Source organism: Hakea prostrata, chromosome 5 (assembly GCF_041222555.1).
Source record: "Hakea prostrata isolate BN-2017 chromosome 5, UWA_Hpros_2, whole genome shotgun sequence".
Classification (NCBI taxonomy): Eukaryota; Viridiplantae; Streptophyta; class Magnoliopsida; order Proteales; family Proteaceae; genus Hakea; species Hakea prostrata.
In genome coordinates, this window is record NC_142604.1 from 728,373 (window position 1) to 872,551 (window position 144,179).

General features: G+C 38.6%; 4 protein-coding genes and 1 non-coding gene across 8 annotated transcripts; 4 read left to right on the top strand and 1 right to left on the bottom strand.

Annotated features, from left to right (window-relative positions):
* The first annotated feature begins 6,793 nt into the window (after positions 1 to 6,793).
* On the top strand, positions 6,794 to 6,898 carry LOC149014262 (small nucleolar RNA R71). The gene has a single exon (XR_016173747.1). It is a non-coding gene; the product is annotated as a small nucleolar RNA R71 (small nucleolar RNA).
* Positions 6,899 to 22,315: 15,417 nt separating this feature from the next.
* TGH (SWAP (Suppressor-of-White-APricot)/surp domain-containing protein) lies at positions 22,316 to 80,793 on the top strand. Of its 3 annotated transcripts, none has more exons than XM_089157036.1 (17): positions 22,316 to 22,581; positions 22,709 to 22,865; positions 24,011 to 24,101; positions 24,215 to 24,309; positions 31,386 to 31,489; positions 31,783 to 31,844; positions 31,953 to 32,027; positions 40,240 to 40,376; positions 46,369 to 46,444; positions 46,525 to 46,611; positions 46,765 to 46,842; positions 53,293 to 53,437; positions 53,716 to 54,202; positions 54,381 to 54,668; positions 54,762 to 54,893; positions 70,980 to 71,198; positions 79,275 to 80,793. In XM_089157036.1, the coding sequence occupies exons 2-17, from the start codon at positions 22,731 to 22,733 to the stop codon at positions 80,244 to 80,246; spliced, it is 3,183 nt and encodes a 1,060-aa protein (XP_089013162.1). In that variant the 5' UTR covers positions 22,316 to 22,581; positions 22,709 to 22,730; the 3' UTR covers positions 80,247 to 80,793. The 3 variants fall into 3 exon arrangements, with proteins under 3 accessions (XP_089013162.1, XP_089013161.1, XP_089013159.1); XM_089157035.1 differs by having other exon boundaries at positions 22,316 to 22,549; XM_089157033.1 differs by having other exon boundaries at positions 22,317 to 22,549; positions 22,698 to 22,865.
* Positions 80,794 to 84,140: 3,347 nt separating this feature from the next.
* Positions 84,141 to 92,336, top strand: LOC149014264 (putative phospholipid-transporting ATPase 9). Of its 2 annotated transcripts, none has more exons than XM_089155177.1 (11): positions 84,141 to 85,017; positions 87,274 to 88,613; positions 88,746 to 88,856; positions 88,949 to 89,225; positions 89,361 to 89,449; positions 89,547 to 89,655; positions 89,805 to 90,014; positions 90,157 to 90,282; positions 90,389 to 90,487; positions 90,637 to 90,828; positions 91,312 to 92,336. In XM_089155177.1, the coding sequence occupies exons 1-11, from the start codon at positions 84,625 to 84,627 to the stop codon at positions 91,942 to 91,944; spliced, it is 3,579 nt and encodes a 1,192-aa protein (XP_089011303.1). In that variant the 5' UTR covers positions 84,141 to 84,624; the 3' UTR covers positions 91,945 to 92,336. The 2 variants fall into 2 exon arrangements, with proteins under 2 accessions (XP_089011303.1, XP_089011304.1); XM_089155178.1 differs by lacking the exon at positions 84,141 to 85,017 and adding an exon at positions 86,441 to 86,570.
* A 10,527-nt stretch (positions 92,337 to 102,863) lies between these two features.
* On the top strand, positions 102,864 to 110,895 carry LOC149014265 (putative phospholipid-transporting ATPase 9). The gene is made up of 11 exons (XM_089155191.1): positions 102,864 to 104,338; positions 104,726 to 106,068; positions 106,747 to 106,857; positions 106,960 to 107,236; positions 107,339 to 107,427; positions 107,506 to 107,614; positions 108,592 to 108,801; positions 108,896 to 109,021; positions 109,185 to 109,283; positions 109,562 to 109,753; positions 109,839 to 110,895. The coding sequence occupies exons 1-11, from the start codon at positions 103,946 to 103,948 to the stop codon at positions 110,469 to 110,471; spliced, it is 3,582 nt and encodes a 1,193-aa protein (XP_089011317.1). The 5' UTR covers positions 102,864 to 103,945; the 3' UTR covers positions 110,472 to 110,895.
* A 21,424-nt stretch (positions 110,896 to 132,319) lies between these two features.
* Positions 132,320 to 134,225, bottom strand: LOC149014266 (putative calcium-binding protein CML16). Its single transcript, XM_089156331.1, has one exon. It carries the CDS (start codon positions 133,905 to 133,907, stop codon positions 133,422 to 133,424), a length of 486 nt encoding a protein of 161 aa, XP_089012457.1. The 5' UTR covers positions 133,908 to 134,225; the 3' UTR covers positions 132,320 to 133,421.
* Positions 134,226 to 144,179: the final 9,954 nt, after the last annotated feature.

Genomic DNA, 144,179 nt, shown 5'->3' on the forward strand with positions numbered 1-144,179 from the left:
TTTTTCGCCTTCTTCGGGTCAATCTTTAAAGCTTCAGGGGCAAAGAAGAAGAGTTTCTTGGACTTCTATTGATATTCCAAGACCGAACTGGAACCTTGAGTAAGAGCCATAAACTCAGATTCCTCAGCATCTTTCACAGACTCCAGAAAATAGTTCTTGTAAAAAGCTTCCTTGAATATGTTCCAGGTGATATTCTGATACAAAGCTTCCAAAATTGGTCGAATGGTATTTCACCAAGCATCTGCCTCATGCTGCAGCTTCTATTTAGCACAAAGAATCTTCTGAGCTTTATTACATTGGAGATTTAAGAAAGTTGTCTCCATCTCCCTTAACCACTTATTTGGTAGCAAAACATCCTTTTTATTCTAGTAAAAGCAAGAACCTAAAGTTTCAAAAAAATGTTCCATCAACTTTGCATGTGGTCCAAGAGCAAATCCATCAACATTGGGACCTATTGCCACAGTACCAACTCCATGAGGGTTAGGAGCTTCTTGTCTGGCTTGCTACATGGCTATAAATCCCTACATCATATCATTGAATTGAGCTTGTTGCTTATGCATCACATTTCCCAGGATATTCATCACATCCTGCACCGTAACCACAGCAGGGGGATTTGATGGGATAGGGTTTCCACTAGCTGGAGGCTCCAGTTCTCCGGTTTCCAGCACTCACATTGCCAACAATATTGTCAGCATTAGGTTGGCCATTCACATTGTTTCTGTAATAACCGCCGTATTTCTAACCCGGGATCTGTATTACAGGTCCAAGAACCCGAAGGTCTAGTCGGGTTAATTTGTGGAGTGTCTGGATAGAAGCCCATGATCCATATCCAGAACCCATGGATTTGGATTCTCTTGATGATGAACTGCCTTGTTTGGAAGTTGGACCTCTGGTAGAAGGCATTTGGTGTCTGAAGATGTCCGGAATGAAGGTAAGACCTCCCTCATGTGTTGATTAGGGTTAGGTTGTGTTTGGGTTTCAACCCCTTTAGCAAAGCACCTTTGTATAGCAATATACTAGGGGGCGGTTGCTTGAGGCGATTGATTGAACCAAGCGACCGCCTGGTCCTAATTGTGGGGTTTTGCCCTAATTTGCCCCCAGACCTCTATAAATAGCAACCCTCGCCCAATTAACAAATATTATATTCAAGATTGCTGTTTTTGGTGGTTAGGAGGCAGTAGAGACACTCTGGAAGGTGAGCAGAGCGTGGATTGAGATCTGGAGATTTCCCTTTTCATTATTTGGTGATTCTGGTTAAGGTAATTGGATCTTCTCTCACCCTTTCTCTTCCTTTAGCTTCTGATTGGTGTAAACCCATCCCCATGTTGTTAGTGGTTACCCAATTGGTCAATTATAGCTCTCTTTCCAATGTTCTTGTTGAGATCCTGTCTGAAAATGAAATCCTGCTTTCGTGAAAAGGTGGATCTAATGAAGGGGAGGATTTTGGGTGACTGATCTGCGTTAATTGTTAGGTTTCATGTTACCCCTTGGTTATGAGCGTGTTTGGTTCGAAATTCGGATTGAGATCATCATAAAATCGGATTGAAATCGGATGATCAAAAGCCTGAGTTTAGCATTGAGCATTCTGTTTTTTGGGCGGTCACTAGTGGCAGTCGCTTGAACCAAGCGACCGGCTGGTTTCCAGTAAGCATGTGGCTTTTGGCTATTCGTATGTTTGAGTCATTTCATTTATATAATCTTGTAACCCTGTTTATAGGTGTTCTTTGTTTCTACTAAAAGTCTTATAATTATTTTTGGTTTGCCTTCTAGAGGACTTCTACTTATTTACAAGTAAGGATATACATACTTATCTTTATGCAATGACTTGAACATGCTAGATTAGTGTCTTTTGTTACTATTCTTTAATTATATACTCTATTGTAACTGTATAAAGCATGCTAATCTTATTGTATGCTTGTTGTTGGTATTGTTGTTGTATGTACTTTATCAATTTTGATTGTGGTATGATGGTGATTGATAGTTTGTGGTTCTGATGGAAAGGGTATTCCATTGGGATATCTGGGCTTGGGTTATCAGAGGGCTGTGGTATGGGACACATGCTCACTAATGCCTCAAGCACTATCATAACTACTAGATGACATACCTAGGTAGAGTCTAAAGTTGCATGGCTAGGTACCCCAGATACTACTACCCTTAGGGTAGAGGAATTGAAGCCGGATGACCCGTGATGATGGTGATGTGATTCTATTTCATCCTACAACGATAACCAGTCTATGCGGAGACTCAATGGTCTACTATTGTTCATACAATGGTAGGGTTGGGCTCACAAAGTTCTTGGAAACAGCCAAATGGGGATCCCTAATGTGTAAGTCTTGAAATTCTCATTTAACCAATTCTAAAATCCTAAAAACTCTCACATTGATCCAGCTTTCCCCAGGTTCTCTAGAGCTTGAAACATCACTTGGTGCATCAATAATATGGCATCACAGGAATGAGTAAATGCAGACATCAGATCATTATATCAAACTTGTGCTAAGATTTCCAACAAAACCAGATTAAGAGGCACTGACATTCACATTCATTAACAACCATCCAAATTTCATGAAAAGCCAGATTAACTACACAAAACATCTACCCAAAACAGCTACTCTAAAACTGGACAGCAACTCTAAAATCTAAAACTATACAGCCACAAAAGAAAGCTGAAGAAAATTAAGTAACTGGGGACATCCATAACATGAAGATAACATATGCAATTATTGGAACGTTGCAAAACTTACCCTCAAACTGAAGATGAGCAGTGTCCTCACAGCGAAAGAAAGAAAGAAAAAAATAGTGAAACAAAGAAAAACAGAGTAAAGGAAGAGAAGAGAATAGAAAGTCCCTGAACAAACTAGGCTACAGCATCATCAATATCCTCATCTTCATCATCTTTAGCTGTATCAGCTGCATCGGGACCATCTATAAGGATCGGAACCCCCCGTACATACACCTAGTCCTGAGATGGGGCAGGGAGATTGGCATAAAATTCATCTACTAGGGATGGGAGGTAGGCACCCGGAAGGGTGCAAAATTGTTCCCAATGATGCCCAGCTATGATGGATGGGATGAATGGAAAGGCTTGTGCTTCATTGGGGTTGAATTTGAACCCCTTCTCCTGAAGAAATTTCTTGGTGGAGATGGATGTAAAGCGGTCCTCAGCCATGGGAGAGGCAACATAAGGGGGACCCATTGAAGCACTAGAACTAGGGTCTGTTCTGCTCTTCTTCTGAGGTGCCATTTCGAATGGAATGCACAAGGTTGGCCCCTAACAACCAAAATTGAATTCAAACAAAAACACTATCAAACTAAACAACATAAAAAAAAAAAAAAAAAAAAAAAAAAACAGAAACAGTAGAAGATAAAAAACAACTAATCAAACAAACACTAAAACAAACCATATCTAACAAAAATAGAAACACCATAACAGTAGAAAACGAAAACAAACAAATAACAAACAATTAACTATAACTAATCAAACAAAAACAACCACTACCAAACAAATAACTACAGAAAACATAACAAATAACAAGAACCATAAATTATGTGTTGTGTTAGGTGCAAATAACAAGAACAAAAACAGGGGATATGAGCATAGGGTAACGATGACCCAGAAATTCTGTGTTGGTGTGTGCAAGTGATTGTAGCCCCAAAATAGCACCTAAAACAAATAATAAAATTTGCATATACCCTAACGAAAACAAACACTAAGACAGTATAAGAACAAACACATAAACCACAAACCACAAATTGAATATTCTACAAAAACACAGCGAAATCGAAATTTCAAAAATATGGAAGGAAAGATAAAAAAATGGGGAGAACACTTAGCTGATGTGGTGGAGGGAAGATGGAAGGTCGAAACACCACAAAAACATGCCCGAAACCCAGTACAGCACCGGTATTCCTTTGAGAAGTGATTCGATGATGGAATGGGGGAAAAAGTTAGGGTTTTGGTGAAAGATGGGCTATCGGTGAAGAAGAAGGTTGCTTTGGTGGGTGAATGTAGGTAAATGGAGGTGTGAAAGTCTTTGAGAAGCAGAAAATGGAAGAGGAGAGGAGAGTGAGTTGCAGTGGAGAAGAGAAGATGGTGCCGTGAAGGTCGAAGAAGGGAGTTGAGTGTTTTTGGATTTCGGTTTGAAACGAGAAGGTTAATGGGTTGGGGTGGGTATTGGTTCAGAATCGGTTCGAATCAGTATTGGTTCAGAATGGTTTAATAGAAGTTTTGAAGTGTAATTGTGATGGGTTGGTTGGGTTTAAGATTAAACCGGGTCAAGTGAGTGGTTTTATCGTTGTTGTGGTGTTGCGGCAGCTTTGCTATAGCAATGAACACAGAATGTAATTTTCAACAGAGAATGTAATGTGTCAACAGAACATGTAAGACCCGTAGCTGAGGATCAAAACTTTGTAGTAGAATTGTGGCCACATCGCTACAACAAAGATAGTGAAATTTGCTGGATATTGAAACATGCTCTGTTCAGCAGTTTGATTTAATGATAAGTTTGGCACAACACCCAATCACTCTCTTTTTGTTCCCCACACTCCCTTCTTTTTAAGCCTCTTGAAGGTTGATTGAAGATTTGTCCCGCTCCAATGGTGCTCCCCAATAATGCTTGATCCACTACATGCTCTAGTTCCCAAGGCCATTTAATGATGTCTTCTTGTGTACCTTCCATAATTGGACTCAAACTCCTTTGCTTCTTCACATACCTATTGCAACATTTCTCCAACCAGAGTTTAAGCTTGTACATTGAAGGATTGATCCCTTTGATCTCTACTATACTCCATCCCAGTGCTCTTCTACACTTCTTCAGCACTTCAAGTAGCATATCTTGCTGCTCCTTTGTTAGAAGTGCTGAAACAAAAACATGGAGTGTTTTGCCTGCATCCAAATGGGCATACTGAGAGTGTTTTGGAAGAGGTGTAAACTCTAGCATAGGTGGCTCTTCAATTGATGGTTTAGGGGGTTTAGTTTCACATTTAGCTAACCCAAGAGGCTCAAATGCACTTCCTCTAAATGCCTTTGCTGGTCTTGCCTCTAACCAAGCCATATATCTACTTGCTTCATCATCCACTTGTTCAAATTCTATTTCCAAAGAAAGCTCTAGTGGGTTTTTAATACACTCTGTCTCCAACTCTTCTGAAACTAGTTCTTCAATGACATCCACAACAAAGCACTCTTCTATTGCATCTGGAGATCTCATTGCCTCCAAAACATTGAATGTGACTTGTTCTTCATTAACCCTCATTGTCAATTCTCCTCTCTCTACATCAATTAACATTCTCCCAGTTGCTAAGAATGGTCTTCCTAGAATTATGGGCACATCTCTATCCGCTTCAAAGTCCAAAACAATGAAATCAGCAGGAAAGATAAATTTATCTACTTTTACCAAAACATTTTCAATTTTTCCTTATGGGTAAGCAAGAGATCTATCAGCTAATTGTAAGGTCACTGTTGTTGGCCATGCTTCTCCAACTCCAAGCTTCTTGAAAATTGACATTGGCATAATTTTGATACTTGCTCCAAGATCACAAAGGGCTCTTCCAATGTAATTATCTCCAATAGCACAAGGAATGGTGAAACTTCCAGGATCTTTTAATTTTGGAGAAAGCTTGTTCAGCAAGAAGGCACTACTCTCTTGTGTCATGGCCACTGTCTCAAACTCTCCAAATCTCTTTTTTTTAGAAAGGATGTTTTTCATGAATTTCACATAATTTGGCATTTGTTCAAGTGCTTCTACCAATGGTATATTGATGTGGAGCTCCTTCAAAACATCCAAAAATTTCTTGAATTGATGGTTTTGTTGTTGCCTTTGAAATCTTTGAGGAAGGGGGGTGGTTTATAAGGCAGTTTTTCTGGAGAACCCTGTTGCAATGGAGCTATAGCTGGTGGTTCAGCACTTTGGTTTTCAAAATCAGATTGGTCCTTTTGAACAGCCATTGGATCTTCCTTTTCCCCTTCTTCTTGGACAAGAATAGGCTCCTTCGGTTGACTGGACTTAAAATGAGGTGGCTCTAGATGTTTCCCACTCCGTAATGAAATAACCTTGCAATGCTCTTTGCCTTCACGCCTAGGATTTTCAGTATCACTTGGCAATGATCCTTGAGGTCTGTTGCTTAAAGCATTAGCTAGCTGCCCAACTTGATTCTCCAAATTTCTCAATGAAGCTGCTTGGCTCTGAATAATTGCATCATTCTTTGCCATGTATTCTTTCAATAGAAGGTCAATTGATGAAGAAGGTTCCATAGGTTGAGTCTTCACTTGCTGTTGAGCACTTGGAAGCTGATAAGGTCTAGTTGGGATAGATGATGGGCCTACATTCTGTCCTTGACCATTCCAAGAGAAGTTAGGGTGCTGCCTCCAACCAGGATTATAAATGTTGGAATATGGGTTATTAGCTTTGCTGAAATTACCAACATAGTAGGTTGATTCTGGGTTAGATGGACAACTATCAAAGACATGCTCCCCACCACAATATGTACAAGAGACTGCTGGATTTTGTTGAGGTTGTACAGCTGCAGCCAAGTTTACAGATTTTAGCACACTAGTGAGGGATGAAACTTGTGCAGTTAAGGCTGTCACTGCATCCAACTCATAAATTCCTGCCACCCTCTTACTTGTAGCAGCTCTTTCAGCTGGCCATTGGTAGTTGTTGTTGGCCATCCTCTCCAAAATTTCATAAGCCTCATTGTAAGACTTTGCCAATATAGCCCCATTGGCTGATGCATCCACTATGGATCGAGTTTGTCCACTTAAACCATTGTAGAAAGTCTTCATCTAAATCCAATGAGGAATGTGATGCGGACATTTACGCAAGAGCTCCTTAAACCTCTCCCATGCCTCATATAAAGACTCACTATCCAACTGTTGAAAACCAGTTATGTCATTTCTGAGCTTGGCATTCTTTGTTGGAGGGAAGTACTTCATCAAGAACTTCTCTACCAAGTCATTCCATGTAGCTACTGATTGGGGAGGTAAGGAGTTCAACCACGCTCTTGCTCTATCCCGCAGTTGAGCACTTACTTCCAGGTATCTTAAAAGAATCACTTACTTCCATGAAGAGTCTAAGATGGAGATGAGGATCTTCTGTTGGCAGCCCACTGAATTGTCCCACAGTTTGAAGCATTTGGAACATCACCGGCTTAAGTTCAAAATGTAAGGCTTAAATATCTGGCCGTACTATGCTTGGATTCAACTCATGCAACATGGGGATAGCATATGCTCTGATGGCTCTATCTCTATCATCACCCTCAGCTGCCATATTATTCTCATTATTATTCAATCCATTTCTCACTGCTTCAGCCATTGTTGGAACTGCTGCTAAGCCTCGCTACTCCCTTCTTCTAGCTCGAAATGTCCTTTCTATTTCGATGTCAAAGGGTGCCAACTCTTGATCAGGCAACGTGTTCATACAAGGGTAAAAGCACCTGAGAATAAAAGGAAACTAATATCAAAGTAAAGAAATTTCAGTAGATAACTAAAACTTACTTCTATACTAATTATTAAAGACAAAATTCCCCGGCAACGGCGCCAAAAACTTGTTGCTTGTATCTCAAGATATTACGCAAGTATACGTATCGCAATCAAGTAATATATGATAAGTAAAGTATCGATCCCACGGAGAATTATATCCTTAACTTTCAATGTAAAAGTAAAATTGATTTAAATGAAATTAACAAGGTTGATTGGTGATTGACTAACTAAATAACCAAATGACAGGTAAAGAAAACTAAGGAACTAAAATGTAGATTTGAGCAATGGAAGAAACTTAATGAGTGACAAGTGTGTTAGGAATCAAGTTTCCCTTCCCCTGAATTTTATAACACAAATACTAAAGCAATACTACAACCCCAAGATAAATCAAGAACTTGGAATGAATGGCAATATGGTATTTTCCAATACACATAAGCTAGCATCCTAAATCAACATCTGCATATTCCTATGAAGAATTGAATTAAGAATGCAATTTAAACCCAATCCAATCAATGGTAATATGAGGTAATTGGGTATTCCTACCCAATCTACTAATTAACACAACCTAATTAAAGATGATGCTAACTCACACAATTCAACAAACACCTAGACTTCATTAATTTTTCAATTAATGAAATCATAACATTCATTCAAGAAAGATCATTCAAGAACTGAAATTAGTCAATATAACATGCTGAATTCATTAACAATAAAGTGGATTGCAATAAAACTAAAGAACACATGATTAGTTACATATCAAAATTCAGGTTTAGGTACTACTATCATCCCAACACAGCTAAGATTTAGCCCATAACAGAATTCAAATGCATAAAACCAAGTATAGTTGACATGAGACTAGAAAGTAAGAAGATAGAGTTATAAAAACAAGAAGAAACTAAGGCTTCAATGCTTCTACATGAGCTCCAGCTTTCTTCTCCAGCAAATCAGCAACTCCAGCAGCTCCTCTCTTCCACAAGAGCTCCAGCATTCGTTTTCTACCTCCTTCCCTTGCCTTAGCCGAATGTGTGTGTCAATCTCCCATTTTTCCTCTCTTCTCTTTCTTCCATAAATGTCTTCAATCATTAGGTTAGATTCTGACCATAGGATTAGAACTTTCCTCCTGAGATCAAAGGGCTGAAAACCATCATGTATTTACAAGAATTTTGTCCACTTAAGTTAGCCCTTTCTGGTCAATTCCATTTGAATTGGATCTAAGAATATTCTGCTCCGTTGTTGTAGCAATGCAGCAACAACTCTACAACAAAGTTAGAGGACAGGTTCTTCTATTATGAATCTTCACCTACATTTTCAAGAGAAAGAGAAACAGTCAAATTCATCCATAAAAAGAAGGGAAATTCATGTAATGGTGATAATAATGAACTAAACAAAATGCAACATGTTAAGACTAAATAAGACAACACCTAATGAATACTATCACTAAAACAAAGACAAAATACTCCTAAATCAAGCCATCTCAAGTATAAAAGTTATCAATCTTAACTCTATTTCATAGAGTTATCAACCGGGTGTCGTGAGGAGTCATGAGAGCATTCCGCCCCAACAATATGTGGATGACCACGGGTCGGGTTGGGTTGGCCTATAGTCACTTGAGTTAGAGGAGTTCAAGATTACGACGAGATTTACAGCTGTGGGTTGGAGCAGCATGCTATCTTTGAATGATCCTGCTTTCCCCAAGCTTGTCAGGTTGTTTAACAACAATCTGACCTTTCATGAGCAACCTGCAGGAGACCTAGACACTAGGCTCATCATAGAGAGTAGAGTGAAGAACACCGACATCTGCTTCTCCACTCGGACTCTCGCCCACATTCTGCAAGTCTCCTATGTTCACAATGAGAGGAGATGGTTCAAACCAGGGGTTGAGTCAGATGATGTCATTCACTGGAAGGAGAGGGCTCTCATCTTTTCAGCTATCTATGACGATACTTGCAGTAGTGTCACCTCTGCGACTGATTTGCTCCCATCTTGCAAGGTCATCTCACATATCAGTAGTAGGAACCTGCTGCCCAAGGCAGGACATCAGAGTGAGATTTTCCTTATGCAGGCATTGATGACTTTCGCTGTATATACCAACTATCAAATGGACTTGGCGTTCTACAATGCCATGATCTACAAGGTGACAAATCTAGGGGGTGCAAACCTCGATTATGAGAGACTACTGACTTGGATCTTTAAGCATTTCGAGGTTGACTTTGCTGGAGATGAGGCTATCCCTGTTGGTTACGGTGGTACCATCGGTCACCAATTGATTACACAGATGCACCTGTTGGGCAGAGCTCACTCACGAGAGATGCCAGCTAGTCCAAGGGAAGAGGGAGGTGACGATACCATGGACAAGGATGCAAAGGAGGATGACTAGGGAGACTTGCCACCATCATCCCAGTTCGAGGTAGAGGGTCCATCTGCGACTCAGGGCATACCAAAGGAGACAACCTTCAGCACCTACTAGGGTCGGGGACGTAGTCTTAGATGAGATACTCACTCAAGTGGAGCACCTAGGGCAACGCTAGGTAGTGATGGGTGATCAGTTAGCAGAATGCTTGGAGATCCTTCGGCTACTAAGGTCAGCACCACACCACCACCATAGAACTAGATCAGCTTTTTATGCTCCATTTCGTTTCAGCACAAACTGACTTAGGATTTCAGATCTTATTTTGTTTTTATATTATTACATTTGCATTTTCTAGTTGTTTTGACTTGTAAAACATGAGTCACACTTCAACTTATATGAACTTACCTTTATTAATGAAATCCAGTTATGCTTGTTGCATTTTCTAGTTGTCTCTTATGCCCTTCTTGTTGATCATTAAATGTGGAATATGTTTCGCTTTATTTATGGTAACTCATGTAAAATCAAAGTTCATTCACTTTATTGTTTCACTTACTAGTGTATGGTTTTTACTTATTATTCACTTCTAGTATTGTGGGTCACTTCTAGATCTATGACCTGGATTGCTCAATTATCATGTATATTAACTATTATTGATTCTCGTAAACTTGTGGCTCTGATACCACCTTTGTCACACCCCACCCGCTGGTATCAGTCCTGCTCGACAATCCATGGGTGCAATCCATAGTCACAAGATCCACGGTTTAGCTATTAGTGATAATAAATGCACATAATAATAAATCAAGAGCAAATAATAATTTATTAATTAAATAAAACGATATACAAATGTCCAGAATCCAATAAAGAAAGAATGTAATCCAAGGAATGAATAAGATAAATGTGTCCAAAAAGATTATCTCAGCAGAATCAAAATAAAATCAAAGTTTAAGTGTTAATTTGTTCTTTCTCAAGGCTGGCACTCTTCTCTTCTAATTTCTCAATGAAAGGAGTCATGAAACCCTTCTTCATCAACTTATGAAAATGGCAAACCACTTGGATCATTTTGCCATCAATAAGTGCTATAAGTGCATTCCATGCACCCACAGGTGGCTTTGTGTTGTGCAGCTTTACATCCCATTGACGCCTCCAAAGTCTCTTCAAGGAGGTTCTCCCAGTCATACGGAACTTCTCCCGTTTCAATATGGTCATCTAAATAATATAACAATAATCCACAAAATAATGAGTTCTAATGAACTCAGTAAGGCAACAAATCTCATATACATGTCAACATCATGTCATGGTAAATAACATAAAGGAAAAATAATATGCATAAGTATGGATGCATCTAATAGCTAACCATGCAAGTCTAAAGTATGACAGACATGTTTTAAGATATAACACCAGCCCTCCTCTGGGTAGGTCTAGTCACTCTGATCCCTCACGAAATGGTTACCTCTATTGGGATCTCGAGCAAGGGATACATTCCTCGTCAATCAACCTTGGCTGGGGTTTAGGTCCACACTCTCTCACCACAACCATTGGCATGAGTACTGGCACATGTCAAGGATTCTAACCCAATGGAAGGTCCTACAATAACATACTACATATGATCCAGATACTTCCCCTATGGCACCAACCAATTCGGTTCAGCATCCTTCTCCACCTAGGGATGAAAATCCTCACAGACTAATTACCTCTATTGGACATAGTCATCACAGACTCATTCCCTAACCATATAGTCATCCACATATTGTTGGGGCGGATGCTCTCATGTCCCCTCACGACTCCCAAGCTGCTTATTGATGCCCATGAGCCTAACCTTAACATATGCAACCCTACCAATGCATGATCAACAATGAACCACTAAATATCTGCAGGGACTGGCTACCGCTGTAAGATGAAACAGAGTCATGTCACTGTTATCACAGGTCATTCGACTTCAATACCCCTGCCGAAAGGGTAGTAGTATGTATGGGTATCTATCCATGTAGTCTAGACCTTCTTAGTATGTAATTTAGCAACCATAATAGTGCTAGGGGCATTAGAGAATAGTGTTCCATACCACAGTCCCTGATATCCCAAGCTTGGAATGCCCAACATGGATACCCTCAATCATAGTTGCAACATCTCATCATTTAATAACGCATGCATAATGATTCAAGTACATCTAATCATCATTCCAACATGTTATTATCAATGAATCATTTATACTATTGTAACAACAAGTTATGAGATCACTTATGCATTCGAGCAATGAACAGGACATTAGATTTCATGTCAATTCATATATAAGGAGATGTAACCTTACATGTCAAAGAGAAAAAGCTATTAAAAGTATAATTAAACTTCACAAGTAACAAGTCTAGTAACCCTCAGAGGTCACCTAGTTTAGGGTTAAGAAGATTCATTAAAATCAGAAGTCAAAACAGAGCAAAGATCAAGCTAACATGGCTACTGTGAACCAATCGGTCGCTCATGGCGGTTGGTTGGGCCAATCAATTGCCCTGACCGACCTCCCCCTTCTCAGGCAGAATCTCAAGTCCAAAATTCCAACTTTTGATCACCCATCCTCGACATGATTTTGGATGACCCTAATCCGAATGTCGTCCTCAATATTCTAGAAATACAGAAAATGAAGATTTAGAATCCACTTCATCTCTTTCAACTAAACCAACCCTTGATTTGGATATAGAAATCCATCTTCGGGCATGATCTAGTTGCAATCATCGATGGAAAGATCATAACCATCTCAATTCACTATTTACAGAATCTTAGAGGAAAGAAAAACACACTAGTAACAAAGAGAGACAAGTAGGAAGAGTGTGTGATTAACTAACCTCCAAAGGATTAGAAAGATAGAGTGAGAATCAAACCTTCTCCGTAATTTGAGCATTTTTTACCACCAAAAACGTGTACTCTGCCTCCTAACCATCCACAGTTGCCTCTACGAATAAAACAATATGAAATTAGGTCGTGGATGGCTATTTATAGAGAGCCGGGGCAAAACAAGGTTTAAAACTTGCAAATAGACATGACCGGTCACTTAGGGTGGTTGGTTGGGTCAATCAACTGCCTTAAGCAACCGCCCCTAGTACTTTTTAGTACTTGGGTGCTTTGCTCAACCGGTTGATCCTCAACACCAATCTAGCTTAAACCAACACGTGGGGGGTCCTTACCTTTATCTTGGACATCTTCAAACTCGACTTGTCTCAGGCTAGAGATCCACCTTCCTAGTCCATCAGGGTTTCCATTAGATCTCCTTCCCTTATACTACAACCCCAAGTATCCTTGGTGATGGCAATATGGTATCTTCATTGGTAGAATCTAGATCCATGGGCTCCGAGTATGGATCATGGGCTTCAATCCAGATAGACCACAACTTCTTCCGAATGGAACAAACATTCATTCAAGAAAGTCTTCGACCGGACCATATAACACGGATCCTGGGTTAGAATTATGGGGGTTGTTACACATAAGGCCAAGAACTACCCTAAACACTGCAATCATGCGTATGTAGGTGACTTCTTTTGTTCCTCTATAGTAAGTTCTTCTCTAAAGCCCTTTGAGAACTCACTTTAGGTGCTTGACTCTAGATCTAGCAGTCATTTGATTGTGGATCTTGCCAATCTATTCATGAAGTAATGACTCTCCTCTCTTTATTTCTCATATGGGATAAGTCTCTGTTATAACTTCAAATTTTCAGTTTTTATTAATTAATGTGTTGTCAAGTGTGTACCTAAAGTGAAGTTTAATGAACTTCCTATTTCGAGATTTTCAAAAGATAATAATTGTTGTTTCGAATGCTTCTCTCAACAGTTCGTTGTTAAGCATCAGGCAACTCACAGAGCTCTTTTGGAGGGGAGGAGTTTTAATGGCCCCTACTTTGTTCTTTTTTTTGTCAATCTGGATTTGTTCAATGGAATGCTGATGCACTCCAATGCAATAAGCAGAACATTGTTTGCAATATTGGATGTACTCTTGATTTGGATTGTAATTCCGTACTGCACTATTGACTTTTACAGTAGGCTAGCATCATCATCTTGGTCATCCAACACCTCAAAGGACCAGGTTTATTCTTCGTCAGCTTGGCATCACTTCCTTGGCACTTCCTACATGTGATGCTTGTAAGTGCTCGCTAGTAACCAGCTTCCTTTCAAAGCTTCTAGAATGACTAGCATAGCTCTTCATGATGTGATTTACACTGACTTGGGGGGGGGGGGGGGGGGCGCTTCTCTAGTTGAGACATATGATGGGTACAAGTACTATGAAGTCTATCTAGATCATTTCACAAAATATACATGGTTGTTTCCCCTTATGTATTAGTTGGATCTGTTGGCATTGTTCACTCGATTCAAATTACTTGTTGAAAACCATTTTTCTACTAAGCATTGCTCAATATAGATTGATGGAGGAATCAAATATTAGTCCTTATCCAAATTTATTGCTAACTCAAGTATTTCCACTCGAATTTCATGTCCTTGTACTCCACCCCATAATAGAGTAGCTGAGTGAAACACCAGCACATCCTTGAGTCAGTTTGGCTCTATTATTTTAAGCTAGGATGCCTTTGCCATTTTGGACTGCTGATGTTAAAACTTCAGTATTTCTTTTGAATAGAACCCCTCTCTTTGTTCTTGATAATTTGCCTCCTTTAGAGGCTCTCTTTCTCAGTAAACCAGATTATAAGGCTTTAAGGGTCTTTGAGTGTCTTTGTTACCCTTGGTTGAGGCCATATACTTAGTCAAAAGTTCATTCCAAGTCTTGGCCCTATGTCTTTGTAGGCTATCCTTCTTCTAGACTGGGCTTGAGGAGGAACATAAGCCCTGACGATCAAAAACTTACCAAAAAGATTATGAGATAGTAGAATACCAATAAAAATTATTAAAATTTGTAGGTTCAACAACATTCACATAAGGTTTACCAAGAAACCATATTCCCCCTCTTAACCAAGTCGATCCTTCACTATGAATCCAAGCAATCGATTTCAATGATTTCAAATGTCCATAAAGGCGAAAAGACGAGGTATTTTTGCATTTGGTTTCATATAAAAATAAAAGTATACCGAATTCTTCCCTAAATAATGATTAAGACAACAAAAGGCAAGTTAAGAATGGATCACTCTCACATTCCAAGCAAGGTTGTCCATGGCCATAACAGGGCATAAAAATCATGGACAATTACAAAAGACCTTAAATAAAACAAATAGATTTAGCATGGGGGAAACATTCAGATTTGTACTCAAACAAGGCAACACAAGAAAAGCAATGTAGGAAGAAAAAATAATCAAAATTTAGAATAAGAAATCAGAAATAGATTATGTCGATACTTACCTAGGTTGGAAAATTCATTGCTTTCATGTCCTGGATGAGGGTCTGAAAAATGGGTTTGGTTGTTGTGGCATTAGGTTGGGATTGAAGAACCATATCCACCAATAGACTCAACATCTAGTTGATTAGAGGATCAAGAAGGGTTTTAGGCTTACAGGCTCAAATGATGAGATGGAAAACACAATTTCTGAGAATAGCAATTTCTCAAACAAAAGATGAATCCACTTGAAAATTTAGTTCCTCTGACACCGTTGGAACCACCATTGTTTACACCTCCTGCTCTTCTAATTATAACATGCAAGATGGCCATTGGAACGACATCACAATTTTCAAAATCTGAGTAACCAGAGAAATAGGATGGGAGCACTTCCACCATGCAAGCTACATCCTTGAAAGGAGCATTGATGTTGAACAAAAGAAGGGAGCGTTGATAAATAAACGAGTATGAAGGATGTATATTTTTAGATGCATTGAGGAGCGTCTCTCACATGTTTCTTCCTGTTCTAGCGAATCCATGGGTAGTGCTTTGTCTTCTGGTAGATCTTACCACACCTATGGCATAGGAGCCATGACTCATATTTGAAGTCGACATAAAAATTAATCCTGTCCCTATTACTATCTGTAGAAACTGAGATTACAAAACATCTTATGTTTAAAAGAATTTTTACTCTCTCTAGATCTCCATACATAACCCTTCTAACACACACCATTGCTTATTGTATATTTTCCACTATCAGGAAATTTAATGGGCTCCTCTCATTTAAACCCATAATGGATGCTTCTTGTATTGAACATGTTGCATGATATTATTTGAGGTTTGAAGGCATTAGATGTAAGAGAATAGCCCCACACCACCAAGGCATGAGTGTTTAGACTCTATCTCTTTGCTCAACTTAGTCAAACCCCGCAAAGAAGGTACCATGGCAAAACAAATAATGTTTCGAGCATGTAATCTTGACCAACAAACTGAGTGCACCAAACAAAAGCATTCTTTATTTGGCTTTGGGAAGCCAATGCAAAGCCTTTGAGTGCAGCACGTCCACCTTGATTAAGGAGTGAAGGAAAAAGCTCAGTGCAAGCCATATGGCCTAGAGGAGTGGGAGCTAGGATTTCACACTTGCATAGGGAGGTCTTTTTGAGATCATTTGCAATCCCCTCTTCCCCTTTTCACAAAATCTAGCTTTGGGTTATATCTTCCCATAGCTAGCAGGAGATTTCCATACGAGAGGAGTAGTGGAGGCTATCGTATTCACAAGGATACTAGAACCAAAAACAAAAAGCACCCAATCCCAAAATTCAAATCCACACAATGCTAGCACAAGAAGGCAAAGGGGACAATAAACTATAAAGAAGAAGGGAAGGAAGTGAGCAAACCAGTGAAAAACAACAAAGGAAGCTAGCTGCAATATATAAACCCCGACTGTAACATCCAGCCCAAACCTAGCCCGGACACCCTTTTTATTTTGGGATAAAGAAATACTTGTTTGATATTAGACCTTAAAGTTGGACTTTAGTTTCAATATTATTATCTTTGAAAACCTTAGGAAGCCATGTCAAACATTTCCCTTAGGGTAGATCTGTAATGTTTGGCCTTATCCTACCTTGGCCCGGCCCGGGACCTATTATGTTTGTAGGTCCGAAAACCCAAAGTGGGGGAAATGAGACTTGTGGACCCTTTTGGTTGATGTTTTGGTGTCGGAACCCAAGCCCGTGGACATTGACGATGATGCCCCTCACTTGAGAGCATTGTCAGTGTTAGTTTTGAATCTGCGCACCGAAGAGGGGTGAATTAGTTGAAATACCAAATGAACTCCTGTGCTCAATAAAATTATATTTCATGAAACTAGACTTCTTAATGGACTTGTAGGAGAAAACCCCACTCCATTTGACCCCATATAGCCCTCCAAATCCCTATCCGAAGTTGCTGAACTATGTCTGGCAAATCCTGCTTGCGCATCGAAGAAGGTGAGCTTAGTTGGTGGACCTAATGACCTCACATGCTTGATCCAAAGGTATTTCTGGAAACTAGACTTCTTGATTGACTTGTAGGAGAAAACCTCACTCAATTTGACCTTGTATAGCCCTCCGAATCCTTGTTCGAAGTTTCTGAACTATTTCTGGATTTTCTGCTAAAACCTGTTACCTGTTTTGGTCGATCATTTTGGTCGATACCATCGACCAAGACCATCGACCAAAGTTGCCCAGAATCGTGAAAAAGATGCTTTTTGGATATTCCTTCTTCTATTTAAGTGAAACCTCGAACCTAGAACGATATTTCACTCATTTCAACACCTGAGAATGTGGGAAGGCTCCTCTTAGGCTCCTCCTTAGCTTGGGTGATAACATTCTACAAGAATCCTTGTCTCTCTTCTCCAACTACCATCTTCTAAGGTATGATTCTCTCTCTTGCTCTCTATTCTACCCACTCCTCTTCTTCTTTTTACTGTTGAGACCATGGCCAAGGTGCTGCAACCTTGCAAACACCTTGCCATGAACGTCTCTTCCCATTTATACTTGCTTTTCCTTCATTCTTGCTATGCTTCACTTGCATCTTGATCCTTACATATACATTACTATGATTCCTTACTTCACAACTTGATTTCTTATACTAAACTGAGATGTGGAGTATGATTAGTCTAATCTCTGGCTTGCAAATGATTGTAATCATGTTCCTAACCTATTCCCCAACTAATTCTCTAGCTTCCCTTTCAATTACATCAATTTCTCATAAATGCTAGGATTCTTGTCTTTAGAACATAGGACCTCAATTTGGGGGTTTTCATTTGGACCATTGGATTGTGATAATACTTTCTAGGTAGTGTTCTTACATTGTTATTAATCATCCCTCCAAGTTTCAGATCGATCCGAACCCCGGAAGACCCATTTCGGACCAAAATCCCCAAAATCCTCTATTCTGTCTCGAAGACAATTTTGGTCGATCATTTTGGTCGATACCATCGACCAAAGTTGTTGCTGACAGCAACCTTGGCCAATTTTGATCCAATTGACATCCAATCTTCCCGATTCCTTCTCTAACTTATTATTGATGTTTGTTTAGGGCCTTAACACTTCTTTTGGATTATTTCTTGGTATTCTCAATTCATCATCAACTCAACCTAAGGTAAGGATGGTTATCTCCATAAACATATAGATCATCAACTTATGATTTATGTTCTTATCTATGAATAGAATCTCTTGATTTCTTTTAATCGTTATAAGACTGCGATATACGTGTTAGAACAGTAGTATTGAAATCTTTATACTCTTGTCATGTTACATTAGTATTCTTGTTTACTTATGTCTATGATGATTCATTTCAATATCATGATTTAACTTGTATTATGAAGATGTATTGGATGCATGAGAAGTGATGAACTTGAATATGTGATTGTCTAGGTATAACTTGGGATTGGGGAGTGTCCTATTGACACTTCTGTCCTTGGACACCGGAGGGAATAGTATGGGATGTTCTCCGAAGGTGCCTATCGACTCTTTCCCTAGTTATTGGATGACATACATAGGATTGTCTAGTTGTTTGGCTAGGATGTCCCTGTCGTATCAGACCCGAATCGGAAGGGCATTGAGACCGAACGACCCGTGGTAGCAATGGGGATTTGTGGGCACTCAAGACCGGTAACCAATCCGTGAGAGGTCATAAATCTCATTGTGGGGGCCATTTATTGGTAGGGTTGCATATGGATAGACTTGGGCTCACGGGCGCTCAAGACCGGTAACCAACCCGTGAGAGGACGTGAGAGCTTCCCGTTTACTATATGTGGATGACCAATAGGGTTGATGAGTCCGTAATCCGGGATTACGCCGACTCTAGTGTGAAGGATACCGGAAAGGATCGCCGGGGGCGAGGAATGGACGTATCCGGATCCGAGTTGATATGACCGAGTAGATGACTTGCATTGGGCTAGGCTTTCTTGTGACATGCGCCAAGATACTTGACCAAATGGTGATGTGAGAGAGCGGTGACCGATCCCCTTACCACGGCTTTTTGATGACTTTACCGATCTTCCCCGGGCATTCCCAAGATATGGAAATGGGAGAGTGACTGACGACCCAGAGAAGTACGGTGCTATGACTTAAAGCATGTCTACCCTAGATGACCAAGCATACTTAGAGTTCGATTCATATTTGCATCATATGTCTCATATCATATTGCATCATGCTATGCTTGCGCATCATATGATTTATATTATTATGGAATAACTTTCCTTCTTGAGTTCTTTCGAACTCACTCCTTTTTGCAACATACTTTGTTAGACTTTTCTGCGAGTACTACCACTTGTTGGATCTGTGGCGATCCAACCCTCTGGAGGCCGAGTTGAAGACTTGTATCATACTGGTGGCGATGAACCAGTTAATAAAGACGAGTAGACCGAGATCGGGACTTTTTGTAGTAGTTCAGTTTTATATTGTGTGTTAGGGATGGGATGTCGCCTCATTCCCTTTTCAACCTTTTATTTGAATTGTCGGGACTATAGTTTAGTTGTTTCACTTGTTATTTGGTGAACCGGTTGTAATCTTTAAATTTTAGTCGAACCATCTTCCGCTATTTTTATAGGATGGGTTGCCTCCCTCCTTTTCACACTTGATTGTTTATACTAATGAAATCCTTTCCGCACTCTGATGTTAATTGTGAAACCTTCTAAGATCTTTTCTAGACTTTTACTATTGAATTATTTGGAAATAAGGAATTGTTCTTGCTTTTGATTATATTATTGTGCTAAGTGATTATGATCGTTCCTAAACTTGATCGGCGGGACAGTAATTCACTCCCCGGGTAATCCAGATAGGGTATCCCTTGGTGCATTTAGGGCGGGATGTGACACCGACAGTGGAGAAAACCATATGCTGCAGCCCTCATGCAAACCAACCCATTGAAAAACTCATTGTTCAAGACATGCATGTGACCACCCAACCTTTTTAAGACAGAGAATCTATGCAAAAGGGAAAAGCTGAAGACGACTAAAGGATGATCAATAAATGAAGAATAATAGCGTATAGGCCACACCTAGGAGGATGAATAGGAAACAACAAAAAATATTTAATGAGTTCAAAGGGTGAAAGGATTAGTTATTGAATTCCACAAGGTTGCTTTAGAAGATGTATATTAATATATTGTTTATTGAATTATTGACATATCAAGCTTTTAAGCAATTAATTAATTAAATAATTACCTAAATCAAATGTCTTCTCCATCCATATCCATCTCTTCACATCGCTGTGCCTTAACATGTTCAAGAATAAAATTAAAATATTATCAAAAGATTATAGTAATATGGGGCATTGAGATAAACCTTCCACATATCAAATTATATTCTTGTCATTTTCTTTGGGAATAGGTAGCTTGTTTCATAAAATGAAAAAAGCATCATCCCCTAAAATTCAAGAGAGACCTCAGGAAGATCATCTCTGGTACACCATCTCACTAACAACACTCATCTGACTTGCCAAGAAGTTAGTGCTTGCATTAAGTTGACAAACATTGTGATAAAAGACACAATGGCTACACATTAGGCACAACTGTTGAATTCCCTGCACCATCTTGTTCATATACCAAGGGATGCGAAACTTTCCCAACCCACAACATTGCATGGCAACAAGCGAGTCAAATCGAACTTGTATATTTACTAAAGAATGACTGACAACTCTGTAGCTCTCTTTTAATCGCAAACAATTCCACTAATAATATTGTCCTCCGAAGTAGCCCCTACAACTGCACAAAGTTCTTCACCATGCTCATTTCTTGCATCTACAACCATAACCACCCCCATAATTTCATATTGACCCACAATAGTTTGTCAAAATCCATCTAACGGTAGCTTTGTTCCAAACAAGAGCTCTAAGAACTAGGTACTTGAACTACACCTTGAGTTTCCACTGACTGAAATCATCCAACGATACTAGTAATAGGTTTATGGGATGCATTGAAACAGTATCTACTGGAACCAAGGATTACTTGATCGCTTCATTTGGCCCCTTTTTTGTTAAGGATGATAGTCAAATTTTCCAATGTAAAATAGATTAATGATGAACACTCTCTTGCAATGATGTAGGCTAAGTATTTGGCCTATCAAGTCCCTATTGAGTATCCTCTCCTAATGGGTTGAGACTATTTTGTAATAAGCAACGTGATGCTATTACCAATTTTTCATAGGGTAAACATCACTTACCTCTCCTCTTAGTTGACTAAATAGCACTTGGACCCCCTCTTAGTTGTATAATATCATTTACCTCTCCTCTTACCTATTAAATGTATCAAACACTTCTCCTGTTAATTTTTTTTGTTAAATTCAACATTTACTCTTAAATTTTTTTCTAAAACCCCAAACTATCCTTGATAGAAATCATGTTTTAGTTTAAATCCTACATTATCCTCGATTCAAGTCCAAATTCATTTATAATTAATTTTATTGTTAAAACACTTAAATATACCTATACCATTAAGTTGTCGATCTTCCTTAAGACTCTTTGTATAGAACTATTTTGCCGGTGAGCATTTTGATTGCTTGAAGAGGCGTGGGAGCCAAAGAATTGATTTTCCTAATGATAAACTACACGCATAAATGAGAATGAAATATTATCATAGTATGATTACAGATTAATTGATCAACGTTGTGAGAACCACTTTGTGATAGGAACACAAACAAAAGAAAAGATACAATGATGCACAAAAACACAAGGATCGGTAAGACCCAAGGAATGAAGTGTTGCTTATCCCAAAAAAAAAAAAAAAAAGGTTATAGGGTGCATTGAAACAATATACACCGTGGCCTTGAACTACTTGCCCCTTCTTATGGTCCCTATGTCATTAAGGATGACATTCAATTTTGCCCATATAAAATACACTATGAGGAACACTCTCCTTTCATTTGCCCCTTTCCACTATGTAGGCATTATTGCTATCAATGAATATTTCCTATGGTGTTCCCGAATTTTTTTTCTTTCAAATGTTTATTATTATAATATGACAACTGGGTAAATTCATATGTGAATAGGGATATTTTGGGATTACAAAGTTATACAGAATGACTCAACGAAAATTTACTAATGGGGTGGACTATTGTGTAATTAGCAACAGGGTGCTTTTATCAAATTTTTGCATTCATAGGATGTCAATGTATTATGAGAAAGAAATGGGGGCGTCGGGAAAATTTCCAAAGCGAAATAGTGATGCAGCAGCCCTGGTAAGAAGTCGGCAACCTGGTTATCTCTGTTGCAGCAGAAAAAAAAACCATTCCTTAAGCGCACGATTGATTGACCATTTTTCTTGTTTTTCTGATTTTTGATAAAATAAAATTGACAAAGATCTCCAAAAATCATCAGCATCCCATAGACATTACAGACGATACTTTCGTTTTTCTGGGGAATCAGTAACGGAATTCGAAGGTACAAATTCATTGTTAATCATAATCTGCAAAGTTAGTTCTTCTTCCCATTTGGGCTCTGGAATCACTCCATGCTTTGTCCCGTTGTGCATCGATTCTCTAGGGTTTGACAAACACAAATGAATGATATTTGATGCTTTTGCCCTTAGTTTTGTTTCAGGGACTAATTTCACCTTACGATAATGGATTCCGACGAAGAAGATTTTGTTTTCGTTGGAACGCCGATCGAGCGTGAAGAAGCATTCACAAGCCGCAAGAAAAAAGCGGTCGCTGAGGCAGCAGGTCAATTGCGAACTCTTCCTCCATGGAAGCAAGAGGTATTAGATTTTAATTTCAATTCAGTAGTTATTACTAGACTCTTCAGTGTACAACAATTTGAACTATTCATCTACTTTTCAATTGAACAAAGTTAGTTGTGTTCGTGATGGTTAACTCATGCGAGTTCTCTCACTGTTTGTGTATGAATTATTGTTACCTATGCTGCTGTTGTCGTCATTCTTGCGGTCAGTCCCATCTTATGTTTGTTGCCTGCTAATTGAATTTGGTGTTTGATCTGTGAATATTCTGGGCTCCATGGTAAGAAAACTCACTATGGGGTGATGTTAACAGGTAGAACTTTAATGTTGGGTGCGACTTCTTGAAGTCAGATTGTGAATGTACTCATATTCTGCCATGTATTGGAATATTCCCATCTGACAGCTTGTTGAACAAAAATTTAACAACTCACTTGAGGACCGCCTCAATATAGTATTTGTAATGAGGCTTGATACGTTTAATTTTAGGATTCTCATGGTTAAAAAATTTATTGCACTTACATTACCAGTGAAAGAAGGACTGAATCCAGCCTGGGGTTATTGCCTAGTTATTCATAACTTGGAAGTTGCATGCTATTTCAGGTAAAATTGAGAAAGAATGAACCAGTTGTTTTACATAAACAAGCTGTCGCTAATCTCCCCCCCCCCCTGGAACAAATTGGAGAATACATGCGAAAGTCCTGCTCAATGTTCTTCTATTTCTTTAATCAATTTGTTTCCTCTACAGTTAATATGGGGGATTCTGTTTTGGAGTAGTTATTTAGTTTAAGAAAAGGGGGATTTCAGCATTTATGTGTGGCTAGTGTAGTGCTTAAAAGTTCAGCAGATTTTGCTGAAATTTGATTTTGGAAAAAAAAAGATCAGTTTATATGTGACATTCATCAAAATTTCATAATAATAATTGGATTTTGTCAGAATTTGAGATTTGTTCAAAACCCAATAATCTCAAACCTTATGCATAGCCTAGTCGTACCAAAAGACTCTCCCTCCCCTCACCCAAACCCCCCTAAAAAAAAAAAGGGGAAGGAAAAGGAAGAGAAAGAAATAAAGAACTCCAGTTTATTTCAAGTTCATGGCTTCATTTGATCTAGTTATTTGTTCATTCGTTGTTTCACTACTGTTTGAATATGATAATTTGCAACTTTTAGGTGACAGATGAGGAAGGACGAAGAAGATTTCATGGAGCCTTTACGGGAGGCTTTTCTGCTGGTTACTACAATACAGTGGGCACGAAGGAGGGTATAACTTTAATTACATTTAACTTCTGTGGTTCTCTAGTGGTCCCTTGGCTGATTGGCTTTTTGGATTTTCTTATTGTGGCATACTAATTTAACCTGATAACTTAAATGCAGGATGGACTCCACAGACATTTACATCATCACGGAAAAAGAGAGCTGAAGTGAAGCAGCAGAACATACTTAATTTCCTAGATGAGGATGAGAAAGCAGTATGTTCTATCATTATATTCTTTATGCTTCATCTTTATTGCGATAAGATTGTAGTACAGGTTTTCTGTTTCTTTTTCCTTATTCTATTTTATTTATGAATCTCTCTCTCTCTCTCTCTCTCTCTCTCTCCTGTGTGTCACATTTCGATGTTAACTCTTTACTTTTATGTTCAAAGTAATGGTATTTCAGTAAACATCCTAGCTGTAGGATTAGTTTCTGCCTTCCAATCTGATTTGTTTCAGAATCTGTGTATTTGTAAGTTTTAATATTTAAACTTTTCTGTTCTTATTATATTTCCGGTTTATTTGACAAAAGTGAAGGAAACTATCTCTGCTTTCAAAGGTTACACATCTAAGGGCGAGAATTGTATTTTACTTAGTCTCGTAAACAAAGCTATGATGTGGTAGTCAAATGCAATGAATATCTTTAAAGGATTTTTTTCAAGACACTTGTCTTGATTGAAAAGGCGATGTCATGTTGCCATGTTATTTGGTTCTGAAGAAAAAGCATGACAGAAATTAAAGTATTCGGTCAATAAGTTTGATGGCCAGCACCTTCAGAAAATTTTCAATGGTCTTGGCTTATTTTTTACTGGTAGAGGTGGTCTTTAGAAAAAGCACCTCTTTGTCTGAAGTTGTTTATATTGAATGACGTTTGGTGGATAGTGTTCCTTTTGCTAATCAACTCATTGACTCAAGGCAAATCATGGACGACAAGTATGATGTCTGGAATATAATCTATAAGTTTGACTGTATAAGGTTTATAATCATGCCAATTGAGATTTTCTCCAATGCATGTGATGTAGTCCTAGATTGATAGCAGATCAACTAGGAACCAGTTGACTGGGATCTTTAATGAACAGGCAGGTTTGAATGGGTCAAAAATGGGTTTTGGTCAGAATTAGGGTTGATATGGTTGGATAGCTCTGTGAAGGTTTTGACAATTCCCACTTCTTGATGTGGGTTCTTTTGTGCAGAGATGGTATGTTCTTGGTTTGGGTTCTCTTGGGAAGACTGCGGAGATGCTTTGCGTATAATGCCAGGAAATTGTTAGGATGTTCTTAGATAAACACTGGATAGTTTGTCCAGAAATTTGTGAGATGGATGGGATATTAGGTTTTGTTAGTTTACATGACTTAGAGAAGAAAAGGTATGGATGGGATAGACCAAACTTACTGTAGTTTAGGGTTTGTTGAGCAGTAGCTCAGTTAGGTAGCTATGAAAGTTTGAATCTTCTATTTGAGAGAGCTTGAGCAACATCTTCAAACTAGTCGAAGGGAGCTTTAATTTGAACCTCCTGGGTAGTTACCCACCACAAGGAGTTAGTTGGTTCACACCAATTCCACGGGAGTTTAGATGATACACTAAATTGAGCTCGTCAAAATGGAGGAAGAAGGTGGAAGCAGCTTGCGAAGCAACTTTATTAATCAAATTCTTATTTATTACTTGGTCTGCTTACAACCTTATATGACAGACTCATAATTGATTGCTATACTAAAAGAGGAAAGGCTAACAAATCCTTAACCTATTAGTAACCTAAGACTAACTAGAAAAATATACCCAAAAAAGGGACTCTTCCCAACCTAATGAAATAATTCTTGATTTCCTACTTTTGACCCATATATATCTTAGGCTTATTAAATTAGCCTATGCGAAAAAAATAAAAGAAAATAGACTCAATATGGTTCTGATTAAACTAATGAAATAAATCTAAATTTCTACTTTGTACCCATATTTTAGAGGCTTAATAAATTGGCCAATCGCAAATTAATTCTACAGGACCAAAGGCCCAATACATATATTACTTTACGCTAGACTTACTGTGAAGGGAAGATGCCCAATTTGGTCGCGAGTATGCATCAGCATGAGAAGTAGGAGATATGAATGAATGACTTGATGGAAGCTTACAATGGCTCTCCAAGTATTTCTTTGAGATTTTGAGAGTTTGTAGCAGGGAACTGTTAATAAGTTCATTGGGTGAAGCCCCGGGGGTGAGTGGGTGGGCTAGTTGAAGATTTTTCAATACTTAAACCTAGGGAACCCCATATCATTTATTCAGTTCATAGGTGACTCCGTGTTGTTTGGAGCTTCATGCATGCAACTCATATTTAGGCAATTAATCCTAAAGGTCAATTTCTCTAAGAGGTCTATCACTAATAGGAGAGGAGGAGTTATATAGGCTGGCTTTCTTTGAGAGTCCAACGGGAGGTGGATTCTCTCGCTAGTGCTTATCTTGGGTGTACTGGGGAGCAACTTATGAAAATGAAGAATAAGCTTACAGCTTGGGAAAGTTGATATTATTAAAAATATGGGGACAGAGATGCTGGATTGAGTTCGTTCATTATCTTATGGACTGATGCATTTTTCTTCATCTACATAATAACTGCATGCCATGCTATAGTAGCGAGTGAAGAATTTGCTTAGTCCTTCACTGTTTCTTTGTGGATTTCGCCATAATGTGAAGAACAATGCTCTGGTCCACTACGACTTGATAGCATTGGCTGCATAAGGGGAGAAACTGTGCATAAAAGATGATGCAATATTGATCTTTGAGTGGGTGTCATACTCAAAACTGGGATCAGATGAAGATGTGCAGTAAAAGGGCCATATGCATTGAACTACAACCAACTGCTCTCTTCAGTAAAGAATGGGTAACAGCAACACCTCTTCTGCTGTCCATCATGGTCATGCTCCAACGAGTACTAGACAAGCTATTGATCTCTTTACCATTAGGCTACTCGTCTAGTTGAAATTGATAATAGGAGCCTCGCGTGTGTGGAGGATGGACATGTGCCATCGTCCTCTTTGTATTTGGTATGCTCAAACGAGGTAACCCTAAATCAATTGGTTCTAGCTCGTGCACCTTTTCTACCTGACTACCTGACCATGCTAAAGTCGTGCATATCTATGACTGCTTCATCACACTATCATCACCATCATCATTTTTGTCATCACGTCCATGAGTAGATGGCTGATGATATGGGAGGCTGACCACCTGAGAAAGTGGACTAGTCAGGTTCGTCCTCATCATCTCTGCCAGTTGTGGGGTTGAACAGTTGGGTGTTTGTGAGTGTATATTACTCTCTGAGGCCATGTAGAATACAAATCAGCACCCATTTGAGTGGCTATCTGGGTGTGAGCCTGTCATGTGGCTTAGGCCTGCCCTTACATTGATCCATCAGCTGCTAACCTTTGTCCCTCATCCACTTCATCACAAGTCATCCTCATTTGAACCTTCTAATCTAACCATTTGGAAAGTTGTTAATGTCAGGGATCTGTTTGGAGTAATTACCTATCATATTCCTAAAGAACTACAAAACTCACCTCATTGTTGCATGCTTTATTATGCTGTACATCAGTTGGCTCCATAGGGCAACTACTTGCTTCTTGGCTTTTCAAATTCAACCCAATTTTGTAGGTATATTTATACTTGGGGTCTGAGAGTAAGCTAAAAATTCACGTATGGAAATTGTCAGAGTTTAGTAATTAACTGGGGTATGTAGTGCGAGAGGCTCCTGCTACTGCAGGGTAAGGGGAGGTTGATACTGTATGCAGCCTTACTGTGTTTTCACAAAGAGGTTGTTGACTTGAACCAATGACCACTTGGAGCATCCTTCCCATTTTACCAAGGTTTCACCCTCTTTGTCAATTGTGGTTAGATATTTTTTTTTTGGGGCTTAGGTTCATTTGTGACAGGAAGAACAAAAATGTAGTAATGTGAATGAGAAACACACCTAAATTTGAGGAGGATGATGATGACTTAAATGGAATCCCTGAACAAGTAATATAAAAAGGAATAATCACCAGCTTTATGCAATAGATGTAAAAAGTGAAGTTCACAGAGGTCCTTGATAATCTTCGGAAGTTCCTGTTGTCATGTGGCATGGTATTATAGACTGGTTCCTTCATCATGCCCACAATTACATATGAATGTGGCATGGTAGTTTTGAAAGTGGAGTCCACCATTCTCAGGAGATGGATCACTGGAAACTTTCATTATTGTGCTTAGGTGGCTCAAAAACTCCTCAGATGAAATGGTTGCCTCTGTGTCCCTGCCACCAAGGGAACTTGATTTTCTTCATGCAAACCATTCCTCCGATGAGTTTGGGCCCAATCTAGTGATGCCAGGCCTGAGTAAGCTTCCCACCACTTCTTCCTTAGTAGGTTCAATACAAACCCCTTTTTGTTGACAACCTTGATCACCTCTCTCTCAACCATACTTTGCATTAATTTTATCTTCCCCATGTGATATAACCCCAAATAGAGGGCCATACTTCAGGATCAATTTAAGTAAATCAGCTGCAAATTACGGTTTTAAACATTCTGTAGTTAGGCTATTCAGAGGTGGACAGCAACTGATTAGGTGAATTACACCCTGCGGTTGGATTGACTTGACTTCTAAATCCTGCAGCCATAGTTTCTGGAGATCTAGGGGAATTTAGGGTTAATAGGGAAGAGGTTAGGGTTCAGCCAGTAGGTTTAGGGTTAGGTTTTGGTAGAATTAAACCTGAATTTTGCGGTTTTACTGTTTAGATTCAATTCCACAGTGATAAGGTTTAACTAATTAAAGTTGATCATTTCTAGGGTTTCTAAGGGGGAAGCCAGGGTTAGGGTTGAGGTCGATAGGGTAGAGGGAGGGGAAGATGATCCTAAAGTAGAATGGGGTTGGATGAGGGTTTGTAAAATATAATTGAAAGTACGAATCTACGATTAGGGTTCCTATGGTTTTAAGAGAAAAGGGAAAATTAGGGCTTGCTAGGGTTTAGGATGCATGGATAGGGCTGAGTTAAGGGGGTTGAAGGCAGGAAGGGGAAAGGAAATTTGGTTCCTAAAGGGGTTATGCTTTAAGTAATGGGTAAGTGAGATCAGGTTTGGACTTGGGGAAAAATTCTGAGATTTAGAAAACTATGGGTTCTTATGCTGCTGCAGGGGGAAAAGGAGGAGAAAAAGAAGAAGAGAGGGGAGCTGGGGAATGGAAGGAAAATAGGGAATAGGGTTGGAAGGGGTAAGGAAGGGTGCCACAGGGAGTGGGGAAGGGGGCAGGGCTTGCGATAGGGAGGGTAGGGGCTGGGATAAGAAGAAATTAGGTTTTGGGGATAGGAGGTTGTGAGTGGGAGAAGGAAGGGAAGGTAGGGCTGGGGTGGGGGCTTAGTACTTGCTGTTGTTGAGGGCTGATTAATAAAACTTGCAGAAATTGTAGAACTCAAGTGCTGCAGACTTTCCTCTCAGGAAACTCTTCAACGCTTCTCAATATCCTTCAATAATAAATTGTATTAATCATCAAGTTGGCTAGTGTACATATCCCCCCCCGCCCCCGCGCCGGCGCCGCCCCCCCCGCGTGAGTTTTAGTGAAATTTTTAGTGTACATCTCATTCACTCTAAATCTATCATATCTTATATAATAAAAAAACTAATATCAGATTACCTCAAGTCATCCAACATACAACAAACCACACATAATAGGTCCTAAATAAAAAGTCGCAAGAAAAAGGAAGAGAGACGTTCCCCCGGGGGGGGGGGGGGGGGGGGGGGGGGGGGGGGGGGGGGGGGGGGGGGGGGGGGGGGGGGGGGGGGGGGGGGGGGGGGGGGGCGTGAGTCAACAAACAAATCCTTTCAATTCTGTTTGTTTTATTTGTAAATCAAACATTTGATCACATGCAGCGTCATTATACATAGCATATAGGTTCAAACACTAGATACTTTACAATCGGACACTAATAATATTTTTTTTTTTTTTTGGCTTGGGGTTTGGTTTCTTTTTTTTAAAAATGAAGAAAAAAGCGGAGTTCTGTAAAAAAGTAAGAGCGACGCCTAAATGAGCGCCGGGGGGCCGGGCGCGGGGGGCGCGCCGCCGGGCGCGCCTGCCTTGCTCTTTATAACCTTTGCATAATAGGACTCAACAAACAAATAATTCTATTTGAAATCAAACTCACACTTAGACTTGACTGGGACACTAATTAAAGAAAGGATTCTGTAGTAAGGACTCCTAAATGAGTATAATTGTAGAATTAAAAGAGACTCTTAACTTAAGGAAGACTCTAATTTGAAACGGGATTCCAAATTAACTCTCCTACTTGGACTGGGGCTCCAAACAACGACTCAAAAACAAAGTAAAAGTAGATTTGGACTACTAAAATTATGCCTAATCTAACCAGACCAATAGGTACTCAAAAGGGGGTAGTAAATTGACCAAATTGCCCCCATATGGTTCGGCCTTCCTATAGGGCTGCATGGTTTTGGGCTGCTGTTCCTTCTTTTCTCTATGCTCTTGGGGCTTCTCTGGAAGGTGGTCCCTCTGGTTACATCAGCTCCCCTCTTCTTGAAAGCATTCATTACGGATGAATCTGTAGAGCTCCCTAACTTGCTGCCTTTGAAGTCTTCAACGGCCTTTCCTGTTTGTTTCCTCAGGTGGGACCACTAGCAGTTCCTGATGTTGGCTTGCAGTCTTTTGGTTTGTCCTAAGGGCCTGCTTCTTCTTGACCTCCTCTGGAAGGTTGAGTGGTAGAAAGACAATCTTCTGGCCTTTGTGTTCAAACATACACTTGTTCTCCCTGCTAGTGATGGTGACATTGTTGTCGTAAAACCAGGGTCTCCCAAGGATGATGTCTGTTGGCTTCATGGGGAAAACATCACACTTTCACACCAGACCTCTTCAGAGTAGGAAAGTAAAATTACTGGTACAAGGCATTGGGAAGTTGTCTCAAGTTTGGCTCTGTTAAGAAGAGACACCTGGAACTTTTATTTGTGCCATTTAATTGATCTTCTGCTTGATGGTTGCTAGCTTCAATATTTTGGTTTTGATGGAAATAGCCTGTCACTTTGAAAAACCTGAATATTTTGGAAATGTTGTTTTGTCATGGGAAGTCATTGAGATGTAAAGAAAAGCTAGAAATTGTTACTGCAAATTTGGTGGTGTGGTGTATGTTTTTGTGGAAAAGAATCTCTTCCCTAGAATTCTGCTTTTCTTTATGGCTGCCATTACTGGTTGAGAAATTGTGGTTGAAAGTTCTTGTTTTGGCTGCTCATGTTTGTACTAAAAGATTGTAACCCCATCATGCGTTTTTGTTGAATGTTAGGAAATGCAAGGTCATTCCTTAGGAGCATCTTTGCAGTATGATACATTTGGATTTACAGCTGCTGAACTTGCTCGTAAACAAGCCGAGAAGGAACAACAGAGAAGGTCCTTTCAACCCAGTACCCTAATATGATGCATGGTTCAAGATATCAGTGAATTTCCCCCGAAAAGTGTTTTAATTTTCCAGAAGAAATTGAAATGATATCGAAATTTACCGAGATGTACTAAATTTTCACCAAAAATTTTTCAATTTTGGCAAGATGTCAAAATAGGGGTGAAATCTGAAACTTTGAAAATTTCCATGTTACATATATCCTGGAGCATGACTGGAGTTTGAGTTAGTTTTCATGGCTATCAACCTTGGTTTGTGGTTTTTTCTTGTCTTCCATGTATTGCAGGCCATCAGCTATTCCTGGACCTGTTCCAGATGAAATGGTTTTGCCAGCTGCAAATTCTATTGGTTTGTTGTCGTTAACTTATCAATATAGTCTTCAAATCCTGTAGTCACTATGTGACATCTCTCTCCTCTCACTGTCTACCTGTCTGCCTATCTGTCTTTCTGGTTTAGGTATAAAGCTGCTGCTGAAGATGGGATGGCGGCATGGTCAGTCGATTAGGGATTCACGTAGAAGCTCTCAGTATGGTATGCTTTTCCAGGACCAGGAGCAAGTTGCAACCATTTAATCATAGTTGCTACATTTAATAATTATATATATGGAAGTAACTCTTCTGCCTTCAGTTTTGGTGCACTGTCATGGACATGAAGGTTAAACCAAAAACAAATTCAAAAGAATTACAGACTTTACTGGTTTGATAACTCAAAAATCAGTGCTTGGGAAATAAAATACGGTTTAGCTTAGCCCAGAAATCACTATTATTGGTGGAAGACTAGTATTTTTTTTTGGGGGGGGGGGGGGTGGTGGCCTGGTGCTTGGATGGTACTGTGAGAATTGTATGTAGGTAAGGATATGAATTGTATGAGAATGGGAGGAGTCAACCTCCTGTAGTGTACAGGTCTTGGTTCGAAGTCTGATCCAATATTGTGGAATACCTTAAAGTGCTGGGATTGTCACTAGCGACACAAGAAATTCTTTCATTGAACTTGCTCAAAGAATGATTACAGGCAGTTCCTTTATAGTGGCTGGAAGGGTTCTGTAGTCTCATGGGGACTAATTCTAGACTCTTTAACTGCTAAATTGAACATTTTCAGGGACTTTCACATTCAACAATGAAACTGGGTTGTTGAGTGAAATAATATCTTCTATATGGCTCTACAGCTTTAGATAATGTGATAGAACCCTCAAGGAATCCCCAATAACCCCATACTACTAACAATCATATAAGAATTCCCACCTGAAGACTATGAGCTTAGAACGGCATAACATCAGAACAATATTGTAGTAGCAGTAGATTTCATTGAGCAATCCCTGAATGAGTATTACTGACATGGTGGGAGATCTCGCTGAGATATCTCGGTTTTTTCATAAATCGAGACGAGATCAAGGGCGAGATCTGCGAAATGGGATATCTTGCTCGAGATCTCGCCATATCTCGCTATATCTCGCCATATCTCGTTGGAACTCTCAATTTTTGCCATTTTTTTGCGGATTTCAGCCAAAGTTTCACTTGCAACTACTCTTAGCACATCTACAACATCAAAGGAAGCTCAATCATCCTCTACTTGTCTTATGAACTTATGCGTTAATGACTTATATAGAACTTCTAACGGTTGTATACTTTTATCATTCTATTCTCGAAAGTCAAGATTGTAATGCTCATATGAATGTTATCTTGATGACATTTAAGTTATTTGATGTATTTGATACACTTTATTTTCATTTATATGCCTTAATGGTTTTATATTACATGTTATATAACCTTGCATTTTCTAATCCTACATCATTAATGGTCTTATATTACATGTTACATAACCTTGCATTCTCTAATCCTACAACATTTCGGTTTCACACAATGGGTAGACTTAGAAATCATACTTAGGGCTGTTTTCTCACAAATCCAAGGCCACTATTGTGTTCAAAAAGGCCTTAAATAGGCTAAATACCAAGTTTTAGCCCAACTGGGACCCTAAAACCCACCGAGATGGGCTACCGAGTTGACGCCCAAAAAATGGCATATCTTGACCGAGATGGTCGAGATCTCAGTTTTTCATGGTGGCCAGATCTCGCTCTCGAGAGCGAGATCTCCTACCATGATTACTGATGAATACAAACTGATTCTACTCACTGATAGATACTTCTCAAATTAGGAAAACTAAATGAACATGCAGATAAACATAAACAACACAATGGCTAGGCCACTCCCCAGAGGTTTCCCTCTTCCTCAAGCACTTGCTTGTGTTTTTCCTCCCCTCTCCTCCCATACATAACCGAATGATTCTAACAAACTCTTACACATCTACTCTGCCACTTGGACTGTCCCTTCTGCTCCTCTGCTGAAATCAGAGTAGTGGTTGCTGTCCACTAAGAGGTTGCCATCTGTTTCCTCTCCACTTTGATCCCCTGCAGCAGCTGGAAATGATATTGTGTTTTTCCCTTTATGCTTTCGCTTGTACACGTGCGTTATGAGGGACTTATCAACACTCCCCTTCTTCAGTTTCACCTTGTCCTCAAGGTGAAAATCAGGAAACTGATTATGCAGTTTGAAAAAGTCCTCCCAAGTGTCCTCGCAGCTAGGTAGGTGCTTCCAGTGAATCGGTACCTCAAGTGCTCCATGAGATGAATAACGGATGTCTAGTAATTCTCCCGGGGTAAGAGAGAGTTCTCCATCTTCTGCTAAACATGCTGGCAGTGGCTGAGTAGTGATGTTATGACCCACCACCTTCTTCAATTGCAAGACATGAAAGACCGGATGAACTTTGGAGTCGGGTGGAAGCATAAGTTTGTAAGCAACAGGGCCAACTTGAGCTGCAATAGGATAGGGGCCATAGTAACGGTGGCTGAGCTTCTCATTGGGGCGCTTGGCTAGCTTCTTGAATCGATATGGCTGAAGTTTGAGAAATATTTCTTCCCCTACTTGGTAAGTCACATCTCTTTGGTGCTGATTTGTAGAGGACCGCATGCGGTCTTGAGCCACGTGCAAATTGTTCTTCAACTCATCTAAGATACAATCCCGTGCACGTAGGAAAACATCAACTTCTTCCACCTTGGAGCGGCTCCCTTCCCACTTAAGCAAGGGTGGGGGTTGGCGGCCATAGACAGTTTGAAAGGGGGTCATTTTGGTAGCTGAATGGTAAGTGGTATTGTACCAGTACTCAGCCCAAGACAGCCAAGTGGTCCAATCTTTCGGCTGCCTAGCACAAAAACAACGGAGATAGATCTCTAACCCTCGATTTACCACTTCCGTTTGGCCATCAGTTTTAGGATGATAAGCACTGCTGAACTTCAGGTTGGTTCCCGCTAATTTGAAGAGTTCTTTCCAAAAACTACTCATGAAAACTTGATCTCTATCAGATACAATCGACTTCAGAAACCCATGGAGTTTTACTATCTCCTTGCTAAAGATCATGGCCACCTCTTTTGCTGTATATGGATGTGTGAGTGCAATGAAATGGCTGTACTTTGACAATCTATCCACCACCACAAGTTAGTGTCCCCTCCTCGGGTTTTTGGTAATCCCCCAATGAAGTCTAGGTTGATGTCTTCCCATATTTGGTCTGGTATAGGAAGAGGTTGAAGCAGCCCTGCTAGCTTCATGGCTTGATGCTTGCTCTGTTGACAAGTGTCACAGCTTGCCACGAAGTCCTTCACAACTCTCTTCATGCCAACCCAATACACAACTGCTGCTACCCTTTTGTAGGTGCGGAAGTACCCGGAGTGACCTCCAAAAGGAGTGGAGTGAATTCAGCCAGCAACCTAGGGATTAATTTGGAGTTTTCAGGGATGACCAGGTGTTCCTTATTAAAGAGTGTTCCCTTTCTTAATTTGTAATCTGGAATTCAGTAGAGCCGCTGACTAGTAATTGAATTACCTTTTGATAACGCTTGGACTGCTAAATTTCGTTTCTAGACTTTCTTCTTCCTCCCATGTTGCTGCCGATAGACTAGTGAGTCGTATTGAGCCTTCCATCTGTTGGGACAATGCATCAGTAGCTTTGTTCTCACATCCCGGTCGATAAATGATTTCGAAATCAAAGCCCAACAACTTCATAATCCTTTGCTGGTCTTTAGCTACTGACTTTTGATCCATCAAGTACCTTAAGCTCCTTTGGTCTGTACAAACCTTGAAATGCCTCCCCAAAAGGTAATAACGCCATTTTTGAATGGCCAGCACCGCAGCCATCAACTCTTTCTCATAGACTGATTTGTTTCGGGCTCGTTGGGACAATGCTTTGCTCCAAAAGGTTATGGGGTGTCCCTCTTGCGTGAGGACAGCTCCCAATCCCACTTCGGAGGCATCCGTTTCTACCACAAATTCCTTGGAAAAGCCAGGCATGGCAAGTACAGGTACCGTGGTCATCGCTGCCTTCAATGCTTCAAAGGCATTGGTAGCCAAGTTGTCTCACTGAAAGGCATCTTTCTTCAATAGATTTGTAAGAGGTGTTGCAATTTTTCCATAATCCCAAACAAAGCGTCGGTAGTACCCAGTGAGGTCAAGGAATCCTCTAAGAGCTCGTACATGCTTCGGTGGTGGCCACTTGATCATGCAACGTATTTTCTGTGGGTCTGCCGCTACACCACCTTTTGAAATTATATGCCCCAAGTAGTGTAGTGTGGTCACTGCAAACGAGCACTTCTCGTTCATTAGTGCTTGGAAAGTGGCGGGTGCGGTGCATTCAAGAGCCCAAATGGCATTACGAGAAACTCGTAATGTCCATCATGTGTTCGGAATGCTGTCTTCTCCTCGTCACCTTCAGCAATCCTGATCTGGTGGTACCTTGGCTTGAGGTTGAGCTTGCTAAACACCTCAGCCCCTCCAAGCTCGTCGAGCATCTCATCGATTGCTGGTATGGGAAATTTATCGGGCATTGTTAGCTTGTTAAGTGCTCAGTAGTCTACACAAAATCTCCAACTTCCGTCTTTCTTTTGCACCAAAAGCACTGGGCTCGAATATGGACTAACACTTGTCGTATTAACCCAGCAGCTAACATCTCGTTGACTAATCTCTCCACTTCATTCTTTTGTGAATGGGGATAATGATAAGGCTTGAGGTTAGGAGGGTTGCTGCCTTCGATCAGCCTTATCGAATGGTCATAGGGTCTCCTCGGCAGGAGTTCCTTGGGTTCTGCAAACAAGGATTCGAACTCTTCTAGCAACTCGTGTACCTATTCATTGTCGTTGACATTCTTTGGTACGTCTACCAGCATCGGCTTCAACCAAAAACCCTGACCTTCTTTCTGAGCCATCTTCTAGAGTTGCTGTAAAGTTGTCTCCAACCTGAGTAAAGTAGGGTCCCCTCTGAGCTCCACCCGCCTATCCTCCCACACAAACTTCATAGTCTATAACTTCTAGTTACTTTGTATGTCACCCAATGATGAGAGCCATTCCACTCCTAGTATCACGCCTATGCCGCCTAACTCAAATGGCAGTAGGTCCTGCGCGAACTGTATGTCATCGATTACAATCGGTACACTGCGGCATACTCCTTGCCCTCAAACATTATTGCTGTCCCCCAACATCACGTGAAAATGCTTACCACCTTCAACCATCAGCCCTATCTTCTCTGCCACTCTTCGCGAGATGAAGTTGTGGGTTGTGCCACAATCTACTAACAATATGACCGAAACACCACCTATCTTCCCTCTTAGTTTCATCGTACGAGGTGAGTCGAGTCCAGCTAGTGAGCTGTGCGACAGTTCGACTTCCGTTAGAGGGAGTATTATGAGCTTCGATGCCGGCGTCAATTTCCACGGCAGTATCTTCCGTTTCCCTATGTGTTTCACCTTTGTGAGATAGCATCACTCGCAGCTGTTTTATAGGACACTGATGTCCTTGAGAATAAGGTCCATCGCACCTAAAATAGAGCCCTTTATCCATTTTGGCTTTCATTTCCTTGGGAGTTAACCATCGAGGGTTTCTGCTACCACCGGAAGAAGTTGCAGATATGCTCTTTGAAGAAGACGATGCGACTGGGTTGGTTTGACCTAAGTTTAGTCGGTTGGTTGTGGTTGAACCAAAGGCTGTTTGGTTCACTGGACTGACTTGAGCGGGCTGTGGCCCATTTGTAATTGTTCGGTTTAATGCTGCAGGCCGTTGAATCGTGGGCTGGGTTATGGGCGTTGTTTTCGGCCCACAAGCTGCTTGGTTCTTGGCCTCAATGGACTGGGCCATGTCCATAATTTGGGTTAGCCCCTTGGGTTGGAATAGCTGGAGCTCAGCCCTAATCGCCTCTTTCAACCCCGATAGGAAGGCCCCCTGAAGCCAATCGTCTTCCTTGGCACCGGCTGCGGCGACGAGGGTTTCAAAGTGACCTCGATACTCCCCAACGGTACAATTCTGCCGTAGTTCCATGATCGCCTCCAATGGTGATTTTTCTTGTGTCGAACCAAATCACCTTCGCAACTCCTGCTTTAGCTCCACCCACAAATGGGGAGGACTTTGCAGCTCACTGAATTGTACCCAACCCAGCACCGGTACTTCGAAACAGATTAGAGTTGCCTATAACTTCTCTGCCTCGGTAAGCCCTTGTAGCATAAAGTATCGCTTTGCTCTAGCGGTCCATCCATTCAGATCATCGCCGTTGAAGATGGGTAGTTCCAAGTACCTTGGGAAGAAATCGCGTCGACCTACAGGAGTTGTAGTACGTTGCTGCTCTTGTAAGAATGCACTTTGTGCATCATCTCCCATGGATGCATGGACAGTTTCCTTCCCCTATTTATGGTGACTTTGGCGATGTATCATCAACCTCCACTGACTTTCCCTTTACCAGGTATGCTCTTAACTCATTAACGAAGGTTGTATGGTTCTGTTTGACCCTATCTAGCTTTGAATCAATCATTGCTAATTGGTTCTGCAAATCTTTCACGCTAGCCTCCACAATCTTAACTCTTGACTCCATTTGGCTCCTTACCATTCCCTGGGATCAACGCGCTCTGATTCCAGATTGATAGAACCCTTAAGGAATCTCCAATAACCCTATACTACTAACAATCATATAAGAATTCCCACCTGAAGACTATGAGCTCAGAGCAGCATAGCAGCAGAACAATATTGTAGTAGCAGTAGATTTCATCGAGCAATCCCTGAATGGGTATTACTGATGAATACAAACTGATTCTACTCATTGTAGATACTTCTCAAATTAGGAAAACTAAATGAAAATGCAGGTAGACATAAACAGCACAATGGCTAGGCTACTCCCCAGAGGTTTCCCTCTTCCTCAAGCACTCGCTTGTGTTTTTCCTTCCCTCTCCTCCCATACATAACCGAATGATTCTAACAAACTCTTGCACATCTACCCAATCTCCTTCTACCACCTGGACTGTCCCTTCTGCTCCTCTTCTGAAATCAGAGTAGTGGTTGCTGTCCACTAAGAGGTTGCCATCTGTTTCCTCTCCACTTTGATCCCCTGCAGCAGCTGGAAATGATATTGTGTTTTTCCCTTTATTCTTTCGCTTGTACACGTGCGTTATGAGGGGCTTATCATAATGTTGATAACTTAAGTAGTTGCTGCTTCCTGTTTTCCCCATATATGCATTTTTTTTGGGGGAATGATTAAAATAATTAAATTAGAAGAAGCCAAGGAAAAACAAAGGGTGAAATGAAAGGGGGGAGGGGAACCGGCCCCAAGAAGGAGGCTGGAAAGAGGAGCTAAGGCCCCAGGAGACACAATGAGCCTGTTCCTTGGGGTATCAACAACAGGGCATGGGGGATAGAAAGAAGCCTAGCAAACACATCAAAACAGATGGCACTCCAAATCATCTCTAAAGAGCGGGGTTTGGAAGTCCGTCTCCTTAGATTGCGCTCCCACCATAGGTGATGGACAGTGGCACAAAAGACTAGTTTACCGATCCGGTCACAAATGGAGGAACTTGAAAAGTTTCTCAAAACCCAAGACCAATCTCCAGCAAAACCAAAGGAGCGCCGCGAACGAGGCCAAATGGAAGCTAGGGCTTTTCTTCAAAGGGGACGGAAAAAAGGGGCAAGTGAAGAATAGGTGCTCAAGGTCCTTTGAACCATTCCAACAAAGGAGGTAGTTGGGGTTAACGGGGATGTGGCAGCCAATGAGGAAGGATTGGGTGGGAGATCAAGGTTAAGGGCTCTCCAAAGTTTGAGAGAGTGGCAAGGGATGTGACCTTTAAACCAAACCTGGGAGGGCAAAGGGGCTGGGGGGAGGAGAACGAAGAAGTTTCCAAGCTGGGGATGTAGAGAAAGATTTAGTGGGAGAAGGAGGCCAAACGGTGAGATCATGAGGGGAATCCAAAAGAGTAGGGAGCAAATCCTAGACTTGTATGAGACTAGTTCCCCATACATGCATTAACTACATGTGACTCCTATTGGACTGAGATTTGGGTTTTAATTAGTTACAAAAGGATATATCCCAACCTAGGTTACGACCTAAAACAATAATATAAGAAAATAAAGCTGTGTGAACAGCAACATCGGCCAAGATTGAAACAGGAAACTGGTGCAGTATTGAACCAGGCCAACCAAATCCCAGAAACATCTTCTCTTCCTCTTCTTTCTTGCTGGATGCTGTATCAAATGATTAAGATAGCGTTGCATCACCTTGTGATTTGGATTTCACTTCAGAAATTACATTACCTTGTCAGGAAGAGGATAATGAATTCAGATTTTTAGTTTTCTGGTTATTTAACTTCTATGTCCTTGTTGTTCCAAGCTGATTTAAGGTTCTAGAAGAGTAGAAGTATCTCACTTCAAATCCTTGTCATTTCTGCAGATGCTCGCAGAGAAGGCAGAAAAGCATTGCTTGCACTTGCCGCTGACGATACAAAACCCTCAGGGGCTGAGTCTGTGAGTGAATATGAAAGTGTTGCTGAGCAGCTTGATGATATACGTGCTTCTGGAAATACACCTGTGAGTGTATTTAGTCTGTGTTATGAAGAAATAGCTCCCTCCCCCTCCCCCTCTCTTTTAAACTTTTGATTCCTTAGCATTTACCTGGATTAGCTAGCCATTTATAACCTACAGGTATGCAGTCATCACACACATAAGCACAAAATTTGACATGTATGGTTCTTTATGTTTTCCTCCCACCAATAGATTGTTTTGAAAAGGGTTGCAAGTATATACCTCAGGAGTGCCTTGCCAGTTAACATAGACTGGTCATTGATATGAGCCTCATTAAGCAGAATTGTAAGCCGATCTTGTTTGGTTGATGTCAGGTTATGTTGTTGTACATAGAATCATCTGGGAGTTGGTGGATCTTAAATGGATAGTTCATGGATTCATTAATGACAACTTTTATTAAGTGGTTTGCTAAATAAGTCCTAAGGGAATCGAAAAGAAACCATCATGCTACTAGGATGATTTGGTGAAGATCTTGTTGAAATACAATGTTTGGCAGAATGGCTGATTGATCCATGATCTCAAGCCCTCTATTTATAATTAAGTGGAAAGTAGACTATTACAAGGAATAGAAGTTTACATGAATGCAAACTCTAATTTAACTCCTATACAAACTCTTATTAGACTCCTAATAGAATCCAACACTCCCCCTCAAGTTGAGGCATAGATATTAGTCATGCCCAACTTGCCTACAATAGGAAGGAAATCTTTTTCTTTCAAACCCTTAGTAAAAACATCTGCTACTTGGTCTCCAGATCTTACAAAAGGCATGCAGATAAGCCCTTGTTCCAACTTTCCTTTGACAAAAAACCTGTCAATTTCAATGTGCTTAGTTCGATCATGTTGCACTGGATTATTAGCAATACTAATAGCAGACTTGTTGTCACAATATAACATCATAGGGTTTGGAACTTGGACTCCAATATCTTGCAGCAAGCCTTTTAACCATAGTAGCTCACAAACTCCACGAACCATAGCTCTATATTCAGCTTCGGTACTAGATAAAGCTACCACATTCTGTTTCTTACTTCTCCAAGTAACTAGATTACCTCCAACAAAGGTACAGTAACCTGAAATTGACTTCCTGTCTGGAGATCCAGCCCAGTCTGCATCAGTGTATGCTTCTACTTTTAGATTATCGGTGGGTGATAGAAGTATTCCTTTTCCAGGAGTTCCCTTCAAATATTGTAGTATTCTAGTAACAACCTTCATATGAGCTAAATATGGATCATGCATGAATTGGCTCACTATCCCTACAGACATAAGCGATGTCCGGCTCGGTGTGGGACAAGTAAATAAGCTTCCCTACCAGCCTTTGGTATCTTCCTTTGTCCACTTGGTTCTCCCTCTTTTTCTTTAAGTTTAGCTCCAGCTTCAATAGGGGTATCAACTGGTTTACACCCCAACATTCCCACATCTGATAATAGATCTAGGACATACTTTCTTTGGGATAGGAATATACCTTTATTTGATCGAGCCACCTCAATCCCTAAGAAATCTTTGTAACTTCCCTAGATCTTTAATTTCAAACTCTTTGCCAAGAAAGTCTTTTAACTTTTGAATTTCTTCACCATCATTCCCTCGTGATGACAATATCGTCTACATAAACAATGAGAAGTGTGATGTTAGTACCTGACTTCTTGACAAATAGTGTATGATCAGCATTGCTTTGCTTGTACCCAATAGAAGTCATTGCCTTCAGAAGGCGTCCAAACCAGCATCTAGGAGACTGTTTTAACCCATATATTGACCTCTTCAACCGACAGACTTTCCCTGCAATATTGTCATCGGAAAAACCATGTGGGATTTCCATATAGACCTCTTCTGCTAACTCCCCATGTAAGAAGGCATTCTTTACGTCTAGTTGGTGCAAGTTCCAGTGTTTGTTCACAGCTACTGACAACGAGAACTCGACGGTATTTAGTTTCGCAACGAGGGCAAAGGTCTCCGATAATCAATCCCATAGGTGCGGGTAAACCCCTTTGCAACTAGTCTAGCTTTCAACTTGTTGATTGATCCATCCATATTTTGTTTAACCACAAATACCCATTTGCAGCCCACTTTGGTTTTTTCCTGGAGGAAGTGTAATCGGCTCCCAAGTGTCATTTTTCTTCATTGCCTCGCATTTCCTCTACCATAGCTTCCTTCCATTTCTTATCGAGCATAGGCTTCTGCCAACTTTTAGGAACAGATACAGATGATAGAGAGGATATAAAAGCATGGTAGGAGTCAGACAAAGAGTTATAAGAAACATATTTAGCTATGGGATGTTGAGTACAAGATCTGACCCCTTTTCTAACAGCAATAGGAAGATTGGAAGAAGATACCTCAGTAGAATCTGATTCTGGAGCGGGAGACTGAAGTGGTAACGTATCACCTTTCTCCACTTGCTTTAGCCGGTTGTATTTCTTCCTCTGATAAGTCTTCACCTCCTTATTCTGGTGAATTTGGTTTTGAAAGACCCCAACAATGTGTCTCACAGGAGTGGTCTCCCCCTGGCTAGGTTCTTCACATGGTTCGAGAAAACGAAGGGGGTGGATTAGAGTCCTCGGTTATCTTGGCCGAAGTCTCCCCACAGTCGGGAAACTCTTACGGGACTCTAAAGTTGTGTTGGTCTATGATAGGAAGATCTAGAGTCGGAAAGAACACCTCTCCTCTAGGACTCTCCCCCTGGAGAGGTGTATAGTAAGGGCAAAACTCATGAAAAATTACATCCATGGATACAATGGTTTTCCTAGAGGGAGGATGATAACATTTGTACCCTTTTTGAGTAGCAGAATACCCCAAAAATATGCAACGTAAGCCGCGGGGAGCCAGCTTACTCTGGTGGGCTGTGATTACGGCATAGCACACGCATCCAAAAACCTTTGGGGGAATAACAAAAGAAGAGGCTCCCTCGAAGAATCTCATTAGGACATTTAAAACCAAGTATCCTACTGGGCATCCTATTCAGAAGGTAAGAAGTAGTGAGTATAGCATCACTCCAGTACTGGTCAGGTACATTCATAGCAATCATAATGGAACATGCTATCTCTAAGAGATGCCGATTCTTCCTTTCGGCCACCCCATTTTGGGCAGCCGTATCAACGCAACTGGTCTGATGTATTATGCCAGAGTCAGAGAGATATCTTTGAAATTCACCATCAATATACTCAGTGCCATTGTCACTGCGAAGGATCTTTACAGTGGCATTGAACTGAGTTTTAATCATATTATGAAAATCACGAAAACATCGGAAAACCTCATTTTTTTGTTTTAAAAGATAAATCCATGTAGAACGAGAGTGGCAATCAATAAAAGTAACAAAATACCTATGGCCAGTAATAGATACACGTCGGCAGGGACCCCACACATCAGTATGAATTAGCATAAAAGGAATAGGTCTTCTGTTATGAAGAGAAGGTAAATAAGTAGAACGAGTCTGCTTTGCAAAAATGCAGGCTTCGCAAAAAAAATTATCCTCATTATAAGAAGAAACCAAATCAGGAAATATTTTCTTAAGAGTTCCTAGAGGGGGGTGACCTAGCCTACGGTGCCACTGATGAAGGTCTAATTTTACCGAATGGACTGGATTAGAAGATGTAGTCAAAGCAAACGCAGATTCTCCAATCGGCTCAAGCAAATAAAGTCCATTGTCTAGTTTACCACGTCCAATCTCCTTCCCTGTGACCAGATCTTGAAGGACACAATAAGATGGGAAAAAAGTCACTTTACAATTCAAGTCATGTGTAAGACTACTGATAGAGAGCAAGTTACTAAAGAAAGAGGGAACATGTAAAACTTTAGACAAAGAAAGTGATGGAGAATGCTGAATGGTTCCTTTTCCAGCAATAGAAGAATATGAGCCATTAGCGATTCGAACTTTATCCTTTCCAGAAGTTGGAGAATATTGTAAGAAAGAAGAGGATAAACCTGTCATATGATCTGTGGCTCCTGTATCAATGATCCAAGGAGTAGAAACTGAAGAAGCTTGAAAGCTTGTAAAAGTTTTACCGTCAATAGTTGTCATGTTGACAAAATTATCTGCAGTTCTTCAGTCTTCAACCTTTCGAAGTAACTGAAATGTCGCAGAATGCAATAGCCAAACAACCCAAATAGATCTACCTCTTTTTTTTTTCTTCAGTAATGACAAATATGTCCTTGAAAAAACGGAATTTGCAAATAAATCTCAGAACTTATACAAATTTACATATAAGTCCCAAGCTTCAGAATCGCAGGCTTCAGATGAAGAATCAGACAGAAAAAATTGCAGGAGTTGAAGCCGAAGTTGTTGCAGAAGCAGCGGAGGTTGCTGATTTCTTCTTCTCTTCTTCTCTTCTTCTTTCCTCTGTTTTCTGTTCTTATTCATTGAATCGAGACGGAATAGAATCGTCTTCTTCTTTCTTTTTTCCTGTTTCAGTTGGCGACCAAGATGGTACTGAAAAACTGCCTAGAACTGAAGATTGGCGATGGGTTTGAAAAAAAATCAGAAGAAGAAGATGGTAGGTTGCTTCCCAAATCGAATTTAGGCTCTGATGCCATGTTGAAATACAATGTTTGGCAGAATGGCTTATTGATCCATGATCTCAAGCCCTCTATTTATAATTAAGTGGAAAGTAGACTATTACAAGGAATAGAAGTTTACATGAATGCAAACTCTAATTTAACTCCTATACAAACTCTTATTAGACTCCTAATAGAATCCAACAGATCTTTATAACAATTTGTGTATGGAAATGGAAAAAGCTATTATAAAATGCTAGAATGAGAGAATAGAATGGTCAAGGAAGGGGGGAGCGGTCAGGGGTGGAGCTTATGCCCCCCTCCTCCAAAGTTTTAGAAATTCAACCTCCCCCCCCCCCCCCAATTGGAGAATATTTTTAATGATGAATACAATGGGTAGAAAGGTCATTGAGATTGTCGCTTTTCACTTGTTCTTGTGAAAAGCAACACAGATTTTGGATTAATACCTGGTATTTTCTCTTTTAAATATTAGTAGTATAAATTTCTTAATCATTATTCAGCCCCTCCGCATGTTAAATCCTGGCTCCACCCCTAGCAGTAGTGCCATTTCTTTTGGTTCCCCTACTGCAACCTGGGATGTTTCTGGGCCAAAATTGAAACTAGGATTTGCATCCTAGAAAATGGTTTTTTCTGACCTTTTTTTGTGCTGCTAATTTTTATCATCTTGCAGCTATTCCATGAATTAGTTAAAAACATAAAAGGTCTCAAAATTGTACTTGTCGTTTCAACCCAAGTTTGTGCCTTAATTACAGTCCCCCTTAAGTTTCAGTCTAAAATATCAACACTTGACCTCCGAAATTGTTAAACTAAAATAACCACAGAAAAATGCAGTGTTTCAATCAGGTTTTGATCGAAAGTGAAAATTTTCTAACTGTACTATGTTGTACCGTAAAGTTTCTTCAATAATGCACAATAATATTGCCATACAAGATTGAAGAAGAGGCTGTTTTCTTTGCAAATAAGAGAAACGGTTAAAAATTGATAACTTTCTGTTTGAATTGCCTGTACATATTTGGGTATGCACACATAGAGCATGGTCTTACAGGGTATACAGAGAATTATTGTCATGCATGTAGGTGACCCCAAGGTGGTGAAAGGGGGCCGTAGATGAAGGCGACCCTATTTTTTAAGGCGCCTGGACACCAAGGCACCTGCCTAGGCAATGCTTTGATAACTGTGATACAGAGAAGTGTGATTGAGACTCCTCTTCTTTGGATTGTCTTCTATCCCTTTCAAACCAATGGGACCATGAAACATCATTCTGGATCTGCCTTCCTCAATTAGAGAGTCAATTACTGTTCAAAGTGTGAGCTAAATTGCAACATTAACAGGTTAGACTCAGGGCCAAGTAAAACTTCCTAGAATTTGACCAGTATACGATCAGCAGACTAGTTGTATGTGACAAAGTGTAAATTGCTTTTCTGTTATGAGTTTACATAAGTTTGCAGTTATTAATTGCTGAAGGCGGGGCATGAGTCTAATGTTTTCATTATTTCAGGTCTTTGTACTTGACCCAAAACAGGATATGCATGGTTTGGGTTATGATCCTTTCAAGCATGCTCCCGAATTCAGAGGTGAGATCATTGGCTTGTTGCTTATACCATTTGCTGCAAGAAACTTCACTTAATCTCTTAATTATTTTCTGCACTTGCAGAGAGTAAAAGATTGCGCGTATCTGGAAGTAAGAAATCTTTAAGTAGGAGGAATACCTCAATGAAAGATCATCTCTCTGCTTCCAAGTGTGAGTATATGATTCCTTGTTCTAATGAATATCCTATACATGTTATAAACAAAAAATCTTAATCCCCCCATCTATGGTCTACATGGTTTTTTCTTGAGAATTTTGTATGTTTTGATGTTATGGGGAAGTAACTTAACAAGTTAGATTCATCAGCAGGAAAAATGGCTCCTGGTTTTGGCATTGGAGCACTTGAAGAACCTGGTGTGGAAGATGAAGATATCTATACCTCTGGTTAGTGTTATGATAATTTGTGTTTCCCATATCTTTCATCCAAGTAAAAAGGTTGTATTTGTCTATGGTTTCTTACACAGTGGAAGAAATTTATTTATCCAAATCCAGATTGTGTTGTGATTGATTATATATCTGTTATCCTTGACATATAACCACCAAGGCATGGATACCAAGGTAAATATTGTCTGCCTCCGGCCTCCTTGAGTGCCTTGGTGGCTGGAATCTTAATGTTTGGTTATCATGGTTTAGATCAGTTCTCAGTTACACTGCGTTGGACTACAGCCAATTTAAGGAGAAAAAACCTGCTGTACACTGCCGATTGGAGTGCACATGGTCATTAGCTTTACGAAGTTTGATCATGAGATCAAGTAGGCACCAAAGTTTCTGTTTAGATCTGCATCTTTTGAGTTGTGAGTGTGAGACTTTGCTCACATGGACTGATGCTTTGGCTAATCCAGACTGTCTGAACAATGGAAGATTGCTGGTTTTCTCAGCTAAAACATGAGTTGAAATCAGTGCCTCATTGAAAAGTGAGATCATATCGAAAATGGCTAGGAACAACCTAATCTAGGAAGTTAGAGAACTGCTCTATAGAGAAGACCATGAGAATGATTCTCACCTTCATTTCAGCTGGAAATGACACCTATGATCTTTTGAATTGTTGGGTGAAGTCCGATGACTAAAATAAGACTTTGAGCCTTCTAGATGAAGTTACACTGAATCTCCATAACCATGTTTGAAGAATCAAGAAAATGTACTTCAGAATTATTTCTGAACAAAAACAGAGTATGAAATGTGTTATTGTTGGTGGTTGTGTGATAGTTCACAGTTGTGAGACCTAGTGTTTCTGATGGAGGTTTGAGAAATCATATATAAATTCTTACCCACAAGCACCAAAGAAATTTGATTGGAGAATCTTGTTGGTTCTCATGAGCTTTCTTCTCCTCAGTTGTTCTTCCAGGTCAGCAGAGCTTCTCCGATCCAGCAAGGAAGAATGGCTATCAGATCACACATATAGTTGTCATGGCATCCAAGCCAGTCAAGGCAGTCTAAGGGGCAAAAAGTTGAGGCAACACCAATAAGGCTTAGGTGTCCAAAGAGACCAAGTGTCTAGGCGTCAACAAAGCACCTGGATGGTGAGGTGCCACCTTGACCACTATGATCACACACCTTAGATCAATTGCCATGTTTAAAGGGCTAAGGTCTCTTTGACCAAAACTCTTATACACTCACTGCATTCAACTTTCAGATCCAACCATGTTCTGAAAATGAAGACATTTTATGATTTGTATGCATGACAATGTAAATGCCCTTTCATAATTAAAATTGGACATTGTTTCACACATAGCAAATTGGTAGCAATGTCTCTATTGGTGCCAAATACCATTTGGATGGTCTTCAACAATGAAGCTTAAAAGTGTGGCAAACAGCCGGTTTGTACCCAAAAAAACAGAAGAATAGATGAGAACACCCATACATGGTTTGGTCGGTTTCTGTCCCAAAAACGTAGAAAACACTGGAAACCGGGTTTTTGGAACATTACGTACAACCCCTTAGTTAATACTCTTTTCATCGAGCAGGAGCCTGTTCAAGAAGAGACTAAAGCAACATAGCAGCAGGGAGCCCGGGAAAATCTGTAGTAACACAATGTGCCACGGTAATAAGGGCCTGCATAATCATCCAAAATAGAAAATAAGGTAATACACAACAACAACAATTAGCCTTTTCCCAACTAAATGGGGTCGGCTACATGGATCCTTGCCTTCCAATCAGCTCCATTTGAGATCATACTAGATACAAGGCCTAACATATGTATATCCTTTAACACCACTTCTCTTAAAGTTATCCTTTAACACCACTTCTCATAAAGTTATCTTAGGTCTGCCCATAGCTTTTCTAATTCCTTTAATTTGGATAAAACCGCTTTTCTGTACATGGGCACTTAAAAGGCCTTTGTTGAATATGGTCGTGCCACCTCAATCGACTTTTTTGTAGCTTATCACTTATTGGAGCTACTTCTAAACTAGCTCTAATATGATCATTCCTTACCTTATCCTTCTTACTTTTGTCACTCATCCATCGTAGCATCTTTATTTATGTTATTTTGAATTTATCCATATGATGTTTCTTAACAGCCCAACACTCTGCCACATACAACTTACTTAGTCGTACGATAATCCTATAGAATTTTCTTTTGAGCTTGAAAGGAATATGTCGATCACACAAGACCCCTAGCCCAGTTGTCTACTTCAGCCACCCTATTTTAATTATTTGGGAAACATCATCCTCTATATCACCTTTTTTATTTTATGATCGAACCGAAGTACCTAAAATGAATGCTTTGTGGAATCTCCTTCTCATCAAATCTCCCCACTTCATAATTAGTTTCATCATGACCAAAGTTATACACCAGATATTCCGTCTTTATAATTTAAAGCCTTTTGATTCCAAAGTTGCTCACCATGATTATAACTTGGTATTAATCCCTTCTTGCATCTCATTTACCAAAATGATATCTCAAAAAAAGCATACTCTTAAGTATAAAATAATTATGGGCTTAAAGCTGATCCTTGATGTAGCTCAACCATAATTGGAATTCACCATCTTGTCCCCTCACCATCTTACATCTCCACTGAACCATTGTACATATCTTTAACTATGTCCACATATTTACTTGTAAGAAACTACTAAAAGATAATTCTTGCTATAAGATCTTTAGTATACATGTTCTGTCTTTAGCGAGGTCCACACAAGGTCATTCTGAGCAGTACCATGTGAACAGTAGTGCATGAACAATAATTCTTCCTTGTGTTGCATCAACTTCTCTCATCAATATTTCATTACCAAACATGAACCCTTTATTACTCTTAGTCTTCTTTTATTTTTCAGTGCTTGTAAGTTCATTGTAATCAAGTTGAGCATTCATCATCATCAAGCTTTGTCCCAACTTAATGGGGTTGGCTACATGGATTTTTTCCTTCCGGTTAGGTCTGTTTGAGGCCATGCTAGATATAATGTCTAAGAAATGTATACCCTTTCTCACCGCTTCTCTTAAGGTTGTCTTACGTCTTTTCAATTTGGATTATATCACTTCTCTGCACAGGGGCATTTACAGGCCTTTGTTGAATTTGGCGGTGCCACCTTAAACAATTTTCTCGTAGCTTATCACTTATTAGTGCTACTCCTATACCAACTTTGATATGATCATTCCTTGTCTTATCCGTCCTAGTTTTGCCACTCATCAATCTTAGCATCCTCATTTCTGCTACATTGAGTTTATCTATATGATTCTTTTTAATAACCCAACACTTTGCACCATACATCATAGCTGGTCAAACAACGGTCTTATAGAATTTTCCTTTGAGCTTTAAAGGAATATGTCAGTCACACAAGACCCCGGATGCATATCTCCACTTCATCCACCTTATTTTAATTCTTTGAAAAACATCATCCTCTATGTCACCTTTTTTATTTATTTATGATTGAAGCAAGGTTCCTAAAACAATAGCTTCGATGAATCTTCCTTATCAAGTTTCACCACTTCATCGTCCACCCGATTAAGACCAAAGTTACAAACTATATTCTTTGTTCTTAGTTTAAATCCTATTGATTCCAAAGCTGTTCATCGTGATTCTAACTTGTTATTAATCCCTACTCGATTTTTATCTATCAACATAATATCATTAGCAAGAAGCATACACCAAGAAATCTTGTCTTGAATGAATTTGGTTAATTCATCCATTATTAGTGCAAATAAATATGAGCTTAAAGCTGATTCTTGATGTAGCCCAATTTTAATTAGGAATTCATTACTTTGTTCTCCCACTGTTCTCCCACTTTTTACTAAACCATTATATGTATCCTTAACTATGTCCGCATATTTACTTACAACTCTTCTTTTCTCCAGTACTTGCCAAATTGACACTTTAGGAACTCTATCATAAGTTTTTTCTAGGTCAGTAAGTACCATATGAAGGTCTTTCCTACATTCTCTATACCTTTTCATAAGGCACCATTGTTTGCAGAAGTGGGGTGGGAAAAATAAACATGTGGGACCCATATGTAGTGGGGTGACGGAATAAGAAGGGAAAAAAAGGATTTTATGGAAGAATTTCAAATATGGGTCCCACTTTTGTTGTATACCACACTTTTCCACATAGTCCCACCTATTTAGTGGGATTTTGAAAAGGGAGATGGGAAAAGTAATGTGCCATATCAGCAGACAAGCTTCCTCAATTTAAGAAAGCTTATTTGCTCACTTTCTTACCTTATTGAACCAAACAAGCCATACTTTGGGATTTCATATAAAAGTTTGCCTTTTCAAACTTTTTCCCACCCCAAACAAATGGTGCCTAATTCTCTTAATAAGGTATTAGCTTCCGTTGTGGATCTTTCAGCATGAAGCCAAATTGGTTCTCCGTAAGTGTAGTTAATTATCTTAAATGGGTTTCTATTACTTTCTCCTATAATTTCATAGTATGGTTCATTAGTTTAATGCTTTTGTAGTTATTACAACTATGAATATCTTCTTTACTTTTCTAAATTGGAATTACGATGCTTCTCCTCCATTCATCTGGTATTTTCCTTGTGCTCATGATGTTATTAAACTACTTAGTCAACCAAGTGAGCCCGTAGGTTCCTAAGCTCTTCTATACTTCTATTGGGATTTCATCAAGACATAGTGTCTTGCCTATTTTCATCATCATTAAAGCTTCTTTTACTTCGGACATCGAAATTCTCCATATACGCTTGAAAATTGGTGCCTTGGTCATTGGTGTAATTGTCCGAATCACAACTATTTGAAGTATATGCTCGTTTAGTAGACTAGAGAAATAGAGCATTATATGTTCTTATATAAGTGCATGCAAATATTTATGCACTTACATATTTACACACATTACTACATGTAGAACTTGAAATGCAGTAAGATAACTGGTGAAAATATGAGGAGTATTCTTTTGTATTTCTGGTTTGGTTGGTAGCTTGAAATTGGTCTAGTTGGGAACTTAACAACTGGGTTTTGTGGGGTATGTTGAGTAAGCTTATGAGGCTTTATGAGATGCTTTTTCAAGTGATATGATGGGTTTTCAAGGATCAGGGTCTTAGTTTCGAGGCCGGTTTCAACCTAGCCAATAACCAAAATCTTGAGGTTTCAATTGAAATTTTGGTCAAAACTTGGTATTTTTCAAGGAAAGTTTTGACCTAGGTTCCGGGGCTTATATGGCCTCCATTTCATTTGATTTTGTGCCTCCTTCCTATTTAAAACATAAACAAACACAATGGAACTGATAATTTGCCCAAAAAACCACTGAAAAATTATCATTCAAGTATACTAAATGACTAGTTCTGAGAAGCACAAATTTCATTGCATGGTAGCGTACAAGCATAGAATTATCAGCATACGTGAATTGTTTGATAGAATGGCTACATGTACAACTAGTAAACAAAACACAATGACCAACTAGATCAAGTGATGGCTCATTTAAGGCATGACAAGTCAAAAATAAATAACGGGAAGTCTGGAACTGTTGGTATGGTTGATGCTTCACATTTTGTGCTTGGAGAGGCCTTATATCACTTTGGGCCTTGGAATTTCCTTTGTAGTTTGGGCTTGGGCCCATGAATAACTGTTATGGCTTAAGAGACGTGTGAAGGTAAAGGAGGAGAAAAAGAGCTGTTTGAAGGCAAAGGAGTTGTGGATATAGGGTGAATGGGGATAAAAATCACAAAAAACAAGAGAAATGAGCAGAGATAGGTAGAAACCTTAGCTGCAAAACCAGGGCAGAAAGGTCGAAACCTATGATATTTTTTAGGTTTTGACTGAGATGGAGGATTTTATAAGGAATAATCGACTGAAACTGGTTGAAACAAGTTTCGATTTGGTTGAAATTTTGGTCTTGCATGAAACATTGTAACAAAATGAAATCTTGCAAGTTTCATTTCGATTTTGAAAAATGCTAATATTTCGGTTTAAATTTTGACCGTTTCTGTGGAAATTTGTTCCATGGTTTTGACTTGTATGGAATTCAGGCAAAATGAGTCGCTTCATTAGTGGTAGTCTTTCAGTTTCCTTCTTCTGTTTGCATATGCATGTGCATGCATGATTTATCCATAACGGATACCCTGAACTTAGTATTTATTCTCTGATATTTTTCAATAGAAAATGCTAAAATTTATCCTCTCTTGGTAAAGGAATGGTCAAACATTGTATTACATTTTAACAGTAATGCACCAAAAAGAAAATGAGAGTAAAAGTTCCCGTTTTTATGAAAAGGACGTCTAGAACTTGTATGTTCAGAATGTTGCCTTTATAAAAGTATGATGCTGTCCCCAGTTGGATTTTTTTTCTTCCAGTTATTTATTGGATACTGCAACATATTTGCTGAGTACTTTCCGCTGAGTTTCAGTTTACGATATTGTATTCCCCTCTTAAGACTACTTGTTCTTCAGGTTTTGATTTTGAAGAGACTTATGTTCAAGATGTTGAAGAGCCTGCACAAATGATACCAGACAATAAGAAAAGGCTGGGGACAAATGAACAGGGTGTTCTGCCTGGCTTTAAAGTTGCATCTGCTTCCGACCACAAGATAGAAAGGTGGTGGTAGAGTAGAGCATTTCTGACGAGTTTAAGTTGAATATTTTCTAACTTCCTGTTAAGTTCCACAATGGAAGCTATTCTTTCCTTCCCAAAAGTTAGCTGCATTACACGTAACATACAGAAAGTACTGGTTAATCTGTTTTGCTAGTTCCAAAGTTTGAGACTGATGACTAAACTTATTATTGTTTGAAAAACATATCTTCTTATATCATGATACTTTTAGTTTGTTTTTCCTAATCTTGTTCTCACTATTATTTTACAAATTTGTTGTCCAGATTTGATCCTCCATCTATTCCAAAGGACTTTGAACCTCATCACAAGTTTCCTGCTTCGCTTGAGACTGGATACAACTCTGCTGACCTTGCTCCTCCAGAGGTCCCTCCGCCAGAGGATAATAATATGAGGATACTGATTGAAGGATTTGCAACTTTGGTTGCTCGCTGTGGTAAATTATTTGAAGATATCTCCAAAGAAAAGAATAAAACAAATCTATTGTTTCGCTTCCTCACTGGAGGAAATGGGCATGATTACTATGCAAGAAAGCTGTGGGAGGAACAGCAGAAGCGTGAAGATGAGAGAAAGCAACAAGTGAACTTGAGATCAATGCCAAATGTGCAAAAGATGACTGCTGAAGTACGTGGTAAAATTCTTGGAGAAAAGCCCCTAGAAAGGAGCTCCAAGGATTCCAGCTCTACCAGTTCTTCTGCGGATGTTCATCTCCAGTTCCATCTTTCTGATACATTTATGAAACCTGCTTCGCTTGTAAGTGGCACATTTTGTTTATATCCGGATGTAAATCCTCATTGCCAGTTTTTCAGATGTTTTTGACCTTCTTGTTAGGCGGAATATCCTCTTTCTGGTGTGATATTTTCTCATGCTTTAGTTAATTTTTTCTAGAAAATTAAAAATCTGAAGTTAGGTGAATTTTATTTTGTAACAGAACGACATTCCAGAATCTGCTAAACCTTTCAGAGATGATCCTGCAAAGCAAGAAAGATTTGAACGGTTCCTCAAGGAAAAGTATCAAGGTGGCCTTCGTACTTTTGATTCGGGAGGATCTAATAGTATGTCAGAATCCGATCGTGCTCGTGAGAGATTGGACTTTGAGGCTGCAACTGAGACTCTGGAGAAGGCAGGATGGAATAAAGAAACAAAATTTTCTTCTAGGCAGCAGGTGTTTGACCTCTCATCAGCTACGGGGCTGCAGTTTGTACCAAGAGGAATGGAGGTAGGTGGAAACTTTACCGGTGTATGCATTCCGAAGATTTAAAGGGTTTGAGGATTATGCTTCAAAGTTATTTACAACGATGTGTACATACAGCAACCCAAAATTCCTGTGGTTGAAGAGGAGCTGATGGCAAAGAAAATTTACCCCAAGCGGGAAGAATTTCAGTGGCGTCCTTCACCCGTACTGTGCAAGCGCTTTGATTTGATTGATCCATTCATGGGGAAGGTACTGCAGTGATATTTCTCATTAGCTTCTCTTATTATGTTTCAGCAAGCATCAGATTGCTATTTCTTTTGAATAATCATTTAACTCCTTTAAATATAGTTTTAAATTTAAGCTCTTTCCTTGAACTACTGTCGTTAGCCATCTGAAGAAATTAGTTTGAAGTTTCTTATTCAAATAATTGTGTTTAGCAATTTAATTCAGTTATAGTTTAGCTAAATTCCTCCACCTTCCATGGTGAAGAGAATTATTCTCTGTTTCTTTCAATCAATGATTTGACTCTGGACCAGCCAATCAGATTGCCTGTCCTGGTACTCAGGAACAGTAGTGGGGAGGGTTAAATGTTCAACAGACCGACATACTGGTTGGTTTAGGATTTATGTGAAACTTGAAGCGACATACTTGGTTTTTTAACACTTGACTGAAGAAATGGATATGAACTTGACATTGGATGCAAAAAACCTAGTTTTAGGTTGCTAACTGGAACCACTTGAGTGGTAAAATGGCTCAAAAAAAAAAAAAAAAAAAAAAAAAAAAAAAAAGAAAGTAATGACAATTTTTTAGTTAAGTTAAAGTTCAGAATCTCTTCTAGGGAGGAGAGGAACAAAGAGTTGGGGACTCAATGGGGAATAAATACTGAAGTTGAGGGCATTTCTGGTGATTAAAACAGTGAATGGAGTCAGATGGTACTGCTCCTATTAAGACATGGTTATCCGGTTATATGGGGGTGGAGGAGACCTCTATAAGTAAGGTAACTGGGTTGTCTCTAACCTCTTGACAGAACAGACTCCTGGTTTCAACTTTCAAGTGCACTCGATTGAAACTCTTGTAATCTGAAATTTCACTCACAAAGTCCTTCATCCCGACGATGCTTGAAATTTACCCACATAGGTGTGAAGATTTCCTTTATTGGATATTAATGCTATCTGCAAACAGGTCCTGCGGCTAGCTAAGGGACCAGACCATAACTTCAATTCTGATCTCGTTATAGAGGAGGACTTAGGTGCTGAAACTTGTCCCCTTTGCAAGGTTTATACCCTGTTAATTTGTTAGAATTTATGAGGGTATCTTAGCACACGCCTCTTATATTATGACTTGGTGGTTGTGTTTTTCTTGTTTATCTTTTACCCCCCTTCGCTATCTTATACTAGCATATGGGGGGCAAGGATGTTATCCCTCTTTCCTGTTAAGTGATCAATCTATGTGAATATGTTGTGGAGGGACACACAACACAGAATTTCCCATACTCTATTTACCCCCCAGTCACTTAAAATCCTCATCCTCCATTACTTGGTACAGAGCACAAATTTTTGGTTTGAGAGTCATGCTAGCTTCTATTCATCTCTCTCTTTGGAACCCTAAGTTTCCTAGAGTTTTTAAGAAAGGTTTTGTTATGTTTTATGTCTGAATTATTCAAAGAGCTTTAATAGAGACCATAAAGGGAACAAAGAACACGCTGTTGAGGAAATGGGCTTTGTTGCCTGTTCTGCTAAACCTGGCGACGACCAGTTTCTGTCAGATACCTGTTGTATTTTTTCTCTCTTCTCCTTCAGTTGGCTACTTTTGACAACCTTACACTGAAGTTTGACTCCAGTGGATCCTTGGCCCTCCAATGTCTTGCACCGTGCTCTTATGAGTTGGTGTTCCCAACTTATTTTTACCCTTAGTTGACAGTTTCTACCACCCTGTTTTTGTCAGAGAAATGATTCTTTTCCCCCCTGTTTGGTTGATAGTCATACCTTATGGTTGTTAGAGCTTTTCAGTACTTGTCTAATGAAGCTTTGCTTCAAAAGGCAGTTGAGTTGTCCCAGATACCTGCCTTGTTTGACTATTGATTGTGTCTAACAGTGTTTGGAAGGCCTCTTTAGAATCCATTTGGGCTGAGATTCACTCCCATTTAAATTTGGGTATTCACTCTACTGCCAGTAGCTTGTTTCTTCATGCCTGGAAGGGTTGATTGATCAAAACTGCTATTCAAATGTTAGCAACCCCAATGCTCAAATTGCTTTGGTGAAGTTTGATAATATCAATTACATAGCTTGGGCGCATCTGGTGAAGCTTTCTCTCTGGAGTAGGGAAAGACAGCTATGTTACAGGGCATCGTCAAGGCTCCCATTGCATAGTGTAGTCACATCCCTAATGAAGCCCAGAGAAAGAGGGCCAAGACACTGTGACCTAAATAAACCTGAGGTATATAGTTATTTAAAAGTTAAATCAATTAAAATGGGTCAAATGGGTTATTAATTGTTCCATTAAGTTATATTAAGGTCTTTTTCCTTTTAAAGTTTTGTAAACAGAATAGAAGTTCAATACATGGGATAATTAGAAATTTTACTTAATTTAGGATTCCTTAACAGGTTGGTCTGGTAGCAAGGAATATGATTCTCTTATTTCTATTTTAGTCCAAATAAGGAGTCATCTCCATTATACAGCTATTTAAACGCCTCTTCCATGTATGTCTATAAAGGGAATGAGAATATGTCAAAGGAAGCTTGTCCTTGATTTGCTAAAAGAGACAGGCGCATGGGTTGCAAACCAATGGATTTTCCTATTGAGTAGAATCACAGACTAGGAGAACAAGAGCCAATGTTTCTTTCTCACAAGTAGAAAGTAAGAGATTTATACCTTGAAGAGCATGGCTTTAGAAAGCAATGGGTCGCTCTTGAAGTAAAACAGCTCCAATTCCCTATTCCTATGTGTCGTACTCTGCAATATAATCTTTAGAGAAATCAGGGATTTGCCGGCAGAGGGTCCAGGGTTAATGTGACCTTCAAGTTGTTGACATCTCTGCTAATTGGTTCCACCCAAACGAGTCCTTTTTCAACAATTTAGTGAGCGATCTTGCTATATCTTGCTGTAGTCCTTGATAAATTTCTTGTAGTAATTTGTCAATCCAAGGAATCCATGCAATGCTTTGGGTGTGGTGGGTGTTGGCTGATCCATAATTGCCATTATTGTTCCTGGATCTGCAACTACTCCTTTTGTGATTATGTGGACCAAATAATTCACCGTTTATTGAGATGGTCAAAATTTTGACCAAAATATCTATAGTTTTCAAAATCGACATGAAACCTGTGATATTTCGTTTTGTTACAATGTTTCAGTTGAAGCAAACCAAAATTATGATCGAAACTAGTCTCTTGTTTTGACCAATTTCGGTGGATTATTCCTTATAAAATCCTCTATCTCGGTTGAAACTTGCGAAATATTGTAGGTTTCCTTTCTGCCTTGGTTTTGTAGCTTAAGTTTTGACCTATATTTTCTAATTTTTCTTGTATTTGGTTATTTCTACCTCATTTTCACCTAATTTTCGCAATTCATTTACCTTCAAACAGTTCTTTTGCTCCTCATTTGCCTTCAAACACCTCTTAAGCTACAACAATTATTCATGGGCCCAAGCCCTAACTGCAAAGGGAACTCTGAGGCCCAAAGTGATATAAGGCTCTACAAGCCCGAGGGAGCTGCCTCCACAGCCCCGCTGGGGTGGCCCTCTGGGACCCATGTGTCTGTTAGTGATAGAATGTGAAGCATGAGCCATACCCAACAGTTCCAAACTTCCCTTTATTTATTTGTTTATTTATATTTTTATTTCATGCCTTGCATGAGTCCTCATTTGATCTAGTTGGTCATTGTATTTTGTTGACTTGTTATATATGTAGCCATTCTATCAAACAATTTATGTATGCTAATGATGCTATGCTTGTATGCTATACTGTTTGTACTTCTCGGAACCAGTCATTTGTTAGTATACTTGAATGATAACTTTTATGGTTTTTTTGGCCAACTAACAGTTCCATTGTGTAGAAATCAAATGAAATGGAGGCCATATGAGCCTTGAAACCTAAGTTCAAAACCTTGCTTGAAACCAAAACCTTGAGATTTTGGTTTTTGGCCTGGTCAAAACCAACCTTGAAATTGAAACCTTGATCCTTGGTTTCGATCGAATTTTGTACCATGAATGAGGCCCTCTGGCCAGCTTTTGATGATTCTTTGCAACTCAACACCATCCATGAACTGTTTGTTAGACACAGTCATTCCTTGGAGTTGAATTTCCTTGCCATTAAATTGAAACCTCATTTGGAGTTCAGAAAAAACGACTATACTGGCTGTGGTTGATAGACTCTCTAAATATGCTCATTTTTTTGCCATTTCCCTACCCTTACGTTGCTGTAAGTGTCGCCCAAACCTTCTTTGACTAGACATGTTGCCTCCATGGAATGCTATGATGCATAGTTTGTGATTGTGATCCAGCCTCCACTAGTATTTCTGGCAAGAGTTGTTCAACTTGAATGGAACAAAATTCAGTTTTAGCTTAGCATATCACCCACAAACAGATGGTCAGAGTGAGGTGGTGAACCGTACCATTGAGATGTACCTCCACTGGTGTGCAAGTTCTCAACTTGAAGAGTGGACCAAATGGCTTTCATGGGCAGAGTATTGTTATAATACTAGTAGGTACTCAGCTATTAAATGGAGTCCATTTGAGGTCGTGTGTGGAAAAGCACCTCCTCCTCTTTTGACTTCTGTTGCCAGTATGGCCAAAGTAGCAACTGTTAACTGTTGAGCAGGGTTAATTGATTGAGATCAAAATATTATGGAGCTTCAGGAGAGAACTAAATGTCCCACGAATGCATGAAAGAGGGTCTGTGATGCCAAACACAGAACAAGCATTTGCTGTAGATGATTGGGTTTACTTAAGGCTTTAGCTGTACCATTGCATCAGAAAATGAAGCTTTCACCAAGGTTCTATGGTTTGTTCCAGATCTTGAGACGTATTGGTGCAGTGGCATGTGCGTTGGATTTACCTGCTAGGTCTAGACTTCATCCTGTTTCCCATGTCTCTCAACCTAAACCAAAAATGGGGATTAAAGAGATTATTCAACCTCAATTACCTATTTTGGAAAATGATAGCAGCATTGGGCCCACGCAGTGAGGAAAATGATTAAGAAGTGCTACTTTTGTGGCAAGAATTACCTCCCTCAGATGCCATGTGGGAACCAGTGGAGATGGTGCAGATGTAATTTCCAGGTTGTATCCTTGGGGACAAGGACTTTATTAATGGTGGGGGTTGGGGGGGGGGGGGAGAATCTGATGACTATGCATGCTGTTGAATTTGAACTGCATTCCTGAAAACCAGCAACATGGGACTGTTGGAGCATTGAACGAGTCTTGAGTCGCTGGAGCTGCACGACTCCTCTATAATTACGGTACAAATTGTTTGATTGTAGTTAGTCATCTCTCCTATAGTCTCTCAAGTGGTTTCTACCCATTGCTTAAGTTGCTTTTATCTGTCATTTCCTGTTTCTATTTTTGTGTTTAAGGGCTCGATGAGCCCCGAGTTAGGATATCTTGTACCAACTCTTATCTTTAATAAAATCTGGATGTTTTGTGTCCTCAAAACGATTCTTATCCCTTCATTCTCTCCATTTTTCTCTCTCATAGTCTCCAACCTTCACTTCACATAACACCATAGCTAGAGGAAGGAATATGGGTGTTTGATAAAACCCTTATAATACCTTGGAAAATTATTACATAGTTGCAAGAATTAACAAGATAACATTGGTCTCTATGGTGCCAGTCACCCCCACACCCAAAGGTCTCCCTCAGCCTACGGCTGCCCAAAATCTCTCATAAAACATTCCCCCCTCTCCACTCACTTGTCCCTCTATTTATAACCCTCAACTAACCCTAATTCTCTCTTTCTCTCCTCCACATGGCCTCATCCTAGAGTCCTAACACTACCGGCCCCTTGAAAATCACCTTGTCCTCAAGGTGATGGAATTGTTGAAGTTTAGTCGTGTGATGGTGCTGCATAACCGTTGTAATTCAACATCATTCTCCCAGGCTGAATAACACACCCATTGCCCAAAATCAGACTTGGAGCGAAGCATTTGGTCTGGATTTCTTTTTCTTTTTCCCGCCAGCAACGAAATTAATCCCCATCGCACTGCTGCAACCCTCCCGGAGCCTGCATGCCATCTTGATTCTGCGAGGTTGAAGACGATGAATTTTTGGTTCGGTTTGGTAAGTGCTTGGTTCTGGTTGGTTTGGGTTGGTTTGTTGATTTAATGGTAATGAGAGGCAATGGGTTTTGGTGTAACAAATTGGGCCAAGCCCATAATAGATGTTTGAAATGGGTGGGGTCCCAATACTCACAACCATGGGTCAAGATAAATGGGTTGGACGTTGGTTTGATGGGCTGGCTTGGGCTTTGGGTCATAAAAATGGAATGGATTAAGAAATATGGGTTAATGAAATGAGATGGGCTTGGGGTTAATAAGATAGGTGGGGCCCAAGGTTGGTCATTTAAATGGGTTAGGCTTAAGCACTTAAAATCGTGGGTTAAGAAATATGGGTTGGATATTGCGTTAATGAAGTAAGATGGGCTGGGGTTTAATGGAATGGGCTGGGCCCAAGGGGGTTTCTTGGGAAAACTCATGGCCCAATCGCTGAACTTGGATCTCTTGGGCTCTAAATTTGATACTATGCATAGGCCCGAATTAAAAGATCTCTGGCCTTTAATGTCTGAACCAAACTCATGAACCGATTTGGGGTGAACCAAACCAACCCTAACAACCCTCAAAAGCTATCGTCGTCTTCTCCACTTTCTGCAAACAGGAACTTCAGCCGCCGTTCGGAGTTTTCCTCTGATTGCCTCTGGTCTCCCTCGAATCTTCTTCTTCTTGCAGGCTTTGGATATGGCGGCCAGATTTCTCGTTGTTGCATCTTTAATCCGGTAGGCATCAATACCTGAAACTCTGATTCGCTTCTTCTCTCTTCTCCTAGTCTGGGATGGAACCACCATAGTAATCGACCGATTGCTTCCGGCGATGTCACTCGGCGTTCTTTCCATTGGTTTTGCTTGGTCTCCTAGTTCCACCACTCCATTAGCATCCCTAAGTTCTTCCTGGTTGTTGTCCAAAATCGAGTTCATGTCTACCTCCTGGCTCGTACCGAAATCAGTTTGCAAGGCTTCTCTGAAACCCTTCCAATCAAACACCGGCCAATTTCTCCGGTAAACCCACTCTAACGCTTCTCCATCCAAATGCTCGAGAGCTATTCCGAGCCAATATTCACACTCAATTTGTTGTTGCCGGAAAAATTGCTTGACTTCTATTAACCACTCATGTGCCTTTCCATCACCAGAAAACAGTGACAAAGGCATTTCACCTCCTTGGATCGTTACAGCTTTGATGCCAATTGATAAAACCCTTATAATACCTTGGAAAATTATTACAAAGTTGCAAGAATTAACAAGATAACACTGGTCTCTATGGTGCCAGCCACCCCCACACCCAAAGGTGTCCCTCAGCCTATGGCTGCCCAAATCTCTCATAAAACATTCCCCCCTCTCCACTCACTTGTCCCTCTATTTATAATCCTCAACTAACCCTAATTCTCTCTTTCTCTCCTCCATATGGCCTTATCCTAGAAGTCCTAACAGTGTTCCACAAAGCTAGCCTTGGTATAGCCCACAACCTGCTTGTGCAACATGATATAGGCAAAGCATATTGACGTGGATAGGTACTTCATCCAACTGAAGATTAATTCTAGCCAAATAATGCACTCACTTCTTGAAAACTTATCCTAAGTTATCCTAAGTCCTAACAAAAGATTCTGAACCTTTGCCAGCATTTGTTCATCGTCTTCCTCCATGACTACTACAACTATGGTTGCCCCCATTGTTGCGCCATCTTTCTCTACAGATAATTTCATAAACTTTTCTCTTTGTTGGAATCTAGTAATTTTCCTCCCTTGGCAAATGCTGTAAAGCATCTTCCTTATGGGTTATTGATTTCGGTGCCAGTCTTCATATGGTTTCTGATTTGTCTTTATTTCATCCTTGTAGTCTTATTCCCCACATCCAATCTATTCATCTCCCAAATGGTGGTTTTGCTCCTATTACCCATATGGAATTGTAGCCCCACACCCACTTTGCCCCTCATGAATGTGTTACATGTACCTTCTTTTTGGTTTAATTTGTTATCTGTTACACAACTTATCCGACAACTTAATTGTTTACTAATTTTTTTTATTCTGATCATTATGTGATATAGGACCTTAGCACGAAGGAGAGGATTGAGCTTGGTAAGGCATGCAATGATCTTTATAATTTGAAGTTGGATCTCCCTATTGTCGCTGTTGCTTCTCCTGCCATAGACATCTGGCATTCTTGTTTAAGCCATCCCTCTTCTAAAGTTTGTGGTTATATCAAACAATTGGACCCAAATATTTCATAAAAGTCATGTTTGCTCTATTTTTCCTTTGGCTAAGCAAACTATGTTTGTAAATCATAAATAGTATTCCCTTTTTGTGCATATGGATACCCAATAAAAACACCTGGAGATGCTCGGGGATCAAATTTATGATGAATGGATGAATGGTTATGACCATAGCAAAGGCATCGAAAAGTTTGAAGATGAGAATATGAAGGGATCTTGCCAAATAAAACTTGAAGTGATAACTTGCCATGTAGCAGTGGGGTGGGTAAATGGTTACTTAGGTAAGCGATTGTCAAAACACAAGTGAACTTATGAGGTAGACTTGCTTGAAAGGATAGAGCATGGGCCACATTAAGAAGGTGGCGGTGTTTGGGTTCAACAACCCCATTTTGTTGGGGGTGTATCAACGCAATTATGTTGATGAATAATAATACCATGGGCTGTAAAAAAGTCATTTGAAGGGTAATTAAAAAACTCACGGGCATTATCAGTTCGGAGTTGTTTAATTTGCTATCCAAATTGGTTTTGATCATAGCAAAAAATCCCCTTAATCAGGGCCAAGCATCAAATTTATGATTTAACAAAAACAACTAGGTGCATCATGAAAAATTTTCCATGATAGTTAAAAAATATTTCACACCACAAATTGAGGGGACGAAGTAAGGTCTCATATGTCACAATGTATCAATTCAAAGCAAGAAATGGGAGAAATTGTGTTAGATGGAAAAGAAAGTCGAGTTTGCTTAGCTAAAGGACAAATAGAGCAAATACAATTTTAATGAAAATAGATATTTGGATCCAAACGTGCAATATAACTAGAAACTTGTAAAGATGGATGGCCTAAACAAGAATGCTAAAGGTCCTTGGCGGGAGAAACAACAATAGTAATGGGATATTCCAACTCCATATAATAAAGTCCATTGCATGCCTTACCCAACCCAATCCTCTCCTTTATGCGTAGGTCCTGTATCACACAATGATAAGGATAGAAAGTTAGGAAACAATGAAGTTGTTGGGTAAGTTGGATAAAAGATAACAAATTAAAACCAAAGGAAGGAACATGTAATATGTTCGTGAGAGGTAAAGTATGTATGGGGCTGCAATTCCCAATATGTGTAATAGGAGCAAAACCACTATTTGGAAGGCGAATGGATTGGGTGTGGGGAACAAGACTATCCAATGAAATAAAGACAAATCTGAAACCATATGAAGATTGTCACCAGAATCAATAACCCATAGAGAAGATAATTTACCTACAACATTTGCTAAGGGTTTAATGTTACCAAATTCCAATAGAGATAGAAATTTATGGTGAAAGATGGCACAACAGCAGAAGGGGCCACAGTTGCAGCAAGAGAGTGAATTGCAGGAGATGGTGGTGCGGTAGACTTTGTAGCACGTTTGGGAGGGAACCCATGTTTCTTAAAACAATGGGATTCCGAATGGTCTTCCAAACCACAGAAGTCACAATGATAGTGTTTCTTGGCACCATTTTTGAAACTAGGACGAGAAGATGTGGCGGCCAAGGCAGAGTGCATGAGAGCGGGAGCAATAGCCTCATGAATTGTGTGATGACGTTCCTCTTGAAGTAGGAGAGAATAAACACGATTCACCATCGGCAAAGGGTCCATCAAAAGTAATTGGCTACGAAGTGAGCTGTAGGAATCATTAAGCCCCATCAGAAATTTAAGAAGTTGATCTCTATGAATAAGATCAGAATGCTTCTTTAGAAGACCACATGTGCAAGGTGGTTGATCACTTGTATCTTAGGCGTGATAAGGATGACTTTTCGTCATCTCCATAACTGTCCCCTAATTTAATTTATTTCCATATTATCTCCTCCTCCCATTTGAATTATTTTCATACTATCTCATCCTTCCATTTCATCAGTATCCTAATTTGGCTTGATTGGTTTCTCTGTTGAAACCTTTCCATACATTGTATTTCAATATAAACCTTTCCATATGTTGTATTTCCATATTTTGTACCTTTCCTTTGTTATTCATAGTTACCTAACAGCATGGGATGATGCTGTCTATATATTTGAGATTTTCTCATATGAAATAATTCAACCATTTTTCCTATTTAGGTTGTGTCTTAATATGGTATTAACCTAACAAACGATTCTAAACCTTCGCCATCACTTGTTCATTGTCTTCATTGTTTTCCTCCATGACGACTACATATAGTTGCCCCCATTGTTGGGCCATCTTTCTCTACACATCAGTTTCATAAATTTCTCTGTTTGTTGGAATCTGGTAATTTTCCTCCCTTGGCAAATGCTGCAGGTAAAGCATCTTCCTTTGGGGTTATTGATTCCAGTGCCAGTCTTCATATGGTTTTTGATTTGTCTTTATTTCATCCTAATAGTCTTATTCCCCTAATCCAATTTATTCCTCTCCCAAATGGTGGTTTTCTCCTGTTACCCATATTGGGAATTGTAGCCCCACGCCCACTTTACTCCTCACGAATATGTTACATGCACCCTCTTTTGGGTTTAATTTGTAATCTGTTACACAACTTATCCAACAACTTAATCGTTTCTTAATTTTTTATCTTGATAATTGCGTGAAACAGGACCTTAGCACGAAGGAGAGGATTAGGCTTGGTAAGGCATGCAATGGTCTTTATTATTTAGAGTTGGATCTCCTTATTGCCATCTGTTACTTCTCCTGCCATAAACCTTTGGCATTCTCGTTTAGGCCATCCCTCTTCTAAAGTTTGTGGTTATATCAAACAATTGGAACCAAAAATTTATTTTCATAAAAGTTGAATTTGCTCTATTTGTCCTTTGGCTTAGCAAACTTGACTTCCTTTCCCTTTTAGTACAATTTCTACCATTTCTTGCTTTGATTTGATGCATTGTGACATATGGGGACCTTACTTTGTACCTTCAATTTGTGGTGCGAAATATTTTTTAACTATTGTGGATGATTCTTCACGCTGCACTTGGGTGTTTATGTTAAATCATAAATCTGATGCTTGGTCCCGTTTAAGGGAGTTTTTTGCTATGGTTAAAACCCAGTTTGGATACCAAGTTAAACAACTTTACACTAATAATGCTCGTGAGTTCTTAACTACCCTTCAAATGACTTTTTTACAGCCCATGGCATTATTCATCAACATAGTTGTGTGTTGATACAGCTCAACAAAATGGGGTTGTTGAACACAAACACTGTCACCTTCTCAATGTGGCCCGTGCTCTATCTTTTCAAGCAAGCTTACCTCACAAGTTTTGGGGTCCTTGTGTTTTGACAGCCGCTTATTTAATAACCATTTATCCACCTTATTGCTCATGGCAAGTCACCCCTTCACATTCTATATGTTTATATGCCCATCTTCGAACTTTTGGATGCCTTTTTTATGGTCAAACCATTCATCCATTTGTTATAAATTTGATCCTCAAGCATCTCCAAGTGTTTTCATTGGGTATCCATATGCATAAATAGGGTATACGATTTATGATTTACAAAAATAGGTTTATGTCAACCGTGATGTCACATTTATTGAAGATTCTTTTCCTTTTTCTAATTGACATCCCCATCATTCCTTTTTTTTACCTATTGGGGCTACAGAGTTGAAAGTTTTCCCATCTTGTTGGACCCACCTTTATCAACCTCACCCCCTCCCCAACCGGTTGAAGAACCTCCTCCTTCAACCAACCTCCCACCCACCACCATCTCTTGACCATCTCAGGTTCATCGACCACCATCCCATCTTAAAGACTATCACTGTTACGCCATAGATGCTCGAGCTCCTCCTTCATACTTAGGTACTCTCACAGTCTCACTCCTGCTTAATGTTATTTACCATACCGTAGATTATCCTCACCCCATTTCAGGTATATTAGGGCCCTAAATGCTTTAATTGAACCTACAAGCTTTGTTAAGGCTATTGTTTCACTTGATTGGAAGGAGGCAATGGGTTGTGAAATTGTAGCTCCTGAACATAACAAGACTTGGTCTCTTGTACCTTTGTCCTCGAACAAGAAACCCATAGGTTGTAAATGGGTCTACAAAATCAAACGACATTCATATGGGTCAATTGAGCGTTTGGTGGCAAAAGGTTGTCCTCATATTGAGGGGGTTGATTTCCATGAGACACTTGCCCCAGTTGCTAAGTTGGTTACTGCTAGAACACTTCTTGCCATTGCTACTATCAAGGGATGGTCATTGCATCAAGTGAACATCAACAACGCCTTTCTCCATGACAATCTTAATGAAGAGGTGTATATGACTCTTTTGCCTGGTTATCATCGAAAGGGGAAGAAATTGGTTTGCCACTTGCATAAATCATTATGTGGGCTTAAGCAAGCATCCCATAATTGGTTTTCCAAGCTTTTCAGTGCCCTTATTGATCTTGGGTACCCATAATCTGAGGTAGACTAATTTCTGTTTTCTCCACTTCAGAGTCATCACCTACCTTTGTGCTTGTATATGTTGATGACATTTTGATTGTTGGGTTTGACACAATTGTGATTTCAAATCAAGTTTGAAATCACTTCTTCAGCAACGTTTCCGGATTAAAGATCTTGGTTCGCTTAAATATTTCCTTAGTCTTGAGGTGGCACATTCCAAGAAATGTATTTTCATCATTCAAAGAAAATACACATTGGACATCTTAATTGATATTGGTTTCACAGGTGCTAATCTGACTCAATTTCTGACGGATCAACTCTTTAACTACTTCTGATGGTGAGCCATTGTTTGATCGAACACCATACCGTCGATGATTGGGCCAACTTAATTATCTCACCATTACTCACCCAGATATTGTTCACACTATGAATGTTCTTAGTCAGTTCATGCATAAGCCTCGTGAACCTTATATGGATGCTACTAATCGTTTACTCGTTATCTCCATAGCTCTTTAGGACAAGGGATTCTTCTATCTGCTAATAATAAGTTATCTCTTCGTGCTTATTTTGACTCAGCTTGGGCGAGTGGCCCCATGACTCGGCAGTTTGCCACTCGATATCATGTATTCCTTGGTTCTAGCTCTCTATCTTTGAAATCTAAGAAACAAACCATTGTGTCCCGCTCATTTGTTGAGAATACTGTGCTATAGCGATCACCACTTATGAATTAATGTGGTTAGTTACATTACTCAAAGATCTTGGTGTCACAGTACCTCGGCCAATAACTTTATTTTGTGACAATCAAGCTGCTTTGCATATTGATGTGAACCCAGTCTTTCACGAGCGCACCAAACACATTGAGATTGATTGTCATGTGGTCTGCGATTAGGTTCGACATGGTCTCATTAAACCCACCTCCATCACTAGTGCTGCCCGAGTTGCTGATATTTTCACCAAGGCCCTCGGAAAGAATTTATTTCTTAGTCATAGAGGCAAGTTGGGAGTTCTTGATGCTCACTCTCCAACTTGAGGGGTAGTATTAGGCGTGATAAGGATGCTTTTTCATCCTTTCCCTAACTGTTCCTAAATTAAATTATTTCCATATTATCTCCTCCCATTTGAATTATTTCCATACTATCTCATCCTTCCATTTCATTAGTATCCTAATTTGGCTTGATTTGTTTCTCTATTGAAACCTTTCCATATATTGTATTTCCATATAAACCCTTGCATATGTTGTATTTCCATGTTTTGTACCATTCCTTTATTGTTCATACTTACCTAACAGCATGGGATGTATGCTGTCTATATATTTGAGATTTTCTCATATGAAATAATTCAACCATTTTTCCTATTGAGGTTGTGTCTTAATAAGTCTTATTCTTTACCAGTTCAATACTCTTCCGCGCAAGTTGGGAATGTGTGCTATCTACTCTTCAGTTTGGGGAGTGGAAGAGTTATTAGAGTATATAAGGGTATTTAGGTACTTACCTATTATATTATGACTTGGTCTAATGTGTTTTTTCTTATTTACCTTGTACCTTAGCTATCTTATATTAGCATAAGGCGGCCAGATGTAATTTCTTTTTCTTCTTAAGTGATCAGTACATGTGGATGTGTTCTGTTGAGTTATGGGGCACAATACTCAACCATATTCGCTTCTTTTCCGCCAATCTTCTACAACCATCCTCCTCCATCCTTATTTTTTACGCTGTATTTGATAACTTCTAATTTGCACACCAAAACCTTAGGAAGAAATACAAGGGGATGAGGAAGATCAAACCTGAAATTTTTTTTCTGTTTGAGGGGGGGGGGAGGGGAAGACTGTTACTGTTGGAGAAGGGAAAACATAAAAGAATAAAGCTGTAATTTAGAGGAAGGGAAAGGAAACAATGAAACAGAAGAAAAAAAGTAAAAGTAGTATGAATGTAAGCCGAAAATAATTGGGAAAGGTTGTACATGAAGGGAGCAGAGAGATTAAGCAGAGGAGCCACCAACTACTCACAAATGCACAACTTCCCAACTCTCGAGAACCAACCAAACTCAAATTGTCATGCCATTCCTCAGTTTATGCTATATAAAAAGAAAATAAGGACTCTTAATAAAATAGGAAATACCACACAGATTCTTGTTAAACTATGGAACAACTCAATCATAGTTGTCACAGCGATGAGGCGATGCAAGGCGGTTTAGGCTAGTTGAGGCGATGAGTCGACGAGGTGCCCTCCAAGGCGCTTTTGAGGCGGTTGAGGCGTTTTAAGTTAAATTTTTAGTGTACATCTCATTCACTCTAATTCCTTATAAATCTATCATATCTTATATAATAAAAAAAACTAATATTAGCCTACCTCAAGTCATCCAACATACTATAAACCACACATAGTAAGTCCTAAACAAAAAGTCGCGAGAAGAAAGGAAGAGAAGAAGTCGCCTATCACTGGCCGTTGCTTGCCAGAGTGTCGTCGCGGGAATGGAAGAGAAGAAGAGAGGAAGAGAGAGAGATTAGGGGTTAGAGTGAGAGTGTGAGACTCGAGTCAAGAACTTGTTCTCTTTCGATTTTGTTTGTGTTTTATTTTTTTTTTTATTTTAACATTTGATCACATGTAGCGTCATTATAAATATGCATATAGGTTCAAACAATGGATACTTTACAATTGGAACCTAATAAGTAATTCAATATATGCCTTTGATTTGGCATCTTTCATGTGATTTAAAAAAGGAAAAAAAAAGAAAAAAAAAAGAAGCTACCCCAAGGCGAAAATAAGGCGACGCGAATTTGAGGCGCTCCGAAGGTGCCGGGACACCTAGGTGACGCCTTAACAACTATGAACTCAATCAACTCTACTTCATAATTCCAACTTAAAATAAAATAGAATCCATACTGCAGGATTAACACCAAATGGTAAAGCCTTTAGCAGCCCTCGATAGAACAGAAGGATGGTTTGTTTCTGGTCCGTTTCTGTCTGGGTTTCCAGGTGGGTCATGCCTTTCCATCCACTGGTCCACTATAATGCTATTGCATCAGATATGCATTGAATACTGATCTTTTAACTGAAGAAACCATTCTACTGTGATGATTTATCTTTTAAAATCCAACTTTTTGCTTCAGGTATTTGGTAATTTTCTTTAACAATAAAATCATATTTACTCTTGTCCTTGTTTTTGTGTGTGTGTGTGTGTGTGGAGGTATATCATTGGTTGTGCTGGGTCCAGGAAGCAGTCCCACACTCCCACTTATATGGGAATGTTCCATGCAAGTGAGCATATGGACCTTTGGATGCAGGCTTTAGTATTGCTTAAGAGTTTCATACTCAGTATTAACTGGAGCAGTATCTGAATAAGTTTCAAATTTCACTTTTAATTTTGTTATAAATGATCCAAAATAGCTACGCGATGGCATATTCTCTCTCTCTCTTTGGGTGAATACACTATAGCACATCCTTGCTTTGCTTATGGATATGACTTTCTCTTAGAGGACCCCTGACAGCAGTTATCTGTTACTATTTGCAGCCCCCACCAGCTCCAAGGCCCAAGAGCAAGATGGAAACCCTGATCTTTACACCAGATTTTGTCAAAACCTCAACTACTGAACAATCTGTTACTGCAACTAAACATACACTCCCTGTATCTCAATCAAACCTTCAAGAGAAAAATGAAGAAACAAATATTGAAGAAGATGATGTTGAAATGCACCATGCAAGTGTCGAGAGGCCTGTTGACTTGTACAAGGTATGTGTTGTCTTCTTCTAATGTTTCAATGTAGACTACATTACCTCAAGCTGTATGTATTCTCTTTTTCATTTGAAAAAAATTTAGTAACTACAAAGTTGACTTTTATTCTCTTCAGCTCTATTCTAAAATAGTTTTGTATCATTAAAACAATGGTGTGGTTCAGTCTTCTCTTGGATAGTGTTAGCAATCATACAAGAGATATATAATATTTGAGATAGGTTAGGGGGTTTACCACACCCTCCAATTCAGTAAGATGTGGACTATGATGCCACAAGACAAATTGGGTGGTCCAATAGTCTTCCAGAGACTGTTGAACTTGGGCGGACCTAGTTTTAGCGTTGAATTGTATTTAGGATCAGCTTCAGAAGCTGGAAGCAACAACAGAAATTACCCGTGGTCAAATAGCTAGCTCTTTCACTTGCTTGAGGTCGTTGCTCAACATTGAAGGCCGACCTGATGTGTGGCTGAAATAACCAAAATGTTGCTAGTTCTTTGGTTATCAGTTGATGTATCTATAAAGGTTGATTCCTTCTTGTATCTCGAGTTTGTGAACTCATGAGAGGAGACTTCAGCACAATTATGGGAATATATTAAGCAATACAAAATGCAAATGCAACAAACTCAAGTTTGCTATTATGATTGTGTCTTCTAAATTGGTTGATTACCAAAGTTAAATTGCCTGTTGGAGTAACTAGCAGACTAAGTGTATTCAGAATGGAAAAACAGTTGGTTAAGGACAGAAATTTGCATGTATCTCTAAAGGTAAGTGAGGTAACCTTCATCAGGGCGTCCTAAAGTAGCATATATAATGTCTGGGTTTTGAAAAGGAAAATTTCATTAGGGTTTGGACTGGGTTATGTAAACTAAAGAGGCTGCATTTTCTTGGTCTTGGAAAGAACTACTGCGAAACATGCCGTTGAGCCATTCTATGTTGATAGCTGTGGATGTTTGAAGAGGAGCAGGATGCTTCAGGAACCAGTTACTGCCTGTAACTAAGCTCTTTTGCCTCATGTAAAAGGAAAAAATCCATCCCAGGGCAAGCTGCATCCCTTTCCTTCTCTTCAGCAGGGACCTCATTTGCTTCCCTCAATGGGAATGGCTAGACAACATCAACTATTGTTTATATTATTATATTATTATTGATCCTGATTGTCAACCACTTTCCATCATTCAAAAAAGCCTTAGATTTGATTCTGTTTCGATCCTATAGGGGAGCCATCCTCTTGTCCTTTCTAAGAATCATGAATTATGGAGGAAGAGTTTGAAAGAACTGTACTCACATGGAACAGGGATGAATGTCTTGCAGTCTTTAGTAGGTAATGGTTTAATTTTGTTTTAGTAATTTGCACTATGATAATCCTTTGCTCAGATGGAGTTGTCAGAGCATATACAACTTAGACAGTGACAACCAAGCCTTAGTGTAGCATTACTTAATAGAATACAATAAGTTAAGTAGTATATTACAACAAAACCAGGTTGAATTTAGGGGTGATGCAGATCTAGCACCTGTTTGGGTTTACTTTCCTTTAAAATAAGCCCAGGGTTGGATTACATAGGCTATAGGTCTTTGATCCTTTTACTTTGGGAAACCATCCCCCTGAGTAGACCCCCCCAGTCAATCCTAATCATGGGTCCTAACTTCCCCTCCCTTCTCTTTGACTTTAGTTACTGAGGTTTCTAATTTGTCTCAACTAACCCTAAATTTTATGCAATCTAATCCAACCCTTGAATTGGCTGAAATCATATGAGCACTTCCTATTGCATATCATTCCCATCTGATCAATGAAAACCTAGAACAGCTCCTTCTACTTGATAATCAAAATGCCTTTTCTTTTGGTTCTGGTTTTATCAAGTTGGGAGCATTGGTCCTTGGTTGATCCCTGCAATCCAAGGCTACATCAAACTTCGTATCGGAGCAATGGCAGCATTAGTCCTTAACTATATGAAAACGTTGATCCAAAAGCTTGCAGCTGAAGAGGCTGCTGCAATACAGGAATCTTGGCTGAATAAATTGCTGTCACCAGTGTAATCGGGCTTGATTTGGCAGAGATGGAGATGCTTCTATTGATGCCTCGTCAACCAGTTGAAGCTAAGGCTGAAGTGGAGGCTAGTATACTAAGTTCTAACCCTAGAAGTGCCACAGGTCAAAAGACATCACTGCTGCATCTCATACAAGCATGGCTGAAGCAGTAGATGATGAAGAGGTGATTGAAAGCAACATTCTACTAATCTGCAATCAAGAGAATAAGAAGACCGTAGATGGTACCGTAGAAGTTCTGGTAGGCCTAATCAATACAGTAACACCAATTAAAGTGTTGTGACTTCGAACATGAACATACTGAATTTATCGTGCTATCAAGGTTCTTTGGAGAAGAAGCTCCTCGGAATGGTCTAGGGTGCTGCACACATCTTTCAGCTTCTCCCCCACTTCAAAGCCCCGTAAAAAAAAGGTTTTGGACGAATTTTTTCAAGATGGGGAGAGTTTATGCAGTTCCAGTACCTATTTAGGCTTAATTTCCTTGAAATAAGCATCGGGCGGGATTACATAAATAATGGAGTTGATCCTTTATTTCTAAGGTGAAATAGGCCTGTCAGTGGGCCGTGTGACAGGTATTTAAGTATGAAAATCACTTAATTTAATAGTTGATTTCTAATTTAGAGTAATGAAAATTTTTCCTAGCATTTTAATTGGGTTTTACATTTTCTGTCATAAGGTAGTGTTATGTTTTATTTACCATTAGCCTTCTTTTTAGTATCAGAACTTTTTGAATTAAGGCTGATAAACCCATTTATATACACTATCTTAGGCTCTCTTTGGTATAGTTTGAATTCATGATTATTTTGACATATAAACATAAGTTCATAAATAGATCAAGGGCTGTTTATGGTTTATTGTCTTAAACTGATAATTTTTGTTTATGCAGCTCTTTATGATTTATTGTCTTAAACTGATAATTTTGTTTATGCGGGTACTACTAATGAACATGTGCAGGACTACTTAACTAGGGTAAAATGGTAAAGTTATAAAAAAAATGAGAACAAAACATTGTTTTTCTCTCTCTCCAACCTCCAATTTTCTTACGTCTCCACTTGAAATTTTTTTTAGGGATATCACCAAACCAATGAAAGCCAACCAAAACCAAAACCAAACCCAATATATGTTCTTAGAAGGTAAATCAAAACCAACCAAAATCAAACTAATGATATATAGTAGGGAAAATTTTAGACACACCCCAAGATAATTGATGAAAAGCATGGATACCCAGAACTATGTCAAATTGGCAGTCGCCCCCTGTACCGTTAGTTGGTTAGAGGAAATGACAAATTTACGCTGAGTTGTGTTAGTTGATATCTTGTCATATAAAATATTGAAATGGACGAGGAAGAAGGAACTCAAGGATGAAGAAAAAAGATAAAATTTGGGATTCTATTTTACTAGGCGTAAGGGTAACGGTAACGTCGTAAAATCATAAGAGATTAAGGGCAATTTAGGAATTATGAAATTATCTAACCATGGTTTAACAAAATTTGCTAATGGAGTGTACCATTATGCAAATCTAAGAGACTTTTTTTTTGGGGGGGGGGGAGTGTCGTAGCCAATATAGCATAGTTTTGAGGTGTCTGTGCTTTTTGTCAATTATCTTGGGGTGTCCATGGAATTTCCCTTATATAATATATTATTCACCCAATTGTACCAAACCTATTTCTTGTTATGTAATTATTATATTCAGTAGTAACCAAACGATTATTGTTTAGAAAAATTTATGATTGGGTTCTCTTAGTGAGACATAAACTAATGTTGGATGTCTTTAGTGCAATAAATTATGTCTAGGTTCCAAACTAGCTAACACCATCTCCAACCATTAGCTGAATTCAAATTTCAAGCCTCGAAGACCAAAACACCACTTGGGTTGTTTAATCCATATAATATGACTACCCCATGCCCTATTGTTATCAACCATATAGGTGGGTCAAGGGGAATCCCTTCATGCTGCCAGAACCACTGCTGAAACTCACATTACTATTGAGTTTGCCAAGATCTAGGCCAAGATTGATAGACGTTCTGGTAAGGAGGTTGAGAAGGAGCACAAGTTTCAGAAGAACAGTGATGCTGGTATTATCAAAGATGATTCCCATCAAGCCCGTGGTTGAGAAATTCTTCGAGTACCCACCACTTGGTCATTTTGCTGTGTTAGACTGTGGCTGTGGGTTTACCAAGAGCATTGAGAAGAAGGAACTCAGCGACGCCAAGGTCACAAATCCGCTGCCAAGAAGAAGTGAACCATGGTTTCTGGGGATGGGTGGACGGTTTTCCTAAAGTTAGTTGAGTGGTCTTTTATTTCCAATTTTATCTGTCATCAGTTTTGATCAAGTTGTTTGCGTAGTGTATCTTGTAGTTTTGTCACTGGTTTCTATCTACACCATCGAGGATGTCAATGCTGGAGTACATCACTTGGGATTCAAACCTGGGTGCTGGACAGACAGTGGATTCCCCCTTCACCCACCTATATGGTTGATAACAATAGGGCATGGGGGTATTTGAGTCATGTCATATGTATTAAACAATTTAAGGGGTATTTTGGTCCTTCTAGGTTGAAATTTGAATTAGGTTAACGGTTGGAGATGGTATGTGTTGGTTTGGGACCTAGACATAATTTTGATGCACTAAGGGGACCCAATATTAGTTTATGTCTCACTAAGAGGACACGCGTAAATTTTTCTATTGCTTATTACTCATTCATTAACTTATTGTCATAATTGGTTATTCATAAATAGGTCGTAAACATAAATATAAATTATGCCAAAGAGAGCCTTAGATTTGAGTTGATTGAATTGTTTCTGTTTGCAAAGTTGGCTACTGCTTTCCTTCCCTATTTGAGAATTGTCTAGTGATTAAATCAAGAGTGAGGTCCCTTGGTGGTTAAAGTCAAAAAGTACCTGTGATCTTTGGTGCTTGAAGTCCAACAATTCTGCTGTTTCTGTGGATTCAGTGTCTACCTTCATCCTACAAGCTGCTGCATTGAAGATCATGTCAGCAGTGAGGTAAGCTTGCAGGTCCATTCATCCATGCCCCTTTCTTTCTTTTATCTGCTTGATTCCAAGAACCCCTCCATCCAAGAATGGACTTGCAGACCCATTATCTCATCAACTGAGAGCCCTTAAGGCTGCAGACTCATTATTTCTTGCCCTGTCCTTAATTTGCTTGCAGATCTCTTTTTTTTTTTTTTGTTTCCTACATTGCATCCCTAATTGCAGGCTTGCTCCCTTCCCTCCGTTGCAAGTGTCAGGAGAGGGGGAGGGTGAGAGTTGGGGTAAAGTAAGGGATGGGCCAAGGGAGGGAAGTGGGTTAGGGATGGGTCGGTTCTTCTTTTTTGTTTTTGTTTTTGTTTTCCTTCCTCTGTTTTTTTCTTTTTTTCCTTTTTTTGGGGGGGGGGGGATAAATGGGTTGGGATGAATAGGAGGAGAAGGCCGGGCCCAACCCAGTCCTGGGGCTAAGAGAGGAAAGAGACAAGTGGGGAGAGGATGAGGAGAAGGACCACCACGAAAAGGAGGGATTTTGGGTAATAGGAGAGGGATTTGACGAGAAGGTACAGCAGAGGGTAGGGATTCAGTGGGAAGGGTGGAGGAAAGGGGTGGGTCAATGGGATGGTCAAAGAGGGATGAGGTTGCAGCGGAAAACCTAGTTGCAGTAGCAACAGGGCCAGCAGGATCAGCAATGGAATGTGGGAGAAGACTGGCCTGAGCAACGCCGACGGGGTCTGCAGGTATGGCAGAGTCGTCGTCCTGAACTGGATGAACAAGGGGAGCATCGACGGGCTTGAATTAAGGTCCTCAAAGGGGTTGACGTCACAGGCCAGGGCAGCGAAATGATTTTCATTGGTTAGTGGTGGAGAGATGTCTCCAACAAGCGAAGTAGGGTCGGGGCAACGCCTAAAGAGGTGACTGGAGTAGTGCTTGTGGTTTCCACAGGAGGTGGGTCTAGAAGGGATTTCATCGATAGGGATGGAGTCACTCAGGAGAGGAACGACAGGGGGTTATGGGCCATCAGTCTTCTCACAAGAGGAGAGGCCAAATGCTTTGCAAGCAAGATAGTTTTTTTTTTTTTTTTTTTTGGGGGGGGGGGGGGGGTCCACTTGATGTGAATTCCTTGCATGAATCAATCACAGATTCTTCCTTGATGAGAATTGAAGAGGGAAGAGGAGAATCAGCAGAAACTTCTTTGCACATTCTCGCGAAGGAGAGACGATCCTTAAGCGTTGTATGGGCATCAGAGAAGAGTGGAGTTCCCACAGTGGATCTGACCATACTAAGACCCTCTTCGCACCAATGGTGAAGCGGCAGACCTGGAAAGGAAACCCAGAGAGGGAGGGAAGGGTGGACATTTTTTCTGGGTTTAAGCATCCGGTGCCTCTGACAGAGGAACAATTGTCTTTTGCCCAATGAAGGCCCTTCCTTGAGAGCTCTACACAGATCACTGTCATCCGAAAACTTGAATAGAAAGAACTCATGGTGAAGAAGGAAAGTCCTAGGGTCCCTTGGGTTTCCTTTGCTTGGATAGAGAGGAGCTTACCATTTGGAATGGAGGACAAGATCCAAGGAAATGCCCCACAAGGCATTTACTCGAATGGGAAGCTTCGTCGTCCAAGGCACCATCAGGGCAGAAGGCCTTAGGTTTACCATCAACTTGGATGGGGGAATCAGTTTCAGGGAGAAACCATTATTGCATGGGAGAGAAGAGTGATGTCCAGGGAAAAGGAGGTGGGAAGGTGGGCTGCAGGAAGAGGTCTGCTGGAGGCAGGAGGAGAGGTGGAGTGGTGGGGCTAATTCCTCTTAACATTCTTAACACTTCATATGTTCTTTATCATAGAGCATAGTTGTCAAAGCGGCAAGGCGACCAAAGAGATTGGGGATCCGCCTAGGCAATTAGGTGACAAAGCGGCGCCTAGGCGGTAATAAGGTGACCAAAGCGGTTGGGTCAAATTTTTTCAATATAACTACTTTTAAACTACTTTTCAATTTCAAAACAAGTACTTTCTATAATAAGCTAAACAAATATTCAATAGTCACATTCATCCCAAAAAAAAAAGCATTTAAGAATCATAATTATGAAAAATTATTAAAAAAAAGTACACAAACATAAGTTCATCTCATCAAACCATGGTTGTCAAAGTGTTCGCCTAGGCATTTACTGATTCATTGATTCTTGATGTTGAGTATGACTTATGCTTCACATTCTATGTCACTTTGGGCTTTGGAGTTCCTTTGCAGATTGGGCATCAATTAAGCGGTTCAAAACAAAGCGGTTGAAAAACTGCTATGCCACCTAGGCAGACACTTTGACAACTATGTCATAGAGTTAAGATATGTTGGCTCTTTAGTTTCAGCGGTGTAGTCTTGTTACTAACAAAATATCCGGATTATAGTCAAATATTCTGATCCTTTGAGCTAGTAATACTTTGGGCACTGAGAATGAGGCTTTCTAATAGTGCAACAATTCATTTTTTTGTGCTTGCATTTAATGTTAGTGCATCAACTCTTTCTTGTCCACCATGATAAAATGTGAGTTTGTTACGAAACTAACTGAAGGTATGTTTCTCTTTGAAACTACAAAAAGTTGAATATAAATTATAAGCTGATCTGCGACTAAGGCATACATTTCCTTGATTTAAGTTGTCTGGATCTTTATTTTGAATTACTGAAAAAATTAGATGTTACTTGCTGCTTGTCTCATGGTTATAAAGATCAGTTTTGGTATTGGACTGACATTTTAGATTGACTAGTTAATATGGATATTGGACTGGATTGATATGCGTGATCTGGAACTATCCATAATGGTCCAAATGAATGGCCCCACAGAGTCCAGATTGTTATTATTTCATGTTATAGCAATCTGTCAGGTTCTTTGCATGCATTAACGACACTTGTATTTTTTGCTGACATAGATTGGATCGTTGGTAGGTGCACAAGTGCACATTTATCTGATGCCTGAGAGTATAAAGTTTGTGCATAGATGTGTCACACATGGGTGACTGAGTGTCTTAATTGTAATTTGAATTTATCCTCCTTTTGCAGGCAATATTCTCTGATGATTCAGATGATGATGGAGAGACTTCTAGTCTCAACCAGGTGGAGGATCCAAACAAGAAGAATGAAGTGGCAGCTAATACCACTCTAAACCGTTTGATAGCAGGGGATTTTCTGGAGTCCTTGGGTAAGGAGCTAGGCTTAGAGGTTCCACCTGATCCAAGCTACTCAACAAATAGGGCCAATGCCTCAACTTCTCTTGAAGGATCCTTGAGTGAAAGCGCTGGGGATTTTAAAATCCAGGCAGTTGGTGATACACCTTCAGTCCCTGTATCTCAAAATGGTGCTTTAAAAGTTGAGGATGTTGCACAAGGTAAGTCAAGCCATCTGGAAGTTGCCAAAGAAGGCAGGGCTGATGGAAATGAATTTGGCCATGGTAATCCACAAAGTGGTGATATCAAAGTAACTGGCACTGACCATTCTGAAAACAGCCGTGATGAAATCAAAATGGGAAAGACATTAGCAGATAACGAAAGGATTAGAGCAGGGCCAGCAGGCTCCACACAACATAAGCAGTGGAGTAGCAGTGCATCATCCGATGATGAAAAGCGTAGAAGACATTCAAGACAACACCAGAATCAGAGCAGCAATAAGTCTTCAGAAGATGAAAAGATTGAAAGGCACTACAAATGGCACCAGGGTGATGCATCATCAGAAGATGAGAAACTTGTAACACATTCTAAGCGAAAGCATAGCAGGGACAGTGCGTCAGATAGTGACCTTTCTGAAGATCATAGAAATCATGACCATTCAAGATCAAAAAGGAAAAGAGGTTATTCCAGATCAAAGAGTAGTAGAGAGCGATCAAAGCACCGAACTGACAGAACTGACTCTCCTAGTAGGTCTCATCATAGCAGCAAAAAGGAACGTAAAGAGTCCAGGAGAGAGAGGAAGAAATCTAGGGACCGAGGAAGACATTCAAGTTCCTCAAAATCCGACTCCCACAGGAAATATCATTGAGGCAGAAGAAATATATAATTTCCAACTCTGTTCTAGAAAATATGAAAGACTCAAGCTAATTGTCCCTTTGGGTTGGGTTCAATGATTTGAAGAACTGCCCTCGGTTGGAGTTAATTAGTTCCAATGTCCCCGGGTATTGCCCAGTCTTGAAATGGTACTGTTATGAAAATACGAGATTCATCTTGTTTCAGGTTTCGGTTTCCCTGCCACAGACCCAGTAGTAACATGTATCCCCAAAATCCAAGATGTATAATGCCTTTTAAGAGAGATATAGTTTTGTATGCGTTGAAAAGTATAGAGTTTATCCAGAGCAGGTTTGTAAGAGAGTTTTCTGTTCTTGCAGTAAGTATTTGTAAATTTGAAGTCTTCCAGGTTTCCAAGGCTTTCTTTTCCTTTTGCTAACAGATATAAGCAGGATTCAGTCATGACAATTCTTGGGTTTTACTAGTTGTTCAATGGGATTTTAGGAATCAGCCTTGAAATCCATCAGAACATCGATTGAAATTGGTTATTGAATTCTCTGTTTTTGCTGGTTACAAAGATTTGATTTGCGGTTTTTCTTCCCTTCCCCACCCCCAAACCCCCCCCCCCCCCAACACCTCTTCCGTGTGCCTGTTGTCCTGAGCAACTGAAATGAATGTGAGGTGAAACACCTACTTGTAGCACAGCTGGAATGGATTAAGATACGGTTGGTGCCAGATTCCCTAGAGTTGATGCTAAAGTTTAAAGCTTAAAGTAGTTCTGAACATGATGTATCTCCCCTGTTCCTTTTTAGTCCTACCGGAAGAAAAACAGAGGCTGAAAAAGGGAAATTATCATACACCTCGCTTCAGTTATAGCTAGTATTCAAGGCCTAAAGTGAAGCCCAAGCTTGTGAGATCATTTTGCAGGATGTGATTGATGGAGACCTGTGTGAACAGTTCCCCACATTGCCTGCAGATTTGTAGAGGAAGATTGTTGATCAACTTGATAGATCTCCATGAGAAATACTGATTAAGCTTTAAAACATCAGGAATAAGATCATATGAGAAGAAGGATGCACGAGACAAGAAGCTGTTCTGTTCTACTAGCATTTAAGTCAAGGCTCCTTAATTCTGGAACCAACCAATAGAACTCTGGGATATGATGCTTGAACCAAGTTAAGGCGTGGATAAATATCAATACTCAATGATACTTTGCATGTAATGTCATAGAGACCATTTTATTATCTGTAAATGTACTTATTGGTAACTGTTTTTTTTATCACTGTCGGTAACAGATAAACAAATAATTAAAAAAAAAAAAAAAAACTTTTCTTCTAGTGTCTTTAGACTTTTATCTTGTTCCCCTTTTGTTAGACGTTTCAAATCTTCTCGGCAAAGCTATGTCTTTTTATAGATAGATTAAAATATTGGTCGCAGTCCTAGCTATACAATGGGAGAACCATCCCTTTTTTGAAAATTGCTTGGGTGTTGCACATCATACTGATGATAGTGGAGATCGAAATTAGGATTGAGATTCCGATGTTGATCGTTCGTTTTTTGAAAGTTGTTTTCAATAATTGTTCAAAACTAGCGGTTGAGATTAGAATCTCAACCCTCGTTTCGATCTCAACAGTACAATATGCGGTGTTGCACCCAAGCATGATGGGAGATTTGCTTCTTGAAATCCAATGGGTATTGATTGTTCTTGTAATAATATTACTTTTATATTAAAAAATAAAAAAGCATGCATATTGCTCATTTTAGTATTTTTTTTGATCGGAGATTTGCTTAGGTCAACTTACGTGTATTTCTACTATAGGATGAAAATCCTCTGATTAAATCCTTAGGGAGTGACCTTCAAAATAATTAAATATAACTTGATACTTTATTTCTGGCATTTAGGAGATTCAAACTTTTGAACTTATATTATGAACACCTTCTAGATTTCTGAGCTTAAAACTTCTTATAATATTTATGTTCGTCTTTCGGCTGATGAAATGTCATGAGAAGATGTATTAAAATATACATAATAGAGGTGAGAAACAGATCAATAATGGAAGGTCTGCCTTACATCAAGAAACCACAAGAATTACATAAATCATGGTGTAAACGGGTTATAGATCAAGTCGTTCCAAATTATTATTGTGTTTAACTACTATTGAAGCGTCACTTTAAAATGGGGTTTCTTCTTCGATGACTATCTTTAGCCGCATAAGATCATCATCAAAGCATAAGGATGACAATTCATTACAGGTGTTCAATTAAGATCAATGTTCTTCCCTAAGCAATAATAGTGAGGTCCAAAATCTTAGATCAGTTTTGAAATTGAATGCCAAATTCAATTTGACTGGTTTGTTTGAATGTGCACAGTTCTTGTATTTTGTTTTCATATGATTACTATTGATTAATACATCCAATTTAAATTTGGTCCTGCTAGGCCTGTGTAGCGTGTAACTTTTACAACACGTTTGTGAATATGGGTCGCAGTCATTCTCTTGCTTTAATAACCACCTCTCATTTCTTAATTCTTAGATTAATTTCATCAATAGTACCTCCACCTAATCTTCTCTGGAGAAAAAATTAAAAAAAGGGTAATTTTCATCTGGACCCCCTGAGTTTTGGTCTAAGTCACTTTTAGTCCAGTTTAAATTTTCTTTTGCATATGGCTCCCTGTAGTTTCAAGAAATGATTAAATAAGGACAAACTTAACAGAAACAGTTAGTTTAATTATTTTTGTGACGAAAATACCCTTGTTTTTTTTTCTTCTTTCTATTTATTTGTTTTAGTTTATTTGAGATCGATTTGTCTTCCCTTGTTTGGGTTGAGGTTGAGGTGGGTTTTGCTAGTTTGGTCTGTAGTTTACTTTCATTTGTTCTAACGCCTGTTCTGCAATTTGGAAAAGTGGGTCGTCATTATCATGGATACCTTTCATTCTTAGTTTTTGAAACAGACTCTCATGGCTTACTTACAGGGGAGGAGCGTTCTGCAGCGAGGAGTGCAGGTATAAACAGATTTTCATAGATGAAACAGAGCGTAACCGGAGGAAATACTACTCTCTGTCATAAATGAATGTGCCAGTGAAACCCTCGCATTCGGCTTCATCTCGTCATTCTCATCGCAGAGAGACCAGAAACACAGCAGGTCGATTTGCATGGTGAGATGGAGAGAATGAGATTAGATTATCGGAAATCTCTGAATCACGTTTGCCTAATGTGTTTTTTACTAGAAAATGACCTCGTCGTCTTCCTTTTTTTTCTTTTTTTTTCTTCTTCTTTGGTTTTGATGTAGGAAAGTAAGAAACAGAAAAGTTTCTCGACTGTGGTTCTAGGTCACAAACACCTTTGTCGCGCCACTAGAAATGGTGGTCGGAGACAGGGGAGCTTTGTTTTGAAGGCGGTAGAGGTGTTTACTGGAATCAACCAATTATTAATGGTATGTAAATAATTAAGTTTTAATTGACCAAGAAGGTGCTTAGACAGCGACAATGATTTTGATTAGTGGCCTTTCAGGTTTTTAATTACCAGATTAGTAATCTTGAAAATACCCTTGTTCTTGGACGACGATGGAGAGGACGAAGATAAGGGCAAGAAAATACCAGAGAGTCTCACCTGGTGTTAACAGATTCTTTTCACTATCAAAAATGAATTTTTTACATTTATTCTTTGAATAAAAGAAAGAAACTTATTAAAAAGAAATTAAATTAAAATAAATAAATAAGTAAAACAAGGGTATTTTCGTCACAAAAATATTAAACTAATAGTTTCTGTTAAGTTTGTCCTTATTTAATCATTTCTTTAAATCACAGGGGAGCCATATGCAAAGGAAAACTTAAATTGGACTAAAAATGATCTGGACTAAACCTCAGGGGGTCCAGATGAAAATTACCCTTAAAAAAATTATTGTAATCAATGACATATTCCAAAACCTTAGCCAGAAGAAGCAAACATCTTGGTGATCTTCTGAGACCTTCTCAACGAATTCAACTTCTCTGAAAATTCTACACTGGTTTTCCACTTTGGTTTGCATCCCATAAGCGCGTATTCTACAGTTCTTTTCCAAGCCACCATGTATATAAGAAGGATCAGCAGCTGATAATTTTTTGTGGGTTTTGAGGATCTCTGTATATATATTCCTTTAGCTCCTGGAAATTCCTTGAATAAGCTGGATTTCATACCCAGAGAGAGATTCTGAGGTAGAAGAAACAGTACTTTTGCATTGATTTTTTATTTTTTTGGTTGGGGTTGAAGGATCTCTGTATCTCCCAGCTGGGTATTAATTATTCCTTTAGCTTCTGGAGTTTTTTCCCCCATCTTTCTCTTGTTTCTCTCCTTGAAGAAGCTGGGTTTCATTTTCTCCAGAGAATCTGAGGTAGAAGGAGCAGTTTTTCATTGATTTTTTTGGTGGGTTTAATTAAGATGGCTGGAGGTAGAAGAAGGAAGTTAAAGTTGAGCAACATCTATGCCTTCTCATGTGGGAAAAGTTCTATTACGAATGAAGAGGAGCTCTCACAGATTGGTGGAGAAGGGTTTTCAAGGGTTGTTTTCTGCAATGACCATGAAGGCATGACAGTAAACTATGCAGACAATTATGTGAGAACCACCAAGTATACACCTTTGAGTTTCTTCCCCAAGTCCTTGTATGAGCAGTTCAGAAGAATTGCTAACTTCTATTTCCTCACCTGTGCCTGCTTGTCCTTCACACCTCTCACAGCTACTGCTTCACCTGTCACTTCAGTTCTCCCTTTAGCTTTTGTGGTTGGAGCCAGCATGGTCAAAGAAGCCATTGAAGATTGGAATCGTAAGAAACAGGTATAGTTTTTCATTCCCAAGCATATGCTTCTGTTGTGGGGGCCAACATATATGATGAAACACATTGATGAGCAATATGGACTTTGCTTGGGTGCTGCCCATTTAGACCATCAAGCCAGCCGTCGGATCAGATTTTCGGTCGAGATTCAATTTTGACCGAGATTTCAGATCGTTGGGTCCGAAATCTCGACTTGATATTCATGCAATTTAATGCGCATGACCCAAGCAAAATTAAAGCTAGATATAGTTTTGCATGCCAGGCATATGCTTTTGTTGTGAGGCATATGCTTTTGTTGTGGGGCCAAGACATCTGATGAAAAACATAGATACTCTAGATATAGCTTTGCATGCCCAGGCATATGCTTTTTCATATACTTTTGTTGTGGGACCAAAAATACATGACCAAAAGCAAGATCCAGGTAAGTTCAACATATGATTTTATTTACTTTGCATAATAGTGCATTCTTATGTATTTTTTTTATTTTTTTATCTTTTAAATTTGTACACTAGTATACTTTGTTAGCAAAGTTGGTTGAGTCATGACTCATGATTAGATAATTTCATATTCGAAAATTATCCTTTAACCTCTTGTGATTTTATAAGGTTGACCTTACTAAAATAGATAGATGATTTCATAATTCAAAAATTTCAGACCCGTTTGATAACCACCGAGTGTTTTTACTTTATGAAGCATTGAAAGTAATTGCGAGTGTTTCTAGAAAAAGAAACACTTTTATAGATTCTTATTAAAATTTGCTTTTGAAACCATAAACAACATTAGCAGATGTTTTGTGGTATTAACAAAGAAGATAAAACTTTGTCAATCGTAGAATAAAAAGATGGAGAATTGAACAAATTCCTATTTAAGTATGAGAGGATTTTTATAGGATCCTTATGTTTATGATAATAAATTCCATGAATTGTTGTTGCCTCAAAGATGTTTTTCGATGCAGAAAACAAAAGAGTTTTATCAAATGGGTCCTTCATCATCTTCTTCGTCTTCTTCGTCATTTCTTTCTCAATTTTGCCGCTTTCCGGTTCACATAGAAGTAGAGCAAGGCCCTGACAGCATTTCTAACAAGAAAAAAAAGAGAACAAAACCAGAACAGCGAAGAGAGAGGAACCCATGTAATGAAGAATCAATCCAAGAGCAGAGAGGAACCCATGTAGTAGATAGACAAAACCCAGATTCCAAAATGCTTCTGGGAGCTCTTCGGCGTTGTCTGCAAACCCACCTTCATGATCGCACCCCAACTGGAGATGGAATGCTACAAAGAGATCTCAACTGCGTGGAGAAGCAACACCACAAAGTGACTCCAATTACTATCTTTTCTAGCATCCACTGGTTTTCGAATTTCTGGCTTTTAAGACTGGGGACGGGATTCACTGGGACACAGAACGGCAATGGAAATTCCTTTTGAGATATAGAACCAGACAATTCCTGCTCTACTTGCCACTCTTGCACGGGAAAACCCAACAACCAACGATTTTTATATCCCTGCAATGGTAAGCCTAAGTGCAAAATTCAAGCACTCTACGGAGTTCAATTTAAGGTAATCACACCAGAAAGCTACAGCCCCTTGTTTGTTTCGTCTGTTTCTGCTTCTTTCGATGAGCTCAACGCCAATGGAAAATAACAGCCTCCAACGCCTCTGAAGGTCTGGCTTTCACTGTCTATAAATTTCTTCGAGTTCTGTCTCACTTTACCGTGATTCTATTCGTTTTTACTCCTATAACATCGGCTGTTCTTAAGCAAATTACTTAAAAACGGCTCATATTTTAGTGTCCCCGGTTTGTTTGTAGGGTTCAACACCAAAGCTTTATTAGATTCTGACTCTGCTAGGAGCCCTGCTTCTACTCTGGATCATAGGGTTTTTGCAAATCAAGGTTACTTTTAGGTGTCCAAGAGCCAGGCCTGATGGGCCTCAGAAAAGCTGTGATTGCACTAAGATAGGCTTTTTAGCATTTTGGATTCTCTAAAGGATGAATCAAGTCAAGATGTTCAAACTTCACACCTCCTAATGAGCATGGTCTTTAAGAATACAACAGCTTACTAACTAAGCTAACCAGCTGATAGATTCCGGAGGACTCCCTTATTCACCGGAAACTGTTCTTAGGCTGTGGGGAAGAACCTTGTAGTATTTACAATTATTGACAATTTTTTCCTCCTCAGTTACAATGGTAGAATGTAAGTGACTTTAAAATTATTTTGAAAACCTTTTGCTCACAATTTATTGTTTGCTATAATGTTTACAGGATGTTGAGGTAAACAATCGAAAAGTAAAGGTCCATCATGGTGATGGTAGTTTTCGTAATACAGAATGGAAGAACCTTCGAGTCGGAGACATAGTGAAGGTAGAGAAGGATAATTTATTTCCTGCAGATCTTCTTTTGCTTTCTTCTAATTATGAGGATTCCATTTGCTATGTTGAGACCATGAACCTTGATGGGGAAACGAATTTGAAACTGAAACAAGCATTGGAAGTAACTTCAGATCTACATGAGGAAGTTACCTTCCGAGATTTCAATGCTGTTATCAAATGTGAAGACCCAAATGCCAATCTATACACTTTTATTGGAACTATGGAATTCAGAGAGCAACACTATCTACTTTCACCTCAGCAACTTCTCCTTAGGGAATCAAAGCTAAGGAATACAGATTACATCTATGGAGCTGTTGTTTTTACGGGCCAAGACACTAAACTCATGCAGAATTCCAGGGATCCACCCTCCAAGAGAAGCAAAATTGAGAAAAAGGTGGATAGGGTAATGGTATATTTCATGTTCCCTTTATTGGTTTTGATTTCTCTGATTGGATCTATCTTCTTTGGGATTGCAACTAGAGATGACCTAGATGAAAATGGAAGGATGACAAGGTGGTATCTTAGACCAGATGATACCACAATTTTCTTTGATCCCAAAAGAGCACCAGTTGCAGCACTTCTTCATTTCTTAACTGTAGTGATGATGTATGGTGACTTCATCCCAATCTCCTTGTATGTATCCCTAGAAATTGTTAAGCTTCTTCAATGCAGATTCATCAACCAAGATATACAAATGTACTACGAGGAAGCTGATAAGCCTGCACAAGCTCGGACCTCAAATCTGAATGAGGAACTTGGCCAAGTTGACACTATACTCTCAGACAAGACAGGAACCCTAACCTGCAATTCCATGGAGTTCGTTAAGTGTTCGATAGCTGGGACCGCTTACAGTCGTGGGATCACAGAACTTGAAAGGGCTTTGTCTAAGAGACAAGGGTTTCCCTCCATTCATGTTGAGGATTCTGCTGGTAATGAAAACCCTAATAAGGTTAAAGGTTTCAATTTCAAGGACGGAAGGATCATGAATGATGAATGGGTTAATGAGCCACACTCAGATGTCATTCAAAAGTTCCTTCGCTTACTGGCAATCTGCCACACAGCCATACCTGAAGTGGATGATGAAAGCGGGAATATCTCATACGAGGCCGAGTCCCCGGATGAGGCAGCTTTTGTGATTGCAGTGAGAGAACTTGGCTTTGAATTTTATCAGAGGACACAAAGAATCATCTCGCTTCATGAGTTCGATCCTGCATCTAAAATGCAAGTTGAAAGGTTTGTTTCTTTTACTTACTGACTCAAACTTCTATTTAAAAGCTAGCCATTAAGGAGAGGGTGCTCAAGTCCTTAGACCATTACTTTTGCCGAACCCCTACAGTAATTAGTTTGTTAATCTCTCTTTTGCAGGACTTATAAACTTCTAAATATGTTAGAGTTTAATAGTGACAGGAAGAGGATGTCTGTGATTGTAAGGAATGAGGAGGGAAAGCTACTATTACTGAGTAAAGGTGCTGACAGGTTTGTAAATAAAACTTCATCTCAAGGGAAAGCTTATATGCTTGTGGATCAAAAGCTTTCTTATATCAAAATTGTTCCATGGATGATTGCAGTGTTATGTTTGAAAGGCTAGCAGATAATGGAAGAGAGTTTCAAGAGAAAACTCAGGAGCATATGAATGAGTATGCTGATGCAGGATTCAGAACATTGGTGCTTGCTTATCGCGAACTCAGTGAAGAAGAATACATAGAGTTCAAAGAGGAGTTCACAGCGGCCAGGAATGTGGTCAGTGCAGATAGGGATGCAAGGATTGATCAAGTGGCAGAGAAGATCGAGAAGGATTTAATTCTTCTTGGTGCTACTGCTGTTGAGGACAAATTGCAGCATGGGGTAAGTTGGTTAATGATCTCCAAACAAACAACTATTAATTTATGGGAAAATGAATTATTATCTGTGAAAAGCCACACAAGAAGAATTTTGTTTAGAGATTTGATCGAGATTTTATCACTCTTCTCTCCTGTAAAGGTTCCTGAGTGCATTGACAAGCTTGCTCAGGCTGGAATTAAAATATGGGTCTTGACTGGCGATAAGATGGAGACTGCAATTAATATTGGGTAAAATTCCTAGATTTGAATATTGATTTGTTATTTCAAATTCACTTATGATCAATTTAGTTAGTTGCACATTTCTGACCTGAGTTCAATTTTGCAGTTTTGCGTGCAGTTTGCTTAGACAAGATATGAAACAAATTATTGTCAACTTGGAAATGCCAGAAATTAAAGAACTAGAAAAAAAAGGAGACCAGTCAGATATTGCCAAGGTACTAAACTTTTGGTAGAACCAAACCATATATATTTTATATATACACAAAGGAAGTAAGGAACACCACCTGGTCATGTGCTTTGACTAATGCTCGGACACAACCGTACACAAAATGACCTTTCTACCTCGCCTTTTCCCTTCCAACAGGCATCAAAGACAAGTGTTGTCAGTCAGATAGCTGAAGGGAAGGCACAGCTCACTGCTTCAAGTGGAGGATCCGATGTGTTTGCTTTGATCATTGATGGGAAATCACTAGTCTATGCACTAGAGGACGATGTGAAGAACATGTTTCTAGACCTGGCAATTGGTTGTTCATCGGTTATATGCTGTCGCTCATCACCTAAACAGAAAGCACTGGTGAGTTCATGTGATTTAAACTCACCTTGCAAGATTCTCATTTTGGTTTGAGTTAGAACTTAGAAGTGTGAAGTGTAAAAGACAGGAGGTTTTGGGTTTCTGATTCTCTTCTCCCCCTGCTTCCCCATAAAATTATTTGCAGGTTACAAGATTGGTTAAACTTGGAACTGGTAAGACAACATTAGCAATTGGTGATGGGGCCAATGATGTGGGAATGCTTCAAGAAGCAGATATTGGAGTTGGCATCAGTGGTGTTGAAGGGCTGCAGGTACTGATAACATTAGTGTTGCATGTAAACATAAACTCTACTTTTAATTTAAATTTACATGGTTTCTGCTGAACTCTGCTGATTCCTATTATGGTTTGACTTTCAGGCGGTTATGTCAAGTGACTTTTCAATTGCTCAGTTCCAATATCTGGAGCGTTTGCTACTTGTGCATGGCCATTGGTGTTATAGAAGGATCTCATCAATGGTACAACTCTTCTCCTCTTTGCAAACCATCTTTTATGGATGAGTTCTACACTAGCTTCTGGCCAAGTTCCATCAAGAACTCCAAGATGGAAGACTCCCAATTAACTCATATATTGACATATTTGTGATTGTTTTTGTGTTGTTCTGCAGATATGCTACTTCTTCTACAAGAGCATCGCGTATGCTTTTACTCTCTTCTTGTTTGAGGCATATACATCATTCTCTGCTCAACTTGCTTACAATGGTTGGTTTATGACACTTTACAATATTGCTTTCACATCAACTCCAGTGATTGGTCTGGGTGTGTTTGACCAAGATGTCCCTGCTAGGTTTTGTCTCAAGGTATGCCTGCAGTTTACCAAGTTTTTCAGATTTTGTTGTTACTATTTTCTTGGTAGGAAGGGTTTGTTGCTTAAAGTTGTATGGAATGAGCCAATAATGGATCTGATACCATGTCAGAGCTGAATTATCAATACTGGATCAAATTCCTCTACACCATTAGAGATATAAATATACAATGGAAATCCTAAATGGGTAAAATACAAAGACTAATAGAAAAGATAAAAACTAAACTTGGATTGGTTCAGTCCTAGTATATCTAGTAACTGATAATGAGTTTTCATGTGAACATGATAACCCAAACACTTCATAAAAAATGGCTTCCAGTTAACCCAAAGAGAGCAGTCGAGATGGTAGGGACTTTCACCTAAAGAAGTGTGTGGTTCTGATTTCGACTCCTTATACCCATGATGCACTCACATAAGGATGTTTAGTGCTCTTCACTGCTCCCAGTGAAAACTGACCTCACTTTAATATGATGTGCAGTTCCCTCTATTGTACCAAGAAGGTGTGCAAAATGTCCTCTTCAGCTGGCTTCGAATATTGGGTTGGATTTTGAATGCATTTTCAAGTGCTATAATCATCTTCTTCTTCTGCAAAAACGCTTTGGAACTCCAGGCCTTCCGTGTGGGAGGTGAGGTCATTGGGTTAGAGATCATGGGGGCAACCATGTTCACTTGTGTCATCTGGGTTGTGAGTTGCCAGATGGTTATTTCTGTGAGTTACCTTAACCGTAACCAAAGTGTTCACATCGTGAATTCAATCCTTGCTTGGTATCTTTTCCTTTTGACTTATGAAAACGTTTCACCTTCTACATCCCCCTCTGCTTATAAAGTCTTCACTGAAGCCTGTGCTCCTGCTCCCACCTATTGGCTTCTCACACTTGTTGTAGTCATCTCTAGTCTCTTTCCTTACTTCACATTCTCTGCTATTCGGAGACGTTTCTTTCCCCTATATAATGAGATTATTCAATGGATCAGAAAAGAAGGGCAATATGAAGAAGATCCTGAGTACTCCCAAATGGTGCGACAGAGTTCAGTCCGAACTACAGTTGGTTTCACAGCAAGAGTAGAAGCTAAATCAAGATTCTTAAGAGACAAGCTTCGTCACAAGATCTAATTAGTCATACCATGACTTTGAACCTGTAAATATATATTCTTTGTAATTGTTACAGGTAGCTCAGGAACTATAAATTTGGATTTGTTGTTATCTCTCATTCCATTAATTTGTAATTTCCCCCTAAATAAATTTCAACTATCCCTCCATCCCTTTTGTAGTATATTTGTACTAACAAATGAGATTAGATCATGTTCCTCCAAGTAAATTAAGTTCATATCATATTTGATAAAGATGGATTATTTACCAAATTCCTGGATCATAGTCCATTGTAGAACAACTTTAATCTAATATCTTGACTATATTTCTTCGAGGAAGATGTATGATCCATTTTCAAGATCAAGTTTGGAAAGGATAGATTCTAAATCTTATGTACAACATTGACCTACCAACCTATAGTATATTTTTGATAATTACTATAGGGCGATAATATGAAATTATGCATTGTTTTATTGTCTTGTGTTTATGATCAATGTTAGAGTTAGGGTTAGGGCGAAGGTTAAGGCCGACTATCTAACCTGGCTCAACCCAACCAGCTCAATAGGGTGAAGGTTAGAGTCAAGAACACATTATATCCAAGAACTGTGACAAACCCAAGTCTGTCAACTACATGGTTTGTCTGATGCATTAGCTCAGTTAGTTGCACTTTGTTGGACTATAATTGTTTGAGGGTCCATATATAAGGGATCAGAAATGAGGTTGGTTGATCTGATTTCCAATGGTGAAGTCATGAATGTGAGATTGGTGTTTGCTGGGTGCATGGCTCACAATCTAAGGCGACAGTCATTATCCAGAGCTCAACTACTCACTTATATGGTTGTAATTAGTTCCCCACATATGCATCAGAACCAAAAGATTGGCTTATAGCATGAAATATGAGTTCAAGAGTTATTGTCCAAGGTCCACTTTGCCTAAGAAATACTCCATTTATTAGGATTCATTTGTGTAGCCAAGTTTGTTGTTAGATATCACTTTGAGGTGACAGAATCACACATTCACTGTAGGCATAGGTGGTGATAATGACGGAGCTTTTCCGAGGCCAAGGTGGCTCTGAATTTTTTTGAAATTTCCCCAGAAAGAACCTTCTAGTCCTCTTTTTATGTGTGAAATACCTACCACCAATTGTCCCCTTCATTGGAGAAAATTTTTAATAGTAAAGAAAATGAATTGAAATGTCATCATCAATAATTAACATTTAAGATATTGAATAAAATAGAAATCAAGATGCACAATTCACTACTACTAAGGGTGAAGAACAAAAGAAAGATTTTGATTTATTCGTTCCCCCCCCCCTTCTCTTTTTTCACCTTGGATTTTAAACCCTGACTCGACCTTGGGTGATAAGATGGCAACTGAGGATATGAGAGTTTGGTTTTATGAACGCGAACTAGCCTTGAGCTCGAACACGACTTGATTAGGAGAGTCTAATGAATCTTCACATACATGAGCCTACTTACTTAGAATGAACATGAAGCAATTTGATGAATTTCATAAAAATCCCTGTGTTTTGGGTTAGGGTTTTTCAATCAATGACTACTAGGGTGATGTACTCAACAAGTTATCTCCCCATTCTTTTTTAGAATGATTGATGTTGGTGGTCTTTTATTTTTTTGAAGTGTTACATTTAGCTAATCATTTTTCTTTAATTATCACTATTCATTTTTTTAATTATCTTTTGGATTGAAAACAATATTATTTTTAAGTGTTTAATTTTTGGTTTATTAAATTGTGGAGATTCCAAATAGGAAAGTTTACTAAATAACAGTTTAAATGACGAATCCCAGTATTCAAGTAGATTAATTTGATTTTTGAGTTGGGTTTCCAACTAACTCAGATGAAGCCAAGTAATCTCTATCAATCAATCTAATAATACAATTATAAATTTTATTTCCATTGGTTTGGACTGAGCTCTTCAGTTCTTCTTGGACCAGTTTCTTTTATTTTCCATAAAAATTTTATATAAATCCAAATCTCTCACCACTATCAATTTTCAATTTTTATTTCATAAATGATTCCATTAGGACTGAATCACAAACTCCTATAAATATGTTTAAGACTTTTTAACTTTCATTCAAGTGAAAGGAATCATTATCATGCTGTCATCACCCAATCTTAGATTTTTGTGTTTTTATAAGAGAGAAAGGCCCTTGGGCAAACTAGTTTTTTGCTCAATTTTATAATTTTATGAGAAGGATATTGTCATGTAAAGGCACATTAATAGAGGTTGAAATGATTATTTTATTCTTCTGAAAAAAATGAAAATTTTACTTCTTAATATCTCTATATAAATCTTCATTAAGGGACCATGCTCTCCCTAATTTTAGTGTTCACAAGTCATTATCAAAGCATATATGGCTCAACACAAAAGTCCAATATAGTGGTGGACCTTGATGTTTCAGTTTCACCTAATTAATTCTTCATCATCTAGTGTTAGTTTAGTTGGCAATTTTAACTGAAATTCCAATTGACAAAATTAAAGGATGAGCTTTTTATTTCCAATCATCAAAAGAGAAAAGAAAAGCTAAAGGGTTTTTTTTGGGTAACTAATTAAGGAGGTTAGAGGTGATGTTACTTGAGAAGATATATGAAAATTAATCTAGGGTTTTCTTAATTAAAAGCACTAAAGTGGTTGAGAATCTGGTTTTATTTGGGTAACCTATAAGCATTAGACATGATTCTTCTCCACAAAATGCCTTGTGGGTGTGGGTTTTGATTAATATTTTGAGTCCTTTCTTTACAAATAAAGAAATAAATATGATTAAAGTACATTGATTTGATTAAATTAGGAAGTTTCTTAAACATATTGAAAATAAATTTTTGCATGAAGCACAACATAAAGCTGTATAAATTTACAAGTTAAGATTCTCTATCTGTGAGGACAGGGGACTCTGCTTTTTTACGTCCATCCACCATATATTTTGGAAACAGTTTATTTCTGGTACACAGTATTAGTGCTCAAAGTATGAAAAAAGCACAATCCTCTACTCTTGTATGAAAAGGATCCGGACCGTGCTCTATATTAACTCCTCTACAAAGCCTATAATAATAGAAACCTCGTGCATTTAGTAGCTCTTTCGATTTCTCTGACGCATAGAATGACAAACAATTGCAATATGTGTCCAAAATATTTGACAATCCAGAGAATCCATCAACATCATATCCTTATTTACTGTCTTTGCTTTTATATGTGAGCCCACTTGCTTATAAATCATTTTCTCATAATTAATATATTGATTTCTTTGGGGTTTGGGGGTTGGGGGTTGGGGTGGGGCTTCAAGTGTATTAGTTTGTTCATGATAAGTAAATTTAATTTAATTTCATATAAAATTTTAAGGGTTTTTTCTTTGTGTGAAAAATTAGTGAATTTATTCAATTAATTAAGAAAAACTCACAATTCCATACAAGGTTTTAAGGGTTTGTTTATTTTTTTTATTGATTGATTCATCTATTCATCTCTAAATATTAATGAATGTGTCTGAATAATGCTTTTATAGGAGTTCATAGAACATTGGCACCTTTATTTTTCTCTTGCCTTATTTTGTGTAGGTTTCTTAGGAATAAAAGAAATTTTAAAAAGAAATTTAAATGTCAACCAGCATCACATTTCTTGCCACCTTACTTTAAAATTTCATTATTTTCTTTTTATTTTTAGGTGAAACTTCCCTAACTATAGTTTTGTTTTATGGTTTTAGCCCTGATTTACATATAAATCTTATCTCTAAGTGCTTATAACAAGAAAAATGGCATGCTTGAAAAAGCTCAGTTAAAAAATAAAATAAAAAACTCGCGTGTTTAAACTGATTAATACATGCAATTGCTTGATGTGTGATAGAGTGTTTATGTTAAGAAATGTTCAATTAAGTCTATACTAGTGCATAGCTAATAGGTGGATGTTTGATAAACAAGTTATAATAAATTACAATAGAATTAAAATAGTTAAAGGAGTAGGTCTTGGCACAATTGTCAAACAACAGTTAATAGCAAGAAATCAAGTTATAGATTAAACAATCTCTTAACAAAAATTGTTGGTGTAAGGTTGCGTAAAAGAATTGCTCTCCCCCCCCCCCTCCCTTCTCCCTGGGACTCGAATCAAGGTAGCTTATTTTAGGAGTTCAATAAATCCTTGTTGGCCCGAACTGGCCAACACACGCTCAAGCCCGGAACCACTTTTCAACTCAAAAGGCGGGTTTGGTACACTAGCTAGTCCTGACAGAGTTGGGTAGGACTCATACCCGGAGAAAATATTATCAAACTTGGTTCATTCTGGTTTGACCTCAACTCCGCGGTGAGGGAATCGGCTCCGAGAGCCGGGTCCATGAGAGCTGCAAGGAAGAAAACTAAATCGCCACGTCGCCCTATCCGTATTTTGGGAGGTTTAACCTGCGGCTGCTCCGGCGTCTTCGATTTCCGGGTCTTCCTGTCCCTGGGTCTATCCTCCGGTCTGCTCCCGAGGGCTCAACTCCCGGTCGGTTCTCTTATGCACACCTCCCGGGGGCGCCCTTCTTCTTCTTCGTTTCTTGTTTTCTTCCTTGCTCTCTCTTGTGCCGTTTGTGTTGTTCATCCCGCTTGCCTTCCGGTGGCTCCCTCCCACGGGCTTTTTGCGGGTCTTCTGGAGTCTGGCGAGGTCTTGGGCCATACCCTCTCGACCTAGTTTAGTTAAATTAATGTTATATTTAAATTATTTAACCAAGTGTGCCACTAGCCACTTCAAAGGAATAGCTCAGTTTACAAAGACCAAAATCTTATATAGTTAAAAGTTAAGACTTAAAGACTTCAAATCTCCAAAGGGTGATTACCCCATATTTGTCATTACTAGGGTTAAGTACTTAGGGTAAATTAGGGGTAATCCAACCCTAATCGACCATGTTAAGTAGGATTTGGTTGGGGGCTTCTTAGCCTTGGTAAGGTTGATGAGGATTTTGATTTGACTCCCTAAGATAAGATTGAGTATTAACTAACCCAACCCAACCCCCCAACCCAACCCTACCTGACCCATTTGACTCCCTACTTATTTTAATTTTTAAACTAAAAGTGATTGGGCAAATAGGAATTAAAGAGTCAATTAGATGAAAGTGAGGAGGACAAGGAAGTAGATTTCCTTGTTTGTTAATGAGATATTCTTATCCTTAACTTTTTTTTAATTAACACGTCAGATGATTTATGATTTTACTGTCTTGTCATCTAGTATTATATTCTCTTTATCACATTATTATATTTAAAAATGCATATAAGACAATTAATTACTTACACTCTTGAAAATCACATCAATGTGAATATTTCTTTCTCGAATTATTTTTTAAAACAATAATTGTTGTTACTTAGTGAAGCTTGGCATAAGTTTGATCCATAAAGTGTCTGTTTATGTCGTTTGGTAGCAAATAGAGTAAATAAAAATTAATTTTATCTAAGTTTTTTGATTGGTTATAAAATATAAATTCATTTAAAGTTTATAAATTCACTTATTTTGTTGTAAGTGGTGTGATTATAGCATTTCAATGACAAAAGACTTCTTATGCAATATATTACATGGAAAACATTACATGCTTTGTTAATATATCTTCACTTAGTGTGCATATTGATGATGACTATATTACAAAAATGCATGTTCATATCCATCTGTTCATTTAACGCATTAATAGTCTCTCATCCTTTGACCTTTGTAATTTTGGGTTGTGAAGGGGTGCAAGGCGATCGAAGGCACAAATAAGTTTCTTTTGAGTTACCAATGCTCTCATTGAAAACTAGTTTATTGATATTCTTTGGGTTTTTAATTTACTTGTATTTTTTTATAAATAAAGTAAAATTATATTTTTATTTGAAATGTGAAAATTATTCTAAGTGAGAAAAGTAATACCCTAATAACCAATGACCTAAATTATTTTTCCTAGATAAATATATTCTTCTTTACATCAAAGTATTTGCATTTTTCTTACAATGTTAACAAAATATCGAAGTTCTTATTAGCTTTGTTCGATTGTGACCTAACCAAATTTAGTTGAATTTGAATAAATATTTGTGTTATGTTTTATAATATATATCATTATCTTTAAATTTGACTTAACATAGAAAATTACTTCTGCAAAAACTCAAATTCTTGATATATTTTTCCTACAATTCTTACTAGAAATTTTATTTTTATTATTATTTACAAATTAATATAAGAGACTTTGGAAAATTATATACTTGAACAGTTGAACAGTCGTAGAAATGATTAATAATCCCTACGTATGGTCGGTCTTGGATGAGATCAAATGACCCTTCCTACTTAACAAGTTTGACTTTGACCAATACCCTAACTCTCAGCTAAACAAAATCCAAGACTGCAAAACTTTTTTATCAAAAAAAAAAAAAAGAAAAAGAAATCAAAACTAACGACAGCAAGAAGTGGTCCCTTTGGAAAGTCTCACCCGTCATTCTAGACAGAGAGGAGTTCGGATCGAGCACCCGATTAGTCGGGCAAAGCCTTGTGAAACCCCGGTTGGCAACCACCAAAAAAACGAGGACCCAAGGGAGAAAGAACAAAAAACAAAAGACCAAAATATCAAAATAAGGACGGCAAGAAGAGGTGGTTTGGAAAGTCCAGTTCGGGATGATCCTCCGGATTTGACAAGTAGTACTATGTGCTCTCGATTGTTGACCATGAATTACTAGAAAACCTACAGAGTTATGACGATGGAATTTTTTTAAAAAAATATTTCATTATTTTTTACTTGTAGGCCCCACATAATTTATTGTCGTAAATCCATCGAGAGTGGTTTGGATGGTTTAGTTCACTTAATCCAATGACGAAATTGAAACTCCAAATGACACCTAATCCACATAATTGTCCCATGCACACCCTCCCACACGTAGCTTGTATTCTACTCCTAAATCATAACCCCTTCTTTTCCTTGTTGACCATTTCAATATGTTTCTCTTTCAGCACTTGGAGACTTGTAAGTCTTTAGTCTTTGCCTCCTCCTTTCACGGTATCTCTTGAAAATATCTTTTAAGCCTTAGAGGTAGGTCATTCACAAATTTGATTGGGATTAAAATGAGACGTGAGCACTCTAAGGTGATGTGTTTGAAATATGTCATTTTATGACTCAGGTCATGTTCATTAGACATTGATTAGTTGCAGATAGAATTGGATCATAAGGAGATTATTGAGTTGCTTCATCAACTGTCTCGAATGCAACTCATGGAGGTTTCATTTATCTTTTAGGATATCTAAGACACAATTTGATGTAATCCATTTCATTTTGGATTTGAGCTCAGGTGAACATCTTTGAAGCTACAGAAAAAAGAAAGAAAGGATAGGAGATGGTGTTTGACAACTTCAATAAAAAGGAGAACAAAGACAAGAGTAGGTGAGAGCACTCACCCTCTATGATTCCCCTGGCGATAAGTGGTGTCTCGTGCTCCATCTCACGGCCATGGATGAGGACTCCGTCACCTCGGAGAATCCTTCTGTAAGATTCGTCAACGAAGGAGGACAATTTGAGTTTAACATTCAACTTCTTTCGACCATCCTTGAATTATGGGGCTAATGAGTAATGGCACAGTCTTGTGGAGGTCGGCAAGCAATATACAATCCCTCCAACCCTTCTTGTTACTGGGTAGACTCTCTTCGACGAATATCTTGAATTTTAGGGTGAGGGAACCCCTTTCACTAAAATAATACCACACGTCCTGGAGGTTCTTCAGCATGCAAATTTTAGTGTTCTTTAGCATAAACAGTGATTTAACTGTTTTCAGTGATAAATTGGACAAATATATCCAATAAAAATCCAATTGTTGGGGTCTCTATGCTTTATAAACATAAAGTGGGACATGGTAAAAAATTTGAGGGAAACTCAAGTTTCGACCGGGTAAAAATGAGAAACTTAAGTGGAAACTTGAGAAATTTTGAGGAAACCGAGGATTTTCCCGTTCAAGTTTTGACAAGTTTTAAAGAGTATTTTGGGGTGAGATTTTATATTATGCTAATTAAAGTATAAAGAACACATTGGTTGTATTTTGCTAAAAAAATCCATGTAGATATGTTATTCAATGTACACAACATCCATGTAAAGTTGTTCGAAAAATACATTATAAATTTAACTACTTAAGCACATAATATTCAATAGATAATTTCTAACTTCAAAATAGTTGACAATCAAAGGAAAATACAACTTAGTGTTAAGAGGAGTGCCAAGGTGGATTCATCCGTGGCTGTGTCTTGCTATCCTTTCCTCCACCCGCTGCTCCCTGCTTTTGCATGGTTGTCAGTCGCAATTGTAACTTTTGGTCGGTCTCAACATGCTTGTCCGCTTGCCTTTGGGAGGTCCTATGGGGGTATTTGGGGAACATGAATAAACAATTGAATTTGGAACTACTTTCGGAAGTCCCGTCTCCACGAATTTCCCAGTTTCCCCGTTTGAGATTTTTTCTTCTTTTCATGACCGCTGGTCCACTGGGTTGCCAATTCAATGTTCGAGGTTTCAACAAATTTCGAGAGGGTTTGATAGAAACGGGTTTTTTTTCAGTTCTCATGAATTTCGTTTCACATTTTTCAAAATGCGAAATTTCGGAAATGTCTTGAATGTGTGTTTTTCGAGGTACCATGAAGTGGGGTGTCAATGCTTTAAGGCCTCCATTTTGGGGTGCCAGTGTAATTTGCTCTATATTTTAACTTTTCTGATTCTTTCCTTAGAATGGATGATTGTACTTTAGGTCCGAGATCTACATATAGTAATTTCATCCAGTGATCTTCTTTTTGCACAAGTTGGTGAATTTATAGCCAAACGGGTCAATGTGAGAGCTTACAATGGCCAAATAAATAGTATGATATATAATTCTAATTAAATTTTTTATTATTTATTTTATTTTTACTCTTTAAAAATAATATAAAAGACAATTTTGAAAAAAGTATACATTTTTAAACAGTTGTAGAAATGTCCTCTCTCATTCGCCTTAGTTAGTTAGAGATTAATACATAATAATGGTCTTGGATGAGATCAAATGGCCTTTTCTACTTAACAACAAGTTTGACTTTGACCAATCACTCACTCCCATATAAACAAAAATCAAAGATACCAAAAGTTTTTATTAAAAAGAACAACAAAAAAGAAACAAATCATTAAACAAAAGACAGCAAGAAGGGGTGGTTTGGAATTTGGATGGTTTGGTTCACTTAACCCAATGATGAAAGTGAAACTCCAAACGAAACCTAATCCACATAATTGTTCCCATGCATACCCTCCCACACGTACCTTATGTTCTATTCCTTAAATCATCACCTCTTCTTTTCCTTGTTGACCACTTGAAAAGATTTCCATTTTTAGCACTTGAAGACTTGAAGTCTTCTAGTTTTTGCCCCCTTCTTTCACTCTTTCCTTTGAAAGTATCTTCTAAGACCCTAGAGGTCTTCCACACATTTGATTTGGATTAGAATGAGATTTGAGCACTTTAAGTGATGTGTTTGAAATATACCATTTTATGACTCAAGCCTTGTTCATAAGACATTGATTAGTTGCAGATAAATATGTCATTTTATGGCCTTGTTCCTTGTTTATTAAACATTGATTAATTGTAGATAGAATGCGATGTGAGCACTTTAAGGTGATGTGTTTGAAACTTGCCATTTTATGACTCAGTTCTTGTTCATTAGACATTGATTAGTTGCAGATAGAATCCGACAATAAGAAGATTGTTGAGGTGCTTCAATCGTCTTGGATGCAACTAGTGGAGGTTTCAATATTTATCTTTCACAGTATCTAAGACATACGTATCAGTTTGATGTAATCCATTTTATGTTTATTTAGGGGAGTCAAAGTTTGTTGCCAATAAACCCTGGCAAGAATTGCCGGTCTGTGGTTGCGTTTCTTGCGGGGCTGCGTCTTCCTTCCGCGGGGTCCCCCTTTTTTTGGTGTGCCTTTTGCCGGTCTCGGCTTCCTTTCTTTGCTGCTTTGTCTGCACCGCAAGAAAGGCATTATCACTGATGACTATGATAGATGGACCAAAATCCATTGTGTGGCTTCAAAGCTTCTATGTAAAATAGACCATGGTTGTAAAGATGTATCTAATCTTCAGTAAATTTACTTTCGATAAAAAAGATAAAATAAACACTAGATGTGAGAAAAGGGACCCACCATCTCAAGTGATGAATCTCTAGTTGTTGGTGTTGGGGTTTAAGGATCGACATCCCTCAACTTAACTAGATATTTCAATGACTGTATATTGTGTTCAAATTTCTATCAAAACCAATACCAAGAAAATAATAATAATATTAAAGATAACATAGAAACTTAGTGTGGTTGAAGAAGAATTATTAATTTGTAAGAAAAAAATTACCTTTCATTATATAGCTCTTAATTTGCCCCAAAAATCACCTAACCCTATATTATTAATAATAGGAAGCGCAATAATAACAAAATAAATTTTAGTTTGTAGCTTTAGGAGGTGTTTATGTAATTAACTCTTGAAAAATTATGAATAATTTTTTCATGAAAACTAGTTCAAAGTAAACCGTAAGTGTATTTCTTTGAGTCCGGATCAGCGACCCCGACGGTGGTCACATCCGACGCTTTTGATCACAAATATCAGTGGGGCCCACGGTGAAAAACATTTTTGGAAAAAATAAATTTTTTTTTTCTCCATCAGTGGGATCCACTGGTTTTTGTGGTCAGGAAGCCCGACGGGGAGAAGATCCGGATTCTATTTCTTTGGTATAATATAACATGAAAGAGGTCATTTTGGTAAATCACCCTCTAAATATCCTGAAAATTAAGGAAAAAAGAAGAAAAAAAGAAAAAAGAAAAAAGAAAAAAGAAAATTAATTGATTGTTTGACCCTTTGGGAAGTTCTTTCTTACACGTTGTAATCTTTCCCCGCCATGAAGCAGCCATCTTTTTCATCTTCAAAAGAATCAAAACACACAACCCATCTCTTTCTCTCTCTGTCTCTCTCTCCCGGTTGATACACAAACTTGGATTTAAAAATCAAACAAAACCCCTTTTCCCATTTCCTTTTTGTTTTAAATCATTACATCTTTTCACACATTACTGCAGTGTTCCCCAGTTAATCGTTTCATCCAATTCCGTTTTTGAACTCAACAAAAGATAAATCGCGTCTTTGTAACCCCCAACTGTCTAATTATAAGATATTATATCTCTTGAGTAGCCAAAAATGTGGTCTGCTCCAGTTTCAAGCTTCATGCTATGAAGCCATTAACCACTACCCAGGACAGAAATCGATTTTGGAGAATATCTGAGTTATTTCCAGTGAAATTCAACTTCTTTGGGTGTGAAAGATTACTGTCTCAAAGATTCGAAATGATCTTTCAAATTTCTTTAGCTGAGATTTTTGTTTTAAAAAATTGGGTTTTTAGATTTTTCATTCCTTCCAATCTTATGGGTTGATTTTGAATTTTCCTAGCTTGAGACCGAGTATCCCATTTGTGCGTGTTTGATTTATTACTCTTGTCTGCACGCCAAAGGGAAAGTGGAAGTCTCTGTTTATAGCCTCTGAAGTCTGAACAACGACATACTACCTTCTGTAAGAGAGCAGTTAAATGGATATGCTTGAGTTCTTTTGAGTGGGTTTCGAGTTTTAAGAAGGTATTCTCGTTTGCAGCCAGAGATTCAGTTCAGGGAACATTTTCTGTATAGAGAGGACACGGCGTTGCAAGTTGATTATTATTGCTTGTCGCTTCTTGTCTCAAACTGTGTGATTCTAAAAATATTCGGGCTTGTAAATTTTGAGTATCTCTGTTTCTTCCTGGGTATTATTCCTTTTGTCACCTGGGACTGGAAGAGCTTCCTCTTTTCTGCTTCTCTGATCTTCTGGGGTCTTCAAATTTGGTTCAGGATTCTGAACTTAGCAGTTTTTGCCAGTCTTAAAAAGGGTCCTTTTTTTTTTTTGAAGGTTCTAGAAATTCGTGGTGAGCCTGTTTCTCCATTTCTACTTTTGAAGTAACTGCATTTACTCAGGGATCAGGTGCTAAAGTAGCAGTTTTTCATTGTTTTTTGGGGGTTGGGGAAGAATGGCTGGGGGAAGAAGACGGAAACTGCTTTTGAGTAAGATCTATACATTCTCATGTGGGAAAGCATCTCTCAGGGATGACTTCTCACAGATTGGTGGCCCTGGTTTCTCAAGGGTAATCTTCTGCAACGACCCAGAAACTTATGAGGCATCAGACCTCAACTATGGAGACAATTACGTGAGAACCACCAAGTATAAACTTGCCACTTTCTTTCCCAAGGCCTTATATGAGCAGTTCAGGAGAGTTGCTAACATGTACTTCCTCCTTGTTGGCTGCTTGTCCTTCTCACCTGTTGCTCCTTACTCAGCAACCAGTAATATATTCCCTCTTATTTTTGTTATTGGGGTTAGCATGGTAAAAGAAGCCATCGAAGATTGGAGGCGTAAGAAGCAGGTATATATATATATGTGAATATCCTTATTTCTTTCTTTTCTTCAATCCTTATAGGTAGCTCTTGTGGATTACTGACATGGTCTTATATGTGCTTGGCATATTTTCTTAAACCAGACGATTAATCATCTGAGCTCAAATTATTTGCTTTAAGAAGTTACCTTCTTGTTTGCTTTTCTCGTGTTCTTGAATCATCTTGCTTGCCTTGTTTGACAGTAATGTGATTATGTCTAATCCATTACCAACATTTGAGTAGGCAAGACTACTTTAAATCACCATCCATCTTGTATAGATTCAATTCCTGAGCAGGTTTTTTGTTATTCTAATTTACTTTGTAGTTTGGTTAGTCATTCCATGTGTTCATTACTTGTTTGGCCATAATGCTTGCAGGACATCGAGGTAAACAACCGAAAGGTAAAGGTGCGCCATGGTAATGGTAGTTTTGATGATACTGAGTGGAGGAACCTGAGAGTTGGAGATATAGTGAAGGTGGAAAAGGATAACTTCTTTCCTGCTGATCTTCTTCTGCTTTCATCCAATTATGATGATGCCATTTGCTATGTTGAGACCATGAACCTTGATGGGGAGACGAACTTGAAGCTGAAACAAGGGCTGGAGGTAACTTCTGGTTTGCATGAAGAAGTTAATTTCTGTGATTTTAAGCCCATCATTAGATGTGGAGACCCCAATGCAAACCTTTACACTTTTGTTGGAACTATGGAATTTGGAGAGCAACAGTATCCCCTTTCACCACAGCAACTTCTCCTTAGGGACTCAAAGCTCAGGAATACAGAATATATCTATGGGGCTGTTGTTTTTACAGGTCATGACACCAAAGTTATGCAGAATTCCATGGAACCACCCTCTAAGAGAAGCAAAGTTGAAAGAAAGATGGATAGGCTTGTCTATTTCATGTTTTCGATGTTGGTTTTGTTTTCTTTCATTGGATCTATATTTTTCGGGATTGCAACTAGAGATGATCTTCAAAACGGGCAGATGAAAAGGTGGTATCTTAGACCGGATAATACCACAATCTTGTTTGATCCAAGTAGAGCACCCATTTCAGCAATTTTACATTTCTTAAGTGCTGTGATGTTGTATAGTTACTTCATCCCCATCTCCTTGTATGTATGCATAGAGATTGTCAAAGTTATGCAGACTGTGTTCATCAACCAAGATCTGCTCATGTACTATGAGGAAGCAGATAAGCCTGCTCATGCTCGCACCTCAAATTTGAATGAGGAGCTTGGCCAGGTTGACACTATACTTTCTGACAAGACAGGAACTCTGACCTGCAATTCCATGGAATTCATAAAATGTTCAATAGCTGGGACAGCTTATGGTCATGGCACCACAGAAGTTGAAAGAGCTATGGCTAAGAGAAAAGGATCACCAGTGGTTCTTGATCAGGCAGTCCATGGTGAGGATTCTACTGATAAAAAATCTACTGTCAAAGGCTTCAATTTTGAGGATAATAGGATCATAAATGCAAAATGGATTAATGAGCCACGCTCAGATGTCATTCAGAAGTTCTTTCGCTTAATGGCAATCTGCCACACAGCCATACCTGAAGTGGAAGAAGAGAGTGGGAATGTCTTATATGAGGCAGAGTCCCCAGATGAGGCAGCCTTTGTGATTGCAGCAAGAGAACTTGGCTTTGAATTTTTCCAGAGGACACAAACAAGCATCTCCCTAAATGAGTGGGATCCTGTGCTTCAAAAGCAAGTTGAGAGGTTAGTTTCTATCATCATATATGTAGTGAAACCATTCACTGTGTTGCATGACATCCTCCTATAATGCATTCCTCCGCTTCATGGCATACATATGGGCATGCGTAAACCATCTTTGTTTTTAATTAAAATTCCCAAAAACGTTTCAACTGGGTAAAAGTTTCATACTTAAAAAAGTTCCTTCTTTTGGCTGCCAAGAGGAAAAATGGATTGGAATTCCAGAATTCAGTCAAGCCCCACTACACTAAACCCATATTAGGGCATAGGGACCAGAGTAGGAATATCGTTATGTATCAATTTATTATGTTGCTAAAAATTATAGAAACATTAAGAAATACCATGGATATAAACTTAGTTTAGCTTCTCAATTATATAACTTTCCTATTTACATGCCAGAGGGAAGTATTCATAATCCCATTATTATTCAACATATGTAAAGGAAGCCTTTACAGTACGCCTAAATATTGTGATGCTTATGATCAGTGTCATGAAACTTCGGTCTTATTTCACCCTTATCTGTTTCTGAGTGTCAGCATAAATACCACTTTGATGCATACTAGAACTGCTTTTTTATTTGCAAATATATGCAATATCTGGGTCTTAGATTCAACATTCATGTTAATATTTCGTAGAATGTTCAGAATATTTATTCAGCAAATATATATTTTTTTGGTGTTGCAGGACATATAAACTTCTGAATATTTTAGAGTTTAATAGTGCAAGGAAGCGGATGTCTGTGATAGTAAGGAATGAAGAAGGACAGCTCTTATTATTCTGTAAAGGTGCTGACAGGTCAGTAAATTGCAGACGCATAGATGATTTTCTAGGGGACGATTAGACATAGGTCTATCATTTCCTAATGTATGCTTACTGTCCTACAATCATTTCAAGCAGTGTCATGTTTGAAAGGCTTGCAAAGAATGGGAGGGAGTTTGAAGTGCAGACTGCAGAGCATGTGAATGAATATGCTGATGCAGGTTTGAGAACACTGGTGCTTGCTTATCGTGAACTGAGCGAGGAGGAATATAGAGAGTTCGATGAGGAATTCACAGAGGCCAAGAACCTGGTCAGTGCAGATCGGGATGCAAGAATTGATGAAGTGACAGAGAAGATAGAGAAGGATCTGATTCTTCTTGGTGCTACAGCTGTGGAGGATAAATTGCAACATGGGGTGTGTGAATGACACTTAGAAGGAAAATAACTATTAGAGATTGCACTTTACTGACCTTGGGTGAAAGATTAAGAATTGATGTTATCCTTTTGTCTTTCATAGGTTCCAGAGTGCATTGACAAACTTGCACAAGCAGGAATTAAAATATGGGTTTTGACTGGAGATAAGATGGAGACTGCAATTAATATTGGGTAAGATACCAAAATTAGTTGGTCTTTTCAATTTTATTTATGGTCTCACACATTTCTGACTTGAGTTAAATTCTCCAGTTTTGCATGTAGTCTGCTTAGACAAGGAATGAAACGAATAATCATTAATTTGGAGACACCAGAAATTAAAGCATTGGAAAAAGAGGGCGATAAGTTGGACATTGCCGAGGTAAAAACAAAATTTTCTTTTGTTCTCGACTCTCTGGTATTTGAGGAACTTTACTTCTTCAGGATGGCATCAGATAGCTTTCTGTGAAGCTTGCAAAAATTAAAAAACAGAAGAAGGAAGTTTAAATATGTCTGAGTACAGAGGAATTATTAAAAAGATGGAAAAAAGTAAAAGGAATTCGATGAGGTAATGACAAGTTCATTAAGCTAATCTTGACTTGTTCTTGTACCTGTAAGTGCTGTCAACCCACAACAAACATGTTTACCCATTGACACTTTTACTTCAGACAATACATCTACCACATTATATATAAAGCAAGAGCAGAGTGGAATCTATTTTCACATGAATGAGCTCACTGAACTTAGCTTAATGCTGTAACCAGATCGAATACCTCATGAATTAAGTTCACAAAGCCTATGCTGTATACTGTATTTTTACATTATTCCCTACTTTTTAAGGTAGAACTTTGCCATGGATTATGTTAACTATTCTAACTCAGCCTTTTCACAGTGGGCCCTTTTTTTTTTCCGGCCCTTGGCCTCCTGGTTTTTCCTTGGGCGGGTGCGGCTTCGTGTCCCTTTTTAATTATTCCTAGTAGTTCCTGAAAGACAGCATTGTTGGCAGCAATATGCATCCTGACTGTTGTAAACACCATACTAATCTAGTGAGTAATATAAGTATAAAAGTATACCTTTCTTATTCTTTGTTTCCTCTTTCTTTCATGATATTTTTTCTTTTTATTCTGCAAACATTGAGGAGGGAGTATTCATGTCCTAATGTTATCAATGCTACTGCATAGGGAGATAGAAACTTTGTCACTGGAAAAAGTGAGAAATCATGAGAGCCTTCATATTCTGGTGAAAGTGCTAAGTTGTTTATTCACAGGTCTAGTGTTTCATTAAGTAGAGTTGTAAAAATCTAGGACAATATGATGTCACTGAATGTGATTTTTACCATAGATTGCTGTGACCATTTAGGCATCAAAGGCTAGTGTTGTTCGTCAGATAGAGAAAGGGAAGGCAGAGCTCACTCCATCAAGTGGATGCGCAGATGCAATTGCTTTGATCATTGATGGGAAATCACTCGCATATGCACTGGAAGATGATGTCAAGAACAAGTTCTTAGACTTAGCACTTGGCTGTGCATCTGTTATATGCTGCCGGGCATCACCAAAACAGAAAGCACTAGTGAGTAGATGTGATTTTAAACATTATGCTGCTTCTCACTTTAGTTAATTATACTTGCCTACAAAAGTCTAGAACTTTTTCTTGTTAAATGCAGGTTACGAGATTGGTTAAAGTTGGAACTGGTACGACAACATTGGCTATTGGTGATGGGGCAAATGATGTGGGAATGCTTCAAGAAGCAGATATTGGAGTTGGTATTAGTGGAGTTGAAGGGATGCAGGTATGGATAAAGTAGTATTTGCATTTCCAGTGCCTTTTGTGGTACTAATCTAACTCATTTAGTGTGAGATAAACCTTTTTTTATAATGACCCTTAACCTTCACTTTTTATTCATATTCACTTCATTCCTGCTGAGCTCTACTGGTCACTATTATTGTTTCCAGGCAGTCATGTCAAGTGACTTTTCAATTGCTCAGTTCGAGTATCTGGAGCGTTTGCTACTTGTGCATGGCCACTGGTGTTATAGAAGGATATCATCAATGGTATGACTTTCTTTTTTGGGCATTTTAAATTTTAACCATTTGAGAAGTTGCATTTGGATTTATTTGTTCCTACAATAGTCCTCTCGGTGCCTGGAAGGTATTTTGTTTAATTACCATGAGAGCATCAACTACCTGAATCTGCAACCTGAGAGCTTCTCCCAAAGAAAACAAACTTTTCTTTTTCATTCGAAACCCCTGTACTAAAGATCCTGGGGATCCTCGGAAACCTAACTTATATAAAGGCTTATTTGTATTTGTTGCCTCCTGCTGTTCTGCAGATATGCTACTTCTTCTACAAGAATATCATGTTCGGCTTTACTCTCTTCTTATTTGAGGCATATACATCATTCTCCGCAAAAGCTGCATACAATGACTGGTTCTTGTCATTGTATAATGTATTTTTCACATTCCTTCCGGTCATTGCTCTGGGAGTGTTTGACCAAGATGTTTCTGCCCGGTTTTGTCTCCAGGTATGTTCACCATCAGCTATGTTTTGGTTATTTTAGTCATTTTTGTCTGATGATGGCTTATTACTTACCCACTTTAATTTGTCAGTTCCCTCTATTATACCAAGAAGGTGTGCAGAATGTCCTCTTCAGCTGGCTTCGAATATTGAGCTGGATGTTAAATGGGATTTGTGGTGCCATAATCATTTTTTTCTTCTGCACAAATGCTTTAGAGCTCCAGGCTTTCCGGAAGGGAGGTGAAGTTGTTGAATTGGAGATCTTGGGGGCAACCATGTACACCTGTGTTGTGTGGGTTGTGAATTGCCAGACGCTGATCTCTGTCGGTTACTTAACCTTGATATCACACATCTTCGTCTGGGGTGGAATCATGGTTTGGTATCTTTTCCTTTTGGCCTATGGTGCCATGTCCCCTACCTTTTCCACCACTGCCTACCAGGTCTTCGTTGAAGCCTGTGCTCCAGCCCCTTCCTACTGGCTTGTTACATTGTTTGTAGTAATCTCCAGTCTTGTTCCCTACTTCACGTTCTCTGCCATCCAGATGCGATTTTTTCCCATGTACCATGGGATGATACAATGGATAATAAAAGATGGGCAATCTGAAGATCCTGAATACTGCAACACGGTGCGACAGAGATCGATTCGACCCACCACAGTAGGTTTCACAGCACGGAGAGAAGCTAAAGCTAGACATTTGAGAGACAAGCGTCGTCACAGGACATAATCACAATTTTGGATGGGTTATGCTTGAATGGATGTCAGGCAAGGTAATTAGTTGGAAGTGCAGGCAGTTCTGTATGATTAGTTAGTGAATGAGAGCAGTCACTTTCTCCCAGTTGACTCTCAACGCTGCCTTGCTAAATACCAGTTCAGGATAACTGGTCACGGATGCATAATTTTTAGCATGCTACTACTCATTGGACAGGTAGAGGAAGCCCAAAAGAAAGAGAAAAAGAAAAAAGGGTGAACCTGGTGCCAAACGTCATGTATTATTGTATGTAATACTGTACAGAAAAAATTCATTTCATTTTTTTTTCATAGTTCTTTCGATTTCAAAAGAAGATATGTATAAAATTTCCTTTCCGTTGTGTACTATTTGTCAGTCTACAGTGGAGTATTGGAAATGCAAGCTTGATTTTGTTTGTGGATGCTTTGCATCAGGATTGTTCTTTGTTTGGATCTGACAAGTATGGGACATAAAAATCAGTGATTCCTTGATAAGGTTAAGACATTATGCAGATGAGATAAACCACTGAACAGGTCCATGGTGTTGCTGAATGGAATCTCACTCTCGACAAATCTGCACCAACATGGCTCATGAGCTTGCTTGTTCAGAAGCATTTTGCAAAGCTTTATGATGAGACCGGGAAGCAAGTTGTCCTCAAATTTTAAAATGGAGAGATAAACAGGTAACTTATTGAGGCAGTTGAAGATTGCCAATGCAAATGACTCTGATCAACAGCAGGCAAGCAGGGTTGTGCTTCATCCAAGCTTTGATAAGAGCCAGTGCTAGAACAATGCATGCTGTGAAATAGTCACTAGGTTTTTTTTTGGGTAACATCACCAGGTTGTATTATGGGCAAACTGGAGGTCAAGTAGAGGTGATAATCTATAGAATATAACAAGTCTGGGACATTACTTCTATACATGAAGACTGCAAGGAGGCTGTGTAGCTGAAGATCTTATCATACAGTTTATTTTCTAGTGTTACATTAAAGTCATTTAGGTTTTGATCATAGAATATAACAAGTCTGGTAAAGTATCTTAGAGGATTATAAATGTAGTATGATGGCGGTTAGAAGCTTTTAGGAGAGCTCGATACCAAAAATGGCTGCTTTTCTGTATCTCGGTAAGATCTTTGCAAGTGGGAGGGGATGTAGCTTGGACTGTAACATCAGAGGGAAGTAATTTCAGATGACTGGTCAAGTAGGTAATAGTGTGTAGAATTGTTGAGAGACTTACCTCTGTGCTTTGATGGACAAGCTTATTTCGAGAAAGTCAAATATAACAGTAAGTAACGATGAAAACAGAAAAGAACTAGTTCAAAATTTTCTTGTCCCATTGAAAATTGCAACAAAAGTTCAGATACAGATGCAAGACAGAAGGGGCCTGGAGATGTTCAGTTCTCATTTCCAGAGGGCCAGCCATTAACAGGTGCTTGGCCCAGCTACAGTGGATAAAAACATGCCAAGCAGTTTCCTATACAGAATTGCAGTGTGACTCTGCAAAGGTAGACAATTAGAAAGTAGCCTCCAAATGAACGCTTATCTAGGAAAGGGAGAGGTTTTCAGAAGAACTTCCACCATCTAGAAATATTGGAATTGGTTCCAAAATATATGGTAATCCAGCTAAAGCCTTCTCAGTGAAGCTGTCCAGGGGAGAAGAGATTGCAAATCCATGATTTAAAAGCTTACACAATCAGTCCCCTTCACAGCTCCATCTATTGACCCAGATCGAGTTTTAGGGGGTGGGGGTGGGATATATAGGGGATAGCATGTTCAAGCTTTATGCATATCGGTAGGCTGTGCCAGTTCCAGGTCCATCCTCACCATTGATCCAAAAGCATGAGTAAGGTAGCTAGGGGCATATTACGTAGTTGGTTCTGTAGGTGAAGCAAGTAATTCAGAAGCATTGGTAGAGGGCAAAGCCCAAGGTGTGAAAATCGGAGGTAAAGTCAAGGACTGGGATAGGTTGGCTTCCGACAAAGGTATTTGAGAAAGCATATGAGTTAGAGGCACCATCCACCACAGCTGTGAAATCCCTTAGGATCCTAACCCGAAAACCCATATTGTAGGTCCAAGAACATGGAATGCAAGTAGAAGACAGTTGTGGGACATCCAAGTAGAGACCGTTAGATCAGAACCTAAACCAATGGAATTGGATGGTGGAGATGATAAATATAAAGCTTTGCTAAATTTTGGAAGAATATCTGAAGAAAGCATTGACAGACTGGGAAAGTGGATTAGGAGTTCACAGTCAGTGCATTTGGAAGGTCCCAAAGATCACTCATGTAGTCTCTGTTAAGTAGTATAGCAGTGCCACAGAGCAATTGCCCAAGAAAATACACTCTTGGAACAATTTCCAGTGGTGGGGTCAATTGGGTAGGGCAGCCCCAAGCAACCCTACCTAGGCACTTACAAGTGAAAAAGGTCATTTTCGAAAAATTTCATTATGGCCCCTACTTAATGTTATTTTCACCCCAAAATGGATTATTTTACTCTCAGCCGTTAGAGAACGTTAGTCCATGTCAAGAGAGTAGTATCGGAGAAGGAGAAAGCTGCGTTGATTACTTGGAGAATCATCTGAGTTCTAACAGTGAATTGAAAGTTAGTTAATTCCTCATTTCTTCTAATTCTTCTCTTTTAATCTTTTGTCACAAGAAAGAATTTGTGAGGAGTATTAAATCAACCTAGAGCGGGGGGGGGGTGAATAAGTTGCAACTAGTGGATTTACCCAGTTTTTTGGTTTAATTGCAAATACAAGATTAAGTCTGCAAATTTAAATATAATTGAGTAAAATAAATTGAACTTAAACAAATTTGCATACACATAATTCACAACACTAGGATTTTATAGTGGTTCGACTATTCAAGTCTATGTCCACTCTTCTCTTGGCTTAAAGAGAGATTTTCACTAGTGATTCTTTTTCAATACAGTGGGTAGAGAATCAAACCTTACCATATTTGTTATGGGGCAAAAACATCCTTTTAATTGCAATATTTGTTTATGGGCAAGAGCACCTTCTTTACAATCTTTGTTCATAGGTAAGAGCACCCTCAAAAATCTTTGTTCACGGGCAAGAGTACCCTCAACAATTTTTGTTCATGGGTAAGAGCGCTCCCAACAGTCTTTTTTCATGGGCAAGAGCACCCTCAACAATCTTTGTTCATGGGCAAGAGCACCCTTAATCAAATACAATAGTATGGTGAGAGATTACCTAACAATGGGTGTGACACTATATCCCTCGTGTGAGTGTGATGTAGTGAGAGTTGTATGTTCAAATATAAATGATATGCACTACCAATGATCTTTCCATAGCCTTCTATCACTTCAAACTTAGTTTCCACAAGCTTGCTTAAATGCCTTGGCATGTTCTTCATTGTGGAATAAGGGTGAGGCAAATATACTTGAAGGCCATTTATATAAGCCTAATTATCCCATTTTGAGAGCAAGAACCTTACCAATTGCTCATCTTCTCCCCAAACATTCTCAAGCTCTCAAATTGTGTGTTACTCTTTCCACAACCGAGGCGGAATACACAGCGGCAAAAACTGTTGTGCTCAAGTATTAGATGAAACAAACCTGATTAGATTGTAAGGTTCATCTTAAGAAGTGTCCTATCAAATGTGACAACACTTGTGCTATAAACCTCAACAAGAATCATGTGCTTCATTCAAGAGCCAAGCACACAACACAATAAGTTTTCTTGTTCTTTTTTTTCTCCCTCCTCCTCTGTTGTTTATCTTTAAACCTAACTGAAATGAATTGGTTGGGGATTAAATAAATAATTTGTTTTTGCACTCTTGAACTCATCCTTTGCTATGTTCCAAATTTGTTTTTACTTTGTTAACTAACCCACAAATAGCCTTTTGTCACCTTAAGCGTAACTTCCACAAGCTTACTTAAACACTTTGGTATGTTTTTCAAGGGTGGAGTAAAGGTGAGAGACAAATACAATTGAATTCTTGCAATTTGAGAAATTGAGAGAATTTGGGGGGAGTGGATGATCAATTGGCAAGGTTCTTGCTCTCAAATGGGGTGAATTAAGTTTAGATAGATGACCTTCAAGCACCTTAGCCCAACCCCCAATGGATAAAAAATGGGCAAATTTTAGTTCACATGAATCGTTGTCTAATCGATAAGAGGGATTATCTCCTGATTAAAATATAGCCTTTGAAAGCTCAGACAGATTGTCGTCTGGTCAGATGGATGTCTATTTGGGGCAAGATGAATGTCAGTCTGAGCTTATGTGACAAATGAATGTCTGTCTGGAAAGCCTAGTGGCACAATGATGGGATTTTAAGGTGATTTAGGTTCTTCTAATTAACCATATGGCCTTATACACTCTCTTAACATGTCCTAGGTCAATCTAATGAGATGATGCATATAGTTTTTATGCAAATGAGGGCAATTACATTTATATGTGCACGGAAGTGTCCCAAGTCCTGATTCTCTAAGTCTTCTTGCTTGAGTTTGAGTTGATGTTCTTGAATCTTCTTATACTCTATTCTTTATGCTCATCTTGACTTAGACTTCATGTCCATCTTGGCTTGGTCTTGGCCTTGACTTGGGCTTGGGCATCCGGCATTTAGTTGGATTTGGTCTACTTACTAGATATCCACAACTCAATATAGCTATTAGTAATTCATGTTTGTTATCAACAAAACTAATGGAGGCTGATGTGGCAATGCCAACATAGCATTTTCCAACAATCTCCCCCTTTTTGATGATGACAAATATATGAATGATGAAAGATATGAATAGTCATTAATAACAAGAATTCATCACTCATATGCATGTATCTCATGAATAATCCAATTAATTACCTAATTCTAATTCACATACTCTCTCTCCCCCTTTTGTCATCAACAAACAATACAGAGGAGATGCTCCCCCTTCAAATAAGTTTCCCCCTTAACGTATGCTCTCCCTCACATATGCATCCTCCTACTAAATATGCATAAAAAAAAGATGACAACAACATGCTCTCCCTCACATATGCATTCTTCCCCATTTTTTTCTTTCAACAACATGCTTTCCTTAATAACATTTTTCTAGATCCTTAATTATTTTATATAAGGCTCCAAATGCACTAATTGAGTTGTTCCAATCCATGTCATTCGTTTCATTTATGCTCCTAACATCATTATGAATGGAGTTAAGATTATGGGAAGAACTTACTTTAAGGTTTTCTTGTTCTTCCTTAACTTTGCAATTAGAGCCAAGTTGATGTTTTCTTCATCGGACTCTTTCTTCTTTTTTTCACCATTACTAGTGATATAGGATCTTTCGGTCATATAGGCTCTTTTCTTTCGATTTGTTTGTATGTTTGCATGTTTGCTTTGAATTTGTTGTCTTCTTCAAACTCAGACTCATGAGCAATCAAAGAGCCCCTAAGCTCATAAAGGGTGATTTTTGATAAATTTCTTATTTCTTGAATTGCGGTCATTTTGGGTCTTTATGAAGGTGGAAGAGCTCTTAGGTTTCTTTTTGCCATATCCTCATTTGTTAAATCCTTTCCAAGGTTATGCAATTTGTTAACAATGTTAGTGAATCTATTAAATAAAGAAGTAATATTTTTTATCATCTAACATTTTAAATTAAGTCTTTATATTGAAGCATAAAAATATCTAAGTTTATCTTTTTTATGTGGTCGGTCTCTTCATATGTGACAACCAATTTATCAAAGATTTTAAAACTTAGCATTCTTACAAATCCCACATCTATTATAGATTCTTTCACTTAAAGTACATTGTAAATATATTTTCGCTTTGTGATTTAATTGAATTTTTTGGCCTTGTCAGTTGCAGTCCGTTCGGCCTTGGGTTTGAATATGTTATTGCCATCTTCATCTACCTTAAGAAATTCATTGGGTTCACATGTGATGATGTTCTAAACATCGAAGTCATGTGCACAAATGAAATTTTCAAACCTATTTTTCTAATAGGCAATCCTTCTCCATCAAAGTATGGGGGTCTAGAGGGTTAAGTCATTGGGCTCTTGAGAGGACATGGTCAAAAGGAAAGGCCATGGTCTTTTCAATCTCCAAATTGACTTCTCCCTCTTGTACCAATTGTTAAATCAACTTAGAGGGGGGGGGGGGGTTGAATAGATTGCAACTGGTGGATTTACCCAATTTTAAATACAAGATTAAATATGCAAAATTTAAATATAATTGAGTGAAATAAATTGAACTCAAACAAATTTGCATACAGACAATCCAAAACACTAGGATTAGTGGTTTGACCATTAAAGGTTACGTCTACTCTTCCATTGGCCTCAAGAGAGATTTTCACTAGTAATTCTCTTTCAATATGGTGGGTAGAGAATCAAACCCTTACAATCTTTGTTATGGGGAATGAGCACCATTTTACAATCTTTGTTCATGGCAAGGGCACCCTCTTTACAATCTTTATTCACGAGCAAGAGTACCCTCAACAATCGTTGTTTACAGGAAAGAGCACCCTAAACCAAGTTTAGTTTACCTAAACTTAGAATTGAAAACAACCAAATAAAATAGTATATTTAGAGATTACCTAACAACGGGTGTGACACTTTATCCCTTGTGTGAGTGTAATGCAATGAGAGTTGTATGTGCAAATAGAAATGATATGCATCACCAATGACCTTTCAATAGCTTTCTATCACCTTGAGCTTAGCTTCCACAAGCTTGCTTAAATGTCTTGGTATGTTCTTCAAGGGTGGAGTAAGGGTGAGAGACAAATACAGTTGAATTCTTGCAACTTGAGAGCTTAAGAATATTTGGAGAGTAGATGATCAATTGACAATGTTCTTCCTCTCAAATGGGGTGAATTAGACTTAAATAGATGGCCTTCAAGTGCCTTAGTCTGACCCCTAACGGATGGAAAATAGGCAAATTTTAGCGCAAATAGATTGTCGTCTGATTAAAATATAGCCGTTAAAAATAGCCAGTTGCCATCTGGTTAGATAGATATCTATTTGCTCAAATGAAAAATTCGTCTGAGCTTCTATGACTAGACAGATGCTATTTTTAGCTGCTATGTCTAAGTCCTAGTAGCACAAGATGGGATTTTAAGGGAATTTAGGTTTTTCTAATTAACCCCATGTCTTTATACACTCTCCTAACATGTCATGGGTCAATCTAATGACTAATGACATGGTGCACATGGTTTTGATGCAGTTGAGTGCAATTACATTTTGTATGTGTACGGAGGTGTCCAAGGTCCTAATTTGCTAAGTCTTCTTGCTTGAACTTGAATTGATGTTCTTGAATCTTCTTGTACTCCATTCTCCTATTGACTTAGACTTCATTTTCATCTTGGCTTGGTCTTGGCCTTGACTTGGGCTTGGGCATTCAACATTGAGTTGGATTTGGTCCGCTTACTAGACATGCAAAACTCAATATAACGATTAATAATTCATGTATGTTATCATTAAAACTAATGGAGGCTGATGTTACAATACTGACATGTCATTTCCCAATAAGAAGATCAATTAAATTAGGGGAGCCTAATCCCTACTTTGATCATGCAATATGAGTGATTCTCCAATCACTCTATAATGTTGATTTTCTTCACGGATAGATTTCCGAAAGACTTAGATCATGCTTTGTTTGATTATTGTTTGGATTTGAGTTTTAGATATGCTTCTGTAGTTAGACCTTGTTTTTGGGAAACCCCAATCATTTTGGAAGTGGTTTGAAACTAGATTTCGGATCCGTTAGGAACCATGTTGAGTTTCTGTCCACACACCAACAGGAGTCGCCCCAAGCAACCACACCCTATTTTTCCCAGGCAACCCTAACCCCTAGGGTCAATTGGAGGGGTCTCCTTGGGCAACCCTCCTTAAGTTACCTTACCCTTGCTGTTTTGGGATTTGTTTATGTTGGTGCAACCTAGAGGGGGTTGATTAGGTTGCAACTAGTGGATTGTCCCAATTTTTCGGTTTGCGCGGAAATACAAAGTAAATTGAAAATTCAAATGAAATTAAACAATACAATCAACCACAAGACAAGTATTTTATAGTGGTTCGACTTGCAAGTCTCCGTCCCCCTCTCTTGGCCTTAGGGTATTCCACTGTGTTCTCTTTCAATACAATGGGTAGAGATCAACCCTTTCAATCTTTGTTCGGGGCAGGCCCCTTTCATATTTGTTTATCTTAGGGCAAGGCACCCTCTTCAATCTTTGTTCACGGGAAGAGCACCCAACCAATCTTTGTTCACGGGCAGGTACCCAAACCAATTCTAATCTACCTCTAGTTGCGTTCAGGAGGATGTTACCTTAACAGAGGTGTGCCTTTCCTCTTGTGTGTGTGTGATGCAATGGTTGTATGGTCAAGATATGATGCATGCACCACCAAGCCTTCAATCACCTCAGCTTGACTTCCATGCTTACTTTAACACCTTGGTATGTTCTTCAGGTTGGGGGAGGTGAGGCGCCAAGGCTTTCTTGCATTTGGGCTTTAGGATCACTTGGGGAGTGGGTGATCAAGTGTGAGTGTGCTTCCTCTCAATGAGGTGAATTGGGTTTATATAGAGCACCTTTGAGTGCCACGCAATCCCCAACGGATGAACGAACACATTTTTGTCCTGTTTTCAGCCCACGGCGTCCGTTTGGTCGACGGTCATCCGTCTCAGTCCGTTGCAGCGTGGAGGATATTCTCTTTAAACTAGCTGTTATAGTCAATCTGGCCGGACGGCGTCCGTCTACCGCGGTCATCCGTCCGCTCGGTCGGGCTCGCGGCGTCCGTCTGCCTGACGGTCATCCGTCGGCCTGGTTGGCTCGGACGGACATCCGTCTGCCGATCGGTTCCGTCGGCCTTCTTGTTGTTTTTTGAGATAGAGTTATCGTGACGGACATCCGTCTGTGTCGACTCGGTTTGCTGACTTGTTGGGGCTGGGACATGGCTTGGTTTTTGGCTTTTGGTCAACCCTAGCTTGTACCCTCACTAACATGTCTTAGGTCACTCTAGTAATTGTTACTATATTGATGCATTTACATGATGTGTATGCGGGTGTCCTAGCCTATTCAACCTAGTCTTGATCTTCAACTTGATCTTCGACTTGATTTTGTGCATGGTCTTCATGTCCATCTTGGCATGGTCATCTTGACTTAGACTTCATGTCCATCTTCATGTCTATCTTGGCATGTCTTGGCTTTGACTTGCATTGGCTTTGACTTGGAGTTGGTCCACTTGTTCTCATCTTGAACTAAAACATCATAACTCAATATAGCCATTAGTAATTCATGCTTATTATCATCAAAACCAATAGAGGCTGATGTGGCAAATGCTGACATGGCATTTCCCAACAATCTCCCCTTTTTGTGTGATAAACACATTAATGATTGGAAGATATGAATGATAATTAATAGCAAATAAACACTCATTCATATACATGTTATTTACATGTTTTTCCATAGTGAATTCTAATTCATGTTTGTTAATTATCATCAAAACATGGTGAATTCAAGTTTCATGTTTGTTATCATCAAATCATGGGCCGTGTGGCAATGCTGCTGTCATTTTCCCGTTTATATATTTCAATAGTTGATTTTTTAGGTTAATTCTAGCATGAAACAATGATTATTTAGGATAATTTGGGACGTGTTTGGCCATCTTTCGATTTACTCTTTAAAGGTTTGTGACTAGTTTTCAGGTGAGAAAATTCAACTATATGTGCTTGAGATTAAATCTTGAAATTATGATTAGACAACTATAATGAGTTATATGTTGTTGTAGTATGATTTTATTATCATATTTGAATCTAAAGTTACTTAGAATCATTCTCTATTATGCTTTATTGAATCATGAAGAGTTATTGTTGAGTGTTGGTTTAACAAGGTTCTGCATGAATTTGACTTGGGGTTGTGGCATCACCGTTGCCCTTGCAACCTTAGTATGGACATGTAGTTTAGGTTGCACATCTAGGATGTCTAACTGTACATGGTGAGGTAACACCCATCATGTCATTACCCCATTGGTGGGGTATTGATGTTGAATGACCCGTGGCAGCAGTCTTGGGTTGGTGGGTGCCCAAGACTGATAACCAACCCGTGAGGAGAAACAACCACACTGTGGGGGCCATTCATTGGTAGGGTTGGGCTCATGGGCGCTCAAGACTAGTAACCAACCCATGAGAGGATATGTGAGCTTCTCCCCCATCATATGTGGATGACCAATAGGGTTAAGAGGAGGTGTAGTCCGAGTTGGTTGGTGCCATAAGATACGTTAACTCTAGATCGGGAAGGATACTGAACCGAGTTGGTCAGTGCATATGGGAGGTATCTGAATCTAGAACGATGTGATTAAGTAGATAACTTGCATTGGGCTGGGTGTTACCCTGACATACGCCAATACTCATGTCAACGATCATGGTGAGAGAATGTGGCCCTAATTCCCATCCATGGTGGATGAGAGGATTGTTATCCCTATACCTTACTCGTGATGCGAAGTTTGGTCAGAGCTATTGGGGTCTATGTGAGACTACCCAAAGGAGGCTGGTGGTATACCTTAATGCATGTTTACCTAATTAGAGACTTGCATCCGTTAGAATATAAGAGCATCACTGTGTTACATTGCATTTACACTTTATATTATCATACATTCATTACTTCATGCCTTGATTACGTGGATACATGTATATATTGTTGAATTACTCGCAGAGTTCTTTGGAATTGATTCTTCGTGAATTTCTCCTTTTCTTAGATGATTGCACAAGTGTCAAAGAAACCCGAATTCAATGGCAATGGCCTTTAAGGATAGAGTTGAGGTGTCGTTGGGAGCTGATTATAACCCATGGTACAATCTGTGTGCTAGTCTGGAGTACCCTTATGGCTAATGAATAGTGACAGGACCCACTTAGTTCCCCGCTAGGATTATGAATTAGAGATAGATCCAATGATGCAAACTTATAGACGTTTAGAAAAGAGATATAAATCTTGGAAGAAGGAGCTCATCTTTCATTCCCAGTTTGACTTTCCAATTTTAGATAGATATACTATCAGTTTTGATTATGCTTCCATTCATTTGAGATTTATTTTGAGATTCCTTTGAATATTCTTATTACTTAGTATTAATTATTTATTGAATTTTATTGCTTTTGCTCATGTTATGTTATTGTGTGGATTAGTTTCGTGATTGTGTGTGAACCTAATATTGTGACTGTGGATTGCTCCCTTGGGTATTTGGATGCATCTAATACCGACTAGGCAGATGTTATAGCAATAAGATATGTCATCAACATAACTCCATCCGATGCCTACTACCTATCATAAAGGCAAGATTCCGTGGGATATTTTTCATGGGGGTGCAAATGCTTTGTGTCTAGACTCATTCCGCCATCAATTAACTCCCAAGGCGCACTATTCTATTCATATAGCATTTTGCATTTTTCATTTTCCTTGGGTATTCCTTGGTGATGCTTTGATCCTCATATGAGGAAGCTTCATATCTCTTGGCATGTTACATTCATGGGGGATGAGTCTCTAAATTCTGTGCAAAGCCTCGCCATCTGCTAGCATGGTGGTTTGGAGTCGATTCTTTATCAATGGCTCACTTAACACTTTGAACCATTCCCAAGCAATAAAAGCAAAGATGCCTGACATTTCCAATAAATAAATAATGTTTTCAGGCTCATTCGTGGAGTTGGGTCCAAGCAAGATCCAATTTGAGTATTCATAAGTATTAATATCTATCTGACACCTCTTCTTGGTTGTTAGATTTGTGTAACTCTGACACCTTGTATGATGCTTGCTCTTTGAAATAAATTTCGGTTTACCAAAAAAAAAAAAGGTATTAATATCTATTTGAACGAGGACCTTCCCTTATTACCTGACGTTGTCCTCCCTTGCAATCGGAACATATGCCCAAAAAGCCTATGTAGTAGCATGATAGTAGGAAGAGTTTAAAGGCCTAACCGCAACCATTTTATCGAATATAATCTGTCTTTTTCAAGTTTTTCTTGCTTGAGTTCAATCAGCTGAGAGTTCATCTGTCACATCCACCCAGGGGGTACCCTATCTGGGTTACCCGGGGAAGTGATTCACGATCTTGCCGATCAAGTTTAGGAACGATCATAGCCACTTAGCACAATACATAATCAAAAGCAAGAACAAATCTTTGTATTCAATTACTTTAATAATAAAAGTCAATAAAGGACCTCAGAAGGATCACAAAAGAACAATCAGAGTGTGGAAATGATACAAATAGGATAAATAGTCAAAGTGTGAAAAGGAGGGGGAAACCCATCCTATAATAATAACGGAAGATAGATCAACTAAAATAAGGGTTACAACCGGTTCCCAAAATGACAAGGGAAAAACTAAATTACGGTCTCAACGAATCAAATAAAAGATTAAAAAGGAAATGAGATGATATCCCATCTCTAGCACACAAGTGCAAAATCGATATGCTCCAGATAAGTCTCAATCTTGGACTACTAGTCTTTATCAACTTGTTCACCGTAACTAGTGTGGTACGAGTCATCAACTTGGTCTTCAAAGTGTTGACCGTCATAGTCAACAGTAGTAGTACTTGCAATAGAGTCTAACAAAAGATGTTGCAAAAAAAAAGAAAAAAAAAAAAAAAAAAAAAGTGGGGAGTTCAAAAGAACTTAGCAAGGCAGGTTATTCCACAATAACATAAATCACATGATGCACAGCATAGCATGATGCAATATGATATGAGACATACAATGCATGTATGAATCTAACTCTATGTATGCTGGTCTCTATGGTAGACATGCTTTAAGTCATGCACCATACTTCTTTAGGTAAGTCTTAGTCACTCAACATCGGGGGGAATTGGGTCCTGCATCCCTCTTGGACAATCCATGGCTGGGGTTTTGGTCACCGCTCTCTCACATCACCATTTGGTCTAAGTATTGGCGCATGTCAAGGTAAAGCCTAGCCCAATGCAAGTCATCTACTCAGTCATATCATGTCAGATCCAGATACGTCCATTCCTCCCATCCAGGATCCTTTCCGGTATCCTTCACACTAGAGTCACGGATATTACCCACCGGACTCACCAACCCTATTGGTCATCCACAAATAGTAGATGGGAAGCTCTCATGTCCTCTCACGAATATGACCCACCGATCTTCGAGCGCCTATGAGCCCAAGTCTAGCTATTTGCAACCCTACCAATAAATGACCCCTTCCGGGTATCCGTAGTATGGTTTATGTCCTCTCACGGGTTGGTTATCGGCCTTGAGCGCCCATCAAACCATACCCTATCAAGGGTTGTTCGGTCTCAAATACCCTTCTGATTCGGGTCTGATACGACAGGGACATCCTAGCCAAGCACCACTAGACAAGCCATTTATATGTCATCCAATAATTCGGGAAAGCGTCCATGGGCATCTTCGGAGAACATCCCATACTATTCCCTCCGATGTCCAAGGACATAAATGTCAATAGGACATTCCCCAATCCCAAATCATACCTATTCAATCACATTCTCAATTCCATCACATCATACATAAATGATATTTCATCATATGAAAGGAGATATAATATAGCATGATCAATCACATATGTAATTAACAAAAATACCTAATCATGATAACCAAAGTCATATATAACATGGTACTACTGTCTTGAAGTATATACAACAGTCATATGATGTTAGAAATACCAAAATTAATGTGAATCTACCAAGTTTCCAACATAGAGGCATAATTCACATAATCCATGTAATTATGGTAATAACTGTCCTTACCTTAAGTCGCGATGATGATAATCCAATAATCTCAAAAGAATGATCCAAAGATGGTATTAAGACCCTAGACAAACATAAATGAAAGATTAGAGAAGAAATCGGGAAAATCGGAGGTCAAACGGGTCAAAACTAGGTGAAGTTGCAGTTAGCAACATGCTTGGTCGATGCTCTTGGTCGATGGCATCGACCAAGGAGGATCGACCAAGATAGTCTCGGGTTGAAAGGTGGATTTTGGTAATTTGGTCCGAAATCGGACTTCATGGCTCAGATCGATCCGAAACTTGGAGAGGATGCTAGGAACAGTAGCAGGAGACTACATAGCAAGAATTAACATGATCCAATGGCCCAATTGAAAACTCCCAATTTGAAATCCTATGTTCTATATGCTAGAACCATAGTCTTCAATGAAAATCATTGCAACTTCAAGAGGACTTAGGAATTTAATCAATAGAATGATGAACAACAGAATATAGACAATTACTAACATATAATTAGACCTAATTGAAAGAGAAAATTAGATAAAGAGATGAATTCATGTTGTAAAGAAGAGAAAAATCAAAATAAGAAAGCAAGAACATCATGTATGAGAATCATAGCATGGAAAGGATGAAGAGAGGTTTAATCAAAGCAAAAGAGCTTGTAGAAGAGGTGGTTGCAAGGTTGCAGCACCTTATTCACGAACTCAGTAGCAAGAACAATAGTAGATAGGAGTAGAATAGAGAGAAAGTGAGAGAACACATACCTTGTAGATGAATTTTGAGAAGAGAGACCAAGATTTCTTGAAGAAACCTTCACCAAAGCCAAGGAGGAGCCTAAGAGGAGCCTTCCCACGTTCTCAGGTGTTGAAATGAGTAAAATAGGGTTCTAGGTTCGAGGTTTCACTTAAAAAGAGGAAAGAATATCCAAAAAGCATATTTTTTCTCAAATTTGGGCTGCCTTGGTCAATGCTCCTTGGTTGACGGGATCGACCAAAGACAGTTTAGCAGAAAACTTAGCAATAGTTCAGCAACTTCGGATAGGGATTCGGAGGGCTATACATGGTCAAACTGAGTGAGGTTTTCTCATACAAGTCAATCAAGAAGTCTAGTTTCAGGAAACACCTTCTTATTGAGCATGGGAGTTCAATAGGTACTTCAAATAATTCACCCCTCTTCGCTGCGCAGGCAGGATTGGCCAGATATAGTTCAGCAACTTTGGATAGGGATTCAGAGGGCTATACGGGATCAAATTGAGTGGAGGTTTTCTCCTCCAAGTCAATAAAGAAGTCTAGTTTCAGGACATACCTTCGGATCGAGCACGTGATTTTATTAGGTACTTCAACTAATTCACCCCTCTTCAATGCGTAGAATTTCACTAAACACTAACAATGTACTCAAGTAAGGGGTATCATCGTCAATGTCCATGGGTTTCGTGTCAAACACCATGTCTTCCATAAAGAGGATCCACAAGGACAATTTCCATCACTTCAGAACATGGATCTACACTAAGGGAAATGTTGGACATGATTTCCTAAGGCTTTCAAAGATAATAACACTGAAATTAAGGTCCAACTTTAAGGTCTAACATCAAATAAGTCTTTCTTTATCCCAAAACAAATAGGGTGTCCTGGCTAGGTTTGGGCTGGATTTCACATCATCAATAGATGAGGATGAAAGTAGCTTGCTTGCCAAGCTCGTATCCTTTCAACTGTACAACCTACCTTTTTGCGGGCGGCCTCGCTCTCTCCCCTCCCCCGCTGTTCTAGTGGTCTAGAAAGTCACCTTTCTCTATGCTTGCTATATTCTATTGTTTAGCCTCATCTTCTTTCCTTGGACTCCTTATTAGTACTTTAACCATCCGAAAGTGTTCACTTTGCCAAAACAAATAGAGTTAGACTCAATGTCCATTCATATTGGTGGGTGAAGGCCAAGAGCCAGTGAGAGTGCTTGAGTATTCCAGACTTCATTTGAGATGAACTTGGAAACAGTAGAACTAGCAAACTGAGAGGATAGAGGATTAGGAAGGGAATAGTTCAGAATACCAAGGATCCAGAGGTCATGGCATGAGCAAGAGAAGTGGATTCATCATTACCTAAAGAGTGGAAAACCATATGAGGTCTAAGATCAGAAATTACAGTTTTGATGCCATTCCAAGTTTGGAAGTTAGGTTTATTAGGATGGAAGGGTTAAAGGGGAAGGTTTTAGGGAAATATTTGCACTTGAGGACTCTTGCCCAGGAGAAGAAGGTTCAGAATTCATTTGCATGAAAATTTTAGGAGAAGGGCTTTGTTCTGATCAGAAGCTTTCCTAAAACCTAGACAACTCTTGGAGATGAACTATCTTGAGAAATGAGAGAGGGGTTTAACTTCTTGTGCACATTTCCGTTCAAAAATTTACTACAAATAGAATCAAGTTTATGACAAACTTGCTTAGGCAAAGGGAAATGGCCATATGGGGTAAGAAGGAATGGAAGATAAAATAGGATTTAATCAAGATTCTCCTCCCTGAGTTAGCTTTCCAAAAACTGAGCTTAGAGGCTACATCGTCCAGGATGTGGAAAATCTTCACTTGGTGATCTGGATAGAAAAAGTAAAGCCCCAATTATTTTCTCTTGGATTGCATTAAGGAGTTTTTTTTTTTAATCAATTTTCATTTTCATTTTTTTTTGACATTAAATTTGTTTTTTCCGATGTGTTTGGTATTCATTTTAAATTATTATTTTTTTTTTAAAGAATAGAAAAAACCCTCCCAAATTCATAACATAATTTTTATCTAGTATGGATTCAGGGTCAAATTCTATTCATTTTTGCACAAGTCACTTATAAATCAAAATGCACATTGAGGGTATAGTTGTAAACATACATTCTTCATTACATTCTGTTTATGAAAATTTGACTGTTTCTCATTTTTCTCACTCCCAAACCCTAATAATCTATTTTCAAATTTCATTATTATTCTTATTAATTTTTCATTATGACATACCAAAATTATTTTTCATTACATAGTTTACTTTAGACAAAAGCTAACAAACTATTTTTCATTTTTGACCAAAGATGGATATGGATTCTTCTATTCATTTCTTTTAAAGAAAAAACTAGAGAATGAGAATTGATAGTAAAAGGACCAAAGTTTACAATATTTACAAAGATTCTGCTTGTCCAAGGAAGAAACATCAGCACTAAAGTAAAGTCTACTTTTGCACAATTAACCTCCCTTGTCCAAAGTGCACAAAATAGGTCCAGAACAGCCTTGGTAATTAGACAATCCTCTAGAATAACTCTACAAGATATAAATACATCATCAACAAATAAAAAAATGAGCAGTTGGAAGGCATTCCTGCAAATAGAGAATAGAGATACCTATAAAAGCACACAAATCATGGTAAACGCCCAACATTTTGGATAGAGCGTCTGGGGCAAATAAAAAGATCGGGGGCTAAGGGAAAAACTTTGCAGCCAAGAGATAAGAGAAGTCCAAAAACAAAAGATTTTTTTGGGTAATCTAGAACTAGGATTTACATGTATCTTGAAATTGTGATTTATTCTTACTCAAAAGAAAATGAGAGTTATAATTTTACACACTACACATAATTCATAGCTATCCAATGAGCATGAGCTTGTTTGGCTTGGGCCTACAATTTAAAGAGTGGACCCCACCAAGCCCAAGTTACCTTGTAATAAATGTATACATTGCTACAAAAAATCATCAAATTTTTTAAGGATTTGCTCTGAGCTTAGGTGAATTTCCACCCATCTTCAGGGGAGCTCATATATTTCAGGTTCTAAGGGGAGCCGAATTCTTGATTTCTTACTTATGAAATGTTGTCTTTACCAATTGAATCAACTCTTTAGGATTAAAAAGCAAAATATTAATCAATATGAGAGAAGAAAAAAAATCCATCTCTAAAATTTCCATAAAATAATAACATCATAAGAAAGAAACGGTTGAATAAAAAAAAAAAAACTAATAATAGAATCTAGTATTCTTTTCTGTATCTACTTTCAAAAAATCTAATAGGTTAAACCCTATAATAGGACCACTTATAATGTGGTAAGCTTAAGCCCACTATTTATTGATAACAAGTCGATCTGAACATGGAATTGAGACCATTAATTACATCAAATAACTCATCTAATTGAATTAATTAAATGTTGTTTTAATTTGGGAGATGATGAGATGTAGGAGGCTACTTCCAACAACAACCACACCAGCCCTATATTGATAGTTTAAGATGAACTCCCCTAATTATGTGTATTTTTTTTTAAACTAGTTGATTTTTTTTTTTATAGAAAAAACTTAAATTAAAAAGAGATATTAGTGCTGAAAGCACTTACAAATACTAAATATTGTACTATTACAGTCATCCGGCTGATTAGCTGCTATGTTTCCATATTTTTCAAAATACATTAGGAGCACTGGGTTGGGGAATTCATCATACTTCACTTGTTTTGTAGTCTTAGCCAGATTCATTAACATAGGTAATTCCCCAAGAGACCATTTTTCTCTTGAGGGCCAAGGTAACACTTTTGCAAGATAATGATTGTTAGTCCATTTCTTCAATCTCTATCCCCCTTCTACCACTTTATCCATACCCAACTGTAGGCCAAAAAGCATTGCCTCCAGAATTCCTTTGGTCTTTTTCTTTCCAAAATTGATAGACTGTAAGTGTCCATCGTTGCATATCCGAATGCTCCATTCAACTACTCCTAGTTGCTGGTGAGGTACCCCTGCATAGATCAAAATATTTTTGTTAGGTTGTGAAATATTCCTACACCAATTATCTTCTAGATCATCTAGATCATAATGATTGATATTGTTTGCATTAGTAAACAATGGTGGATTTTCTTCCTCCCTTTGTAATTTCAAAGCCTTGATCCAATGATTTGTGCTTTGTATCACCATAATTGGGTTGGGTATTTTCTAATTGAATACCCACTCATTTCTTTCTTTCCAAATGAAATAGCATGTTATTATGAAAATCGACATAAACCACCGAGCATTAGCTTTATCAAGTTGTGAAAACATTTCATGACACTAGCTTAGAAAAGATGTGTTCTGCCAATTTTCGGTGCGTAACCCTAATGGTGTTGATGCATAAACTCTTTTCCCCAGTCACACAAGATAAAAATATGCCATATTGAGCAAGTTTTGCACGAACCGGTAACCCTGCATTTAAAACACGCAAAAAGAACACCTTAAATTTTGGATGTATTGGGAAGTTTCCACATATGGTTCCACCAATTCACAAATTGATGGTCATGGGTCCCGAACCTTTTTTTATTTATTTCCTTAAAGGCCATTCTAATCGAGAATTCTCCATTTGGAGAGATTAACAAAGACCAAGAGTCTTCATGATCCGAGAGAGGAACATGAAAAGTTATCGTAGAGAAAGAGTTTGGAAATATCTCCCTGTTATGGCTTTGTAGCTCTTTCGCCACTTCAGCTACTATCGCTTGTCGGGGCCATCTATTAAAATTCTAGTTCGTTGTCATGCTTTGTGCTTGGTGTTGTTCCCATGGGTCAAACCAAAAGGATGTATTTTGTTTGTTCCCTACTTTTCTTGCCACCATTCTCCTTAGCTGTGGGATGATGATTGTGATACTATTCAATATCCACAATCCCTTTTTTTTTTAAAATTTTAAATTTTATTAATACAATTGGATTGAAAAGACTTTGGTCCTTGAAATATTTGGCTTTGAAAACCTGCACCCATAATGCCTTTGGATTTGTGAGTATTCGCCATCCCTGTTTTAGTAACAACGCCAAGTGGTAGTCCTCCATTTTTTGAATCCCATTCCACCCATTTCTTTTGGTTGGCAAAATTTGCTCCAAGAGATAAGATTCAACTTTTTACTTTTATGAGGTTGCCCATTCCAGAATCTTTGACAAATTGCATCAATTTTTTTTGCACGTGATCTTTGAAAATCTCAAACATTGCATTTGATAGAGTGCCACTGATTGAATTGAAGCTTGCATTAGGATTCCCCTTCTTGCAAACAACAGGTTGGTTGCCTTCCACATTGACATTTTCTTGGACATTTGATTCACCACCGTTTGTAATGTTTTGGCTTTCGCCCTGCCCGGTGTTAACTTTGATCCCAGATATGTCGCTTCTCCTTTGATTTCCTAAACCTTCAAAATTGAGAGTATCACATTTCAATCATCTCTAGGAACATTCCAGCTGAAAATCACACCACTTTTTTCGAAATTGATCTCATGCCCTGTCAGGTCAGTGAACAATTCCATGACTTCTTTAAGAGCCGTACTTCTTCTGTGTCCGCTTTGCAAAATATGAAAGTGTCATTTGCAAAAAACAGATGAGAAATTTCCGGTGCACCCCTCCGAACTTTAATTCCACTGAGCAGTTTCAATGATTTGTACTCATCGAGGAGGCGTGATAACACCTCCATTATGAGTAGGAAAAGATAGGGACTAAGGGGGCATCCCTGCCTAAGGCACCGTGAAACAGAGAACCAAGAGTAAGGGGATCCCTTAATTTTGATAGAAAAGGTGGGCGATGAAATTAACTCTTTTATGAGTTTGCACCACATTTCATCAAACCCCAAGAATTGGAAAATCTTGATTGGAATGCACTTGTCAGCTCTATCATAGGCTTTAGACATGTCCAGCTTAAGCGCAATAAAACATTTCTTGCATCGCGTTTTGTGCATGTAATGAGATATTTCATGGGCAACCATTATATTGTCAATGATTTGCCTATTGGCCATAAAGGCCCCTTGGCAAGGGGAAATTAAGTAGGATAAAAATTCTCCCAATCTTTTGGCCATAATCTTAGCAATTATCTTGTAAGACACATTGCATAGACTAATAGGTCTAAAGTCAAACTCAACATAAGCATTATCCTTTTTGGGAATAAAACACAGAAGAGTATGGTTAACCCCCTGGGGAAGGACTCCATTAGCGAAGAAATTTGAAACAAATTTCAAAATGTCTCCACTTATGAAATCCAAGATTTTTGATAAAAGAAACCATTGAAGCCATCAAACCCCGGTGCTTTATGAGGCTCAAGAGAGAACACCACCTCCTTAATTTCTAACAAGTCAGGAATCTCAGAGAGAATTCTACCTCCCAGATTAATGCTTAGAAAGTGGCATTCAACAAAATCAAGGTCAAGGGTCTCCGAAGATTGGTACAGAGTTTGCATATAATTAGCAAAAACTCCAGCAATCTCACAAGGGGTTGAGAAAAGTTCACCCCCATCATTAATTGACGCAATACCTCTCTTGTGAAGATTAATTTTGTTAGTCAGATTATAAAATATGGTATTCTATCCCCATCCTTAATATACATACCTCGAAACTTTTGAAACTAGAACATCTCTTCCGCTTCAAGAGCCCAAACCATTTCCCGTTTCTTTTCTTGAATTAGGTCCTCGTCTAGATTCCCTCCTTGTTCCAGCAAATCGACTTCGAGAGCCTTTCTTAAAAAGATGTTGTCCACAAGGCCAAACACCGAACAATTCCACTTCTTAAGAAATGTGGATAGTATAGCCAATCTCACATTGAAGGGGGTATTCCAAATATTTTCCCAAGCTAATTGTAGTTCAATCGGGAAAAGAGGGTGTGAGAACCAAACATTTTGAAAGTGAAATAACTTAGGATTGAGAATGGTGACCCCACGAGGTTGGAGAATCAAAGGGTTATGGTCGGATCCAGCAGCAGGTAATTTTTTAACAATTTGATTCGGGAATAGGCTTAGCCATCCAGGAGAGGTGAAAACTCTATCCAATTTTTCCTTGATCAAGTTGGGAGGTTTTTGCTTGTTCGTTCAAGTGAAAGAACATCCCAGCGTTGTGATTTCAACCAAATTTTCATCATTGATAATTCCTTTCAAACCTTGTAAGGCATCAGACACACGAAACACCTCTCCAATTTTATCACTGGCATCTAGAAGTTCATTAAAATCGCCTAAGATAGCATAAGGTTCATAAACTAATTGCAGATTTGAAGCCAATAAAGACCAAAACGCTTTTCTCTCCGAATAACTGGGTGGGGGCATATATGAAACAAATGGCATAGCTCTTGCCCTCCAACCAGTAATGATTTAAAAACATTGACTGAGCAAAGAGAATCACTTCAGCTTTACAATGAATAGAGTTGAGAACTAAAAGCCCCCTTAACCCTTTTGACCCAGTACTTCCTTCGTGCCCGGTCACCAAGTACTAATTAAACAGATCTTTTTTTTTTCTTCTACAAAACTCAAATGATCTCGACATTTAGTTTCACAAAGGAAAACTAGATCAGGTCTGTGCTTTTTCAGGGTTTTCTTTAAGTATTGCTGAGTAAAAGATCCGTTAATTCCCCTCACATTCCACGTCATCAACTTCATTGTAAATAAAAATAAGGACCATCAAATGGATACCGAACTCCAGAGAAAACAGAAACTTCTCCACCTACTAATCCCCCAAGAGCGTACCCAATCAGAAATAATAATACCAAAGATATCCACAACCAGAACAAACTAGAAAGGAAAGGCAAAGAAAGACAAGCATAGGAGTTTCTAACTAAATACTTTCATATAGAACAAATTATATGAAACCCATAATGAAAGACAAGAAAGGAAGCATATTAAGCATAGAATCTATTCCTAGATTTTGGATTCAACTTCTTTCTCCAACTATTAATCACCACAAGAATATAAATAAACAACACAATGCAGAAATAAAAAAATTCAGAGTACTTGTGGTATGGAAAGACCTGGGGAAAGCCCTAAACTAGTTGGTTTTGTTTATACAAAAGGGAAGAAGCTAAGAACATGGATTCATGTGCAAGGACAGGCGAAGACAATGAATGTAACATTTAAAAATAAATAAATAAACCTACCTCACATGCATGCCAAGCCTGCAAAGAATCTAAACACAGAACAATGAATCAAAATTCTCATTTCCAAGCACCCTAGTTAAGATCAATTAAAAACCAGAAAACAACAAATAATTAAAGATCATCTATTGAATGTTCATCTCTCTATGAACAAGGGTTTTGATCATGAAGTTGTTTTGTCTCTTTCCATTATTTTGTTTTTACAAGCTTTTTTACATTGATTCCTACAAAGAAACCTAACAAGAAAAGAAAAACCAGGATCCCAAGAAAAAGAAATGAAATAACTTGAATTCAAGCCACCTAATATTAGTTCTGTGGATCTATTCACCAGGAAACCGAAAAAAGAAAAAAAGAATGATTAATGGAGAAAAGAGAGAGAAAAAATATTAGGGATTGGAATGAATCAAAGTAAAATGGAGGGTGGGGTTGGAATCAACTATGCAACAGAGGTGAGACCAAGGAAATCAGCTGCAGATTTTGCCATTATTGAAGCAAATTCATTAAAACTGATGACACCATCACCATCACTATCAGCTTCTCTCATCATCTCTGTGAGTTCTCGATATGTTAAAGGTTGACCCATCTTTGCCATTGAACCTGCAAGTTCTGCTGGAGTGATATATCCATTTCCATCACGATCAAAAGATCTGAATACCTCTAAAAGTTGTTCTTGGTTGATCAATATCTCCTCCTTCATGTCTGGTAATATAGCTTTCACCAATTCTTCAAATTCTATTGACCCATTTCCATTAGAATCCATGGTTTGTAGCATTTCTTGAATCTGATCTCCTGTTGGTTTGATCCCAAGTGACCGTAAGAGCGCGGCGAGCTCCAGGACGGTTAGGCTTCCATCTGAATCCATGTCGAATCTCATGAAGATCTCTTTCAGCTGTCTTAACTGATTTGCGTGAATTGCAGTCATGGAGATGGCCTGCTTGATAATGGAAGAAGAGAAAGAGGGAGAGAGGGGAAGGAAGAGATCGAGGAGAGGAAAATGAGTGGAAGGCCAAGGAAGGAAGTCTGGATCTGGGATGAAATGAAATGGATGGTTTGTTGTAGATGTGGGGTTGTGTTTTTGTTGTTTTTGTTGTTTTGATGATTGAAATAGGAAATGCGTTGTTGTTGTTGTCGTCGTCGTTGTTGGAGATGAGATGAGATCAGCTTGACTTAAATTCGTGTATGAGTTTCTCTTATTGTTGAATGCTTGCACGCCATGAAGAACAAGAGGTGCAAAGGGATGGAATTCTGCTGCTGTAAATTAATGAGAATTGTTAAGGTATATACTATTTGGGAGTGGGAGATAGATGAGCACAACACCTTTCATGGCGGGTATGGTACCCGGAGTTCAAATTTACTATCTAGATGGGTATAGGGTGGGGATAGATCTAGACCGTTTATAGCACATGGACCCCACACCTGAATGCATGGCTCATATACTTCGGAGGTTACTCATGAGGGTTATGGTACCCGGCCGCCTTTAGGTGTGGGATGGATGGTCTAGATATGTCCCCCCATGCAAAAGTCTGGGTATGTAGCAAATTAACTCCCAAACTCAAGGTTTTAGGGTTCACCAATTTAGATGCAGGAAGGACAAGACATTATATAGTTAAGAGAAGTATCAAATGGATCATTTCGACTTGTGCCAATGTTTATTAATGGTTTCAAGATTGGATAAAAGAGGAGGGTTGGTGCAATATCATGTCAGCGGACATCGCTGAAAAAAAGAGAGGAAAAAATGCCACAATCTTACATGATAAGCATTGTACTACCAAATGGATCATTTCAAAGGTGGGGGAAGAGAAAAATATGCACATACATGTAACTAGAGCTAGATTCAAATTGTAATTGAAAAGGGTTTTGGGTCACTTAGGGGGCAAGCAAAACGGTAATACTTTCTCAGGGATATACATTATATGCTTAAGATGAAGAGTAGTGCAGAGATTTTCCAACGCAATAGTGGAATCTATTGATTTCTCAAGTGGACATAGACAATTCTATCGAACCACAATAAATTCTTTTTTTTGTGAGTTTGTTTTATTTGTATTATTCTATATAGTGATGCATATTTCCCCAACAAGTGATATCAAAATATATTTTTATATTGAATGTTAAAAAAATATTTTTAAGAAAATTCATTTTCTTTTAGCATTTGAGAGAAAATTTTCCATTCTTATTACATGGTACGTAATGAATCTGTAACCGTCCTTGAGTTATAATATGTTCTTTAAAATACCTTGCAAAACCCTTTGCTGCACATCTAAGGCCTCATGGTGAATAAATTGTCATTTATCATGCCTTACAAAACTTGGTGCGTTGATTTGGTCAAAAATTAAAAAATTCTTTATTTTTGATAAAAAATTTGGTCTAAAATTCAACTCATGATTTTACAATTCAAAATATACGAAGGGTTTTAGGTTACCAACTAAATTGGGTTATTATCATTTATAAAAATATAAATGAATAAATAAAATACATAGATAAATCAGATAATCTATTTCATTTAAAAAAAAGGAAAGAGAGGCTTACAAATATAAGCTGACTTCTCTTGTAAGGGATATTTATGAATTGTGATAGACTTATCAAAATTTTAAAAAATGATAAATATGATTTATTTTTTTCTTTTATGTATAGAAATAATAATGTTTTTATAAAACTTGTTATCCTAGCATTATTAATGTTTTTTAATTGAAGGATTTTCGACTACTTAACCATATCATATAACATCCATTTAAAAACATATACAATGGATTGGCAATGGTAATGTCCCAATACATGCCTCATATTCCATGATATATTATTTAATGAAGCCCATTGCATTAAATAAAATGTTTAATTAAAGTACAACGAATATTCAAAAAATTATATTTAATTATGGCGGGTGTGTTATTAATTTTAAGTAACATCAAATATAATCTTATTTAATTTTTTTAATAGGATATAATCTGAATGGAAAAATCTAGTCATGAGTGAGGAGAGATAAGCTTTAGAGAATTCGGCCCCCCAGAGAGTTTGTGTTCTTGTGATTGAAAGTCCAAGAGGATGGTGCAGGGAGGGGCCCCCCCCCCCCCGGCCCAGTTAATGATGGTGCAACAAAACATTTGATTTTTCTTGGTCTAAAAATTATAAGGGGTCTTGAAGGTTGCATGAAGTAGGAATTCCCTAACCTCTTTACAAATGTTGAGAATGCAGAAATTGAACTAGGACTAGTATGGGACATGATTGATGTATAGGGGATGACGGATGATCTTTTCCACCAAGAGGTTGATGCAAAAACTAAACTCCTTGAGGCAACTCAAATGCAGGAGTCCCTGTTCTAGCACAAAGTAAAGGTGATAGAAATAGTAAGTTCTTCCATTTTTCTGTTAAAATCAGAAGAGCGAAAAACCATGTCAGATCTCCTAAAAAAAGGATGGGATGTGAACAACTGGCTTGGAACATTTGAAGGAGCATGTTGTGGATTTTTATGAAATTTTCACAAGTCTAGTTACTACCAGAATCACCCTTATAAGTTTTTAGTTGCAATTCCAAGACTGATGACTGAGGAGGATTGCAGTATGCTAGAGGACGTTCTAGTTGAGGAGGAAATAAAAAAAAAAAAAAAGAAGAAGATGATTTGGGAGTTAGATACTGGCAGTGCTCCTGGGCTTAATGGCTTTCCTAAATCATTTTGAAAAGTATGTTGAAAGGATATTTGATCAGACCTCTATGTTGCAGTGACAAATTTTTTTCCACAAAGGAAAACAGCCTAAAGGTAACAATGATACTCTAATCCCCAAGGTGTCGCATGCAAATTCTTTGGAGAAGCTTCGACTTATTTCCATAGGTAATTACCTTGCCAAAATGATCTCTAAGGTGATGGCAATATCGCATCGAGACTAAGTGGATTGCTTCCAAAAGTAATTTCAGAAGAGCAAGGAGCATTATAGAAAGGTACGATCATAATCTGAAAATATTTCTGTCGTTTCTAAATTGTCAAATCTATTATTACATGTCTTTGCAATAGATGGGGATTAGGTCTAAATTTTGATATTAAAAAAGCCTATGATACCTTGTCTTGAGATTTTTTGTATTTTGTGTTAAGGGAGTTTGAGTTTCCTGGATGGATGGGGTGGGTGCATAAACTCTTGTTGTCTTTTGGAATTTCCATCCTCTTAAATGGACGTCCCAAAGGATTTTTTGGTATGGAAGGGGGCTGAGGCAAGGAGACCCCATTTCTCCACTATTATTCCTTATTGTGAAAGAGGTCCTATGTAGGGGCTTGAGAAGGTTAGCATCTGATGGCAAATGGAAAGCTCTATCAAGATCTAGGAATGTTAGGGTCACAACCTACTTCTTGTACTCTGATGATATTTTTCATTTTTTGAAATGCCTCTATCAAATTTGTTAAAAAAAAATTAAAGCATTTCTAAATGTGTTAAGCTTACTCTGGATAGCACATAAGCTTGGAGAAAAGTAAGCTATTTTTAGGGAAGATGGCCCCTCACCAAAAACACAAGGTGGCTGAAATCTTGGGCATGCCTGCATCCAATGTTCCAACCCAATATCTTGGAGTGTATGTATTTAGAGGACATGTGACTAGTGTTAGTGTATTAAGCTATTTGTCACATCTAGACTGTGAGAAGATGGATAAGAGTATTTAATCCGAGCTTTCAAATTTTGCATTTTGATTTATTTGTTTTGTTTAAGGGTATCCGTATCCGAAAATTTTCTTACCGAAAAATATCCATATCCGTTCATTAAGCAACCGGATTCGGATTTGGATAATTGCTTATCGGATTGGATAATATCCGGATAAATTTTTACCCGGATGAGGCAGTAGAGTCCATTTACCACTATTTTTCCTTATTGGAAAGATGTCCTTGTAGGGGCTGATAATCGGATTCGCTTGATAGCAAATGGAAAGCTCGGAAATCTAGAAATTTATAATAAAACATGTAAAAAAGTGACAATTATCAAGTAAATAATCGGATATTTTATCGGATCGGATTATTATCGGATATCCCATAAAGTTTCGGATCGAATAGTACGCCTTCTCTAGGGAATTTTTGCTCACCATTCCAAGGTGGCTGAAATCTTGGGCATGCCTGCATCCAATTTTCCAACCCAATATCTTGGAGTGTATGTATTTAGAGGACATGTGACTAGTGTTAGTGTATTGTTTGTGTCACATCCACCCAGCCGGTATCCATTCACCCGAATACCTGGGGAAGTGATCCACATCCCCACAGATCAGGTTTCAGAAAATCGCCAACCATTCCACATAATAGTCAAATCATGAGTAAGAATAAATCAATGTTATAATATTAATAAAATAAATATGTCAAGTAACAAGTATCTCAAAACCAAATCAAAGTGTTGAAGTGATGACAAATATAAAGTAAACAATTGGAAAGGATAAAGAAAAGTATAATCAAAACTCCTACAGGTTAAATCAGCAACGTGTCGTTAGGTAAAATATAGTTTTGAAACTCAAAAATCTCCTTATCAAGAATGGTATAAATCTATTCATGAGTCAAACTAATTTTGGTACACACATTAGAGACACATACATTCTTCACTATGAAAGTCATTTGTCCCCAAAATCTTGTACACCGTATGGATCGGTTGCTAGTGTCTCGTATTCTTGATTTTTGTGACATCTGGATCTGCAACAAACTTCAAAGCAATAAATTCTCATAGGATGAGCTCAAAAGAAATCAGCGAGTAGTTTACAAACAAATAACCAATATCACAGTCCAAATCAATACATCACATAGTGCAACATGACATGAAGTAGAATGCAACAATGCAACAATACTCTAATGGAGGCTAGTCTCTATTGGTAGATACGCATTAAGATAGAACACCAGCCTCCTTTGGGTAGGTCTCGTCACTCTAATCTCTTATGGGTTGGTTGCGGTTCTTGAGATCCTAGGTAAGGGGTCAAGGCATCCTTCTTTGGATTATCACCATGGCTGGGGTTTAGGTCACCACTCTCTCATCACATCATTGGCATGAGTACTGGCGCATGTCAGGGATAAGACTAACCCAATACAAGTCACCTACTTAGTCACATTATTCTAGGTCTAGATACCTCCCCTCATGCTTCTCGCCTTCTTGGTTCAATATCCTTTCCTATCTAGAGTCAATGTTTCTTTCTCTAACTACGCCTTCCCCTATTGGTCATCCACATATAATGGGCGGGAAGCACCCGTGTCCCTTTATGCTTCTCGCTTTTTTGGGAGCCCACGAGCTCAAGCCTATTATATGCAACCCTACCAATGAATGGCCCCCACAAAAATGTTGTGTCCTCTCATGCTTCTAGCAGCCTTAGGCTCCCACTAACTAGATATTAGTACCACGAGTCACTCGGCATCAATACCCCGTCGATAGGGTGATGATATGACAGGGTAACTAACCATACTCTTCTAGACTTTATAGTCATAGCAACCAGTAATTGTGAAAAGTGTTTGGGGCATCAAAAAAATAGCATCGCATACCATCTCCGCTGATGTCCCAAGCCACTGGTTGCTTGGCCTAGTTGCCCAGTTTGGGCTTATTGCCCGGGGCAACTAGGCCAATCAACTAGCCTACGAGTATGGACAAAATTGACTCGAATCATCAGAAGGCTCCCAATTGGTTTGTAAACTACTCCAAAAAAAACCTATGCAATTTTGAAATAATATTAGAACATAATCTATCATAGTTTATACACCAACAAAGCAAAAGGAATGAAAATCTAACGAATCTCATATTAGCTCTTTTCCAAAATCGATTCGGAAAATTCATGAATAAGCCAGAGTGAATGGGGATTCACCCTAGAGGTAAAGAGGGTAGAATAATTAGGTTGATACAATAATTAGAAGCCTTCAACTAGGTTTAGACAGTAAGAGAAATCAATCATAGAAGAGAATTAGAAAGAAGAAGATGAATACTAACTGTCAAGAAAGTAAATTGTCGATCAAAAATTGTTTCAGATGACTTCCACATTGTCCTTCACCTTTTTGAAGAGTTCTCCAACAAACTCTGACATTCTTTGATGATTTTGGATCATAATGACACGTTTTAAAATGAAAACACCTTAAATAGGGCTTCAAAAATCAAAATTTCAAAATTACCCTTTTTCACCTAGAATCAGGCTAGTCGACCTGGGGAAACTAGGGCAATCAACAAACTCTTGGAACTTTTGTTCTAGGAGCAGATCAAGGCCCATAAAGCACGTGGCTTTGCTCTATTTCCTATTCTACACTCCAGAAGGGTCCTACCTGATTTTCGGGACTTTCCACATATATCATTAAAGAATACTTGATCCATCTACCACATTTGTCAACATCCGAGTTAGACCTCCTTCAAAACTCTAACAGAACTCTCAACTCAGCATCAATATCATTTCCATTTACTTCCGTTGGTATTGAAACCAATCCAATGGTCTCTACCTAAATGGCCCACAATTACCTTCTACATGCACTCCGGGTTTTAGACCTATAATATGGATTTCTAGGTTAGGATCTTGGGGGATTTCATAGCTTGTTCTAGATAAAATAAAATCAGGTCTTCAAGGGTGGAAGGAAAGCTACATATTTAGGATGGTAGAGTGGAACTTGTCCATTTTTTATTTCTAGCATGCCAATTCATTCCTTCTCAGTTTACTATGGCCTAGAAATATCATCAAACAAGTAGAGACTTTGATTAAAAAAAAAAATAGAAATTATATGGATAGGAAATATAGAATCAACAAACAAAAATTAAAGTTAAGTGGGCTACAATGTGCTTGTCAAGAATTGCAGGTGGTTTGGGTATTCATCATATCCAAGATGTTAATTTTGCTTGGCTTTTTAAATTGGCATTAATGATAAAACACAAGGAGAGTCATGGGGCTTCCTTCTTGAGAAGCTGTTTCCTGGACTCTGGTAGGAATTTAAGATCCCTGATGTGTCCTTCTTCCCTTTTAGAAGGTTTGAAAAGGTGAGCAAATTCATACAAGTGAAGGAGCAATGGGTGGTTGGTGATGGCAAAAATCTGACCAATGGTTGGGGAGGTTTTCTATTGCAAAGCATGTTGCTTAGGTGATGCAACGAGGTTGCCTTCTATAACACTAGCTAATGGTGCTTGGATATCTCCTGCTGTGGTGTCAATTCCTTTGAAAAAAATATTTAACCTATCACACTCTATCCCTCTTCCTGATCATAGTCAGAAGGATGTGTGCTTCTGGAGTGGAACGATCTTAGGTAATTTTTCTATAAAATCAGCTTGGTCCTTATATAGAAAAAGAGCAAACAATGTGGGATGGACATCCATGGTTTGGAAAAATTGCAGCTGGATGAATTGGTTCAGCAAATAAGGGTACACTTCACCTCTAGATGTGTCATGTGTTTGGAGGTGGGGGAAGGTATTTTTCACCTCTTTTTTACCTGTCCTTTTTCTATTATATGCTGAAATATTTTGCTAGTCGATCCGGTGTTCAATGGATGGTAAAACAATCATTTCTGAAGTATCTTTCATGGTGGTAGCAACAAAAGAAGACCTTTGTTTTGGGTTCTGCATGGGTTTCAGGGTGCTTTCTTATTTGTTACTGTCTTTGTCAAGGAAAGAGAAAACATAGGTATGAGGGGTTATTTGTGTGTCAAAGTGGGTGATGTGCCAGGTATTTCATGATCTTGGGCAGCATGAGTTCATCATTGAGGGGAGGAAAATGAGTTCTCAGGTGACTGTTCAAGCAAAAAAATTGAATAAAATTGATTGCTCTCTTTAGAGGATGGATAAAATTTAATATAGATGGGTGCTCGATGGGAAACCCAGGACATGCAGGGACTGCAAGTATTTTGTCGTGATGATGCTGCCAATATATATATATATATATATATATATATATATATTAGAGTTGTTTCATGTTTATGTTGGGGTGCGTACTAATTTTGAAGCTGAAATGGAAGCCTTTGTCTTTGGCATGGAATGGGTGACAACAGTTCCAAAAGGTTTGGATTGAAAGTGATTCAAGGGCACTAGTGGTGCTACTCCAAAAAAAAAAAAAAAAAAAAAAACATCAATTCAGCAAAGATTGAGAGGTGTTTTACCAGAATTGCAAAGCATGGATTAGAAAATAACTCATCGTTATAGGGAGAATAATCCAGCAACAGATTTTTTGGCACAGTTGGCAGCAAAGGATTGATGTTTAGGTCTAAATGCTCCATGGCTACTGCTGATCCAATTTGCTTTGAAATGGGAGGTAGGAGAGAAATCTAGATTTTGGTTTTGCCCCTAGTGCTCCTTCTTTTGACTGTGCACTGTCTCCGCTACAGGGGTCCAGTGAGTTGGGTGTATTGGATGCAATTGTTGTTGCAAGATGAGTGACAGTAGTAGTTCCTTATATGCTGTAAATATTGTAATTTGTAATTTTTTTCTTTTGTTATTTTAATACAAATGACCTTTTAGTGGGGAAAAAAGAAAAAAAGAAAGCAAATGACATAATCTTAAAAATTGGGTTGACTTGGTTAGAGTCCAAGCTGGATTTGGGAACTCTATCCCAATCGGATAGCATTCCTTCTGTGCAGGAGGAAGGAAGAGCAATGCTTGATGGTTCCAAGGTGCAAGGTGATGCTGGTTCTGCTTGTCCAAGGAGAGGGTGTTTGAAGAAGACTACTAAGACCAGAGTTAATATGTCTAATCAGGGGGAACTTGGTTGCTTATGATTTTGAAAGAGCTGGAATTGGAAGCTTAGGGCCATAAGTTTAGATTTTGATTGATAAGTTATTGTTTTTATATCTTAAATTATGCCTTTAGTGATTACATGGGTTCTATATCTAAGAGGAACCAGTTAGATTGGATGTAACTAATGTTGTAGGGTTGACTGCTCTGGTTCCCTTGAACCTATGTAATTTTTTGTGCTACTGTTTATCTTTTTAGTTTTTAATACAAGTGACATTTTAGTGAAAGAAAAAGTCTAGAATTAGTGTCATCCTAGACTGGGGGCCCATAGGCTCAGGTGATGCAAAAGAAGGGAGGGGGGGGGGGGGGGAAGGTGGAAGCTATGGAACCATGGAAGGACAAAGGTTCAAATGCAAGACCTCTTTGGTCTTATTGCCTTTGCACAAGAAGTTGTCATCACTTTACTAGCTAGAAGCACATTCATAAGATGTTCGAATTAACATAGTTAAAAAAAAATATTCAGCATAGTACTTTTTTAATATATGCGAAAACCATGTTTCATCAACAAATGAGAAAACTACAAAGACATCCATATCTAATTAACGTGGTCTTTAGATTTATTTTTTCCTCTAACATTAAATTGGATTTATCCAAAAGGAATTCAGATCCTCTACCATGGTCCTAACGTTGTTTCTACCACATATTTAGGAAGAGAGCTACCTTTGAACACTTACAAGGAGGACCACCCATGAATATATGGTAAGTAAGTTTCAAGGTAAGATTCCCTAAATTGGAGTTGGACACCCTTGAATGTATGGTGGTAGGGCTTCAAGGTATAGGATTCTCCAAACCGGACTTAGACCCCCCCCCCCCCCCCCATATAAGTATAGTGATGGGGTCAGATAAGATTATCCTCTACCAAACTCAAATGCAAAAAAGGGGTCAGATAGGATTATCCTCTGCCAAACTCAAATACAAATATAGGCTAGATTTTCATGTTTCAGTTTTGAGTTTTAGTTAGGAACAAGAGATCAAATAAATAAACAACCGTTGTTAATATAAAGTGTAAATAAAAATTAAAGTTTCAAGATTATTTGGGGGGTTTTTGAATAAATTAAATATTCTATGACATTAAATTAACTAATGAAGTTTCACTAGCATCAATAATTACATGCAAAGTCTAAGATTGGATTAGTAGTTTCAAAAAGTAAGAAACATAAAATTGTAATTAAATCATAATACAAAGGGATAATAGTAATTATCCCAGGGAGAAAACATAGAATTACGGACGCCTAATTAAGGCAAACTCAAGCTATTAGACATTTTAGAATTGGGTTGTAAAGAATCTCTCTTATCAACCAACACAGATCCCTGATCTGGACTACCAATGGCTTCCAAAATCAGGGAACTCAATGCTGGTGGGGGTGATGAAGCAGGCTGAGCTACCCGTGACTTACCATTACTGTGACCACCGCATGCAACTCTTTTAGCTCCCCACTTCAACATCGTTACCCATGCACCATCTACACCTCTTGAACCACCCAAAACAGCCTCTGTGCTTGATATTTTC

What these genes read in the sequence shown, in the direction of transcription:
- TGH (XM_089157036.1), top strand. Translation starts at nt 22,731, where the DNA reads ATGGATTCCGACGAAGAAGATTTTGTTTTCGTTGGAACGCCGATCGAG. An exon ending in TAGATGAGGATGAGAAAGCA is followed by an intron (nt 24,310 to 31,385) that starts GTATGTTCTATC and finishes GTTGAATGTTAG; the next exon opens with GAAATGCAAGGTCATTCCTT. An exon ending in GCATGCTCCCGAATTCAGAG is followed by an intron (nt 46,445 to 46,524) that starts GTGAGATCATTG and finishes CTGCACTTGCAG; the next exon opens with AGAGTAAAAGATTGCGCGTA.
- LOC149014264 (XM_089155177.1), top strand. Translation starts at nt 84,625, where the DNA reads ATGGCTGGAGGTAGAAGAAGGAAGTTAAAGTTGAGCAACATCTATGCC. An exon ending in ACCAGTCAGATATTGCCAAG is followed by an intron (nt 89,656 to 89,804) that starts GTACTAAACTTT and finishes CCCTTCCAACAG; the next exon opens with GCATCAAAGACAAGTGTTGT. An exon ending in CTGCTAGGTTTTGTCTCAAG is followed by an intron (nt 90,829 to 91,311) that starts GTATGCCTGCAG and finishes TATGATGTGCAG; the next exon opens with TTCCCTCTATTGTACCAAGA.
- LOC149014266 (XM_089156331.1), bottom strand. Translation starts at nt 133,907, where the DNA reads ATGACTGCAATTCACGCAAATCAGTTAAGACAGCTGAAAGAGATCTTC.
- LOC149014265 (XM_089155191.1), top strand. Translation starts at nt 103,946, where the DNA reads ATGGCTGGGGGAAGAAGACGGAAACTGCTTTTGAGTAAGATCTATACA. An exon ending in AGGATAAATTGCAACATGGG is followed by an intron (nt 107,237 to 107,338) that starts GTGTGTGAATGA and finishes TGTCTTTCATAG; the next exon opens with GTTCCAGAGTGCATTGACAA. An exon ending in ATAAGTTGGACATTGCCGAG is followed by an intron (nt 107,615 to 108,591) that starts GTAAAAACAAAA and finishes GTGACCATTTAG; the next exon opens with GCATCAAAGGCTAGTGTTGT.